Source organism: Zeus faber (genome assembly GCF_960531495.2).
Source record: "Zeus faber genome assembly, chromosome: 1".
NCBI lineage: Eukaryota > Metazoa > Chordata > Actinopteri > Zeiformes > Zeidae > Zeus > Zeus faber.
In genome coordinates this window covers 54,201,366-54,312,978 of record NC_137193.1, presented here as the reverse complement: position 1 = coordinate 54,312,978, position 111,613 = coordinate 54,201,366, and the positions used below count along the sequence as shown (strand labels likewise).

General features: G+C 44.9%; 5 protein-coding genes across 6 annotated transcripts; 2 read left to right on the top strand and 3 right to left on the bottom strand.

Moving 5' to 3' along the window:
• Nucleotides 1-7,049: 7,049 nt before the first annotated feature.
• Nucleotides 7,050-66,863, bottom strand: herc2 (HECT and RLD domain containing E3 ubiquitin protein ligase 2). The gene is made up of 91 exons (XM_080007709.1): nucleotides 66,805-66,863; nucleotides 65,071-65,179; nucleotides 64,051-64,144; nucleotides 62,488-62,619; nucleotides 59,838-60,060; nucleotides 59,501-59,601; nucleotides 57,768-57,909; nucleotides 57,567-57,671; nucleotides 57,302-57,473; nucleotides 57,002-57,175; nucleotides 56,206-56,394; nucleotides 55,926-56,077; nucleotides 55,432-55,589; nucleotides 55,232-55,345; nucleotides 54,848-55,099; nucleotides 54,566-54,759; nucleotides 54,195-54,395; nucleotides 53,870-54,098; nucleotides 53,591-53,715; nucleotides 52,351-52,529; nucleotides 51,648-51,832; nucleotides 51,390-51,545; nucleotides 51,101-51,286; nucleotides 50,561-50,737; nucleotides 50,306-50,409; nucleotides 49,330-49,480; nucleotides 48,444-48,658; nucleotides 48,090-48,222; nucleotides 47,668-47,795; nucleotides 47,085-47,280; nucleotides 46,811-46,944; nucleotides 45,940-46,116; nucleotides 43,245-43,381; nucleotides 42,676-42,827; nucleotides 42,370-42,561; nucleotides 42,055-42,242; nucleotides 41,760-41,952; nucleotides 41,029-41,211; nucleotides 40,719-40,903; nucleotides 40,028-40,175; nucleotides 39,724-39,920; nucleotides 39,069-39,299; nucleotides 38,838-38,976; nucleotides 38,106-38,252; nucleotides 30,751-30,893; nucleotides 30,344-30,611; nucleotides 29,476-29,618; nucleotides 29,280-29,378; nucleotides 29,022-29,190; nucleotides 28,761-28,886; nucleotides 28,570-28,678; nucleotides 28,060-28,199; nucleotides 27,789-27,979; nucleotides 27,550-27,655; nucleotides 27,178-27,269; nucleotides 26,873-27,048; nucleotides 26,439-26,550; nucleotides 26,257-26,338; nucleotides 25,923-26,157; nucleotides 25,403-25,580; nucleotides 25,204-25,285; nucleotides 24,933-25,104; nucleotides 24,696-24,840; nucleotides 23,819-24,044; nucleotides 23,536-23,707; nucleotides 22,726-22,912; nucleotides 22,459-22,602; nucleotides 21,946-22,137; nucleotides 21,683-21,836; nucleotides 21,145-21,252; nucleotides 20,907-21,038; nucleotides 20,481-20,639; nucleotides 20,187-20,305; nucleotides 19,961-20,086; nucleotides 19,682-19,837; nucleotides 19,250-19,564; nucleotides 14,617-14,831; nucleotides 14,328-14,505; nucleotides 13,762-13,923; nucleotides 13,212-13,303; nucleotides 12,602-12,741; nucleotides 12,242-12,429; nucleotides 11,584-11,781; nucleotides 11,353-11,436; nucleotides 10,799-10,940; nucleotides 10,439-10,633; nucleotides 10,131-10,243; nucleotides 8,668-8,858; nucleotides 8,460-8,565; nucleotides 8,120-8,332; nucleotides 7,050-8,022 (listed from the first exon to the last, which is right to left on the bottom strand). Exons 1-91 carry the CDS (start codon nucleotides 66,852-66,854, stop codon nucleotides 7,750-7,752), a joined length of 14,577 nt encoding a protein of 4,858 aa, XP_079863835.1. The 5' UTR covers nucleotides 66,855-66,863; the 3' UTR covers nucleotides 7,050-7,749.
• A 2,122-nt stretch (nucleotides 66,864-68,985) lies between these two features.
• LOC307234852 (magnesium transporter NIPA2-like) lies at nucleotides 68,986-76,482 on the top strand. The gene is given in 10 exon segments (XM_080006716.1): nucleotides 68,986-69,353; nucleotides 69,428-69,475; nucleotides 69,673-69,763; nucleotides 70,452-70,617; nucleotides 73,818-73,832; nucleotides 73,835-74,048; nucleotides 74,459-74,515; nucleotides 74,722-74,812; nucleotides 74,914-75,074; nucleotides 75,324-76,482. Coding segments are annotated over 10 exon segments (1,635 nt in total). The 5' UTR covers nucleotides 68,986-69,208; the 3' UTR covers nucleotides 75,971-76,482.
• cyfip1 (cytoplasmic FMR1 interacting protein 1) lies at nucleotides 76,430-98,812 on the bottom strand. 2 transcript variants are annotated; one of them, XM_080006697.1, is made up of 31 exons: nucleotides 98,613-98,812; nucleotides 94,983-95,103; nucleotides 94,638-94,727; nucleotides 93,923-94,000; nucleotides 93,703-93,804; nucleotides 93,419-93,600; nucleotides 93,069-93,165; nucleotides 92,703-92,831; nucleotides 92,518-92,622; nucleotides 92,019-92,110; nucleotides 91,313-91,430; nucleotides 90,447-90,569; nucleotides 90,022-90,147; nucleotides 89,722-89,888; nucleotides 89,322-89,469; nucleotides 87,971-88,124; nucleotides 87,713-87,869; nucleotides 86,336-86,432; nucleotides 85,706-85,782; nucleotides 85,478-85,586; nucleotides 85,280-85,399; nucleotides 84,969-85,168; nucleotides 83,841-83,928; nucleotides 80,048-80,191; nucleotides 79,666-79,756; nucleotides 78,838-78,968; nucleotides 78,460-78,532; nucleotides 78,273-78,367; nucleotides 77,945-78,183; nucleotides 77,696-77,843; nucleotides 76,430-77,229 (listed from the first exon to the last, which is right to left on the bottom strand). In XM_080006697.1, the coding sequence occupies exons 2-31, from the start codon at nucleotides 95,097-95,099 to the stop codon at nucleotides 77,065-77,067; spliced, it is 3,762 nt and encodes a 1,253-aa protein (XP_079862823.1). In that variant the 5' UTR covers nucleotides 95,100-95,103; nucleotides 98,613-98,812; the 3' UTR covers nucleotides 76,430-77,064. The 2 variants fall into 2 exon arrangements, with proteins under 2 accessions (XP_079862823.1, XP_079862824.1); XM_080006698.1 differs by lacking the exon at nucleotides 98,613-98,812 and adding an exon at nucleotides 98,232-98,317.
• Nucleotides 82,668-83,306, top strand: fndc9 (fibronectin type III domain containing 9; the record flags this gene model as incomplete). Its single annotated transcript, XM_080014822.1, has 1 exon — nucleotides 82,668-83,306. One exon carries the CDS (start codon nucleotides 82,668-82,670, stop codon nucleotides 83,304-83,306), a length of 639 nt encoding a protein of 212 aa, XP_079870948.1.
• Nucleotides 98,813-99,668: 856 nt separating the features above from the next.
• On the bottom strand, nucleotides 99,669-111,255 carry tubgcp5 (tubulin gamma complex component 5). The gene is made up of 23 exons (XM_080011063.1): nucleotides 110,918-111,255; nucleotides 110,399-110,452; nucleotides 110,202-110,310; nucleotides 109,707-109,803; nucleotides 109,512-109,591; nucleotides 106,240-106,375; nucleotides 105,950-106,067; nucleotides 105,482-105,571; nucleotides 105,288-105,381; nucleotides 104,933-105,185; nucleotides 104,644-104,846; nucleotides 104,451-104,566; nucleotides 104,093-104,361; nucleotides 102,857-103,055; nucleotides 102,531-102,719; nucleotides 102,224-102,406; nucleotides 102,015-102,099; nucleotides 101,811-101,931; nucleotides 101,454-101,605; nucleotides 101,228-101,353; nucleotides 101,043-101,131; nucleotides 100,531-100,631; nucleotides 99,669-100,191 (listed from the first exon to the last, which is right to left on the bottom strand). Exons 1-23 carry the CDS (start codon nucleotides 111,049-111,051, stop codon nucleotides 100,145-100,147), a joined length of 3,045 nt encoding a protein of 1,014 aa, XP_079867189.1. The 5' UTR covers nucleotides 111,052-111,255; the 3' UTR covers nucleotides 99,669-100,144.
• Between the last annotated feature and the right edge of the window lie 358 nt (nucleotides 111,256-111,613).

The following is a 111,613-nucleotide window of genomic DNA, read 5'->3' as shown; positions in this document are numbered from 1 at the left end:
TATTGGATGGTGAAAGAGATCGGCGTGCGACCAGAGGGGGTCACTGGAGGTGCTGTCATGAGGTGTCATCAGAGTTTGCTTTATGACCGCTGCTGGGCATTGACTTTTCAATCCAAGGAGCCATCTGACCAACCAAGGAACCATCTGACCAACCGATGTTCCGTCCCCCAGTTAACAATCCACTCTTCGATCAGAACGTCCCTCCCTAGATCATAGGATGTCTTGTTGAACCCTATAAGAGACCACTGTGGACAAAGAAGGGTTAGAACTCTTCTGATGTGCTCCCGGGTGTGACAGACACCTTCTCTCGAGCTCAATGAAGATATTCTTACTTGAATTCTCACCGAGATTGGAGGTTCATATATTAAAGTACTCCAAGCGACTGGGATTGCAGTGCACAGAGAAACATGATGCTTTATCAGTACTAGAAGCTGCGTGAATAGAAACAGGATAATTACAGGATACACCAGGCTTAACTCACGATTAAATATAAAACAACTCCTGCAATGACTGCAATAGATATACATATATTTAACACTTTCTATTAAAATTTTACTGCTCTTTTCGCGTTATTCAGATCCTTCCCTCGGGACTTCTTTGTAATGTTTACAGCAGTTCTTTCAGTTTCCCCTGGTGGTTTGTGCACATCGCTCTCTGTCTTTCAGGATCGCCACGGCATCTACACAGCAACGCCTAACTATATATGCTGTATACTGTACGCCATGAGCTGCACGGCTCGCTTGCGGCGAGTTTAAAGGAGGCTTAACCTGCCCTTAGGGTTCACGTGTGAGGCCTGTGTGCGGGGGGGCGAGTTGGCGGGGGCGGGGGGGTGGCGCCCGATCCCTCCCTCTCCACGGCCTCCCTCAGGATGGCGCCCCTAGGCGGCTGCCTACCCCACCTATAGCAAGAGCCGGCTCTGCCTCTGTGGCTTTTGGAGTCTGATGCTGCAATGACCTGATTAGGCTACGTGAAGACAAAAGAGATTGTCGTGGATAAATAGTCCTGTCCAGCCACTTGTAGGTGATGCAATTTCAATGGACTCACATGTTGCCTAATAAAAAAAAAAGTATTCACTATATGCTGACATCTTAAATAGCACTTTTTGATACAATTTTTATAACAGCTGCAAAATGTTCACTCTTCTGTGAAGTTATGCCACTTGCATTAACAAAATCAACCTTAGAGGATATACGTGTGTTCAATGTTTGTTGTTTTTTGTATGTTTGTATAGTTATCAACTGTGGTTACTAAATGAACGGTTTGTGTTAAGAGATTTCACTCTTTGTTACACATGAAATGCACATATTGTGCACATATTAGTCGTATCCAATGCTTTGGATGTGCTTCATCAGAGAGAAGAACGCTCTCTTTTATGAGAAATCTACCCTCTGGGTTGTATATTTTGGCAAAGAAAAACAGTTTGAATTTCATATACCATACCATACCATACTACTATTATTATATTATTATTGTTAAAAAATGATTACATTCTTTCATCTCTAGAGAATTTGATATTACTGTGTCCTGCGCAGTGGATTTTTCTGACTGAAGCAACAAATGTATTCAGACTGGAGCACGAGTATCTAATTTAAAGAGGAGATTATGGTAAATATAGAGCTCTTTATCAATTTGCTGTTTTTATGTTTACCTTAAAGAATTATTGTTTTGGGCTTTTGTTTATTTAGTTGTGATTGCAATATTTATACCAGAAGACATAAGTCTACATCACACTGACTCTCACAGATGTCTTTCTCTTTCTTCTTGACAATCCTATTTGTGGAATAAACAGGATTTGTACAGTCCAAAGCTGAGCGCTAGTAAGAGTGGCACTGGGATATAATTCCTAAATGCCTCTAAACAAAACACAATACCGCAGTAAAGTGCTCCTAATCCTTTCTATGATTTGAAAGTTTGATGACAATAAAACATTGTTTCATTATATCATTCACACTTATAATACCAACATTCTACCCAAGCTTAAATTGAAGATATAAACCATGGGAGACAATGGGAGACACAGAGAGTGAAGAATCATAATAAAAATAAAAGAGCATACCTTGTGATCTTTTTCAGGATAATAGTTATTTTGGATGGCAATCAAAACTTAAGTGGTGATGACGATGAGGATGCTGGTGATGATGATGATGATGATGATGCTGGTGGGGATGATGATGATGCTGGTGGGGTTGGCGATGGTCCTTATAGCAATATAACGTTTGGAATGAAACTAGTAATTAAGCATGATGTAATTATTTAGGAGAAAGGATCTCAGGCTTTTTCCTTCTCTCCTCTTCTTCTCCTCCCCAGGGAAAGAGGGAGAGGCTGCTCAGTATAGTATATCTGGCAGAGCGGGGAGCCTGGGGGGGGGAGTAAACTCGCCCCAGATCCGGGAGGTCCACACCACTCCCCCTCTCACAAATCCCTGTGCTCTACCTCTTTTTGTGAGATAGTGGTGAGAAACGTTTACTCCCAACTTTCCACTAAATTAACTTGGCTAATTTCCTGGGGCACAATGACAAAGTAAATATAAATACTAATGCAGGATTGCATCAATTTGACGCCTTTAACCACCCAACAAACACTATTGTTTATTTTTTTGGTTCTTTATCGCCAGACTAGACATTGGAATAAACTAAATTGATTAAACCACACAAAGCTACGCTTATCATATGTTTATTGCCTGGCATTATGAAGAGCCGCGGGTCTTAATGACATGGTCGGAGGAGGAGATTAGGCACACTAAGCATTGATCTTAACTCATGCAGACAGCGAAAGTCAATTCACAGATTTAGGCAGGAGAGAGGTCAAGCAGGTCAGACAAAATGTTCAAGAAGACTCCTCTGAGTTATCACTCAAAGATCAAAGATTCCTTGTTCCTGCGATTCGTGCTTCGGATTTTATCTCAAGTAGAGCTCCTTTACCTATTCTGCATTACTTTCATAATAGCTGTGATTTAAAATTAAATCTGAGGTATTTTATTTTTTTATTTTTCTGTTCACTTTGCTCATGACAAAGCTCATGCAGCCAAAAGCCAAAGTCAGAAATGTCAGAGACAAAGCTTAAAACAACGGCAACACCCGAAAGAAGCTCAGATTATCTCTGCAAAATACAGTTAATTTGCCCTTAATACATCAGAATGAGATACTTTGCAAAGGTATTTAATACCCACGCCAAAATCCGTGATAACTCAACATAGTATCATTTAAATAATGAAAACCATTCAGTTGTTAACACATCTGACCCACTGACCAAATTAGAATTTGATATCTTGCCATCGGGGGAAAATGCAACCAGACTCCAGGTAATTAAAAGAATCCACTTCCACCAGATAATCCTAATGACATTAATAATACTTGCTTTTGACAAATCTATAATTATACTTCCACGTAGTGATCCTTGTTGCCTAGCAATATGTTTACGTTTCTGCTTCCTGTTACGTCACGTACAGCTGATACACCAAGCCGATAGACATTTGAATTGCAGCTCAACCAAACTCAACAAAAAAGTAAATTCAATCCCCAAATAATAGGCAGCTTTCAAGGACTAGCCCAGACTCTACACAATAAGACAAGACCATCTACACAATGCCACAAGTTTCAGAGAGAACAGACTCATTTTAATGATGCTCTGATTTTGATTTTCTATTCAGTCTATTCTATTCTATATTCATCAGAAGGGTCGGGTTTGAGTGGGTATCACTGGTATTGCTCCGAAATTGGTTTTCTCCCGACTTGTCAAATAGGAAGTCTCCATCAACAAGCTGTCTCCTTAGGTTCTCAGGTCAAGTGTGGTGTTCCACAAGGGTCAATTTTGGGCCCAACTTAATTTTCTTAAACTTCCTAGCACAAGACTGACCCAGTAACATTGTAAAATTCAGGCCTGTTTTACATTTAAGAGACACAGGCACAATTTTGTGTGCTTTTATCTCAACACCCCAGTGCTCCTGCAGCAACCTTTTACTTGTCTCAACTAAACTTGTTTACACAGCCTCCATAATTCCCAAAGCTCAGCTGGCAGGCTTTTAACCAGGACCAAGAAATGTGACCACATCGTACACTGGCTCCCACGTTTCAGAATTGATTTTATTGATTACTTTTATGGCCTGTCTCCTTGAGACATAAAATCCTGCATTGAGGGCAGGAGCCTTGTTGCCCATCTTTTAAATTGTTTGTTTTTCACATAAATGTATTTTTACCCAAAAGCATATCCCGATTTTAGTTGTTTTGTCTTTAGCGCCAATTTGGTGGTATATTTCTGAATTTATTTTTATATTATATATACTTTTTTTTATACATTAGTTGATATTTGTATTGACTGTTTTACCTATGTGCTTGTTTATTTATTTAGTTTATCTGCATATGTACCTCTTCTCCTTTTATTATTACTATGATTACTTTTATTGGACGTTATGCATGAAGCACTCTGTAACTTTCTGCTCGGTGGAATCTCCATTGAGCAGAGTCACCTGGTCTGGATCCAGTTCTGCCTCTGACGTCAGAGAGCCAGAGCCAGACAGAGGAGCGTTCACGCTGGTCTTATAATATACCACCGCTGTGATGCTCTCTTACGACTAGTGACCAGAGCTGTACATGTGATGCCGTCACATGTACAGCAAGAAACAAAACAAAGACGTATGAAGCTAGGGGCCTCTGTGAAAAAAAAAAAAAAGTTAGATGAATGGGCTTCGTGTGGCTTGACCTCTCTTTTAAAAGACTTACTTGAGGAATTTTATAGAATTGTAAGAGATCTTTTGATCTTTTTTTTGAGATGTGATATGATTTCTAGTTTTACCTGAGATTTATATGACATCACATCATTTAGCTTTTGTCCAAACAACTGTATAATACAGTACAGACAGTACAAATGTAAAATAAGTACATTTTGTCACAGTATCAAACCAGCTGCATGTCACAGTCAGCTAAATTTTCTCTAGAAATAAGTAGCACAAGCAGTGTTAGAGACGTTAGTTTGTTTTTATTTGATTATTTTTGAAGGAAAGTACATTAGACAGTAAAGGGGAAAGAGATCCTCACACTTATAAAAAAAGTTTTATAATTCTTTTAAGCGGCTAAGCCTAGATATCTGAACTGTAAATTTTGCAGGTGGATCACCAACGTCCCAAATATAGTGTAAAGAAACAAGCTTTCAGACCACTGCACATGAGTAGAGAGGATCACGAGTGATGAAGGATGCTGCCCAGGGATGAGCGTCGGTAGGATCCTCCTGGTCTGCAGCAGCATGTGACTGCATGAGGGAGGCAGATGAACCAGCATGATGCTCTTCTGCTTGAAAAAAAGAAATATAAAAGAAATCCATTCTCCGCATCCTGACTTTGTTGCAAAACGGACGTTACATTTATAACTAATATCTTCACGCCTCTTTTTAGGAAAAACCTGCATTTTCAATCAAGTTAATTGTTTCATTTGATTGTTCTGGGGGAGGGAAACAAATTTTTACCAGTTGCAAGCACCAGGGTGTTTAGCCGTTCCTGGATCTCACAAAATGTTAAAACCGGAGCTTAATGGGAGATCTTCGGCCCCAGTGCTCTACATGTTAAACACATAAAAAGAGCTCAGGAGTAGCAGTGAACCGTATGAACAGTGATTCCTGGAACTGCAGAGCTGGAGGGGTGTGTGTCTGTGTGTGTGTGTGTGTGTGTGTGTGTCTGTGTGTGTGTGTGTGTGTGTGTGTGTGTGTGTGTGTGTGTGTGTGTGTGTGTGTGGGTGTGTGTGGGGGGTTGGGGGGTACAAACAATGCAAACAATGCAGCACATTGACTGGAATTCCACACTCACTCAAATATAACTCAATTATTTTTCAACCAGTGCCAGTATTAGTAATTATAATATGTAATAACCTCTTTATAACATGTTCAAATAGTTATTTTCAAGAGAGGACTGCCGCAAGTCTACTCTGTGCCCATTCTGTGCCCATTCTCTGGATGGTCGTGGGTGGTGCTTGTCCACTTCATGTAACGGTCCACAGATCACAGCGTAGTGTGGACTGGAGATGAATGAGTGTGTTCAATACGCGGCATTCACCCCCGCCCCCAGCCTAGAGCCTAGACTGTACCGACAATCACCTGACTCCCACCAGTGTAATGTATTTTGTGATTATGACTGAAAAAAGAGCTAAGTCCACAAAGAATGCCAGTGATTTTTAAGCCAAATTAAGCTGTCACAAAACAGTTTTTTCTTCTTCTCATGTCCAACATTAATGCATTCCTCAGAACTTTACTCAGAAGTGTGCACGGTGAGAGAAAAAGAGGGAAGGAGAGAGAGATGGAGGTCAGGTGAGTGAGAGGGATCTCAGGAGCCACACGTGCTTACATACATTACATTTTCCTCACCCTGCACGTGAGGGGCCCACAGCTCACTCGTGACACCAGGGAGTTACGGGGGCCCAGGCAGCAGACTGGTGAGGAAACTGTGGGAGATTCCTGGAAAGCCCTAAGACAGAGGGAGGAGGAATGGCGATAGTTTGAGTTATGTGTCACGTAGGTCATAACTTCACCACCATGTTATGACAATTGTATTACACGCCGGCCAAGAACCTTGGAAGGCCTGGTCATCAAGAGAATCTGATTTTATTTGACGCATTACAGCCAGGGTGAAAGGGAAGAGATGGGCTCCGACTCGAATAAAGCCTTGACCTATTTCCGAAAATACAGCAGCGTGGATTTTTAAAGTGGGGCGAAGCAGCCCCCATCACATTAAAACAGTAACCTTAATCCAGGCTACAATTACTGATGGCGGCACAAAGATTTACGGAAACGCTGTACCACCGAAAACAGGATTCCGGGGCTCATTTCAAAATGACTTCGCTGGAGGTATAAAGCTGATTTGTGAAAACAATTTCGAATCACAAAAATAATTTGGGCGTCCCATTTACAACAATCACTCTGTTCATAACAATGAATTGTGGCAGTAGACGCTTCGTAAAGGATAAACCAGTCTGAATCCATCAAGATGTGATTTGAATGGAAAACCAGATGCCAATACAAAACTAAAATGGCCACATCGGCTCAGGTTGAGAAGAACACCACAAGGATCAAGAGAGACTGCTTTATTAAATTTAAATAATTACATTTAAATGTATTAACAGAAAAGTATTAACATTTAATATGCAGGAATGAGACCTTTCGTGAGTACATGGCACAGTCATATTATATACATTCTCTGTGGAGACATTGCACACATGGTGGAGGCAGGGGCGGGGTCGAGGAATCTTGAAATGACCCTTGGAAGGGGTTCTGATTGACGTGAGCAGAGTGAGAAACACTGACTTTTAAGTTAAAAAGGGTTCTTACAAAGAAACAGCGCTATGACCAACAAAAACAAACAAAAAATAATAGTACTAATTTGTTACACATTGATTTCTATTTACAAACTATGGACTGGGAATTCACAAAACAATTCTACCACAGTGCTTGGTTGGAGCCCTGTTTTATTTTTTTCACCTAATATACATAATTTTCTTGAAACACAACAATCACATGTGCAGCTCATCTTCCCACCTTTCAAAACAAAAGAAACTAGATTCGAGCAGACCCGCCGTGCCTGTGACGCTTTCAGTGCTAATGGAAACATTTTTTTCTTCCGCTTTTTTTCCACAGGTTTGTTACTCTTAGTAGAATGCATGTAGGGATGTGTGTATTAACAGGTGAGATTAGCACAGTCTTCAAGTGGCGCCTCTTTCACAGGGATCCCTCCAGGGATTTTTTTTTTGGCGAGTCTGGATAGCAGAAGGCTCAGTGCCCCGTCAGATAGTCCTGCGTGGAGTCAGAGGCGAAGGAGTCGGCGTCCTCGTTGTCCGAGTCCTCGCTGCTGTCGTCGGCCGCCGGCTCCCCGGAGAGGGCGATGCGGGCGTAGTCGTCCGTGTCGATGGACTTGCAGAAGTGAATGGCGTACTTCAGCTTCTCCTCCAGCACCTGCTTGCAGGAGTACCTCGGCAGCTTCAGCAGGAAGAAACACGTGTAGGACTCGGGGAGGAAGTGGTCCGGAGGGTTGTACTTGTCTAGCACCTGAAGACAGCCAAGAACAGCGTTGAATGTCGTCCAATCCTCACAGAACAGAGTGTATTTAAAAAAGAAATTATATATTAATATTTAAAAACTTCACCTGCACAACAAAGTCTCGGCCACGGAAATCGGCTATGGTCCGGGGAAGGCGCGTGCGGCCCCAGACGAACCTGAGGAAGAGGGACCTCTCCGTGTTGGAGAAGGACTCCATCACCTCCCAGAACCACTGGATGAGCGGTGCCGTGGGCTCCACTCCTTTGTAGGTGGCTACCGACTTGAGCAGGTGGAGAGGGATGTCCGGGCTGCCGCACACCTGAGCGAGGGGGGGGACAATCCGCAGCGGGTGAGAGGCCCAGCGTGCGGCCCAGAGGGTGGGGACACGACACGATTACATGCATCGCAAAAAACCAGACCGAAAGTAAAAAATAACGCCCGTTTACCATGGTTTCCAGTTCATAGCCCGTGAAGAGGGAGAGCAGAGGGACAGGCACAACGCGCGCCATTCCCTCTCGCACGGCCGACACCTGCTCATCAAACTCATGGAGTCTGTGGAGGACACAACATCACACGGCCAGGCAACGGGTTCACGCATGTCCCCACATGGCAGATTAGAAAGATACAAATAAATAAAACGGTTGCAGCTCTCACCTGTAGTTAATTGCCAGGCGAACATATTCTGCACGGTTCTCCAGGGTGATGTGGGAGTACTTGGAGCTGAGCTGGATGTCCTGTCCGCTGGCGTTGGGCACCGTGAAGGGCAGCGTCATGGCCTCGAACTCCTCCGCCGTGGCCTCGTTGTCGCGGATGTACATCAGGCCGGGGATGAAATCCTTATCGACCTGAAAACCCGAGGGACAGCATTTGGACGGGCACACTGCGCATGTCTAACTTAATTGAGTAGGACGTCGGGCAATGGAGCTCCCGCTAAACTTGACTTTCGAAAACGTTTTAATAGCGCATCTTGTTTTATATTCCTTCTGAAATAGTCCTCAAATATATCAACGAACATATTTGCCAGCTTGTATTCATGCCATCGCCTTTATGGCGTCATATCCACGAAAATATTAAATACACTGGACAATCCAGACCAGGGCCCAACACATCCCAACGTGGGAAACCGGGCGCTATAATGGCTAAACCCATCACCAGGACTGCGTGGAGGTTTGGCCATCTGCCAGGAGCCAGGTTCATCACAACGGTAGAACACATTGCCTTCTTCCCGGACTATACGGAATGTGTTGCCAAGGCTCAAGCCGCCTTCATGGAAGTCAGAAAAACACTCGGCGGCCAACAAGATGTACGATACGAGTTACTCTTCCCATCGAAATCCGTATAACATACAAGGGAGATGACAAGGAACGACCCAGACAAGGCAATGGCCTACGTTAAACTGAGGATTGTACCTACTGCTTAAGTTGAACTACAACCAGTTAAATGCAAGTTGGCATCAGGTCACAATTATAATTTGTTTGTTTCATGGACTAAGCAAAGACTAGTATGATAACAGGCTTGTTTCATTATACTAAATTGTTTTGTTATTTTTAATAATTATTATAATTATTAATAATAATAATTTGACATTTGCGTGTGCAAGTTGGTATATGCGATGCGCTCTTGCTCGAGTCTTGTGCTGGAATAACTGGCCGTACAACCTTTCTCATATCTCAAGGCAAATACCACAAAACAAGAGCGGCTTTGTCAATGGCGGCTCCTATTCCCACGTCAGTGTCTTTTTCAAAGATATTTTAGAAGCTCATGATTACAGCGTGGCGGCAGGAGTGGCCTCACGCGTCCAACACGTACGAGCACCAGTTCTTTCAAGAATGTTTCTCAGATATGTACATGCGCCACAAAGTGTTAGAATTAGCAATAAGAAGTGAGTTACCTGTGACCCCAAGCGCATTGACAGCTAAGGGGGTTTAAATTGTTATGTGAGCAGGAATGCCTTTGCCGCGGCACACTGGTTTTCCTAACAGCTCAAGAGGGTTAATGATCTTGTATAACGTGAAGCAAAAAGATTAACTTAGCTCTTTCAAATGGAAGAGGCAAGTGTACATTTTCATGACCTCAAAATAGTACTCTTTTCGGGTCCCATAGTGGAGCACACGTACCTCACTGAGGTCAGCAATGGTGAGGTTCATTCCGGCGAGCTGCTTCCATACCGGCTCTGCCAGGTTCAGACTGAGGGGGCTGCCAGTGCGGATGGCGATTCCCAGGAGCACGCCTACAGGTTGGAGGCATAGCGTGTTATTTTGGCTTCAGAAGGTCGAACTGATCAAACACAGATGTGATTAGAAATAATACAAATGTAACTTTGTGGCTAAAACGTGAAAGACACGCATATGATTTTTTTATTTCGGGACTAATACCGAGACCGAGAGGTGGAGGGCGGAGCAGGCCCCCCGGAGAAGCTCCGTACCTAGGAAGCGGAACATGTTCATGTGCAGCGTGGACTTGGCGGCGGGGTTGAGAAGGAAACAGTCCCTGTTGGCGCCGGACTCGTCACGGCCGTTAGGGGTGACGATGAGGAGCGGGGTCAGCCCGTTCTGCAGCTCCTCACACATTTCAGCGATGGACTCGCTGTAGCCTCCGCCACAGTCATCCACAGACTCCCCTGCAAATAAAAAGGTGGAGCTATGAGAACATGAGTGCAGAAACCGTCCATCACCAGAGACCCAAAGATGTATTTTTTTTGTGTTTGGGTTTTCCACCCCATTAGCTCTGCCGCCTTTTTAGTAAGACAGGTGCTTGGAAAGTATCTTTAGTGGTCGACACCTACCCACAAACTTGACCTTCCAGACCCGGTGGGGAAGCAGCAGACTGTCAGGGCTGAAGGAACTCATCTTGGCACACATCTGACCAAACACAGACTTGGTCCCATCGGGACCTGCCAGCCCCCCTTTGCTACGAGAGCGCTTCACCTACAGGAGGAGATCACATTTTCACTGTTTCGAATGTCTACTCTCCACTCTATGTCTTCCTGGTAGAGAGGTAGAGAAAACAGGGATGTGCAAAAAGTCCTGGATATAATGGCACTCAGCCCCAAGGCTGAAGCTGGAGCTACAGGGGGCGTGCAGAGGTGCAGTGGCCCGAACCAAGGCTCTGTGTGATGTAAAGTCTGCGGTTCAGACTCTGCACCAGACAGGCGGGTGAGTGGATCACACTCACAAAAAATAAAATCCCCCTTATGAAAGAGATTGCATGTGATGCCTGGAAAAAGGCTGGAAAAGGGAATGGGGTAGAGGGAGGAATTGGGTGGGGTGAAGCAGAAATATGGAGACATGTGATTGTAAAAAAAATAAAAATAAAGGAGATTGTTTAAGGATACTGTACCTGGATCCTGTTAAGCTCCACCACCGGCCCATGCTGTCTGTCTCTGACCATCGTGGCTTGAACCACCTTCCGGAAAGCAGCTTCCTGTTCACAGACAAAATAATCAAATCAGTTCCGTCCAGATGTTCCCTTACGCCATTTAATGTTTTTTTAATCTTTCTGTGCTGCACAACTATCAAAAGTGTGAAAACATGTGTGTGTGTGTGTGTGTGTGTGTGTGTGTCTCTGTACCTTGCCCTGGGAGATGAGGATGCCTCTGAGCGTGTCGAAGCCCACGGGGGGCCCGTGGCCCGTCTGGCCCAGCCGCCCCTCCAGGTCAAACATGGGGATGCAGGGGCAGAAGAGTTCGGAGATGTGGTGCAGCAGCAGCAGACGGTTCCGCAGGGACATGATGGGGATCTCCTGCAGGTGGTTGTACTCCATGGGAACCTGAAATAGAACGCAGCGACGGATCCTGTGATTGGCAGCGTGTTACAGACTCTTCGGGCACTTACATTGTGGGGGAAAAAGGTAACTTAGTGTTACTGCCATCTAGTGGAACCTATGTGCATCTAGTGAAACCCCCCTCATCCACACTGATACACGAAAGTAATCGATTAAATATTAAAAGTTGTGTCAACATTGTTACGATTTTCCAGTCTTTGGGAAAGCCTGGGAACTACCGTATAGGTGAACAAAGGGAAGTTTTGAAAATCTGTTACCATTTCTGCCTTCATTTATGTCTCTATATGTCTGCTTTGTCTCCTGGAATGCTTTCTTTGAAAGGCAGAGATCTTAGCAGCCACTGAAGGAACAGCGGAGCTTGTGGTATGTGTTGGAAAATTGATCTTTTTGAGGTTTGAATGACAATGTTACTACTAAGGCCTCCCCCCCCTCCCCTATTCACTACCTGTGACGGCAGTTTTCCAGCGTTGGTGGGCTTGCTCGTAGACCAGGCCAGTGTGTGGGCAGAACCGCAGGCCACCCTGTTGATCTTCTTGCCCTGTAGTGCAGCAACCAACCGGGGTCTCTGGATGGCGTTGGTGGTCCCATCACCGAGTTGGCCCTCGTCGTTGTCTCCCCACGTGTAAACTTCTCCTGAGCCAAACGACAGTGCAGAGCTTTCTATGCGGCACAACTTAGCTTCACATTTTAGCCTCGCTGCTCGACAAAGCACAGGAGTGTAGGGTGCCAAACAGCATGCGGATGTTGAAAAACAGAGGGCATTGACAAATTAGATCAGTCAGGAGGCGCAGAGCAGTGCACTTACCATCCTCAGTGCAGCATACGCAGTGGAGCGACCCAGTTGCTATGGCAATGACCTTTTTCCCCTGAAGTCCCTGGACCTGCCTGGGTCGGCGAACGTGGTCGTCAGAGCCGTGACCGAGTCGATGATAGTCCCCTTTACCCCTAGGAACACACACAACACACAACACACACACACACACACACACACACACACACACACACACACACACACACACACACACACATTTAATACAACACAGACAATTAATTCTATTATATAATTTTAAGACCCAGAATTGCGATTGTGGCGCCACCCCTTGCGGTCGCCTGCACGAGTGCCTCCTGTTGATTGCGCACATTTTAGTATTTTTAGAGCTAATTGTGCGTAATCATCGGGTGTCATGACATTTCATTGCATATATGTATGACCGTATGTATATGACAAATAATCTCTTGAACACACACACACACACACACACACACACACACACACACACACACACACACACACACACACACACACACACACACACACACACACACACACACACACACACACACACACACACCATGTTCCCTGCAACACGGATTACAAACACCAAGCCATGGCTGAGGCTCCACATTGTACGTACCAGGTGTAGACTGCTCCGGACTTGGTCAGAGCCACGGAGAATTGGGAACCACACTCCACCTTGACCACACCCAGGCCTGTGAGGGAGTCGATCTGCACAAACAAGAGGTCAAGAAATCTAATTTTTATTTTGATAAGGCATAGCGTATAACAGATTGCCTGAGTGATACCGAGCAACGACCAAATGACACATTTGATGTCGCTGTGTAGGCTGATGCAGAAGATATGGTACTTTGTCCCAAATCGACACATACTTTAGGCTGTAAGACTTGACTGGGATTGAAGGCTTGAAGTGCTTGATTTTTACGAGTTACAATCAAGCCCTTACTGACTTGCAAGAAAGAGGTTTTTGCTAGTGTTACATTATTCAGCACCTGATTGGAGACACTGGTAGTGTTTTGCCCTCAGGTACGGTTAAATAATGTTTTCAGTATTTGGTGTAACAATCCTTAAAGAGAAAATATTGGGAAAGATCATCAGAAAATGGAATTCACAATTTGAAACATTGTTCCCGTTGGCTTACTGCTTGTGGCTGTTTTAATTATACGTACCTTCATTGGCACTTTGCAGCCGTCACTCCCTCCCCGGCCCAGTTTGCCATAGTCGCCATCTCCCCAGGACCAGACCATGTCATCGTCAGTTAAACACAGGGTCTGAGCGTCCCCGCTGCCACAGGCCACGTCGATGACCCGGTGACCCTGCAGCGCATCCACCTGGATAAAAATAAAAACACACAGACAGGCACATCAAGTTCACCTTCCCAGAATCCCCTGCGCCCGCTTGTCAGGGTAAGGCAGAGCAAACAGCCTGAACTATGGATAAATTCCAGCCTAAAGTAATAATGTTATTTGGTTAACCTGAAATATATATATTTTTAAAAAGAGACAAATATCATTAAAATAAATACAAATAATATATATATATATATATATATATACACACACACACACACACACACACACACACACACACACACACACACACACACACACACACACACACACACACACACACACACACACACACACACACACACACACACACACACACAATGTTTTAGGTGTAGTAATTGTTTTATTTCATAAATTTGTGTGACAAGATTTGAGTGGCTAATCACCAGTTTCGGTTTGAGCTGGTCCTCGCTGTCTCCGTGGCCCAGTCTGCCATAGCGACCTTTGCCCCAGGTGTAGAGCTCCCCGCTGGCTGTGATGCAGGCACTGTGGGCCCCCCCAGCCGCAATATCCACCACCTCCACTCCTCTGAGCGACTCGATCACTCGAGGACGGTCACATGGACTGAAGGAGAGAGCATATTGTGAGTCATACAGCTCAAGTTCTGGATTGACAATATATTCATTTAAAGAAAGAAGGACAGACCAAGAAACAACTATTCAAGATGACGTTCACCTCCTGTTTCCGTGGCCAAGTTTGCCATCCTCTGCCTCCCCCCAGGAGTAGACCTCTCCTTCGGAAGACAGAGCCAGGCAGTGCTTCCCCCCAGAGTTCACGGCCACTTTCCTGATGAAGACGTGTTGGACCGATTCCAGCAGAGTGGGTGTGGACACGGACTCGGTACCACCGATACCCAGCCTGCCCCCAGCCCCATATCCTGTCGCATACAGCTGGAGGAGAAAGACAATGATTTAGGATAGCTCATTGTAGAGGTTCTTTTGTTTCTACAACTTTTGTATAATCTGTAAGATTATGTTGTTAAAAAAATTACATACGATTGTTATCGCGTATTAATTTAGATAGCACTTTACAAGGAATAACAACCATGCGCTGCTCATTATGTTGTTTCTTTTTTTGCAATTGTTTGTTGTTTCTATTGTTGCGGTCCGCCTTTCCCTCTAAGAAGGCATGGATAGGGCACGTCCAAGAAGTGAAAGGCTACCGGTCTAAAGTTTTAGAACACCCCCATTTTTCCAGTCCCAGTTAGTGAAATTTAAGCAGTTGAAGTCCAGTCGAACAAAGGTACAGTAAGCGGTAAACTGCCAGAGGCCATTTTTACTAAAAATGGTTATAGTTTGGTTAGGAAAAATTAATGTACATTTCTGAGTTCGGATAAAAAAAAAAAGGCATTTTTTCAATGAACAAGTACTGGGTTAACAACTTACAGCTGTTCTGCAGCAATGGAAGTAAATTTAGCCTTGAAAGTTGATGCAAACAATTCCTACAGGTGTCGCAACTTTTGCCGAGTACTAAACCCTGTCTGTATAAAAGCAGTGTTGAAACAGACTGTTTCATTACACCCTTTGAGGCATTATTTGGACAATATTACACTGCAAGACGTAGTATATTGCTATCATAATGGTGAGAAAAAGGCAAAAAACAAAGGGAGACAAGCAGACCATTATAACCCTTAAAGGTGTAGGTCAGTGAGTACAGTTTCCTACGCTTTCCTTTCCTTCCTAAACTGGAGGTAACTGACAGGAAGAGGTCTGGCAGACCCAAAGCTACAACAGAATCAGAAGACAAGTTCTATTTCATTCTTACTGACCATCAGAGGCAGTGTTTCACACTGGATTTATCCACCTTGCGCATGTGCAGTCGAGAATTTTATATCAACAAAGTCCCATGTGACCCCTGGTGCCCAGGTTCTACTTCTATATAATCACCTGGGACCCGGGGCTCTGTTCCTTCAGATCTTCTCGCACACCAGGAAGAAACTCAGGTCAAAACATACACTCGCATTGTGTGGGGTCTCGTCACTAATTCTTCCTCTCCCAGAGGCTGAGCCCCGCAGTTTGACTGCAAGCATGGAAACAAGCAACACCACAGGGAACCGGCTTTGGTATCCCTTGTCTTTGTGTACAGTTGAAGCAAGCGTAGCTGAGGAGGCTACACACCAGGTAGGTAAACTGGCAGCCAGCACAGTGCTAGTTAGACAGCTCAAGTCTTTTGTAATTTGTGTATAGTTTGCTCACACGAGCGGTTCCACTCCAGGAGCATACACCAGCAAGGTAAATTTGTTTTTAACGGCTCTGCCAGCGTTATTGTTTTGCCTACGCCAATATCCGCCTTTTTTATTTGCGTTAGCTCTGATAGTATCGGGTGGCTTCGCCTGAGTGTGTCAACCAGTTAACAAACAGCTAGGAGTGTCAGTTTGGGGTGCCCCCACTGTTTATTCACGAGCACATTGCTGTCCACTGCGTTAGCTCTGATAGTATCAGATGGACACACCGGATCACGTAAGAAAGTTAAACGGTAGCAAAAGAAGAAGGTATGAACAATCATACTTATTCAGAATCAGAATAGTCTTTATTGCCAAGTTAAGTTCACATGAACAAGGAATTTGTCTTGGTGCTCCAGGTGCATGGCTCCTCTGCCCACCCAGGAAGAGGGCCAGGAAGGACCCGCTAGTGGTGAAGGTAGACACCCTGACAGTGGAGATGGCTCAGATAAAATCACTCCTCCTTTCTCTCTAACCGGGGCATGCCCCCAGCTGGGCCGGTGGGTCCCGTTATACCACCACAGTCTGAGGGGTTCCAGGAGGAGGCGTAATGTCCATTCCTGCCTCCGGTAACCTGTTCAATGAGGTGGAGGACGCTGAATTAAATCCCCACCATTGCATCGAACCCAGGCTCTGATCGTGGCTCAGTGCCGGATTCCTAGAGTAATCAGGAGGGCCTGAAGTCAGCCTATAGTGAAGATGTCATTGGCAAGCCTAGGGCTGGAGGAAGCTCCGGTCGTACCCGCCCCTAGCAGTGCCTTCTTCCGGCATTCCCTTCAGACGGCCATTTGTAGTGTTCCCCCGTCTCAGGACTACAATGGGGAGCTACAAAGGTGTTGGGCGGACCCCAGGTCCCTTTTCCGCCATTCCAGTGGTAGCAGGGCCTTGGCAGACATGCAGGATGCCAGCGCCTATGGGCTGGATCACATGCTGGTGGTAGAGCCCACCATAGCCTCGCTGATTGTCTCCCCTGACGATGCATTGAGCCCTCCCGTTGCCCTTGGGCTCAGTGCCACATCACTGATGACCTTATCACCAGGTCATATGACATAGCTGCCCACATGGGCCGCAGGGGGAACTCCCTGTATCACCTCATGCTTGCCTTGTCCCAGACGCCACAGACGTCAGGCGAGGACACCTCAGCACTGAGCCTCAGTGACTCATCACTGCAGGACTTTTTACGTTCATGGCGACAGAGCTTGGCAGGCTCATGTCTACACTAACCCTGGCTCGCTGACAGGCTTGGCTTGCTCAATCCCCTCTTTCTGAGGCTTGTAGGTGAACACTCTGCACTGCCCCTTTTGGTCCCGGGCCAGTTGTTTGGCCAGGCAGAACAGTAAGCATGCGCGCTGCGTGTCACTGTCAAGCATCTCATCGCACATCACCGTTCTCAGTCTCAGTCTCGTTCCCACAAGTTGTCAGTATTCACAACATTAACGTTTGCAATCAACCCCGCCCCCTTACCGTGAAATAAAACGGGTCTTCGCTTATCGACCAATTCGCTTAACAACCTGGCTGTAGGAACAGAACTTGTCGTTAAGTGAGGAGTACATGTACTGAAGACTGAAAGAAAGTCTTATGGACGAATAAATGAAAAATTTGAAATATTTTGATTCATCACACAGGGTTTTTGTATACCGTCGAGTAGGCGAAAGGATGTTTTCCTCAGTGTGTGACAACTGTCAAACATGGAGGAGAAAGTGTGACGTATGGAGCTCTTTTGCTGGATCCTTGCACAGACTGACCGGCACCCTGAACCAAAAGGGGTACTGCAGCATTTTGCAGCGCCATGCAATACCCTCTTGTCTACGCAAAGTTGGTCAGGGGTTCATCCTACAGCAAGATAATGACCCAAAATATACCTGCAGGCTATAGCACAACTACATTAGAAGAAAAGAACAAGATGGTAGGTTTCAAATCATGGAATGGCCAGAACAGTCTCCAGACTTAAACCCCATGGAGTTGGTTTGGGATGAACTCGACAGAAGGGTGAAAGCAAAGCAACCTACAAGTGCAACACATTTGTGGGAACTTCCAACAGTGTTGGGAAGAACTTTGCAAACAATATTTGATTTCCATTGTAGAAAGAACACCACGAGTCTGTTAAGCTGTTATATCTGCAAAAACTTTGATTAAATTTTGTTAAACAAAACAATTCTATGATTTATGTTTTTTTTATCTCCAATTTTTATTTGTTCTATGCTTTAATTTTAAACATTAAACTGCGTAAACTTCAATAAAACTGTAAAAATTTAGACGTTTTAAGAATTTTGACCGGTAGTGTATAGATACAGTATATAAAATAACAATCATTTTATCAGAAGAAGATATACTTTCAAGAAAAGAAAGTGATGATGAGGGTAAATTTGGACGTTGGAAAAACACATTGGGAATGTCCAATTCTGGGACTTGCAGTTAATCCACCCAACACAGACGATCTTATGGATTGCCACTGGGGCTGTGTATTGGTACTCAATACCTTTATGGTATTGACCGAAGTAATTCAATACCAAGTAGTATCCAAACTGCTCCAGTTAAACGATAACAGATTCAATCGTTTTTGTACCCAGATTTAGAAAAAAATGAATATTTGTATGGTTTTGCTCCCAGCCAATCACCGCACCGATTTTTCAATTTAATGTGACGTGTGTTTGGCTAAGTACCGCAGCAGCAGCTACAACATTCTGTTAAAAGATGAGTTCATTTTTGAAATCCATCTTAAAACAAGAGTCAGGTATCTATATGAACAGTGAAAGAGGTTTACCTCGCTGTAATCATACAGTTACTTAATAAACACTTTCAAAAGGTATTAGTGTAAAAATTATTTGGATGGGGAGGAGTGGTGGCATTTTAGGCAACCGAATGCTTCCATTCACATGATGGGTATTGTAGGAGAAAAAAAGGGTATCGAATTAAGTACTCCATTGGTATCGGTATCACTTTAAGGGTACTGGTATCGTAATTTTTTAAACAATACCCAGCCCTTATTGCCACTAAGCAATATCTTAAACAAATTGTGTGATGGTCAATACATCTACAGCAGTAGACCGGACCTTGTTTGGTGGAGCTATAAATAGGTGGACAGACCTTTCCATCAGCAGTGACTGCGAACAGTGTCTGCTCTCCTCCAATGAGTTGGACTGGGCGCAGGGTCGCCAGAGCTTCAGTGGGTGTTGGCACTTTGACCTTTGCACCCTCGATGCCCCCCAGCTGGCCCCTGTGGTTGTGACCCCAGCCATAGATGGTTCCACTGCCCCCGGCCGAGAGGGTCCAGTCGTCCGGTCGCCGGTTCATCCACTGCACCAGCTGCTCGTCCTGCTCGCGCTTGAATAGATCATGGCTCTCGTGAAGCCCGTTCATGCTCTCGTGATCCGCCATCAGCTCGCGGATCTTTTTGCTGACCTACAAAGGGTTAAAGTGGGAAGTGGAGGGGAGTGAAAGATTAGCAGCATTTTTGGACTGAAGTGTGCTTCAGTACACTGAGGGTCTGGCCTAGACAGCGAAGCCTGGCGCACCTACCTCATCAAGGAATGGTCTTGGCAGAGGAGTTCTTTTGTCCAGAGCCACCGCCACTCTGGAGGCAGTGCAGTACCTGCGGAACCACGCCCACTTGTGGGTCTCGGCGCAGCAGGGCAAAGTGTCCAGTTCCAGGTCACAGGCCAGAGCCACCAACACCTGGATACAATGGCACCGTTAGTGAGATTGAAAATGATCAAACTGGCATTCATAAATATAGAATATTTGACAATTCATCACAACAGACCCAAAAGAAAACTTTACATAAAATCATGAGCCTACTTTGAAAAAAGGGCTGTGGAGCAGCTGCTTCCCTCCCCTGACGATGGGGTCCTCGTACTCATACTGCCTCTGGAGTGCCTCAGGTAGACCCTTCACTAGGGCGGCCAGGGCACTGCCGGTGAAACTCTGAAATTAAACGCAAAACATTCTCAATTATAAAATGAATTGTGTTGTTGCCGTCAAAGGATTGCCTCCGAATGGAGTGACGTTTCCCATTTAAACGTACCATAGAGCGCGCCTCGCCGTCGTTGTCCCCCAGCAGCCTATTTATGTTGATGGACTGGCCGTACTCTGTGGTCAGCAGCTTACGCAGCCTCTGGAGAGCCCACATTCTGTGACCAGCAGCTGGTGCAAAAATTGAAAGTTCAATTAGTGTCAGGGTTCATTAAAATTTTCCCATTTCAAAATTCTGCACTTTGTCCAAGCCTGAAATTGCTTGAGACACCAAATTGATTTTTCATTTACATGTTCTATGGGGAAACCGTTACGCAGAATATATGTTGGATGGTGAACCTCGTACCCAGAGCGCTAAGCTGGGCACAAGCTGCCAGTGAGGCAGCAAGACGGGGCACGATGCTACGATTGGAGGCAAAGTTGAGCCTGAAATCCAGCAGGCATGTGACCAGGTCCATGGATGGGCAGGAGAGGATGCAGCGATCAGACAGCAAATCCTTAGGACCTGCATGAAGGAAGAAAGCCTCAATATCACAAGGACTAAGCAATGGGAGTACATCATGTGTGTTAGAGGTCTGTGCTTAACCATTTAAAGGGAAAAAAATCCAATAAATAGGGGTTTTACTTTTAAAGAAAATGTGACTTTTACTATTGATATTTTTATGCTGTGGACAAATATATATGAATACTTATCATATTGGTAGAATTAAGTTTTCATTACAATGAGCTAGCATTGACAACAGATTATTAACTGTATGTTGGGAGGTCTCACCAGCAGCGGGCATGATGGGATACACGGTGAAACGCCAGCCCCAGCCGTTGACCGAGCCATCACTGGTGAACTTCCATTTGAGCTCATCGCCGGGGATCCTCAACTCACTGGACCAATCTGACCACTCCCGACCTGGTGAGCACACGGGGGAGTTTACTTGACAAATTTCTGTTTTGTCGGTTACACTCAAGCTCTCCCAAGTGACATGGGAAGTGCAAAAGCCGATATCTTTGTTCACCTGAACGAACAGACACAATCCTGTTGGCTCCGTCCATGATCGTTAGTGGGTCATGGCGTCTCTCGGTGGAACATTGGCGATCAAACTCCACCCTCAGACCCTCTGCACCTAAAAATCAAATGAGGGTAGTTAACAAAAAAGGCCTATTTTTTTTTTTTTTAGAGCAAGCGTGGTTTTTAGGACATAGATATAGTCAATACATTTTGTTACAATTTATCTTTGAAGTAACACTCATGGATTTATTAGGAATCCGCCAAAGCCTCGAGACCACCTTGCAATCTCAACAGACCCCCACGGGGGTCGGGCACCCCAGGTTGGGAATTATTGCTGTCGAACAACAGGTTGCATGCCAACCTGGTAGAAGTCTAAATGGTTGTAGGGTCAATCCCTAAAGTCAATGTGTCCATCAACAGCCGTGATAATACCTGCACATACACAAGTCACACAGCATAAATGCCTCAGCTAAATCTCCCAAAATTTAGGTGCTGTGAAGAATGTAGTATTGCTCTCACAAGCATTGGGATAATTTTCTGTTTACCTGGGATCTTCACAGTGCCGCTGGTGGAGGTATCGTCCGTGTACGGATGGCTACTTTCCACCACAACTGGTTGGGAAGACAGACGGCCGCTCTGGGAGTCCGTGGCCACATCCTCCAACTCAGTCACACACAACTCCAGGAGCATGTCCGCAACCTGCACGTCACCGAAGGCACCAGACCATTAACTAAAATGTAATGCTTCAATAGATGTTTGCTTATTTTGTTTGGCGCACTTGAGACAAAAGAGGAGCCCAACAACTCACCTGGGGATAGGCTGTGCCCATGCCGGACAGCACCGCGGAGAGCACCTCCTTGCCTTTCTCCCCAGAGCGCAGGGACACGGCCAGTTTGAGAAGGTCCACCATCACCCGCGTATCATCAGGCACAAGGAGGCTGGTGAACTCGTCCAGATACTGAGGCTCTGGGCCCACCACCTTACTCTGATTCTCAGAGTCCTATTGAAAAAGAAGCCATACGGAGAAGAAAGAAAGGAATAAGATGACTATTATTGACCGTTGAATTAGGACATGAATAAGGCTTTTCATCAAAATGTAATGGTATCTAACAAATTGCATCTATACGGTATCGAAATGCCATATTTAGATACTTAATTTAAAAATTTATATTTTAAAGTTTTTATATCAAAAGGTACCCAAAAAAAGACATTTGGTAACAAAAACTATCGTTCAGAAATCACTATCAAAGCCAAGGTTGTCTGTATTGGTACTGTGTATGCAAGTTGTCACTGTGATTGGGAGTATTGATCAGGAACTGACCTCTTTGGTCTTGGTCATGGTCTCTGCGATGATGCTGGCGGCTCCGGGGTCATCGGTGACGGGGATGAAAGGACGTGATGAGGCGCCAGAGGCTGATGGCGTCACAGCTGACGACGGGGTGATGGCGTCCTCTGAGGAGGGAGCCTGTTACAAAAATGGATAAATAGATAAAAACACTCGTACAATTTTATCATAGGGATATTCTATAAAGTTACAGGCTTCTTCACAAATGCCACAGTGACTATCAAGTGTGGCAGTTTTCTTCACCTCCCCCTTCCGGTCCTGCCAGGGGCTGGGGCTGACCTGCTCCTCGGCTTCAGGAGGAAGAGGGGGACCTTCGTCATCGCTCAGACCTGACGAGGAAGAGGAGTCGGACGGGGGTACGGGGGAACTGGCGGGACACTCTACGGGCAAAATCATACAGGCCGGCATCAAAGCGCCAACCACAGCATCCCTGGGAAGAGAAAACACAATCCCCTTATATCTTAGCTTATATCACAGTCTTCTCTTGGTCAACACTTAGATATGTTTTCTGAACAGCGTCAAATTGAGTTTCTAGCTCACACATATTTTACAATACATTAAATTACTCCAACCCAACATTTTTCCTGATGATCACATTTGTTATTATTAATAGTGTCTTAATTTACATTTTCATGAAGTGATTCATGTGTGATTAATTTCATGTTAAAGCAATGGCGCTTCCACATTTTCAAATGGAATTCCTGGAAGTACCTTTTATAAACATGTCATAACATCTTTGTCAGCATGACCATGAGTTTTTTTTTTTATGTTTTTAATTTCATTAAAACTTTTTTTTTTTTTGGAGTTCAATTTTTCAAAAACAGGTACATGGAGAAAATATACTTAGAAAAATAGCTACCATCAGTAAATTGGTCAAATAATATAAAATATGGGCGTTAGTAATCCAACTAAAACTCCATTTGACGCTGGTCAGGTCTTTTGACTTAACTTAAAAAAATGCAATTATCAGCTTTAAATGACACTTATGTTCAATAACTACCCCTACTTCAGATATAGCAATTGTTAAATTAATCAAGTTAACCGTTGACTTACCTGGCATAAATGATCTGCAGGGCCGAGAGCACATGAGACAGCGCCTGCTGCTTGGCAAGGTTCCCGTCCAGGGACAGGAGGATCTTGGCAAGCGAAGGGCGGTTCAGTTTCACGCTGCTCTGCCCGCTCATCTTGTTGCTCACTGCGGAGGAGTCGCTGTCGGACTGGACACCTGGAGAGAGCACAGCACCACCCACAGCACACCGTCAGACTGTTTATATCATGAAAGCCACCGTCAGGTTTGGTCTGTGTTGATCGAGCGGTATTTGAAGTGAGCGGTTACCCAGGTATGAGGCCCCCAGGGAGTCTCTGGCCGTCTGGAAAAGGACCGGCTCGTGGACCGATGGCGTCGTCACATCCACGGTGGTCCAGGCCACGCTGTGGGAGGAGCCACAAGCCACGCGGGTGATCTTCTGGCCCTCCAGACCCTGCACCAGGGTGGGCTTCCTGTTCACCGTGGTGGTCCCATTCCCCTGCTGCCCATGATCGTTGTCGCCCCAAGCATACACCTGATGGAGGAAGGGCTGGGTCAGCAATGTCTCTTCATTCATGCTTTGTAAACTCTTTTTCACAGTTTCTGCTGTATTTAAGATATTGCGCAACACTAGATTGTACAGTATGATGCATGTTGAAAGTGAATGGTAAGACTTATCACAACCACATTACTATTCATAGAATATGAGGAATTTTTCCCACTGGTTAATAAACTCATGACAACACCGGAGTTACCGGTAACACCGGACATTTTACAACTGGCGGGGGGAGTCCTGATTCCTTTAACAAAATAAACAATAAGTACTTACGTTCCAAGAATTTTGTAATCTCAATCAAAGCTTAAACAAAATAAAATAAAAAAAATTCCCCACTTCCCTAAACTTTCAAAATTGACATCACCTTGCCTTGAAAAGTAATTAAACGGCTAAAAGGCAAATCCACCGAAACAATAAAAAAATATAAAACCTCGGCCGAAGGCAGTTTTCTTCTTATAGTCTAGTGACAGTGCCTGGCTCAGATCATCACGTTATTTGCTGGATGATGCTGAATTTGTCCTGTCTGAGCCATCTATCAGTGGAGGACATAGAGCCATAGAGAGCACACAGGAAGGCATTGAGGATGTGCTTCAGGTTTTTAATATTCTTCTACACAAGGTCGGTACAAACCTGTCCCGTTTCTGTGACAGCCAGACAGTGCAGCGCGCCCACGGCCACATGCACAATCTTCTTGCCCCTCAGACCTTCCACCATCTGCGGCTTACGCACGTGGACGTCCGTTCCGTGACCCAATCGGAAGTAGTCTCCCTTCCCCCTGGTTTCAAATACAACATTTATCCATCAAGTTGTCATGAGATATCTTACTAGTAATGATGATGTTATTGATTAAAAGGCAGCCATGTTTACCAGGTCCACACCACTCCAGACTTGGTGAGCGCCAACGAGAACTGCGCTCCACACTCAATCTGGCACACGCCCTGTCCGTTGAGCCTCTCAATGTTTTGTGGGATGTTGCAGCCCTCGCTGCCACCGCGACCCAGTTTGCCAAAGTCACCGTCACCCCAGGAGAACACCAAGCCTAAAAAAACAAACAAACAAAAAAAAACATTGACAAATGGGAATCTTTCCATCCAACTTCTACAAACAGCGTCATCATTAAGGGCGTTGAAGGCCTTACCTTCATCAGTGAGGGCCAGAGTTTGTGCATCTCTACTACCACAAGCCACCTGGATAACACGGTGTCCCAAGAGCACTTTCACCTGGATTTGCAAAAAGCAGAGACATCAGTAAGGAGTTGGAGTCACACAGTACACAGATGAATCCTGTACATGTTTGTAGTGTGGAGCTCACAGTATAGCTTAAATCACAAGACTTACCAGTTTAGGCCTGAGCTGGGTGGTGTTGTCTCCGTGTCCCAGTCGGCCGTATTCTCCCAAACCCCAGCTGTACAGCTCCCCGCTGGAGGTGATGGCAGCGCTGTGGGAGCTGCCACAGGCAATATCACGGATGCGCTTGGTCTTCAGAGCCTCGATCAACCGAGGCTTGTCACAGTTCCTGGAAGAGACATCGACCTTTATCGCCACTGGACTTGGGAAGATCAGTTCACGAGAAAAAAAACAACAAAAAAACAGATACGCGATTCAAGAAATGACGTTTTGGTCGATATGGCCATAAGAAAGTTCAGGCATGGTTTGAATTTGACAGAAAACGAAATTCAAAAAAATCTAAAATGCTAATGTGCGAGTGCCATGTTGTAAATGGATGAAAGATAAAAAAGAAATACCTCTCAGTGCCCAGAAAGATTCATTCAAACAGCATTAAGGACCTTTTCAGCTTGAAATAATAGAACTCAAACGGGACTATGCAGAAATGCTCCAGTTTAAGGGAAAAACGTACATTCTGCTAAAGTGCCCCAGTTTGCCGTCGTCTCCCTCGCCCCAGGAGAACACTTTCCCGTCAACCGTCAGGGCCATGGCGTGGCGTCCCCCAGAGTGCACGGCCACCTTCTTAACCACGTAGTTGCTGAGAGCAGTGATTTGCCGGGGAATGGGGACTGTCCCGCTGGAGAGACTCAGGCCCAACCTGCCGTTTGTGGCCTCTCCACATGCATACACCTTCCCTTCCACGGTCACTGGAAAAGCAACACATAACATGTACATACAATTTTCTACAATTACACCAGAAAATGAAATATTTTTTAAGGGTATTCTAAGCACAATGGCTGACTCACCTGCAAAAAGGCTCTTTGAACCACCAGCCACTTGAACCACATTCAGCGCAGAAAGAGTTTCAGAGAACGACGGGACCTTGATCTACAGGGAAATTTTAGTTTTTTGTTTTTTTTATTTCAACCTCCAGTGGAACTGACGAATTAATGATACTATAATTAACTTGTCATGAAAAAAGTAATACCTTAGAACCCTTAAGTCCGCCCAGCTGGTCCTTGTCATTCAGTCCCCATACAAACACTTTGGTCCTGATTGTGGCTGCAGACTCTAACCCTGAGGATTTCTTTCGAGCGAGACTGCGGAGAGAACAGATGCATGATGAACGAAAATGGGTGTACTATACACCTCCATTTTGACGCCCCCATTGTGTTTATTCAAGAACTTCATACAATTATGTAAAATAAGCGGATAAAAGTAAAGTTAAAGTGGTAATCTGTGAGATTATTTCAATTAAAAACCCAATAATTTATACTTTTTCTGATCTGCCTCTTTAATCAATTTAAACAACTGGTACAAACACCAGTTGGTGATATTAATCTTGCATCCATCCCATCAAAATTTTATGGACTTTCCGCACATCGAAAACTTGCAATGCATTTTTTCATGGACCCACTGTACCTCCCAGTGGCAGTTTTGTCATCATCCTCTTCCTCATTGTCAGATGCGAGGAAGGGGACTGTGGCCAAGTCTTCATCCTCCGCCCTGATGCGCCCTACGATGCTCAGTCCATGGAGCTTGCAGTCAATGCCAGAGCTGCGGCACTGCTTGATGGCAACCTCGATGTATCTGTGGTACTAGGGGAAATACGTCGACCAAGTGATTGTGGAAACTTTCAACTCTGAACGCCTAAAATGTATTCATGTTTTTTTTTAATCTGGAAGAAGTTTGAGTTAAATGTTTGACTAAGTCCTCAGCCAACCGACCTCGGTGCAGTCAGTAAGCAAGGGCACTGTCGTGTCCGTCGGGTTGATGTTGATTGTCTTCAATTCGATCAAGTTGTTGAGAGAGCTACCGCCTAAATATCAAATAAGAATTGTTCTGTGAGAATGTGGAAACTCATATGTCATATTTTAAAACCAACCTTTCAAAAAAATAAATAATAATGGCACGGAACATTTCCTACCAAAGGGACTGCTGTGCAGAATAAACAGTGACTATATTGTAATGTATTGTAAATAATGCAATATATTGTGAATAAATTATACCTCTAGATGTATCCAAGAGCCAATGATAATGTGGTGACCAGAAAAACACTAATGTCGAGTTAAGTGAAAATGGCACGGCTGAGTGGGTACCTGATACCACGACCAGTGAGGGCATGTAGCTGCTGTCTGCTGGGTCAACCACCATCTTGAGCCTGTGGACCAGAACATCTGGAAAGAGCTCCAGACGAATCCAGTGCTGCGGGGAGACGGGACAAAAGGCAGATCCCCGTTAGGTGAGGCAACGCACTTTGACAGGGCAGATTTGCGGCTTGCGCATTATTCTCTTTTGGCCGACGCCATGCTTCCGTCCCCACGCTTCTGTCCCCCACCTTTCCCTGGGAGCCAGACGACTGCCAGCACTGATCGCTGCAGTCGATGAGGCGCGAGGCCTGGTTGACGGAGGAGGAGACGTTGAGGCTCTTGACGGCCCGGGACCACTCATCAATCAGCATCCCGCGCTGGCTGCTGTGAGGCTTCTTCAGCTGCTTTCCTGAGCGCCCGCAGAAAGCCGGAGACTGGCCTGAGAGCGGGGAGAGGAACCAAAGCTTTTTAACACATACACACCACACACGCACGCACGCCTTTAATTTGATAACCTACCTGGCTCATTGATTCTACCGAAGGAATGTCTGATGTTGTGTTTGCGTGTCTTGAAGCAGTTTTCACAGAAGTCAAAGTCATCGCAGTTTCTGCACTTGAACCTCGGGCCGTTGATGGGGAACATCTGGCAACCATCGCACCTGATGACAACACAGCGATGAGAGCTGACATGACAGTGATTTGCAGAATTTTCATATCAAGGACCTTTAATTTGATAGGCATTAGGCCATGGGCCCCATTTGATAAGATTTAGTCTCTGGGACCCAAATCGGAGAGGATTTTTATGGTTATAAATGATACCTGTCTATACTATCGTTACAGAGATAACAGCAGAACTAGGATTAAAACAGTCATTATTGTACATTCTCTAACAGTGTTAAAATCTTGTAAATGAAATAATGGCAAAATTTTAACTATTAATCACTTTGCAGGGGACCCCCCGGAACCTCTTGACAGAGCCCATGTTTAGAACTAGTGCTTTAGACAAGGAACTAGCTGGTAAAAACTCACCTCACTCCAGGATGGACGCTGGGAACCAACTCCATCTCGGACAACAGCCCAGTCCAGTGGGACTGCTGGGGGAAGTCCACTATCACATCCTTTCCGTTGGCGCTGAAAGCTAAACCGCACAGTTACCTTTAGATACCGGAGCAGACACCCAGCACAGGACACCTACACACACCAGATATTTTATGGTTTACCTTTCACCACTCCAACACTACGGTGAGTGACAGATCCCCACTTGTACTTTGGCGTTGTGACTGTGGGCTTCACCCTCACTTTGTCACCGATTTTGATATGGGATGGAGAGATTTGTGGTGGAAATCCTAAAAAGAATAATGAATACAGGTGATCAAACAGGTTCCAACAGAGTATTAGCCACGAGTAACAGATCAACATGTTTTGTTTTTTTCCCCCCCCTCACTTTGTTGACCATCATTTGAATTGGAAACGGCGCTCACCAAGAAGCTCCGTGTGGATGTAGCGCACCCAATACGTTCCTCCTTTCTGCTGCCAGTCGCACTGCACGTTCAGGTCATGAAGCCCATCTCTGTCCAGCTTGATCACCTTACCGACGTCTCCCTCGACCACTTCCTCGTACGTTCTACAGCACTTCACCATCATGCCCACCTGCACGCAAGCCCGGGTTATCTGTCAGGTCGAGGCCACAACATCTCTAAGAAGTGAGACGGTCGCTCCCGAGGGAAGGCTCCTCTTACCTGAATGTTCTCCCTTACATACACGGCATAGTCATCGTTGCTTTGGAAATCCGTTCTCTTCTTGAACGTCTGGCTCTCGGTCACCACCGCTCCCGAGGGCTGATGAGAGGGACGAGAGACGAGACGTTAATCACCTGAGAATGAGGATGTGACAAGTGGTGTTGCTCGACAACTTATTCATCGTTGTCACACTTACGACTGGGAAGGCAGGCTCCGGCTCCTCCAGCTCCTCCAGCGCCTCCTCGTCAGAGTATTCGTCCGACACAGTGTCTGCGTCCGACAGCTCAGTGACATGGATGTCAGGGTGGTCCAGCAGCCAGCCCACCAGCGCCTCCACGCCTACAAATTTAAATCTCAATTACTTTCCCTGAAAAGGTAATGTTAGTGGAATTACTGTGGCACAAATGCAACAGAATGCAAATATATAGATAAATAAACCTAAGAAATTAGGCAAAGATAACTCTTTCTAAGTACTGTGATTAACTGACTGATTATATATTCCAACTTTACTGTTTCAGTTTTTTGAAACAGACATGTACATGCATCAACTACAAACATATAAACTATAAAGATCAGCAACACCACACACCCTGAATTTATTGATTGATTTATTTCCCCACAGCCAAACCTGTTAAACATGCAGCCCAGCTGACCAGAAAACAAAAGTTTTCAGGTCATGTGCATGTGTAGTATACTATGTCGTATACTATAATCTTGAGACAAACACAACTTTGTCTTTGTCACTCATGACTAATGCCTGCAAGCCAACGCAATAAGTGAATGTACCAGTCTGTCCAAAAACTTCTGCTCCCATGGAAATAATCGTTGCTATAAGCTTCTTTAAGTACAGTGGGAATTGATCTAAAACGGTTATGTGGGGAACCTTGCACCGGGCTGGAACCCAATTGCCTATTAGTTAAAGTGGTAATCCCTGAGATTATTATTATTATTATTTTTTTTTTTAAACCCCCATTAGTCCCACATTTTATATTTTGCCGGCACTTTTTAGCAAACAGCCATTCAACTTTATGCTGTTTATAAATTTCTATCGTGTGATACCATACCGGGGACTCCCGAGGTGCTGCCAGCGGTTCCAGAGAGCGACTTGAGGGCAAACTCTACGTTCTTCCTCTGAAATCCCATCTCCATCAGCTGGAGCACAATGGGCAGCGGTGGAACGGGGGAGGTCTTCTGCTTCTTCTGTTTGGGCGGTCGGACCTGCTGCACGGTCACGGGGGTGGTGGCCTCGCTGGAGCTGCTCTCCTCAAACAGCGGCGAGGAAGGGTGGGTGGACTCCACTGCCAGGTACTGACACACCGCCAAAGCTGCCGCCTACACACACACACACACTTCAGGTAGCACTTGGACTCAACCAGCTCTAATGCATTCAACACCAATCAATCACTTATCATCAGTTGTTTGTTGTTTTTTTTTTTTGTTTTTTTTTTTAAATAGGTGTAAACTGACTTACCTCCAGCTCCTGCCTGTCGAAAATGGCCTTGATTGGAGAGGGCTGGGTTGCAGCGGACAGCAGTTGTTGCAGGAGGATCAGTGGTGGCAGCGGCCCCTCAGGGGACAAATCCCCCACATCTGGAGAGGACGCCACTGGATCCTCTGCACCAAGCAGGAAAAGGGAGAAAATCACAAGCAGAATATTGAGTCAAGAAGATAAACAGGTTACATTAAAATTTGAAGCCACGCTAAACAATTCTCTCTCTCTCTCTCTCTCTCTCTCTCTCTCTCTCTCTCTCTCTCTCTCTCTCTCTCTCTCTCTCTCTCTCTCTCTCTCTCTCTCTCTCTCTCTCTCTCTCTCTCTCTCTCTCTCTCTCTCTCTCTCTCTCTCTCTCTGAGTGATTGGAGGCGTGAGCGAGTGAGCGTTTGGTAGAGTGAGTGGTTTTCTCTCTAACTTTTTCTATCAATTGCATGTTTATAATTACTTGTTGGTGACGGGTTTAGTTTTTTTGTTGGTTGTAGGGTGTGCGCACAGCGGGTGGGGGGTGGTGGTGGTGGTGGTGGTGGTGCGGGTCCGCAACCATGTCGGACCTCACCAAGCTAACGAGGAAGCACGGCATTAAGTTGCCCGTGTCTTCCTCGGTCTCGGTGGAGGACTGCAGCCTGGCGGTGGGGAAGGCTGTCGGCTACAGCAGCGTTGTGTCCGCAGCGCGGATGAACAGTGCGGTGGTCATTTTCCTGGATGGCGTAGACAAGGTGAATGCGGTGGTGGCGAGCGGCGTTACGGTGAACAAAATGTTCGTTCCCGTCCTGCCTCTCTCCACACCGGCGAGGAGGGTGAATTTGGCGAATGTTCCGCCGTTTATTAAGGACGAGACCCTCACTAAGGAACTGGCGAGGCACGGGAAGGTGGTGTCGCCAGTTAAAAAAGTCCCGTCGGGGTGCAAGTCGCCGCTGCTCAAGCATGTGGTGTCGCACAGGAGACACGTCCTGATGGTGTTGAACAACAGGGATGCGGAGCTAAACGTAGCTTTTAAAATCAGGGCGGATGAGTTTGACTACGTGGTGTTTGTCAACACTGACACCACCAAGTGCTTTGGGTGCGGTGGGGAGGGACACCAGGTCAGGGCATGTCCAGGTAAGAAGGCAGGCGGCGAGACAGGTGAGGGGCAGAAGGGTGGACAGGACAAGGAGGGAGCACAGGAGGGGGCAGGTGAGGGTCAGAAAGGGGAAAAGCAGGCGAAGGTGGGGGCACAGGAGGGGGCAGGTGAGGGTCAGAAAGGGGAAAAGCAGGCGAAGGTGGGGGCACAGGAGGGAGCAGGGGGGGGTCAGGAGGGGGGAAAACAGGCAAAGAAGGGGGCACAGGAGGAGGCGGGGGAGGGCCAGAAGGAAGGAGGGGAAAAGCAGGTGAAGGTGGGGGCACAGGGAGAGGCAGGTGAGGGCCAAATGGAGGCAGGGGAAAGACAGGTGGAGGTGGGGGCACAGGGGGAGACAGGTGGAGGGCGGAAAGGAAAGGAGAAGAAACAGGTGAAGGTGGGGGCACAGGAGGGGGCAGGCGAGGGGCAGGGGAAAAAAAAGGAGGGGGGGGAGGGGAATGTGGAGCCGCAGGAGGGAACGGGTGGAGGTAGACAGCGCAGCCAGGTGAGCGTGGAGACACGGGGGGAGGCAGGCGAGGGTCTGGAAAGAAGGCAGGTAAGGGCGGGAGGACAGGAGGGGAAGGAGGAGGGTCCGGAAGACAGGCAGGTGGGTGCGGGGGGACAGGAGGGGACTGGTGAGGGAAAGGAAGCTACGGAACAAAGTCAAAGGAGTGCAGGTGACGTAGCTAGGGAGGAGGAGGCACTGGAAGGAAGTGACTTTGAGATGGGGGATGAGGACGATCGGTTGAGAGTCCCTCGGCTCAAAAGAAAGTCCAACAAAATGGCAGGAGACTCTCAGGCGAAGAGAGGGACAGCAAGCCAGGGGAAGGCAAGTCAGGAGGTGGAGCAGGGAGGCTCGGAGTCAGAGTCCTGGATGGAGGAGGACTCTGCTGCAGACAGTGAGGGGCAGGTTTTTCTCGGCGTAAAGAAGAAAAAGGGCAAAAAAAGCTACAGTGTGGGCAAAATAAAAGCGTTTCTGCACAGGACGAAGAATGTGAAAGGGATTAAGGTGGAGGATTTTTTCTCAGACAAGGAGTTGCTGGCGAACGCGGCCCAGCAACAGATGAGGAGTAAGGGGAGAGGAGGGTTCACGGACCAGGAGGTGTACAGGTTAAAGAAAATAGTGCAGAAGATCAGGAAGGAGCTGAACAACGGAGAGGATGGGGAGGAGGTGGAGGTGGGCGCTGCTGTTCGGGCTGTTTCCCTTTTCCGTTGCAATGAGTGACTTTAACATCAGCACGCTGAACGCGAATGGGGCCAGAGACGCAGCTAAGAGGTCTCTGCTGTATGAGCTGATGGAGCAGAAGAGGCTGGATGTGCTGTTGGTGCAGGAGACCCACAGTGACTCTGGCAATGAGGCTGACTGGAAGAGGGAGTGGGGGGGGGAGGTGGTGCTAAGCCACAAGAGCACCACCAGCGGTGGGGTGGCTCTTCTCTTTTCTAAGAGCTTTGCCCCAGCATCCTTTGAGGTGGAGGAGGTGGTGGAGGGCAGACTGATGGTGGTGAGGGCAGCATTTGAGCATCATAAGTTTGTCTTTATAAATGTGTACGCTCCCACCACAGGACCACACAGAGTCACTTTTTTGCAAGTTTTAAATGGGGTTTTAAGCAAAACTCGTACTGGGGAGTTTTTGTTTCTAGGAGGTGACTTTAACTGCACCGAGAACGACCTGTTAGACAGGAACCACTGTGAGCCTCACAGAGCATCGCAGAACGCGATGAGGCTGCTCTCAAGCGAGAACGAGCTAACGGACGTGTGGAGGAGAACCAACGGGGATGAAAGACAGTACACCTGGGTGCACTGCAGAGGCACCTCTTTATCGTTGGCCAGACTAGACCGGTTTTACTGTTTTAAGCACCATTTTAACATTTTTAAGGAATGCAGAATGGTGCCTGTTGGTTTTACCGATCACTCCCTGGTTGTTTGCCGTGTTTTTATCGCCAATGTAAAGCCCAAAAGCGCATATTGGCATTTTAACACCACCCTACTATGTGACTCCAACTTTAAAGATGCTTTTAGGTTTTTTTGGGAAGGTTTTAGAGACAGAAAGCAGGATTTTATTTCCTTAAGACTGTGGTGGGACTATGGGAAGAGGGAGATAGAGCAGCTCTGTCGACAGTATACTCTCAATGTCACACGGGACATCACCAGATCTATGAGGGATCTGGAGACTGACATTGTGGAGTTACAGGGTGTAGTGGAACCCACTGGGAATCGAGATCACATTAAGGACCTCAAGTCTAAAAGAGCTGCTCTTGCGGACCTACTAGGCACCAAGGCGCAGGGGGCGCTGGTCCGCTCTCGCTTCCAGAGCGCAGCACTGATGGACGCACCATCTAGTTTCTTTTTTAGCCTGGAGAAGAGCAACGGGCAGAGCAGGTTTATCCACGCCCTGAGATCAGACACAGGACAGGAGCTCAGGAGGCCGGAGGAGATCCGGACGAGAGCCGTGGACTTTTACACAGAGCTGTACAGAAGTGAGTACGAGGAGCAAAAAGAACTGCTTTACTCCTTTTGTGGGAATTTGCCCAGGGTCCCGGAAGATGTCAGTGCGGTGCTGGGGGAACCTCTGACCCTGCAGGATCTTTCCACGGCCCTGCAGAGCATGAAGGGGGGTAAGGCCCCTGGCATCGACGGGATTCCTGCGGAGTTTTACAAAGAGTTCTGGGAGGAGTTACGGGAGGACCTTTTAATGGTTTTTAATGAAGTTTTTAAAGATAAGTTATTGCCAGTCAGCTGCAGGAGGGCAGTCATCACTCTCCTACCCAAGAAAGGAGACCTGCAGGAGATCAAGAACTGGCGTCCTGTGTCCCTTCTGTGCACGGACTATAAAATCCTGTCGAGGGCACTGGCCAACAGGCTGAGGGAGGTGATGGACCTGGTAGTCCATCAGGACCAAACTTACTGTGTGCCTGGTAGGTCCATTCTGGACAATGTGTCCCTAATTCGGGATATTTTGCACGTCTCTAGTTCTCTGGGCATTGAAACTGGGCTCATTTCGCTAGACCAGGAAAAGGCGTTTGACCGGGTTGAGCACCCTTACCTCTGGAAAACTCTGGAGGCTTTTGGCCTCAGCCCTGGTCTGATAGCCATGATCCAGGTTTTGTACCAGGACATCGAGAGTATACTGAAGATTAATGGAGGGCTGAGCGGCCCTTTTAAAGTGCGTAGAGGGGTGAGACAGGGCTGCCCCCTCTCAGGGATGTTGTACTCTCTGGCCATAGAACCATTGCTGTGTCAATTAAGGACGAACATCGAGGGTGTGTTTCTAAACGGTCTCGAGAAAAGCCACATTTTATCAGCTTATGCGGACGACGTCATTGTCTTAATAAAGAAACAGGACGAAATCAGCAAACTGGAGGGGATCGTTAGGGACTTTGGGCTGCTATCAGCAGCGAAAGTCAACTGGGGCAAAAGCGAAGCGCTGGCTGTGGGCGGATGGAGGGGGGGACTCTTAAAACTGCCAGGAGGCTTACGGTGGCGAAGGGATGGGTTAAAGTATCTGGGAGTGTTTTTAGGGAGCGAAAGTGTGGTGGGGAAGAATTGGGAAGGACTGCTAGGAAAGATACAGGGCAAGCTAAGAAAATGGAGGTGGGCACTGCCACAGCTGTCCTATAGGGGCAGGACGCTCATTATTAACAACCTGGTGGCCTCACAGCTGTGGCACAGAGTGGCGTGTGTCCAACCACCAGACCTGCTAGTTAGGAAGATACAGGCCGAGCTGATAGACTTCTTTTGGGGGCGGAATTTCCACTGGGTCAGGAAGGAAAGGGTCTTTCTGCCTAAAGAGGAAGGGGGGCACGGTGTGGTGGACATCAAAAGCAGAGTGGCAACTTTTAGGTTACAGTTTGTGCAGAAGTTGCTAACGGGGTACTTTAACGTTTGGAAGGACGTGGCGGGCTTGGTCTTAAAGAGGACTGGGAGGATGGGACTTGACCGCTCGTTGTTTTTAATGGACACGAGTCTTCTAAACAAGTCGGGCTTACCCCGTTTTTACCAGGAGCTTTTTAAAGCATGGGGGTTATTTAAGAACAGGAAAAGGGAGGCCGCAGATTCCCTCCACTGGCTCCTGGAGGAGCCGGTGATCGGAGGAGCCAGGCTGGATGTGCAGGACGGGGCCACTCCAGGACTGAGGAGCATCCTGAGGGAGGCGGGGGTCCTGACCCTGAGGCAGGTGGTGGCGGCGGCGGGGAGCGACCTGCAGGACGGCGAGGCCATGGCGGAGCGGCTGGGGGTGAGGTCCACCAGGATCGTACACCTGGTGCTCAAGAGGTGGAGGGAGACGCTCACGGAGGAGGAGCTGGCCCTGCTGAAGGAGTACGGCGAAGGCGCGGAGGAGCCAAACTCGGAGGATCCCTTCCCGGAGATGACCCTGACCCCCAACCTGGAGGGGTCCTCCGGGAAGCTGCTGCACAGGGCACGTTATGCAGAACTGGACCTGCACACAGCCAGCGGGAAGGCTTTTTACAAAGAGTGTGTGGTTGTTTTAAATAGGAAGGGACTGGAGGGGCGGCAGGACACTGTCTGGAGGGGACGGCTCCAGATGGGGGGACAGGAGGAGCCGTGTTGGAGGAGTTTTTACAAAGCTCCCTCCAAGAAAAGGACGGGGGACCTCCAATGGAGGGTCCTACATGGAGCCATAGCGGTCAACAGCTTTGTTTCTGTTTTTAATCCCACGGTCGCAAATGAATGTCCATTCTGCAAACTGCCAGAGTCCGTGTTTCACTGTTTTGCAGAGTGCGACAGACTTTTAGAGCTTTTTAGTCTTTTAAAGGAAAGTTTTAAGCTCTTTAAGGAAGAGTGGTCCAGAAACTGTTTTATTTTTGGGGCTAGATACTACAGGGCCAACGCAGAGAAATGGCGACTGCTTAATTTTCTAGTAGGGGAAGCGAAGATGGCCATCTACCTCACGAGGAGGAACAAACTGAGGGGAAAGGAGAGTGTTTTAGGAAGAGTGTTTGTAGCGTTGGTCAGGGCCAGAGTCTTGATTGATTTTAACTTTCACAGACTGATGAAGAGTCTGGACGTCTTCATCAAGCTGTGGTGTTTTAACGACGCCATCTGTTCCCTGGTGGAGGACGACCTGCGCTTCCAGTCTGTTTTTAACGTGTAGGACTCTGTTAGTGAACCAAGTGTGTTTGTTGTATTGTCTGTAACTGTGAACTAGAGAAAATGTTAAAATAAAGATGCTTTAAAAATCAAAAAAAAAATCTCTCTCTCTCTCTCTCTCTCTCTCTCTCTCTCTCTCTCTCTCTCTCTCTCTCTCTCTCTCTCTCTCTCTCTCTCTCTCTCTCTCTCTCTCTCTCTCTCTCTCTCTCTCTCTCTCTCTCTCTCTCTCTCTCTCTCGAGTCATCAATACATCCTCCCACACAAGATACCACAGCAAACCTCCGGTGTACGAGGTAAGTACACCGATTAATTGGAGTGTGTGTCTGCCCCCATAGAGTGGCTGCTGTTTCAAAGGAATCTGCTTCTGTAGTGACTAGGTAAGCAAACTATGGAGAAAAGTCAGGTCCACCCTAGGGATGTAACAGTATACCATTTCAAGGTATACTGCTCATCAAGCAACCACAGTTCTAAACCGTAAGACTTTCCCTATAATACTGTGCACAGGGTATAAATTTAAGTTGTTGACGTAAATTTTAATTCACATTGTGTTGCCGCTGCACGGTAGCAGACGGCCAAATGTTGCAATTATCCATCCAATGAGTAACTTTCCCATTTTGTCTGCATCTAGGCACTCTTGCAAGTGCCACGCTCGCAATTCAGTGACCGAACTGCTTTACAACAATATTTTACGACACAGTGCTCTACCTTGCACACATGGGAACAAGAGTAAAAAAAAAAAAAAAATTTAAAAAAAGCGCTCGAAAGAGCCAAACATGATGTTGAGAGACCGGACAAGCGCCTTCCTGTGCTGCGCCCCGTCAAAGACTTTACTATGTGTTCTTTTTTTAATACAAACTATTTATTAACAGAATATACAGAAAATGAGGGGGATTAATACCGCAAAAAATCATATATGGCTTTTTTTTTTGTAGATACCGCACCATACTGTGAAATTTCGTACCGTTACATCCTAGTCCACCCACATTGTGCTTTCCAGGCCATAAGCTCCAGCTGAAAGCACGGAAGAGCAATTGGGCTTAATGGAGTCTGTTCCTTTCTGCACCTGGGCCCGATGTTTACCCCCCCAAATCAATGTCCCTTACTTGTTGTTTTTGGGTGACGTCTTACCGTTTGGGTTGGGGCCCATGTCCAAAACTGCAGGCTGGGAGAGGATCTGTCTGAGTTTGTCCTGATGAGAGAGCAGGGAGCGCGCCGCCTTCAGGATGTACAGCCTGAGCTGTTGGCAGCGCAGCAAATGGATGTCCACCTGGTCAGCTGGAGACACGGATGCAGTGGATGACACACACACACACACACACACACACACAAAATGGCTGAGAACCAGTCAGGACTTTGGAAGGCGATTGGCATCAGAATATTTAAAATTGATCCCATATTGAGAGAATATTGTCGGTTGATTGCTGCTCACATTGTACAACAGGGCAATAAGGGACCACGTTCATCGGCAACCATGATTTGAAAGAGTCACTTGGAGTGAGTCCTAAAATCCCAAAAATAAGGTTTAGGTTTGAAAAAATCCCAGAGTTTTACTTTTGAAAATCATTATGATTCTTTAAAGGCTTGATTTGTTTGCCTACTGCATTCTATTAAGATTATTTATCTTCATATTTAGAACTTGCTGATGGTCAGCAGGTGGGCACTTTGGTCTTCTTGTAAGAGTTTGTAGTAAGCCTTTGAGAGTCGTCGTCACCGTCACCGCGCCCCCCCCCCCCCCCAAAAAAAAATGGCTGCGACTTGTCATGATAATAGATAAAACCTAGAACATAGAAAAAACCTTTCAATATAGGCATAAAATTGAGGTTTTTTTTTTTAATATCAAATATAGTATTTTTGCAGTACCTGTAAGCCCTCTGCTCAGGGACTTCTTCATGCGGTGTTTCTCCAGCTTGCTGCCTGCTAGGTTGACCAGCTGAGCCCAAACTGCCAGCATGGGCTCTGTGAAGGGCAGGTTCTGCACACTGAAGGACACCACTGGCAACTGGAGGAAATAAACACAAACATCAGCCCTCCGTCAGTATTGTCATCTAACGAGTTCCTGAGTGCAATAATGTCAATGTTTCCTCTGGTTACCGGTTTGAGCTGGCTGAGCAGGCACACCCTGCAGGTCCTCATCTCGTGAAACTGGACGGTAATGCGGCCCTTCGGTGTGATGCGAGTGACCGTTCCCTCTCCGTACTCCTCATGGACCACCTGACCCCCCAGTCTGAGGCGCCCATCAATTCCCCCGATCACCGCCAGCACGGCCATCAGACTGCCCACCCTAGGGCCCTCGGAGTCCGGAAAGTACTCTACTAAAAAAGTCTGCAAGGCGGGAAGACGTGGTAACGTTTTTCCATTACAGGAAAATAAGAAAAGTGACAAACAATAACTCACATAGTAGTGCTGGGCGATATATCAATATACTGTAATATTGGTATTGTGATATGAGACTAGATATCAACTGGAATTTTAGTTATGTCAAATGTCTTTCAGGCTGCATTACAGTAAATTAATGCAATTTTCAGATCTTCATAAACTTTTTAATCTCAACCTGGTTGGTTATAATATCCACATTACTAGTGATTGCTTCTAAAATATTTCTTGTCTGTAAATATCTTATGCAAGCATGAATAATCATAACAAAATATAGTCAAATTATAAATATCTAGGTTTTAGGCACAAAATATTGTGATATCCAATTTGGTCAGTATTGCCCAGCCATGCCACACAGCACAGTAATTCTTACTGCTTCGGAGTGGCGACCAGCCATGACGTCTCCAATATAGCTGAGCTGAGTGTTGATGTATTCGTTTATCAGGCCGTTCCATTGGCCCAAAGAGTGCAAAGTGCGCAGAACAGCCACAATCTCCTCAGCCAGTGTGCTGCTGTGCGTGGCTGTAAGGGAAGCCTGGGGGCGGGACTTCCGCCGTCGCAGGGAACCCTCTATGTAATGGAGAAGGAATTTTATATTATTGGGGAAGAATGTTAGCGTCTCATTTCCAAATGACTCAATCCTAGTAGAGTACAGGAAAGCCGGAACGGAGCCAGACCTCTGAGGAGTGGCAGGTCTGAGGAACAGGTGCTCAGCAGGCTTCCCAGGAAGCCAAACAACTTCTCCACCAGGAACTTCATGTCCTGAGAACGTTCCGTTTTGTCCCATGATGGTAAAACCGCCTGCAGGAGACGCAGTGCCAGGATCTGGAAACATAATGGTCAATAATTTAGTTTTATGTGTTATATGTATATTTCAATATGTAAGCTGTATGAATGATTTTTCAGCACTTTTTTTGAAAGCTGAAATCACACATCTAACAAATATAAGGATGGTTTTAGGTTCTGGATGTGCTGGTATTTTCAGCAGTACAAAACTACAAAACATAATACACAAGTCTTCCACATTCAAATGCAAGAACCGGAGATTATGCACTTTTCCAGTCCACCCGGCCCACTCCCCCATAAAATTGCAGAGCAAAATCTGCCTGACATATTTCAAGAGAAGCCTGGTCATCTACAGTACATCAGGGGTTCACCACCTGTTCCCCTGCAGAAAACCCTTCAATTAAACCAGTTTCAATCCTGAGACTACCTATTGTGATGAGATACCGTTTTCAAATGTATTTTTATCTGAATTGGTTCCATTTTTTTACCATACCAATATTAGACTTTGATTAGGAATCGTCTAAGGTGTAGCAACCCCCCTGTGACCTCTGGGAATCCCTGATCTGCAGGACGGAAGCCCACCTGTCGCTGTAGAGTGATGGCGTTGAAGGACTGGTGTCCCTCCACGATGCGTATGAGCAGGCCGATCCAGGCGGAGGTGCTGAGGGTGCTGCACATCTGAGGCATGAGAGCGATGCTGCGGATGAAGCCGAGCGTGCACCAGCTCCTGTGCTGCTCCCGAGACACCAGCCTGTGGGAGGAAAGGCCTGAGGAAGGAGATGAAATGGGGTTAAGTAGGGCTGCTGACCGAGAACCTGTTGCCTGTGCTCTACACCTGCACAGACCACGAGAGTATTGTCAAAAGACTGATTCACGTGGCGCGGTCAGGTACCTGACTTGTCATTGGCTCCACTGTCAACGAGCATCCTGAGCAGACCGCAGAGCGTCCGCGTGGCGTCCGTCTGCAACACCTCGGCATAGATCCCGGCGGACAGCGACAGAGTCTTCAGCAGATTGACTGTGCTGGTCAGCATCATGGCCGTGGGGTGGCTGCTCTTCTCCACCGGTTCCACTTCTGTAGAGGACGGGTTTAGAGCAGGGCTCTTCAACTACAGGCCAGGGGCACATCTTTCCAGCGACTGAACTTAATGCGACCCTCTCATGGATATAATATATTGTTAAATCTGGCAATCAAATCACAATGCTTAGTTAATCCACACATTTTGAGTTAATAAGATCAAACTTGATAAAACTCTTGACTGTACTGCCCTGCCTGCATTTCCCTCTGGGGATTAATAAACTTTTATGTTATCTTATTGTTTTCAAAATATTGAGCAGAATTAAAAAGCATAAAGCAAATATTTTTCATGATTATGATGATGTCTATTTTCAGCAGATGTATAATTAGACAATTCACAAATTTGCTTGGTTCAAAAAAACCCCCAAAAAAACTCAATGACAGTTTGTTTTGCCCTTGATGTTCAACAAGGCCCCCCTAGGAGGAGACAACCAGGCCAGTGGCTCCCAGGTACATTGACTTTGAGACCCCTGGTTTTAGGGACAGCTCATTAGAGTTGGAGAATTTTACTCCATGTGCGAAGTAATTTAGAAGATGTTGGACACCTGTGTCGTCCTCGGTGTCAGAGTCCTCGACGGTGGGCTGCGTGGCAGGTGGAGGCTCCGCCAGTTTAAGGTCAAACTTCCCCTCCTTGCCCATCCTGTACGAGTTGGTGCTGCTGGTGTCCCACTGCACCCGGATCCAGCCGTCCTCACCCAGCTCCCCTATGACCCGACCCAGACCTGGCGCTGGACCGTCCTACACAAAAAAATAAAAAATAAATTACATTTAAAAAAATAAATAAATGAAGGCTCTGTCGCAGCACATTGTCACCGCTATCCTTGGGCTGCAGTGCCTTACCTGATCGCCCCACTTCCAGTCCAGCCCTCGCATCACCCTGGTGCCGATCTTCATCATGGCCGCCAGCTCTGGTCCGGAGGCCGGCAGGGGAGCGGGGGCCGCCTCTTTCCGAGACTCCTCCAGCACAGTGGCCGAACCGCCATGAGCGCATAAGCTCAAGTCCTCCTCACTACTGTCCGAGCTGGGACCTGGGAAAATAGGAAGAAAAAAAAAAAAACATTCTCAAATAAAACATACAAGGTATGGAGTGAATGCAAGTATGCATGTATTTGACAGATGTAGGACATGTGCTTTTAAACTCCTTGAGGGCCTCACCGATGAGCCTGAGGATACTCTGCGTGAGGGCGAGTGTGCCCGAGTTGAGCAGCAGACTGAGGCTGTTGGCGCCGTGCTTCAAAGACAGCATGTGGATCATGGCTAGGAGGAAGCGTGCCTGTGGAATGGTTCCGAGGCTCGGCCCGGCAGGGTTTTCATTGGTGATGGTCTGCAGGGGCACCGGCTGCACACCTGCTTGACACATCAAACACACACAGGGGGAAACGTGAACTTGTGTGTACCGTATAAACCATCGGGTTTTTTTTAGAGGCACTGGGGCAACATGGCTGTGTAGCTGCCACTAACCTAGTTCTTTAAAGCGGGCGCCGGCCTCAAGCAGGATGTTGCGGACGTTCTGGATAGCCCAGGAATACAGCTTGCCGAACGTAACCTCCAGCAGCATGCGGTTGAAAGGAGGAATCAGATCCACATCCTTCAGGCAGTCACACAGCGGCTCTCTGGAGCACAAGAGGAAAACATACAACACAATCATTAGATGCCAAACTGTGTACTGGTGCACATTTAATTCAATAAGCATTTTGAATCGATCCATTCGTTGATCTCAATTAAAACTGATCAGAACCTATATAGGCAAAAATTTACAGTAACTGCGCGTCACAAAACCTACGGAAAAAAGAAAGCTGAATCGAGTAGAATGGAATGAAAAAACTCCCCTCTCTTAGATATGGTATTTTTTTCCTCAAATTTGGCTATAAATTATGTAGGATAGTGCAGTTATGTTGATGGCAATAACCGCTCTGTAGTTCAGTTCAGTTCAGACACTAGTAAATATCATTTGCTTAATTTGGTGATCCCAAGTTCAAATATCAACGATTACAAGCTTCAGTCTTGAGGGGAACAAAGAGATGAATCACCCGATGTTGGTTCCTTCCGGGATGACACGCTGCCAGCCGCAGAGCATGGCGTACTGCACTGACGGCAGCAGGAAGGTTTTGGACGCCAGCTTCAGCATGGTGTCGATGCCCTCCAGCCTCACTTCGGCCCTTTCCAGCTGCGGAGGAGAAACATCAGCATCTGCCAGATGTCTCAAAGTCGAGTGCACGCGATCTCATCTTTCGACGATTCAATCAGATATTGTACCTGCCTCGTCAAGTTTTATTCAGACTTCCCACAGCCAGCACCGTTTGTGCAAATCATTACAGTACATTGTGGGCAGTAGCTCAGAAGGTAGAGCGTCTAGTGATTGGAAGATTGCCGGTTCGGTCCCTGGCTCCTCCTGGTCGCGTGCTGAAGTGTCCAGGAGTAAGACACTGAACCAGCTCTTGTTGAGCTGGTGTGCGCCTTGCAGGGCTGCCGTCGCCATAGATGTATGAATATGTGTGTGAATAAGTGAATGTGAGACATGCACTGTAAAGCGCTTTGAGTCGTAGGACTAGAAAAGTGCGATGTAAATGCACCTCATTTACCATTCACCATTACATTTGCCATCATTCATTAGAACAATAGTATCCACACTCAACAAACATCAGCAGTTACATTTTGCTAGAATAACCCCGCCCCCTCCCATATCAAGGTCTTTAATTGCATTGATGGATTATTGCAGAAAAAGGGCAAGTATCTGGCCATAAACAGTGTCTCACATGAAGTCTTCAAGATCGAGACTTCAAGATCAACTTCAAGATCATCTCAAACAATGTGTGTGTATATACAGTACTCACAAAAAGTTAGGGATATTCCGTTTTCAGGTGAAATTTCAGGATGAACCTAAAATGCACTATAACCTTTACAGGTGAACTTAATTTGACCTTCTCTAAACTTCTGAATGCACATGTCCAATTGTTCAATGTTTCAGTACTTTTGGCAGCACTTGCTGTTCTCTCACAAGGAGCTGAACGGCAAAATTCACAACAGGTGTTTGATCCATGAATCGACCAATAGATTTCCTGGTTCAATTAGAATTGGTATTTAAACAGTCCTCTTCATCATGCTGTTCACATTTTGACATCATGAGACCAAGACGACACCTAACAACTGATCAACAGTACCTCGCCATTGCGAGGCTTCAAACAGGATGTTCTCAGAGGGAAGTGGCCACTGAGCTTAGAGTGTCACAGAGTGTCATCAGCAGGTTGCAACAGAGATACAGAGAGACTGGAAGAGTCACAGAAAGGCATAGAAGTGGACGTCCTTTGGCCACATCCCACATTGATGACCGCTTCATTGTGAACAGTGCCCTGCGGAACCGGATGATGAATGCTACTCAACTCCAGGCACATTTAAGGGAGGTGAGAGGCACCTAAGTGTCACGTCAGACCATTCAAAACCGTTTACATCAGCCTGGTCTGCGTGCTAGACGACCTGCAAGGGTACCTGACCACACCACCAGGCACAGACATCATCGTCTTGCATGGGCCAGGGAGCATTTACGCCGGACGAGGGACCAGTGGGCCTCAGTGCTGTTCTCTGATGAAAGTTGATTCACATTGAGCAGAAATGATGGCTGCCAATGATGTTGGAGAAGTCAAGGAGAGCGCTATGCATCAGCCACTGTTGTCACTAGACGAGCCTTTGGTGGTGGTGGTGGTGGTGTTACAGTGTGGGCAGGTGTGTCTAGTCAATACAGAACTGCCCTACACTTTGTGAATGGTACAGTGACAACCCATACTACCTGAATACCATCATTAATACAGTCATTGTGCCCCTGCATGAACAACACAGGCCTAATTTCATCTTCATGGACGACAATGCTCCAGCTTATCGGGGTCGCATCATTAGGGAACGGCTGCTGGAGACTGGGGTACTTCAAATGGAGTGGCCTGCACTTTCTCCAGACCTGAATCCCATAGAAAATCTATGGTGAACTTTTTACATAAATTTCACCTGAAAGCCAAATATCCCTAACTTTTTGTGAGTAGTGTGTGTGTGTGTGTGTGTGTATATGTGTGTGTATATATATATATATATATAGTGAGGGAAAAATGATTACGATCAACTAGTTTGAATGAGGACAAAGGCCTCTACCTCCAAAAGGGGGTTTGAAAACATTTGTCTGTCTTCCCGGGAACCCCCCAGAGTTCATGTAAAGAGAAATGTCTTGCTCCTACAATGTCAATTCTAATATGAAAGAATCAGATCACACGTGGCCTGTTTACCTTCTATAGAGATGGGGGACACCTAGAAGTGCATTGTCATGCAACCCCCATTCGGCCAGGTCAAGGTTGCAAGTACCTGTTATTTACATTCTAGGAAGGGTGGGGCACCCAGGAAGACAGTTAGGGGGGAGGCAGACTCGTCGGAGACCTCTGACCCAAACCACACCCTGTTTCTACTGTATAAAGCCTCCTGTCTTTCTCTGTGATATCAGATTGATCCCAGCGCTGCTTTGGAGCAGTACTGAATCTTTCTCTTTATTCTGCAGAATAAATAATCTTGGATATTCTCAGCTTTGTCTTCTTGTAGCGGGCAGATTAACCTCACCGATCATTGCGGAAGAATTTCCTTAAAAATATATATATATTTTTTGTAAGACAGGATGAATTATAACTGGATAAATGTCCCGTGATTATCATGGGTCATGTAATATCTCTTGCTTATCTTTAGTTGTCTCACCTGTTTCAGGAGACACTTCCTCATCTTCTCCACATCCAGCGGTTCTTCTTTCAGCGCAAACTCCACGATGGTGGCCATGAGGCTTGACTGAGAGTAGATGCCATGCACGCTGTGCTTCAGCCATTTGTATTTCTGAACGCTGGCCATGGTGTTCAGAAGCGGCTGCCACTTGTCCTGCTGCCAAACGACAATAACAAGCAGGAATGTGAAGCTACAAATCCAATGTGCTACGCAATAGCAAAAAAAAAAAAAAATCAATAGAAAATCAATGTTGATATTTTGATTAAATAAAAAAAAAAAAAAAAAAAAAAAAAAGTATTTTTAATCTTTTACAAAAAAAACAAAAAACGCAGATGCTTAGGCTCGGTAGGGAGTCAACTTAAGCCTGGCGGGCTTGCAATAGAGTGGTGGAAACCCTGAGGTCAACATCATGTTGATTGATATGAAGACACATCACACTTCATCATTATTAGGGAAAGTAATTCCTGCGTTCACATCACACTATAAAATACGAAAACCAGTGGCAGATTGCTGCCACAAAAGTAAAACTACCAAGCAAAGAGAAAATCCTAAATAGCTTGGAAGATTGAAGAGTGGGAATGACAGAAGTACTGAGGTGAGGAATAAGAAAAGTCCTATAAAGTGGAAAACAAATACAGATAAAAAACAAAACTCTCAATGAGCAAATATAAGCAATAGCAGCTGAATACAAAACCGGTCAAGAGGTAGCTTGAAAAGGAATGGACATATCCAAAAACGAGCAAAGATGTGAATTCATTCATTAAAAAAAACAAAAAATAAAAAAAAACAAAATAAATGTAATCATAGATTAAAATGAATGCTAGATATTAATAAATGCAGCTATCAGTACCTTGGGTGTTTTGCTAGCGGTTGACTTCCTATCAGCCGGCGTGGGGCTGATGGCGACACCAAGCTCCTCCTCGTTGGTCCCTTCATTCTCCAGCTTTGGTTCTTCTAGGTCAGAAGACTCTAATTTCTTAGGCACTGTACAAACAAAACAACCAAAAACAATAACTGAGTAATGACATTGAAGTGTAAATAACTGTACTGTAGATTGACATTCAATGATGGTGCCACCCGCCACACGGCCACACCCACACCCCGACCCCCACTCCCACACACACCTCTTTTTTTCCTGCGGTCTCTGATGAGTTTCTGGGTGATCCTCTTCCAGCGCGGTTGAGAGCTCAGCAGCTTGAGCTTGGACACGATGGAGAGGTCGTTGCTTACGGCCGGACGCAGCTCGTTGAAGAGGAAGCGCAGACGCTCCACCACCGGAGCGCACACCTCCTTGTAGGAGCGACCTTGTTCCTGGTGGGTCTGATCCATGCGGAGAAAACACGGCGCGTTAAAAGGCTCAGCGTGGCTTCCTGGGGGCTAAATCAATCGTTGTGCTCGAAATGGAAATCTGTAAAATTGTTTTGTCAAGTCTCATATCTGGCACTTTATTCAACTGGCACTTTTTAAGCATCAGCCATTCAATGTGTTTGTGTTATACATGCACTCCTCTATATAATGTTTGCATTGTTGGTGGCGGAGTCCGCTTTTCCTAGATGCACTCTTTCGATAAAACAAAGTAAACCTAGATGTTGGGAGGGGGGGGGGGGTGTCCTTCTATAATAGAATTCTGGAACCTGTGGATTGCTACTTTACAGCCACCGCCAATTTCAGCAATTGTAGAAGCCAAATTTTCTCGTGTGATTCTACCTTGATTAGAGAACACTTTGCCTGGTACACCATGCGGCAAACGTCAATAACAGATTTGGGGAGAGATCTCTGCTTTCCCTGGTCCACACCCAAGGCACATTGATTGACGAGGGACAGAGCAATATGACCTGCGACGGGAACAGAAGCTGCCGTCAATGCAGGAGAGAAAACAATTTGAGACACAAGGAGAAACCGATGTACAAAAGGTACCAGAGCCTCTTTTATAATTTATATATAAATTAAAAAAAAAAAAAAGACAAAAACACCAGAACTTGCTAATTTGCTCAAAGAGGAGAACTCTAACTCTATTCTTACATAATTAGCAAAAATGAGGCAAGAAAAAAAAGACAAAAGCAGATTCGTTTTTAGCTCCCTATGGTTAGAACTGCAGTGTTTCTGTCTAAGGACGGTTGCTAGGTTACCGAGGTCTTGATGTTTGAGCAGGCAGCAGAGCAGCAGGCGTCCCACTTCCTCCACTGGGTGCTCAGGTGGGAAGGTGATGGGTGTAATAAGATGGTACTGCTTGCAGCAACGCTCTATTTGGCATAGGAAATCCTACAGTGTCATAGACAACAACACAGAACACCAGACGTCAATAGACCATTGCAAACTGCTTATGTTATTTTCATCTGTGAGGAAAATTTAAAGTAGACATTTTATTTTTATTTGCCAAAAAAATAAACTTGCTTATTAGTTAAAGTAGTATATTATCGATAAAAGTTTTTTGCTGCTTGACTTTTTTCCCCCCTGCCACTGCGTGAGGGCCATGGCCATACCTTTACAGTGTGGTCCTGAGTGTTGTTGTCAGCGATGGCCTGCAGGAAGGGCTGCGCATGGTCGCTCAGCGTGATCCTGCGGGAGTAAAGCTTGGCCTTGTCCGGGGTGGTGGTTCCTGGCGAGCTGCAGTGGTCCTCGTCCTTCTCCTCGTTGTAGTTGTAGTGGATCTGACTCGTCTGCAGTCCGCCAGAGAATATGGAGGACTGGAGCCATTCTGAGAGAAAGTTCAAGGAAAGAAAAAACATAGCTCATCAACAGGTATATGAATTAGTAGGGGCATTCCAACTCAATAGTTATTACAATGACATCTAGCTGCAGATCCAATAGGTTATATGATTATTTTAGTAATTTGATTTTATAAGTTAAACATAATAAATAAATAAATAAATAAATAAATAAATAAATAAATAAAGAAAGAAAGAAAGAACAAGTAAATAAGTAAGTAATTAAGTAAATAAATAAACGGTATTTTGTCTTTGGCCCCTTTATTCCAGGGATGGGAAACCTCCGGCCTGTGGGCCTATTATTTTTTCCCCTATGAATAGTTCACAGTGGTCTATGGCCAACTATCATACATGTAATTATTAATCTGGCCCCAAATAGGAAAATGGTCCCTGTCTCTACCAACAAGCAGTTTGCTTTTTATTTTACATTACATTGCATTTAGCAGACGCTTTTATCCAAAGCGACTTACAATTATTCAAACACCGACAGACGCAGCCATCAGGAGCAATTAGGGGTTAAGTGTCTTGCTCAAGGACACTACAGCATGCTAGCAGGAGGAGCCTGAGATCGAACCAGCAGCCTTTAGATTACTAGACGACCAGCTCTACCTCCTGAGCTACCATCCCTACTTTATCTCGTTGAGCACTCCGGTGCACTTACTGGCACACTCGATCTCCATGGAGGACAGCGGGGTGCTCATGGCCAGGTAGGAAGCGTGCAGCCCCAGTAGCAGCCCCAGGTTCCTCTCAGTGTCGATGAGCGGTGAGGAGAGACTGCTGAGATCTGGAGTGGTGACCGTCTCCTGGTTGGGCTGGAGATCCGAAGACAGCACACTTAGAAACCCAGAGATCAGACTATCATCCCTGGGCCACGCAAGAAGAGACACGTCACCCTCGCGAAAGCGTCACGTCATTACACACGGTTAACTCTGGGTTTGTCTTTATTGTGTCTACGACGCACTACTGAAAACAGCACTCCCCTGACTTTCTATCACTGAAAATACTAATTGTGGAATGTATCAACCTTTCATGGGTTTAAGTGAATCATTCACATTTCGAGTCTCTTTGTTTATGAACGTAGTTGGATTAGTTTGTGCGGTTAGCATTCATAGCGATTCATACGGCGCATGACGGGCACTAAGACTACCTGAACTGGCTGGCCAGGTGCCTGACCAAAATAACGCAAACACAACTGAAATGTAACAGGAGTCCAGAACGAGTTCCCAGTCATTAAGTAAAATCTAAAGTCTATTCCTGGGTGTGATATTTGTTTTCCTGCTGGAATGATAATATTTTATTTCCAAAATAAGTGAAATTTAATTTGTTGTGATGAAAAAGTAATCCCTGTTAGGACCGCACATCGACAATTTTACATATGTGGTTGATGCATACTGGGCTTGGTTATTAAATATTTTCACTCAACACATCTTTTGAACGGACATCGACGGGAATCTACACTACAGTTTTCGTTTCGTGCCCGGGAAAAAAAAGAGCCAAGGCGGAAAAAAAACCAAAAACGCGAGGAGTTTAGGAGCCTCGCGGCATGCTGCTTTTGCAATCCGACGCTTCTGCTTGGTGTGCCCTTCCTTTTTAATCGTCGTAAAGAGCTTGTACGTGTGTGTCCGCACAGAACGTACCTCCATGTACTGGCCAACACAGAAGGCCTGCATCGACTCCCTGGTGTCGTCGAACTGCAGGGCAGCTTCCAAGGCAACTACGGGGTCCTCCCCAGCAAACTGGGCTGTAAGAAAAAGGTACTTTGTTAAAACAGTAAAAATCTTCAAATTGAACTTTACACTGTCATCGTGACCTCAGATGACATTCAGATGACTGAGCATCTAAATATTCGGAGCAATGCGTTAAATATGAACATGCTGTTTGTTTGGACTAACCCAGGATGCTGTTTCCCGCAAGGGACTGGGACTGGGCCTGGAAGTCTTTGATGTCGTAGACTTTGCCGTCGATGACCGTCCAAAAGCCTCCGTCTTTGTTGTGGTTCTCCAGGTCGGCCTTGCGGATGAGGGACACCTCCTCATTGTTCTTAGAGCTTTGTCCTGTGAAGAACGAGCCTGCCACGGCAGAGCCACAGCTAGTTACATTCAAACACAATGCACTTAGTAGCCTCTCTAAAGCTGTCGCAAGTATCAGATAACCACATCTTTACATCCAAATGTTTAAAAATGGAAATTTTAAACCAATGAATATTCCAACAAACGGAATGTGAATAAACTGCATTTCCACCTGTAGGGTTGAGCCATATTGATTGTCTCAACAAATGGCTCTTTGTCATAAGGTGGATTATTACACTGTTATTATTGTATTATTAAACAAGTTTAACCTTCCACAGCCGAAAACCTCTCATCTACACACTGACACCTCTTTGAATCATAGTTGATCCTCCCCTCTGTTATAAAAGGCCATCTGTGCTGTACCCATAATCCCCGGCCAGGCCAGGTCCTCGTTGTCGTCCCGCTCGTGTCCCGGGGCGAGGTGGTTAAATCGGTCCAGGTGCTCCAGGAGTCCGGCCAGGAGCGGGATGGAGCCCGTCTCCTGCATCAGACCTGGGTCGATGGTGAGCAGGAGGACGATGGACACCACCAGCTCTGGGAGCAACACTCCTATCCCGCCGCAACAATGAGACGCATGACATGAGGTAATCAGCTCAACTACCAAACCTTTCAAACCCACTGGTCACGTTTTGGTAATGAAAGCAGAACTTACCAGTTAAATCGCCTTCAATTACACGCGAGACTTCTGCAAAGTGACGGTGGCCGGTGAAGGCGATGCTCGTTGCTACGGGCAAGATGTCCCCAATGTGAGCGCACAGCAGAGCGATGTATTTCTTCAACAAGGAGCCCACACCCAAAAGCTCAGGGTCTAAAGAAAGCATCAAATAATTTACGTTTGTTATACAACTCCCAAACTTGTCCTCACCAGCAGAAAGGGAAAAAAAGTGTTTGGTTAAGAAGCAGGACTCACTGTATCCGTTGATGTTCTCCGTGCCGTTGACGCCCAGGTACAGCTTGCTGACCAGCAGCCTCTGGAAGCGCAGCAGCAGGTCCAGAGACGCCGAGCGCTCCTTGCTCACCTGCTCTGCGTCCAGACAGTTGGAGATGCGCCGAGTAACGTCCTTCAGCCGTGCGATGGTCTGGGAGGCGATGTTCCTGTGGAAGACAGCTTGGTTAATGGACTGCTAGACAATTTGTACACTGCAGACATACTGTCAAAATGTCAAAAGACAAGGAAAAGAAACAAACTAAAAGCTAAATTGTGGAGTCAGAAAATTTTACAACAATTCAATACTTCTTTAAACTGGTGATATAAATCTTTCAATTGTCTAACAAACAATAACACATGCACAAAACATTTTATTGTGGTTGAAATTTCTACTCTACGACACGGAGGGCATCAAAATGAAGCCGCTAATTTCTTGGTTATTTTAATTACTCATTTTACCCACGCCGGAGAATTACCTATTTTTCTTCGTCCAATAGTCAAAATTATATTTATTTAAAGACAGCTGAATCATCTTAAATACGCAGTTTGAACAATCATTTTTTTTTTTTTTTTTTTTTTAATAAAAAGAAAAAAATTTCAAGACCTTCCTGTTTATTTAAGATTTATTTTGTGAGTGTGATCAGAGAGTGGGAAGATATGACAAAATAAGTGACTGTCCGAGTACCTCAGCAGCTGTTGCACTAGCTGCACCAGCGGCAGACTCTGCTTCCCGGCGGACTCGTAGATCCCTGTGTTGATGAGGTCTTTGTCCAGCATGGTGCGACAACGGTGAATGGTGGAGGCATTGGCTTCCTGCTCGTCAATCTCCTTCTCCTTCTGAGCCTCCTTCTTGGCTTCAATATCCTGATGAGAACACAACGTTGAAAGTAGGGTTCGACCCACATGGGTTTTGCCTGATACCGATATTTGTTTGACTGAGACTGCTGACATCGATATTTTGTGACAATATTCAATATCTCTAAATTTTAAGTTCTTTACGGCAAAAAAAAAGATTCAAAAAAGTGTGACAATAATGTCGGGATACATTTCTGCCTTTTAATGAAGAATCCACCTCTTTTTTTCCCCTTTCATTTTCATAAATAGAATGTGCAAAAAACATTTAAATTGCACTTGCAAAATAAAGGTGCATGACAGCTGCAATCAGACCAATCTTTTCACACATTTTTTTCTTTCCCTGAGAAAGACAAAAGAAGCAGCTTCCTGGAGCTGAGAAAATTCCAGCCCGCCTTCTCACCGCCGGGTGACAAATGCCCCCCAGTGCCAGGCAGTGGCCCGGTGGTTGGGAACCTCTGCATTGCGGAAAATAGCGACCACAACTTTACAAAAAACAAAGCTGCTTGTCAGATTTTCGTAACAAGGAAACATATTTTTTTCAACCAAGCCCAAATAACCATAACCTGCGATTTTTCAAGCAACTTTACAAAAAAAAAAAAAAAAGAGTCTGCTTACGCCCAAAGTGGCGTAAGCAGACTTCCTCTGTCCCTCTGCCCCCACTCTCCCCGTGGGCACAGGACGGGTTGCGCGGAAAGGGAAAGAGGGGAGAGACGCTCGCAGGGCTTTATGTAAGAAACAGGTTATTGTTGAAACTCAACAATATAAATAACCAGTATTGTCTCATCCTATATCTTGTTTAAAAATATCGATATACCGTAAAAAGTCTGTATCCCTTTATCGCCGTCATTATTCAACAGTGCCCAAAGGTAAGAATTCTTTCTTATAATAATCTTGGACGAATGAGAACATCAATATATAACATAAGAATTCCTACCAACAGTTTTTCACTGTCATGCCAAAACATTTTAACTGTGATTAATTTGGCAATCAGTCAAAATATTTTTTCTATGAATAAATAATGTCCGGGAGGAAGGGAGCAGAGTGCCAGTTCATACATTAAGTACACTGACCTGTATTTCGGCAGTGATTGCTGCGTTTAACGCAGACTCCAAGCCTCCATCGGCCATCAGGCTGCTGACCAGCAGGTCGATCATGAAGCGACGCCCGGGGCTCACACTCATCTCGTTTCCAGACACTGCGACACACGCACCGAAAATGTATTAAAGACAGGGTTCACAGGGCACAATCTTAATACGGTGTTTGTCGGGACAGCACAGAGAAAGTGTTTTTAATTGATAATTAAGAGTGTGAATAGCTGTGCTTGATTAGAAGTCTGTTCTACCACTGACCTGCGTTAGGTAGCAGCGAGGATAAAGCTCTGGCTCGTTCTTCAGCGGTGGGCAGCAGCACAGACCAGCCGCTCTGCAGGACGGCCTGAGCGGCGGCCTGCACGGTGTTGAGCACCCCAGCATTGCTCGCTAACATCACCACTGTTTGCTTCAGGTTGTTGAGCAGCCCGCTGCCCAGCCCCAAGCCCAGTTCTTCTGGGTCCACCTGGTTACTGATGGCCGCGTGGAGCTGGAGACGATACAAATTTAAAAAAATGAACTGACTTTCAAAAACCTTTAAAAAGACAACGTGGAAACAACAGTGCTCCATGGACCGCTGCCCTACCTGAAGCCTGAGAAGGTTGAGGGTGGCCACCACCATGCACTCCTTCTCCTGAGGGGGAGGCCAGTCCGAGCTGCCATCCATCCCCTCGCTGACCTGTCGCAGGAGCAGGTCCAGCTGCTCAAAGGTCATCGGACACACATCCACCACGAAAGGCAGACGCTGCCCGACAGACCACTCCGAGCAGGACGACCACGCAAAGCTCTGCAAACACAAGTTGATGAATATGACTTAAGCATATAGAATTAAGAAAAGGTAAAAAAAAAAATTCTATAAATTATAGGGCTGGGGAAACTATCGATACTAAGGCAAAAACAATCCTGCCATGTGATTTTGTCAATATTGTCTCGACACACTAAGCTATGGATCCCTACCTGACCCGGTCCGCAGGAGATGCCGACTATGTGCTTGGAGTTGAGGCCTGGCAGCGCTTTGGGCTGCTTCTTGTTGGAGAACAGTGTATCAAAGTGCTGAAGCTTATCATTGCTTCCCCAGCTGTGCACCTCCCCGTCATCCGTGAGCGCCAGGCAGTGCGTGGAACCGACGGCAACGTCCACCACTTTCTTCCCTGATGGGACAAACACGGCTCAGTCATTCCCTCTGCCTGTCAAGACATATTTTAGATACATTTTTAAAAGACGTACTTGTCGACTCACCCTGTAAACTGTCGAGCAGCTTTGGGTACCGGACGTGCTCGTCGGTGCCGTGTCCCAAGCGCTGGTTGTCTCCCTTGCCCCAGGTGAACACCTGCCCGTCTTTGGTGAGTGCCACCGAGAACTGGCTGCCGCAGCAAACCTTAACAATGTCCAGGTCCTGCAGCTTCTCCACCAGCTTCGGCGTCTTGCAGCCGTCGCTGCCTCCTCGGCCGAGTTTACCGTAGTCCCCATCGCCCCAGGACCACACCTGACCTGTGGACGCCACCACCAACACAAGATGAAGAAAAGAACCAACACAACACTATTAAAGTAGTACTTTATCATGTGCTCAACATCCAGGCTGACTTTGAGTGCTCATTCCATTGTGTCCTTTCTCCCTCTTACCGTTCTCTGTAACAGCAAGCGTTTGTGCATCGCCGCTGCCGCACGCCACGTCCAGCACCTTCAATCCCTTCAGCGCAGTCACCAGCATCGGTGTGGTCTGGTCCTCGCTCGAGCCTGGGAATCCACATAAAGGAAAAGTATTTTTATTTGGACGTGGACGAGGACATGTCTGTTTACTCAGGGGACTGAGTGGAACTTACCGTGGCCCAGTCGCCCATAGTTCCCTCTGCCCCAGGTGTAAAGCTCTCCGTCGGCCGTGATGGCGGCACTGTAGGTGCTCCCGCAGGCGATTTGCACCACGTGCTTACCCGTCTGCTTTCCATTGAAGGCTGCTACCATGGCCGGCTCCTCAAGGTACCTGGAACGATGTGAACAGTAATGGAAATGCAATTGAAGTGGCACCTCGCCCGTTCGTTACTGCAAAATGCTTTAAGGAATATGGACTTTTTTGTCTATGTGAAGTGTGAAGAATAGAGATTTTCATGCATTTGTGTGTTTATATCTGATTACATACTGGGTATGCACCGGGCATAAAAACAATCCAAAAAAGCCAAAACGCTAGTAAATAGTGAAAATGGCTAAGGGCTTTTCCATCTAGAAATCCAAAGCTTTGAATCTAGCAGTGCTAGCCCTTTCTCCCCTTTGCTATTACTTCACTGCTTCAAGTCAAGATTTTCTCCAGGCATTGACTTACGTGGTGTCTCCATGTCCAAGGCGGCCGCCATCCCCACAGCCCCAGGAGAACACCTCCCCACTGGACGACAGGGCCAGGTAGTGCTGGCCGTCCGGATGAGCTGCCAGCTTCACGAGTTTCCTTGAACTCAGAGCATGGACGAGCATAGGAGCCTGCAACCACATGATTTACAACTCAGTGACTCGGCCACAGACAAAACACAATGGAATTGATCAAAACAAAGGACTCTGGTTTTCATGCTGGAAGAAAAATAACAAAACAAGGCCTTGGGTGTACTGACCAGCGTGGTGCTTTTGTAGTTCTGTGTGTAAACAGCACCGCTACTGGAAAGAATGAGGAAGCCCTTCTCAGAGCAGACGATCTGTGCTACTCCCAGACTGGACAGAGCCTTGCACTGAATGGGTCCATTCACATTGGCATACAGTTTCCAGCCGAGCAGACCCCAGGCAATCACCTCCTGCAGCGTCCCCTGGGGAAGAGACAGAGAAAAATGGGGGATTTAATAGTGTTGTGGTGATCTGTGTTATTAAGAAAAAAAACATCAAACTAAATAAGACACAAAAGTCACTTATCAATACCGATACTGGTCTGTACTCAGGTGCTGTAGGTCCCTGTCTTTACATACGTACATAATTCAATTTCCCTTTACCATTCCAAACTGTACAAGAAATCAATGAGGCCAAGTCAAGTCAAGCTGCAGACTGCAAAGCTAGCTAAAGTTTGAGACACTTAAGAGACAGATGGCAAGAATAGATTTGTCTACTACGGTGTTCTACTATAACAGCATGAAAGTGTTCTGCTGCAAGATAAAAAAATAAAATAAAATAAAATACTTGCATATTGCCAAGACTTCAAATATACGCAAAAAATAAATAAAAAAACTCCCATTGGCACAAAACACAATTTCAGCTAAGAGGATATGCAAGATGCTTGTGAACCTGCTTGTACAGTCAGAATGCAGGAAAGGAACACAGAGAGCAACGTTGAAAACAAATAAAACATTATCAAGACAATAGCCATAATGGCAAACTCTTTCGTGGGGGATTGGGGGGTGGTAGCATAAAGTGCGTTGGAACCTTATGAGAGGTCGGGGAGCTGCACTGTGGAGGGCTGCACGGAGCAGCCAAGCGGTCCAAGTGAGCCATGATGACCACGGCTGTCTGCCGCAAGTCGATGGCCAGGTCGTTGTCCTGGGGCAGCGTCAGGTAGCGCAGGAAACACTCGTTCGGACTCAGAGGGGCTGTGAGAATCTGAGACCAAATACACTAATTTAGACCAGAATATAAGCATATTGGTACCCAAATGAATGACCTAATTCCCCCCCCCCAATTAAGCTCTCTAAACAGGGGTGTCTTCAGCAAGGGAAAGTGTTTTACCTCAGCTTCTTCTTCGGGGATGGGATCCTCCTTGCCACTATGAATGTTCTGGAAACGTTGCAGAAGGGGCAGGAGAGGCGCGCTGGTTCCCTGCGTGGAGCGCTCGTTATCCATCTCTCTCGTACCGCTGTCCCACAGACGCAGGAGCAGCAGGACAGCTGACAGAAGTTGACTGGGGTAAAACAGGGTGAAGATCAAGAGGAAGTTGAAAAGAGCCTTTTAGAGCTTCAGGAATCTAAGGTCAATGGAATACAAGAGGCCTTACCTGAGAGTGCCCCTTTGCACTGCCAGCTCCAGCAGAATTGCCAGGGCAAGGTGCTGGTCTTGCAGAGGAATGTTGCCTTTGGCACTGGCACTTCCATGTACATCACTAGTCGCAGAAGAGAATCACCAAAATGAATACAGAATGACACAGGATTGTCAAATTTATAATTCGCTGCACCACGCACGCCATGAACAGACTCACCTAAGGAACTTGGCTGCCCTCTCTACAACCTCCAGCCACACGGACGATACTGTCCCCTCGTCAAACAGCGTGGCCTCTGGCAGAGCACGCAGGGCGTCCAGCGACTCCTGGAGCAGCTCACTGCAAAGGTCTGCATCGTCACCTGTACCAAAAGTTAGAAGGAAGTTGAATGGACTGCAGAAACTCTAGGTTCTTGTCAGCGCGCGCGCACGCACACGCACACACACACACACACACACACACACACACACACACACACACACACACACACACACAAATGAAACAGGTCAAATAAGCAATAGGAGAACACAGGCACTTACACTGGAGTATAATGAATGTAAATTGAAATAAAAATATCAATAAAAGCAATGACTAAACATGACAATTCAAACAACTGAAATGAATGGAACATGAAGACACCACTGCACGCACACAATATAGAGAGGTTTCATCTCAGCTGAAATATACATTAACATTTGATGCTTTGATTCTGGAACTTCAAATGATTATGACATTTTAAAGTTTCAAATTTACTAGTGAATGGACTTGATCAACAACCCCCCCCCCCCCCCCCAAAAAAAAACAGAGGGCAAAATGTTCTGTTTCCATCTACAGTACAGTGAAACAAGTGTCTGATAATGAGTTAATATTCTGCTATGGGTCTGCCGTTCTAACATTCCACGAAAGCTGCCAGACTAGTAATGGCGAGGACCCAGGGCTCAGCAGCAAGAGTGTTCTGCTCGTGTTACAGGAAGGTTACAGAGAAGAAGCAGGCAATTTGTTCCCACCCAGTCCCCATGGAGCCTCACATCAGCACATACAAACAGAACATCGCTACTCGCTCAGCCAACACAAACTTAACCAGTCAGCTTTAATTATAAATAAAGTATCTACTGCACAAATTTAAATAAAGTACTGTCTCGTGGTTATGTAATGATCGGTTACAATTTTTTTTTTTTCCTGAATGTTATTCAACATATCCTCCAAAAGATTGAGGTCATATACTATTGCTACTACTACTTTAATGTTAACAGGGTAGGTTAAGTCGGGTCCAATGGGGCATTCTTTGGGGCAAAGCAATGGGGGGGGGGGTCCAATCGCAAACCCGTAACCCAACCTCTCCAGCTCAGCAATGAGGTTCCGACCTTGGAACCTTCATGGAGGTTTACTGAAAGACAGACAGGGCCTGCTGAATGGCTTTAGAGCTCAGTCTCTGCCCTGGTTAAAATACCACAGTGGCAGTTCCCCCTGCCACACACCCCCACACCACAACCATGAAAAGACACAGGTGATGGTGTTAAAATGTACCAGTTTATTGAAGAGAGACGGAACAAGCCCAGGGCAGATGTAAATATGTCATGACAAGGGCTCCCCCCGTGTGGTGATGGGTGATTTAACCTGTGCTCGTTGATTGCTGACAAGCAACAGGTGTACAGCCAGCCCGATCCCCGACTGAATTAACTGGACCCAAGACAGATGTGGCTGCTTAGATCACACCACTCCCACAACACAACGACAAAAAGGAACCATGTTCACCAGGGCACTAGGCGCTACAAGCATACGCTCTGGACATGTGGTGTTGCCTTGTTGTGATGTTTACCCGGCTAATTTTGTGACGCGGTGCAACACACTCAGACATCTGTCGAGCAAGGCTTTATATTATATGTCAGCAGCTATGACTCCGTCCGTCCAGACTGTGGACACACAGAGCCTCCGTACCGAGGTCTGCCTACCTGATCTCCATGCTCTGCGAAGGAAGGCAAAGGCAAAAGAGAGAGCTGCCCTCGAGCCCACTCTGGCCAAGCCTTCCACACCTTTACTGGCTGGGCGAGGGCTAAAAGCAGAAAGAGACAAACAAATGGGTCAACCCAGAATGCAAATAGCTAGAATAGCCATCAGAGAGCCAAAATATCTGCTTACTAACAATGGCAAGAGACATGGTTTTGATGCATAGAATGAAGTTTGGCATTCCTTTGTTTCATTTCCTCTATTAAGCTTGTGGTTTGTGTAATGGAGGTTCAATATATTTGTTTTAAATGTTAATGGTGCGCTGCAGCTCCATTACCATACCTCTTATTGTCGACAGTGGGCAGCGGGGGACTGGGGGGGCTCTTCCAGCGGCCCTTGTACCTCTCCTCCATCATGCTGTGGCTGAGGGAGATGAGGTAGCGCTCCAGGATGACCAGCCGCTGGCGCAGGCGCTGGGCAGAGAGGGTGCTTTTGGCCATCTGAGCCGAGAGCTTCTGCTGGTCGTCCACCAGGACCATGAGACAGTCCTTCAACTCAGTCTCATCTATGTACACACCCAGAGGGACAGAGGGAGTGTGCAAGCAGAAAATTGTCAATTTTCTTGGAGATGTTTCTAATTTCTTACGATTTTTTTATTAATTCATTTATTGTTTTTTTAATGGGAATGTGCTTGAAATCACAAGTGCAGCTTAACATTGTGATCCTGACACATTTGAAAACACTGACTGATGAAGTCAAATTATATAATTTGTTATCAGAAATAATACAAGTAATTGGATTATAATTACACCATTTAAGTTTTGGAGAGCCAAAAATGCATACATTAGATTTAAATTGGTTCAATGTGACCACAGAAAAACTGTAAGAAAAATGAATATCATTAGAATAACATTAAAAAGAAAAAAAGAGAATGTGCAAGCTAAGCATGCCTTTCATTTAATAGGAATGGGATTTGTTTCAAGGTGAGCTTCAATACCAAAATCATAACTATAAAACTATACATACATATATACATACATACATACATACATACATAGATATACACACACACACACACACACACACACACACACACACACACACACACACACACACACACACACACACACACACACACACACACACACACACACACACACACACACACACACACAAGCAAAGAGATCTATAAAGAGGTCTATAAATAGAATAAAGTTCCTCTACTTCGACTATAAAAATGCCAGCGGAAAATTAAAAATAAACGTTACTGATAAACATGGAAACAATAATGAATGGAAGGGTGAAAAAAAATAATCGTTACAAACAGAAACTTCTTTTCAGAAAGCCTGAGGGCTGGAATAAGCAGGGGAGAAGGAGGAAAGCGGAGAAACATGTGAAAGCCTTTATTATCATGTCCAATTCCAACTAAAGAGCCAGCATGATAGCCAACATCACAGCCATGATGAAGACAAGTTTCAGTGAAAACATGTTTTTTGCCCCCCCCTCCATCAATATAGCCATGATAATAAAGGATTTTTAGTCACAATTTTCTCTACTCTCATAAAGTAGCCCCCATGCCCGTATGCCCATGAAGTTCTCATTTGGACTTATTTTTTCTTCGTTGAATGTTTGTTCCCATTGTTCTATGAGCACCAACTCCTTTTCTTTACGCACGCAGTGTTTCTCCTCCCCCTGCCAACTTACCCTGAGTACTTCAGTAATCAAGGACTTAAATACATTTCAGTCAAATCAATGTAAATTCTTGAAAACTACAATAGCGCTGATAACAGAAAGGGAGCTTACACAGTGATTACAAGATAAGTGGACGATGTGGCTAGAGCTCTGCTTTTGAACGCACTTTACAAGAATGGGTCACTTTTCATTTGTGGTTGTGATGACAAAACTTTTTTCACCACGGTTAATCACTGCTTGGCTATTATTCTGACCTCATCAGATGAATGAAAAAATAAAATAAAATACACACACACACACACACACACACACACACACACACACACACACACACACACACACACACACACACACACACACACACACACACACACACACACACACACACACACACACACACATAAATAAATAAAATGCAAGGACGACAAGACCAGCTAAAATAGCAGATCTGAAATCCACTTAAGCCCCACTCCACGGTCAGCTGCCAAGATATATATGCATTCAAGCCTGACAAAGTCTTATGTTCTTTATTGGACAAACCTAAACAAAAATAACTACAGCTTGACACCCAACAGGTTCCTCCCTGAAGTATATGAAGAGGGTGCACGTTAGAGCAAGGATATAGAGCAAGCCTTTTTTGCCCTGTCTCTTTAGCTATCTGGTTCAGAGCTCTAATACAATTACTCAGATCTTACACGTCTCTGTGAAGAAGTGACAGATTCTAAATGATGAGGCCGCTTATCTGAGAGTGCAGAATGGAGGCCACAGCGTTCAACACCACAGGCTCAATGACAAAGTGCTCAACAGGCAGGAAGAGTTACAACATACTATTTATTGAAGAGAGTTAGACTTCCCTGAATAGTCACAGTGGCAAAACTCCAGCGGTACCCCAGCACCAAACCGCACCCCACTCAAATTCTTATCTCTCTCTTAGTAAACACAGCCTGGGCTAGAGAGACAACACGGTTATTGCACCATGTTATAGACCACCACCCCTACTCCTGAGGTGTAAAAATAACTGCCCTGGCCTAACTGACGGCACTCATTACAGGTCTCATACACCTCACGTGCCAGGAAAACAAGCTGCAGCGGCTCGAGCAACACAGGCGGTCGCAGAGGCTTGCCGCGTGCTGGGTCAGTATCATAATTCCGAAGACGAAATAAGATGTTGAGTCTCTGTCGGTGGCCAGCACCACACACAGCTACAGCACGCACTTCCACGCAGCAGGTGAAATGGCAAAGCCAGCCAAAAACAGCACAGCGGGATAATTGAAGCCCGTTCCATTTTGCTGAGTCTCACCTGGCTGTCGCCCCCAGTCCCAGGTCTCAATGATGGAGTGGTGAACAGATGTAGACGACTCCTCTTCCTCCTTCTTCTCTTTATCATTAGACTCATCCTTCTTCTGAGTACCAAAGCAGTCAGTGCAGTCTTCTAAAGGGCGCAAAGCAAACGTGATATTCTCATGAGCATTCAAACTTAGACATTAGCACCATGTGTAAAACGGGGCTATTACCGAGAACCAGGGGGGTTTGATGATACGCCTGTTGGTAACAAACAATTTCACATGACCCGCAAATGAAATAATCCCTGCACTGCCTTGTAAACAGTCTCTGAGTTTGAATTCTGAGATCTGAGTTTCACCCAGAGCGAAGGGCTGAACAATTTGGGGAAAATAATCAAATTGCGATTTTTTTGTAGACTAATATTGCGATTTAGTAGGGCTTTATTTTTCAAGTTCTTTATTTTCAGTATTATTCACTAAACGCAAGCAATAAATCATTCTATAGTATGACCAGCACACCATTGGATACAGTCAACATATAAATTGCTCTTTCCTGTAGGCCAGGCCTACGTGTTATGATGAAATGAGATGAATATTGATGCATGAATTGATATAAATAACATATCTATATTTAACTATTGAATTGTAAAAAGAAAAACCTTTAATCACAGTAGAATATTGACTCATTGATTTAACTTCAAGCCTTGTAAATTGTTCGAATCTTCACATTTCAAAAATATGCAGTGTTTCAGCAGAATTTAATTATTTTTTATAAAAAAATGTTGCACGCATACATCTACATACAGGGAGTGCTGCTCCGTGTGCTCAGGGACAGCTTCATGTCCATTAAAATTAAAAAAAAAATTTTATAAAATTCTGGAATAGGCTCTGTCCGGACTCTACAGGCACCGGGTCTCACCAAGGGCAGCGCGGAGGTTTAAAACAACTGCTGTAGGTGGGGAGGCACTGAGAAAGTGTCTCCTTTATGCATAGTTTTGTTCCATACGCACTTGTTTTGTTCCATTAAGAGACGTAAAATCAAAACACACTGCTCTGGAACGCACAAAATGTGCCCCGATTGCACCCCCTCCGGTCCTCCCCTTCCCCCCCGAGATGGCACGCTAGTCGGCCGCACTATCTCGTCCATAAGGAGAGCCGGCCCTGGACAGCCCTATTGGTTCGATTGTGTAGCATAGTTTTTAAATGTACTTTTTAAATGGCTTTACGATTTGAAAATTGCATTCTTCTTGCAATATCGGTTTGAATTTGATGAATCGTTCAGCCCTACCAGAGCGGCAAGATAATTAATTAGTTCACAAATAACGATTAGTCTATTCAGTATGACAAACATAAAATACAACTAGACAAAGCCCCGCTCTAATGTTCAAGATCGTGGTTTAGGGCAAAATCGTATCTGGATTGTTCAATTTAAAAATAAACATAAAATACTCCATTTTCTCGTCACGCATGGCAAAGCATGCGCGAACCGTTTGTGTATTATACAGTACACGGCAACGCAAAGACTTGAGTGTATTTGATGAAAGTAGGAGCCAAAGCAGTTAACAGTCTCAGTGTCGTACCTGGGTGTGCAGATTCCTCTCCACTGAATGTTATCTCCTCATCTTTTACCATTTCATTCCACATCTCGCTCAGGCCCTCCGGTGAGAAAGCCCGCTACCGAGGGAGAAAAAAAGAAACAAGGAACTGAATTCTTTGGCTTTTAATGAGTCATAAGTCCACCAATTGATCTAACTTAATGAACAGTACAAAAACTGTATAGCCCATTAGTTTCCAAATGAATTCAGCGACGATATAGTGGTTGAATAGGAAAGTGTTTCCAACATAACTTGATTTTAAATTTCAGGATAGTTTCCAAAGGGAAAATAAAACAATTGAATAATGTGTTGGTATATGGAGCTCAGAGTTCTTTCTCAAACATGTCAGTGTGGAGTAAACAGTGGTCACCTATGATTTAGTATTTTGAGCTCAGCCTTTTAACTTCAACTCGTTTTCATTGTACTTATTCTTCTGTACAAAAACAGAATCCAACATTTTAATTGGAGTGTTAAAATACAGATAAACAAGCATTATTATTCTTTGAATAACTCAATTATTAATGCTACAGACTGAGTTTGCTGAAATATTAAGATTAAGATTAGGTTAAGATTAAGACAGACTGATAAAATTGTGGTAACCTTTGCCATCCGAGCTGTGTTTTGACATTTGATCTTTTAGTTGTTCGTTTTGCTGTCTGATGACCCAAGAGTATAATGTATAATGTAATGTATATATGGCTGATTTAAGGATCTATAGATCAGTTAGTGTGGGCATCCTTGCACTATATCAAGGTAAGCTAATTTTTCTGACCTTGGCATAACAGGACATGACTCACAGCAATCTAATAATGGGAACAGGCATCTAAATATTAAAAATTAAGTGCAATATTGGGTCACACGTCACAAAACTCAAAGCAGCAGTGTGCAGCATCCCAGGTTGGAATGCCGTCACTGGCGACCAGATCTGGTCAAATGATAGATGGAGTCACTGTCCTATTACTGAAAAGGAGCATGAAGATATGATGAGAATAACAATCAATGTACCTGTAGATCTATCTTCAGCCATTTGTCATGGAATCTCAGCTGAGCGTCGAGGGTAAAAGATGGAGAAGGCATCTTATCCTTCACGCTCCAGGCTGCAAACGCAGCCAACCTACAAAATAAAAGGACCTTTGACACGCTATGTAAACAAATGTCACAACCATGACTGACACACCCGCCGTAAGAGGAGAATGAGCTGTGTGTGCAAAGTTGATGTAATGGGATGAATTGTTGGAAAGCATATTGTCATATATGAGTCGCCAGGCTCTGGGTGGCTTGCTGTCTGTGGTCGCATGACATTACCATGGTTACACAGATAGGCCATGTTCAGAATTTAAGTACCTCAGCAAGACAAGTCGACGATGTCAGGTTTCCAAGTGACAATAACTGTAATATTGGTGTTTTCTAACCACTTGTTTTATCTTTTGCAATACTTCATATATTATATTGCTATAAAAATAAATCTTTCCACCCTGATACATCCTGGAGAATATTTCGTAGGGTTTAACACGGCGTGCGTTGTTGACAGACGTTTATTGTTAATTTTTTAGGTTATCGGGTTTACATATTCATTTTTTTTGCTTCGTTGTTTTGATCACTTCCGACTTCCCAACGCTTGCAACGCGTTAGTTGACTCGTGGATCGCTTTGCTTTTTTTATTCTACGCTTCTCGTTTCAGTCCGTGTCACAGTTCGGGGGAGGGGGGGGGGGGGTGCTGGGAGTGGGAGCGTGGACTGGAGTGTCCCGTCACCGTACCGGGGGGGTCGTGGGGTGTTTATCGTGGATAGTGACGCAGACTCGCGAACGATTCCTTCGACTCAGAAGGTGGGAGTCACTCCTCCTGAAGAGTCGTGCGAGCGGGTGAATCTTCTTTTAAAAAAATCTGAAAATAATGACTCGGGAATAAATTTAAGTAAAAGGCAAAGGTGGATCTAGGCATTTGGGCGCAATTCGTGCTGTGTGGGTGCGACTGCTTTACACCAAAATAAGTGATTTTGACAGAATTAAATAATTCCATTCACAACTCAAAGTAAAAAATAATTAGCGTTTAGCAACAATTAGTATAATAATCATCCGTATAAGCGGGCATATTTATATTTTAACCCTTTACACCTACACGTAGGTCCCAGGATCCTCTGGAACAGAGACATCATGTATTTGTATTTATCCGTTTGTGTTATGCATTTAAATATATTCATAAATATTTGCCGACTGTAGTATTTTCTCGTGGGCTGAGATATATCTACGTTTGGTTTTTCGCATTCAAACACCTTAATACAGACAGCATTACATGTATTTGTGAATTGTGACACAATTCCTACCATGTTATAATATATGTTTGTTTAGTTTGTAATTTAGCATCTATATCCATCTCTCTCTTGCACATACATCACCTGCATTAAGTAAGGGCCAGACATGTTTGTTTTCTCATGCATATGAACACATCGGGGCCGTTGTGGAACAAGATGACAACAGAGTTGAACGGGGTTGGTTCAGGCGTAGAAACGCTACGACAAAGCATCGAATGCTCTCTGTCCAAATCTCAAGCTAATTGCCACTTAAAGCTTGGGGGCTAGCTAGCTACCCCGCTAAGCAGCTACGGCGGCTAATGCTAACCCTGCAGTCGGCATCAACAACCCAAAGGCAGGAGAGTCGCTGTAAACGCCGCGGGTTAAGCCAGGCACGGCGCGGACTGTGGAAATAAGACATATATCAAGACGAAGTGGACGCGGTTACCTGAGGATCTTTCTTACGCTATTCTGGTCCTTTCGGAGGCTTTGGTGCATTGAGGTTCGTTCATATTGGACTTGATTGGCAGTTCATGGTTCCAGGCACGCGACTTGGAAACAAATGACGTAGCCAGAGCGAGCGCTTTGGAGAGCCTCGTTTCATTCCCCGCGGCGCGGCGCGGGGCTTTCGGTCCGGAGCGGTCCGCTGCAAAAGCCAGAGCTCCGCGCAATCGCACGGGCTAGCGATGTCAAAAAGAGCGCACCCCGCCATTCGCGCTGGGCGGGACATACCGGGGGCGGGGTCGGAAGACGTTCCACTTAACGCCGCTACGGGTGGGGTGGCGGTAGTGAGGCAGGCAAAAAACAAACAAACGCCTTTATTTTATGAACTTCCTGCGCTTTAACTACTTTATTTTCAATCTTCTCCCGCACATGTTATTCTTGCCTTTTTTTTCCCCTTTGCCCTGTTGATTTTGTCTGATTGCATTTTCTTTGCAGTTATAATTATGTACTATTATTTATCATTATTAGTGGTACTACCAAAAATGCTACTACTATTAATGTTATTATCAGTAATAGTAATAATGTACTTGATTACTCTGTACTTTTTTACTCTGTACCTTTTTACTCAGTACTCTATTACTCTGTACTTTATTACTCTGTACTTTATGCTTCGCCATTGAGACGCTGCAACGCCTGAATTTCCCCTTCGAAGATCAATAAAGTACTGTCTTATCTTATCTTGTTGCCATATTACTATTATGATCGTCATTTACATTATTAGGACTGTTGTTATTATTCTAATACCTCATTGTCTTACTACTATTCAAGATTCAAGAGGTTTATTCGTCACATACATATATATACTTTCATACATATATGCAGTGAAATGTTACTATGCTGCAATAGTGTACAGTAGTACTGTACAATGCTACCAAATATACTTCTTAAATATGACTACACATATATTTACTGCACCTGCTTGTATTATCATTGCATATTATTGCAACACGTTGCTGCTATATACGAATTGAACTTAAGCGTAACTGCCACCCTGTAACGACTGGTATTAGTAAAATGTTATGTGTTGTATTTATTGTCTTAATTATTTGTATTTTTATTATCATGCAGTATTTGATTATAATTGTATTATTTCTATGATTTCATCACATATCTGATAATATTAAATATTGTTACAATATCTGCATGTTACCTTTCATTAATACAGATGTGGTGTGAACATTTTGGGGAGACATCCACTTCGATCACAACTTCTGCAATCTCAAATTCACTTAGCCGTATATTTCAGCTCAATGCAGTGTCATCTTATCTAGCGCCATGAAAATGTTCACAACGTTTACCCTTGACAGTGGCAACTTAATAATAATAACAACAATTCCTTATGTAATTATTCACCTGATGATTGAGTTATTACCGCTATACAGTTTCACCTGAAAGGTGCTCAATGAACTGTGTCATGGTCATGATTACAACGTTGAATCAGAGGGTTTTTCAACTTCTCTGGTAGGCAAATCGCTATCCACCAACTCGCGCTGTAATCGCGTATGGTACAGCGAAAAACGCACACATTTTGGGAGCAGAAAACGAATTTAGTCGCTGAACATCACTTGTATATATTTTTGCTGAAATATAGGGGGAATGGCCACTATTTACCAGTTTGGTTTTTTTGGGTTTTTTTTTTTTGATTGCCTGAAAAAAGTGCGTTTGTTGACGCTGCCCGGAAAGGTCACCGCTCCTAAGTACGAATAAACCGCACCGGGGAACGTATCTCCGACCTGATTGGGTGGCTCTGACTGTGACGTAATTATATGCTGGGGGTTATGCTGCATTCCGCAGAAAGTTGAAAATCGGTCATTCTGAGACCACTGTTCGCGACCTCCGAATGTGTTCCATTGCCTGTGTTGGGGGAAACGTCGGAAATTGTAGCAAATCTCTGCGATTTATGGGGATGCTTCTGAATTCTATAAGCTACACAACGTATGTTAACACTATATTTAAAAACAACAAAAAAAAACAACGAAGTGGTGCGTCCTTTGCACTTTTCCCAAGAACGAGTTCAGGTTTTCAGTTTTTCCCCGAGTTCCGACTTCAACGGAAATGCAGCACTATTGGAGTTGTCCGTATACGGATGCGGAAGTCAAACGCTGGTCTGAGTGGTCCGCTTGCCGAGCCGGACACTCGAAAGCAATAGACGTATTTCAAGAAAATAGTTTGTACTTGTATTACATATTTATGACTGAGACTATACTTGTACAACATGGTGAAACTATAACATCGACGTTCTACAGTAAATGGTGTAAAATACAGAGAAAGAAAAGATCCCCTTGCTCCCTGTTAAGATTCCGTCTGGAACCCCGTCCACGTCGCTCTGCGTGTGGGGATGACGTAAGATGGACCGGGACCGGGACACGAACCCGGGCCTCGTTGGCTCATCCTCATCGGCTGCTGGAATAGCGATGGCTGTGATATCCAGTCTGATCAATGGTTCCACATTTGTGCTCCAGAAAAAGGGAATAGTCCGCGCCCGCGATAGAGGTATATCGCAGTTATAGCGGCGGCTCCACGCTCTCTGCGCGAGTTTTGTCTTAACAATTCCGCCATTTCGGCAGGTGGGTCCTATCTGAAGGACGCGGTGTGGTGGAGCGGCACGCTGGCCAGTGAGTATAGCGCCATCTGCCGACAAACGGCGGACTTGCAATTCTCTTTCGCGTTCCACAAATGCAAGGACCCCCAGATTTTCTTTACGTCTTTCATTTTTATTTACCATAAAAGATATGTATATATATATATAAATATTAACAGCTTCTTGGAGGCACTGACTGCGATGGTAATACCCTTTGTGGATTCATTAAAGCGATTGTGGGCCAAATTGGGAATTTCCTGGCGTATAACGCGGCACCTGCTGTGATTGTCACACCCCTGGGGGCCCTTGGAGTATTATTTGGGTAAGTGAGAGCAAATTGGTCCTGTTTTTAATGCCTTTATATGATCGTTAAAGTTCAACAGTTGTTGTTTTTATTTGTTTGCTATGATCAGCTCATTATATGAAAAGGTAGAAGGCGTGAAAGGCTCTTTCTGCTGCTGAACAACATTGGGTATTATTTTTGACAAATGATTGATGAAGAGATTTATTCGATTTAGATTTAGTTTATGACATGTCATTTTATGCCTGTCAGAAGAGTCTTTAATAGACACAGTTTAATAGTCTGATAAATAATCATTAGGCATTGCTTAAGGAACCATTAATTTACGGTTAATATTTATCATGTATTTCTGCGTCATCATTTTGTTTCTCCAACAGAGTAACTATGGGCTGCATGGTTTAGTTATAAGCATAAATTACTTGTTTTATTTATTTTTATTTGATTTTTGTCTGGAGAATTGACATCAAATTGCTGCTATGGGTATGCTTTGAATTTGGATGCCATGTATTTTTGATTTGTATACATTGAAAAGGATGTGCAGCGTGTGTGATCAGTGTGTGTGTGTGTGTGTGCATGCGTGCATGCGATAACCTTGAAGGAGCTGCTATTACATACACAAGAGCCAATCTTTTGAAATGTTATCAAATTTCAAAAGATTTTTGGCTCTTGGTTTGAATTTCCAAAAATGCTTATTTTGTGTGTATTGTAGAGCTATGCTGGCTTCCTGGGTCCTTAAAGAGCATTTAAATATCCTTGGGAAGCTTGGATGTGTGTTGAGCTGCTGTGGCTCCGTCATGCTTATCCTTCACGCTCCCAAAGCAGAAATGGTGACGTCGAGAGTGGAGCTTGAAGAAAGACTTGCAGATCCAGGTTTGGTGTTGTACAACTATTGTTGTAGGCTTTGGCCTCACCACTTCTCTACAATATGCTGAGAACATGTTTGTTTAGTCAGGTTTTCAATACCATAAAATGATCTATTATATCATCTGCCTGTGGATTGTTTTACCGCCCTAGGGTTGTTATTAATTTTTATGTGAATCCACCACAAATGCATGGGATGTACATTGAAGACGGTGCCTGTGAGACGTACGTTTCTCTTCCTGCAGTATTTCTGACGTACGCCCTATTGGTGGTCCTGCTGCTGATTTTCCTAATTGCATGGATCGCTCCAGCCCACGGCGCATCAAACATCATGGTCTACGTGGCTATATGTTCCCTCCTAGGAAGCTTCACGGTTCCGGGCAGCAAGGCTCTCGGCCTGGTTGCAGAAGATGCATTTAGCGCGGGTTCAGCAGGCGACGGAGCCCGGGTTCTGTTCCTTGGCCTTCTGGGTACACTCGCTGTCAGCATCACTATCCAGTTCCTGTTCATCAATAAGGCCTTGGAGCGCTTCAGCTGCAACGTGTTTGAGGCCGTATACTACGTGACATTCACCTCTGTCGTGATTCTTGCTTCTGCTATTCTCTTCAAAGAATGGACCGACCTGACTGTGATTGACAGCCTTGCCATTCTTTGCAGTCTGGCAACAGTGTTTGTTGGGGTTGTTTTGCTTCGCTTATCCCATGAGGCTCTGCTAACTTGGAAGAAAGAGGAGGTGAGGGACAAAATAGATTAGAGGTTATTTTAATTATTTACCCCCCCCCCCCCCAGACAGTCATTGCCACAGTGCCTATTCTGGATTTGCAATGTATTTATTATTGTGATGATGTGCTGGTGGTAAAACCAATTAACTTGTTTCGCTTTTCATTGAATGCTTAAGTTATTATTGCAATGAACATTAATGTACTGACTTGTGCATCTCTTCTGTTATTGTGACATCCAAAGGTGACTCAAAAAATGAGCAAACACTCGAAGCACAAAAATAAACAATGAAGCACCAAGTGCCGGTGCCAGGCGTATGTTTGACAGTTCTTTGGGACGTCCACACATACAGTATTTTCTATGTAAATCAGGGTTGTAGTTCTTAGTCTTAAGCTTAGTCTTAATTTTCAGTGCAACAATTATTATTTATTTTTGGAATTTATATACTATATTATTTGTCTTTGAAACCCAAATAATTGCAGTCAAAGTATTCGGTTTAACTTGCATTGTTGTGGGTTTTCGTCGCAACTATTGAATCAGACTCTATAAGCTTTAGTAAAACTGGACTATGTTTCACCTCATCACCAAAGACCCTTGGGTGGTCTTTACTGCAACACTAATATAAAGGAGGAAATAATACAAAAACAAATAAATATAAAGTGATTTGAAATATTTTTGCAATAAACGTTCTCCCGGCTATTCACTGTGAGATTTTTTTGTGGAAGGTCGGGGTAAACCATTAAAGATGGACAGTTTTGAAGTCAAAATCCTGGTGCCTTGCTCATGTCATGAATGAGTGTTAACTTGCCGGGTGTTGTGCTGTTGGGGTGTCGGGGTGTCAGTGTAAGATCATCTTTGTTTTGGATCTGAATATATACACTGAGGCAAAGACAAAAGGATTATATTAGAGGCCCACTAGTAATCTTCTGATCTCACCTGCGTACCCCGAAAATAATTTGCTGTTGGATGAAATCAATTTACGAATGAGGGGATGAGGACACTGTTGTCCAGTCTGGTTTTATTAGGCTTTGCCATGTATTCACTTTAATTAAGATTTCACAATCACCAATCTTACTGCTCATAAATGTATTGATCAAACACATGTGCCGGAAAATGACTTGACTGTCGGGTGAGATACACCTCGATCAGAAGGGGAACTTTATGGACGTTATTATCAAGCGTTTGCGCGTGTCGAGCACCAAACCCCGCGCTGGGACACTCATGGGGCCCTCACGGGGCCCTCACGGGGCCCTCACGGGGCCCTCACGGGGCCCTCATGGGGCCAAAGAAGCGATTGGACCTGGACCCGCAGAGGTGGACGAGGAGCGTCGCAGCACTGCGCCGCGTTCAAGTTAACGCCGTTTTTGTTTTGTTTTTACTCCAAGATTCCGAGAGGTTTGCCGGAAACGTATTATCTCCTGTCATCAGATTTCTGTCTGGTTTCAACTTTTTACGCTCCGCACAAATGTGTCAAATAACAGCAGCGACGTGCAGTCTAGCCTTTAAATTAAACACTTACAAGATAATGCAATATTTAATTGTTAAATAAGTAACTAGATATATAGGTCAGTTTTCACTTGTTAATATTCATTAGTTTGACTTTATTATATCCCAGCCTTATGCGTTCTACGAATAGGTTATTTAAATGAAGTTATATTTGGTTTAATCCAGATTTCAAAGTCGGAAGCTGGTAGTTCCCATCTCTCCCGTGGACATGAATGCAGCAGCAGTCAAGCTTGTCCCTTGCGGATGCAAAGCACATAGTGTGCTATGTAGCCAAGCGGCTAACAAGCACGCTAACCCCCAGCTGCTACTAAACCCTCTGCTGCTGGACAAAACAAGCACCGGTGTACAGGTAATGTCCAATATCACAGATGAAATAGTATAGCGATTTACGCTGTTTCTCAGTTTGGTCATTTATCTATTTGGCTTGCTTAGTGTTATGTCACGCCTGGATAACTAGCGTAGTTATGTAGCCCGTTAGCTAACGATCAAAAATCATGCGATCGTCTGTGGTTAATAAAACAACAGCAGCAGCTTGCTGTGGTTACAGTTGCTCCTGGATACGACCCGTGTCATTCCGTGTGTGGCGGTTTATTCGGTATGGTAAACCCCCTAGCCGGTTAAACTTGTTTAAACCGAGAAAGCGCCAGTGCAACATGGCGTTTGCTCAGCCTGGCCTGACACTTCCTGGATTCCTGTGCCTTCAGCAAACATCCAGTTGTATCAGTTATATTTCTTCAACACCCATGGGTAGCAGCTTGGCTGCTACGTTTACTGCAGGTGCACATTGAGTCTTTCTATCGAGCCACCAGAAGAAGCTTTTTGTTTTGATGTGCTTAAATGTGAGATGGAGTCTACTCACACACCCAACCAGGACTTTACATTTTGTAATGTGACATGTGAGAACGGTACAGCATCCAAGGAAACGTCATATTGTATTCACTGTGTACGATCTTTGGTTCCCTCATTGTTTTGTTCTATATCTTCCCAGGCATTTGGGCGAGTAACAACTGTTCCTTGGGTCGGCAGCTCCGGTGCTTGGCTGTAAATGTGACAAACCGAAACAACACATCCAACCTCACGATGGGTCAAGACCGGGGAAAATATGATTTCTATATCGGCCTCGGACTGGCGATCAGCTCCAGCATCTTCATCGGGGGCAGCTTTATCCTCAAGAAGAAAGGGCTCCTGCGGCTAGCGAGGAAGGGGTCAATGCGAGCAGGTATCCTATGTTACTGCGTATAAAGCAGCAGACTGTTTAAAACTCGCTATCATGCCTACGACACCCCCGCAGGACACTGCTGACTAAGATGTACAACTGTTTACAGGCCACTTACATATCTGGCTTGGCCAGTTGTTTATGGGATCTGGACAATGTGTGCTTTAGGGCGTGTCTGAGTGAGTCATGTCATTAGGTTTGGTCTCATGACACACAATAAACCTGGTTATCTTTAATGCTGCCACTATGAGTGAATCTTGTTCGCGAACAAGTGAAAATCTGCCGTGTCTGTGAGCCATATAAGTGAGGATGATTACACGATAAATGTATAGGCCATTTGTACATTCAGAAACGTCCTCAGCCACAAGTTGAAACCAATGTTGTGATTCTGAATACATAATTTGTTGTTTCAGGCCAGGGTGGTCATGCATATCTTAAAGAATGGCTGTGGTGGGCTGGTTTACTGTCAAGTAAGTAATCGCCCCCTTTTTTACATTTGGGGGGCGGGGGGCTGGAGGGAATGAAAGAGGAGCCATTCTCCATAACACAAGTCAGTGTACCATCAAAATGATTCTGAAGCTGTTATGTAAGATTAAAAAAAAGTTACACAGCGTTGCTTTAATTTGGCATGTCTTATCCTGTTGCATGGCTTGTGGTTAACATTATTATTTGACAGTGGGTGCCGGGGAGGCAGCCAACTTCGCAGCGTACGCCTTTGCACCTGCTACTCTGGTCACCCCACTGGGCGCCCTCAGTGTGCTCGTCAGGTACGGTCACTGTTAAAAAAAACAAATGGAGGGAAAACTTCAAAAACACTTGTAGATGTAGTTTTTATTTTGATTGTGACTGATGTTGCATGTTGTTCCAGTGCGGTCCTGTCCTCGTACTTCCTAACGGAGCGGTTAAACCTGCATGGGAAACTTGGCTGCCTGCTCAGTATTTTGGGCTCCACCACTATGGTAATCCATGCCCCCCAAGAGGAAGAGATAAGCAGCCTTGAACACATGTCCAGGAAACTGGTCGACCCAGGTTAGTGCACATCTTGCAAGTTTCCTGTCAAGAAATATTTTTTTTGCCTTTATCCAACATTAATTACCAAGTAGTTATTGTTCGTAGTCTCCCAGGGTATACAAATATCTAATATTTACTTCATCATTTAACCTAGGCCACTATAAGTTAAGCACACAGTGTGTTTTAGTGTGTACTTAATCATACACATTTCTTAAATTGGTTATCTTGATGAAGGATTGGGTGAAGTGAACTCTCGCCTCTCCACAGGTTTTTTGTTTTTTGCCACTGCAGTCATAATCGTTGCCCTCATCTTCATATTTGTCGTGGGTCCCCGCCACGGTCAGACGAATATCCTTGTGTACATTACCATCTGCTCTGTGATCGGGGCTCTGTCGGTTTCCTGTGTGAAAGGACTGGGCATCGCCATCAAGGAGGCCATCGGCGGAACGTACGTCGTGGGAAACCCCTTGGCCTGGATCCTGCTCCTGGGTCTGGTGGCGTGCGTGAGCACGCAGATCAACTACTTAAACAAAGCTCTGGACATTTTCAACACGTCCTTGGTGACGCCCATCTACTACGTGTTCTTCACCACGTCCGTGCTCACCTGCTCAGCGATCCTCTTCAAGGAGTGGGAGCACATGGGCGCGGACGACGTGATCGGCACCCTTAGTGGCTTCCTCACCATTATCGTGGGTATTTTCCTGCTTCACGCCTTCAAAGACATGAGTGTCAGCTTGGCCACTCTGGCGGTGTCCATCAGGAAGGAAGACAGAGCCATTCCTGCAGCCAACGGCTCGGCTTCCCACAGTAGCTATGAGCTACTACACAATGAGTCCACAGAGGACATGGACAGAGAAATGGGTTTGCCTTTTGACAGTGTCTCCCGAAGAAATGGCGCAATGAGCACCTCATAGGATTATAAAGGAATTTTGTTGCACCTCCCACTACTGACTCAACAAACAAGGCACCTGTTTGGGCACAGAAAACTTTAAGACAATCAGCTTCAGAGGGTAAAGTGTCTTGGATGGACCAATCGATTGTATTTCGTTTAATTTGCCTTATTTCTCCCCCTCAGATAACTTAGTGTAGAGTTGGAATTTGTTTTCATTCTTGTGTAGCTCTGTAAATTACTTTTTTTTTAATTGAGAAGTTTGTTATATGTACAAGATATCTACATATATCTGCACTGAAGTGCTTTCTATCAATATATTGTTTTTATATAATTCTAAAGCAACGAGGTCCTGCTGAATATGGCTTTATTTAAGGGACAGAAGTTAAGATGTGTTCATGTGATACTTGAAGATAACTTTTGTTGGTGGACATAGTGACCCTTTTTTGTAATGTTTACATAAAAAGCGCTCAAGATCAACCAACAGATTTGTTACATATTTATTGAATTAAAATGAATAAAAGATTTTAAACACAAGGCACTGAATAAATGCTAAACATGAGTACGAAAAAAAAGTTACTTTATATTTCCTTTATGTTTAGCATGCAAGTTAATCAATATTGGAAATACAATTTACTTTCAACCCCCTGCTTAAAATAGGTCACCCGTTACCATTATACTCCACCACTGCAAGCCCTTAAATACTTATCTGATAAAAAATAATTACCCCCTCTGATCTCATAGCTTCCCACATGTATAAAACAGGTGTCCAAAAAAAAGGGAAATACCTACTCATTTTAATAAGGCACAAGTGAATACAAAAAAAAAAAAATCTTACATAAAATGTGGCCCAACGTCCTAAAGGTTTATCATGGTCCACTGCTGCTCAAGGTGTAAAACAGAGGTTCTCAACTCAGGCCTCAGGACCCAAATTCTGGTTTTCAGTCTAGCCAGGGAGCAGAGATTGATTCGGGCCAGAGATGAGAACCACTGACCTAAGGGGGAAGCGAAAATCCTGGCTGGTCTGAGGTCACTAGAAACATTTGTGGTCCATTTTGTGTTTTTGTTTCTTTTCTTTTTTTTTTTCTTTTTTTTTTTTTAAACGGTGGAACCAGATTCTCAGTTGCTGGCGAGGGATTGGTGTATCGGTGGCTGGAAGCAGCGGACGTGTTCCACAGGCATGTTCTCGCCGTCTCCCGACTTCATGTATTTGTTCAGGATGGCAAAAATCTCATTGTTGAGGACTTGGAATTTGCGGATCCTGTCCACCATCTTCTTCAACGGCTAAAGGAAAAATGGAAACATAATGTGAAATTCACAGAGGACTGACAGGACCAAAAGGTGTTTTCGAAGGTAGAGCTGGTGAATGTTGTTGTGCCTTGAAAGAATAGAGATTAGTAAAATAGAGAACTTTATGACTGACCAATTTGGTCAGTAGTTAGTGTTTTGGTTTGGATTACTTCTTAATACAGCTAAGCTTCATCCCAGTGCATTGTAATTGTCCTGCTCAGAGCTCTATCATGAGAGCAGATTGTTTTGGCCGAAGGCTGACCGTATAATAAGCAAAGGAACCCCAGGCAACTGCTGTCACCATACTTAATATTTGAATACTCTATGAATTACAATTTGTTATTCTAATTTCATTTCAACGTTCTACAACACTCGCTCTGGGGTAAACCACTACTGACGGAGCCATGCCAATCGTGCTTTGCTCCAGCGATCGGTCGATCGCGTTTTTTATCTCGCTCACCACACTCTTGATGACCTCGTCCTTGCCGTCGTGCTTCTGCACTTTGAGGAGGTGGTAGCTGAAGTCCAGGATGTCAAAGCGCCTCTGTTGTCCCAGGAGGGCGATGATCATACAGCCGGCCCAGTGAAGGCCATCTCCGAAGCACTGCCTTAAAAAATAAATAAATAAAGTAAAAAATAAAATGGTTACCACGGGGGCGGCGGGAGAAAGCCATGATAAGAAAGTGATTTCTCCCCCCTACCCACTTACTCCACAGTGAACTCGTGGGCTCCCACGGGGATGCAGTAGACAAACTGCATGGCGCTCCACAGACGGTGGAACTCCACGCACTCGTCCACGTGCATCACTCCGTTGCTGGGCAGCGGACCCCGCCAGATGGGGTCCTCCAGGAAGCCACGCACGCGAGTCAGAATGACTTCGAACATGGACAGGCCGCAGCACAGCCTCTCCTTGGTCAGCAGATCCCCCTCGCGGGCGATGGCGATTTGCTGGAAGCAGGAGAGCAGAGCGTTTAATAAGAGCGGCCGCTCGCCCCCCGTGACCGTGACGAAGCGCTTCACCGTTAAAGCCACCGCACCTGGGGCGTCCCGAGGCGCTCGATCAGAGGGACCAAGTGCAGCGCGGTGTACTTGACTTCCAGGCGCTTCATCTTGGCATCGAGACGCTCTCCCTCTGCAGAGAGAAAAGATACTAAATGTTTAGTGACCACAGTTTTATTATGGGGTTTTCTTTTTTGGTTTAACAACAAATTTGTCTTTATTTACCTTTGACGTGGACCCTGGGAAGAATGTTCTGGAATGGGGCTGCGTGCAGCAAGTCACAAACTTCCTCCTGGGACTGAAATAAATAAATTAATTAAAAGCTGAAATCAAAACGACTTACTTCTTCGCCGTTGGTGTGCACGTGAAACTTGGTTCCTGGACAAAATATCCATTTATTACCACCGCCAAGTAAACAGTCATGCAGGCAGCTACAAAGCTGGATGGCTTCTATATCCACTATTAAATGGAGATGGCACTACTGAGCCAACTTAATCTTCAAACCTAGACAGATCTTATTAAGGGCTAGAATATCATATTTGGAAGTGCGGGTGCCCTTGGCACGACGTTGGTAAGTTCGGAGCATCGTAACAGTTTCCTTACCAGGCTCTGTTCGCTGAGCAGACAGAAGAGCATGGCGTTGCCCACTTCCCTCAGGTTCTGGAAGCACACAGTTTTCAGCTCGGCATACTCCACGATGTCCTTCAACTGGTGGTGGAAAAACTCCAGGATCCCTGATTTTAAATGAACGGATAAATCACAAGCGTCTCATCGTCAAAGGCTGTCAGGTGTTTCTGGCCAAATGGCAGCCGGGCTAATTTTAAATCTCCTCATGACGACCTCATGTTGCGTAGAATAGCTTGTGCCTCCTCTGAACATTTCTTCTTCTAATTACATTGTGTTATTCAGTAGATGCGGGAAAGGGGAGAAGAGGTCGTAGATCTTGCAGCCTAAGCGACGAGGCCATTAAAATATATTTTACATCAATGTCAAACAGGTGAGAAGGAAGGAAGAAAAGCTGATTAAGTGAAAAGGAATGGCATGGATTTCTCCTTCTCCGGCGTTGAATCGATGCAACCTGTTATTATCTCTCGCAGGTATTCTCTGGATAACAACGCAGCCTGTTTGATTTTACACTGACGTGGGCATGATTTGATAGCATTTACGCCCTAGCGGAAATGTTCTTTTTTCTTTTTTTTAATTTAAATATTGACAGAATGTTCTTAAGCGCCATGACTGACAACTACATCTGATAGGAAAACATGTCATACATTAATAGAGAAAAAATGTTCTACTGTGGATTTGCGGGAATGTTTTTTTTCATCTTTCCATACACATCTCTAAGTAAAATCAGCGGGCTCAAAGGGTTGGAGTATAATGGGTCGATTCCCAACATGATGGATTTCCTAATAAATACTGTGTAATTCCGACCTGGGGAGCCGTACTCATGGCGGGGAAGTCTGCAGATCTTGGGCATCACCTCCATCAAGGTCTTCACATACTGCATGATTGTGCCTTGAAGCTGTGGAGGAGAACAATAGGTGTGAGAATAATTGTTTTTAAAAAAGCAGCTTTTATTGGTTAAACCAATGAAATGTACGACACTGTCCGTGGGGGCAAACTCTGGGGAAATATCAGCAACCGACGGACTGGTGGAGTAACGTGGGCTCGATCTCCGCGACTCTTCCATGAAAACGACATCGTTACAGCTTGTTGTTTCGGGAGAAATTATTTCATTTTACCCCCTTGTCTGGGAATGTCTTCCTCGAGGTTAAAAAAAGGACCACCGCAGCCCCCCAGAGGTTCTCCTCACCAGGCTTTTGACGACCTTCAGCAGCTCCTCCATCACCACGGCGATGCCCTGGTAGCCCAGCAGGCGGCACATGGCCTTGATGTGCGGGGGCCCGAGGAAGTTCCTGTAGAAGCCGAACACGCTGCTGTACGCCAGGTTCAGGGCCTGTGTTCAAGCAGGGATGGGGGACGCCATCAGGCAACAGGAGACGGTGCTCAACGATTGAACAATATCAGTGAATTTCCCCCTCAAGGGCGTCGATAAATCTCTCTCAAGGAGAAAAAAATTATTCACATCAAGCAACTCAATCGGGTTGAAATGCGCTAGAAGTGATTTCCTGAAGTGGGTTCTGTGCGACAAACCCCCGCTGTTCAATTAGGATCAAAACAAAATAATAATGACGAGTGAACTCAGCTCGAGCGGGGGGAGTACGAGTTGTAGGTAACATGACACCAAAATATTAACACAAGCGGGCTGAGGAAAATGTACTTTAAAACGTCTTCAAACATATACATTCGACTGAAAAAAAAAAAAAGAAAAATGAAAGAAAAAAAAAACGTTGAGTTACATTTTTGTTAAAAGTCAATTTAACAGTCAGAAAACCATTTCTATGATTTCCAAAGACCGAGAACAGATTGCTTTGCTATTGCGAGTGATGACAGGTCCTTCCACCCCTCTCTCCATCCATCCATCCTCCCCCTCTCCATCCTCCCCTCTCTCCATCCATCCTCCTCTCATCCATCCTCCCCTCTCTCATCCATCCTCCCCTCTCTCCATCCATCCTCCTCTCATCCATCCTCCCCTCTCTAATCCATCCTACCCTCTCTCATCCATCCTCCCCTCTCTCCATCCATCCTCCCCTCTCTCATCCATCCTCCCCTCTCTCCATCCATCCATCCTCCCCCTCCCGCTCAGTTCAGAGAGGATGCTGGTGCTTCTTTAATCCAGCTACACTCATACCACTTGTGTAGCAGCAACAGAGGAGACTTAGACGGAACCAATCTCTTCTCCACTATTCTGCAATTTAAAGCAAAGAGGGCGGCAGCAGCTGGAGGTGAAGCCTTTTAATACCATGGCCGAGAAATAAATCCTGACAGGACGGAGGGGAAACTGGACGGCAGGACCCGCTCGACCAAAACTCCTGGGCGGCAAACAGATTGGGTGCGCTCGATGCCGTCTGGCACCACGCTCGAGGTAAGTCCACACTATTCCATTGGTAAAACTAGGAGAGACCGTCCAGCAGAAGCATATCTGCTATTTCTGTTGCTAGGGGTTACAAGTGAGACGGCAGAAATGGCTCCATGTGAGACGGTCAGGCACAAAATGAAAGATTGAAGCTTTGGATGTCAAATAAGACAAAGTGAGGGAAAATATATTTTGCTGGTCACTGTGTCCAGTTTGATAACAGAAATTAAGTCAAGTCGTCGCTGCCCCCATCAGAATATAGTTTAAGTTCCAAATTACATTACCTAACTTAAGCACCATAAATTCGTATTCTGTCAGAAATGACAAAACTGAGCTCTGAAAACCGAGATTAGATTGAAGTGGCATCATGCATTATCAGAGCAATTCTTTTCTTTTAAGAATGCCTCAATTTTAAATAAAAAGCAGCACAGTAATCGAGTAGAAATTTCAGAAATAAAAATAATATCCTTACGATGACCAAACAGTAATTCACATTGAGAGATTGTTGGACAGAAATTAATAAAATGCATTGTTTGCTAAAGTTACCAACTCTAAAGAAATGGAATTTTAAAACCAACGGCCTAAAAAAAAGAAATAATAAAAATAATATGAATAAAACAATAATATTTAAAATAATGCTAGACATTGAGGAGACCTGCATATATGTACAGTCTTTGTAGCTGTATTGTTTTCAATGAGCAGCAGGATTTCCTTCCAGCATGGACATTTGGTGGTGTGTCGTGGAAACTCTGGGCGACCGGAGGCTGACCTGGGGTCAGTTCTACCTCTTAGACTGGTTTAAAGGACCGGGCTCGGTGGTATTAGTTTGCTGCCTGTTCTCCTTTTGGGGCTTTGGCAGATGCTTCCTCCCGCCGCACAAAACACACACACTGGAGGAACACATAGCCCTGGACACAAATATAAAATTACCGAACATCTGTATGTAGTCATCCTTCCGGCCCCTGTGTACTTTGTTCCAGCTAATCCTTCCTAAAATACTTTTTTGCTGATACTTAATATAATGTTGTGTAAAGTTTATAATGCTGTAGAGAGAAGGCAGATGTGAGGGTTTTTTTTGCATTTAATCTGCTTTAAAATTCTATTCCATTTAGTTGCCGCAAATGGTCAGTTTTCTTGTCTTCCATCTTGTCTTCCTTTCTTATCTTCAAATTAAAATTGTAATGGGATTCCATCAGTCAACCCCAATACAACCAAAAAAATAGCCGCCGTTTTTGATCCATACTTTTGAGTGATCAAAGCTATGTGAAGTTGTCCATACCAGTTACATTGTTAAAACTGTGCAATAGCAAATTCTAACACTTTTTTTTTTTTTTTTTTTTTTTTTAAAGATGAGTCGTTGAGCTCAACAAACCAACAACATCTGGAAAAAAAATATTATTATTATAATAATAATAAATAAACATTCAAAATCCTATCTCGAGAGCGTAGCGTCGTCATGGTGATCACAGTGTACAACATCTCGGCCACCTCAGCCCGGGTGCACTGGCCGTCGTCGCCGAGCTGCCGCGACACCTTCTACAGCGTCATGTACGACCCCAACTGGAACAGCCTCATCATGGGCTACAAGCGCAAGAGCTTTATGCACGAGGAGCGCATCCCCGTCAGCCAGACCAGCACGTACCTGGGCAACCTGATCCCTAAGACCATGTACTTCCTGTGCGTGACGTGCCAGGCGGCCAACCCGGATCGGGACCAGTGTCAGGTTTTCACCACGATGAGCGACAGCGGCGAGGCCCACGAGCGCGGCGGCTGGGAGGTGGCCATGGGCATCTGGATGGCCAGCAGCATCCTGCTCCTGGTCATCGCCGGCGTGCTGCTGTGGGGCTGCCTCCACAATGTGTGCTCCCTCCCGGGCCAGAACCCTCAGGGCTGCGCCGTTCCCCAGGCCATGGCCCACCCCGACGTCCCTGGGCCTGGGTGCCTCTACGCGTCCAACGGCGGCAACGACGACGACGCCAAGCAGGCCACTGTCATCCAGAATCCTCTGTTCGCCTCGCAGGCCATCGGCCACATAATTACCCAGGACCATGAGCTGAGAACCTTCACTAAGCTGTCTGGCAGCGAGCCTGTGTAAGCCAACTAGATTGAGGTCATCCCAGCATTGTTCTGCCAGGAGGGAATTGTAATATTTTCATCTAGAGCCTAAATCCTATTTGTGTTCCAGAGATAATAAATGTGTTTTTAGGGGAAAATATCATTTTCACTTAGATTATATATATAAGTATATCGCAACACGTTTCAAGTTGTGTGTGATATATTTAAGTTATCTTCTTGAATATAAAAATCAGTCCAAGTGATTTACTCAATGGAATGTGAGCGTTATTTTTGATGCCTTTTGACTAGCACCATTTTAGAAAGAATACTTTTGTCAACGTCGCCCACGATCCTCATCCATTCATACCAACGCATTGTTTTCTTTGTGAGTAACACTTCCCACTTTTTATTTTTGACATGGATGTGGATGGAAACTATTCATAATATTATCATATTCACTTTAAGAAACAATTTGGCAAGTCCCCATAAGTCAAACACCCAGTGTATAAGAGGAGGGGTGAATAAAATAAAACAGATAATCAGCCTTTGGGGTGGTAACACACCCTACACAGACCTTGGATCCGTACAGGTACTGGGGCTGTGCGTTGGGCTGCTTGTCCCTCTGGAACTCCTGTGAGAAGGGCAGGATGGTGCGGACAAACCTAAACACAGAGATGGGAGTCTGGCTTGAGATGGAACTCTACCCAGATTACAGTTCATGAGTCATCGGGGTAGATGTATTAGCCATTAGTTGTTAAAAAAAAAAAAAAAAAGATCCACATGTTAAAAAAATATCATCTAAGTTACCCCTCCCGATCCTGCTTTGCTGTGTTTCGGAAAAAAAACATTATGGAGTCCTGTACAGCTTCTGTCATGTGGTGCTGCTGTTAGACAGCAAAACAGGAAAGACAACCCAGCCATCAAACAGCTGAGATATTCAAAACACGACAATATCGTTCCCCCGTGCTGTGCATTGGTAGGACGGCCACCACTCTACAGCACAGTGGTGTTTACCTGAAAGACCATCCCCACAGCAACCCAGAGCTTTCTGATCGTCGGTGAGGAGACCAGAAAACGAACACCAGTCGGGTTCGCTCAGCGCCAACGCTCCACTGACGGCGATACATCCCAGAAAAACATCCTTCCAGCACGCCCTGTTCCAGGCTGCTGCACAGCTAAACCTCCAGGTTTGCCTCAAAGTTCCAACACGAAACTGTACTAAAACATGTATAGTTTCAACCTTTCCATCAATTAAAGCCCTTAATCTTGAATTAGTCATCAGTTTGTCATTTGAATCCAACCAGTCAACTGATATGCTTCTACCAAGCCTGGCGAAAGCTTTGACTGAGGACCATTTATAAGAAAGCACAGGGGTCCTACATACCAAAGAAAAGTAAAAAGGATACATTTAGTTTAGCAGTTTATGAAATTTTTTAATACATTACTTTTACCTTTCCAAGAAGAAGGCAGGTATTGATTTTCCAATACTTTTCGACAATGTACAGCACCAGGCTGGTTCAGGGTCATCATAATGTATTGATCATCAAAATGTACTAATGAGTACACTACAACAGGCTTGATGGCCAACATGTATTCAGAATCCAGCAGCAGGATTTATCCAGCTGAATAATCACAACTATAACATTAAACGACGCAAAAGGTGCCGCGGCTACCCCCCGGGGTGGAGGATAGTCCAACCCACCTGTTAGTGGAGCCATTGTAGCAGTAGTTTGGCAGGAAGTCGTAGTTGAGTTCCCAGAAGACGTGCAGCGTGATGCGGCCGTACGGCGCCGACACGTTGTGGTTGGCCTCGCGGAACATGGCGTCCATGCTGTCCAGTGTGAGGAACTTGCTGAGCAGCTTGTGGGTCATGCGGTTGATCTCCAGGAGGCCCTCGAGCTCCTGGAACATAGGGGTGAAAAATGAGCACAAGGAAGTAAACAACGGAGGGAAAGTGTATGGATAAACAGAGAGGTGGAAACAACACTTCAAACTACAGCCGGGAGCACGCACCATGATGGAGGTGAGGTCCTCGCTCTCGAAGCGATTGATGGCCAGATCCAGAGACTTGTAGAGAGCGGCCGACACCCTCTGTGTGATCAGTCGGTTCAGGTCGATGGAGCGGCCGAGGAGCTGAGGGCCGGTCAGACGGCAGTCAGGTTAGACAGGAGCAGGACACTGCGTCACAAAACCAAAATAAATGAGAAGTACCTGGACATGGCGTTGCTTCAGGAGGGTTTCGTAGCGGTTGGAGGCTGGCCACGGAATGTTGGCCCCCTGGTTCTTACACTCGGTTCTCAACCGTTTGTCCAGGAGCAGACTGGGAGGAGGAAGAATTCAAAATTATTTAAAAAAAAAAAAAAATAAAAATAAAAAAAAATCACTCAATATTTTCAGATAAAACAAGCTGAAAAAAAAAATGACCGGCCTATTATTTACCTTCCAGCAAGAATTTTGTAGTAGGCAAATATCTGATCGGCCAGCTTGTAAACAAACTGATCAAAGCAGAGGTTCACCTGGAATGACATCACAAAACATTATTAATTTATGCGTCAATGTGTGTGTGTGTGTGTGTGTGCGCGGTGAGAAACATTCCATATTAAGTCCTGTGTATTGTGTTATTTTTACCGTGCGAGCACAGAAAGAAAAAAAACAAGGGAAGGTCTCAAGGTGTATTTTTCTTAGAGCTGAAAGGTGTTTTTGTTTTAATTGGCGAGACGAATGACAAACAAGTGGCTCAATCGCGAACAGACAAGGCGGCCTCCGCCCTCAATACTGCAAAGCCTTAGACGGACCTTGTAGATCCACAATCTCTTTGGTCGAAGTCAAAACAATGCATTTAGTTTGAAGAAGACAAAGTCAACGTTAGGGAAGCGTTATTAAAACAAAACACTGATTTGCCCTTGAAATTGAGCGACCCGATTACAAATTAGAAATAGTCGTTAGAAGGGCAGGTACAGACTGTGTCAGTGCTGCTAGAAACACTGAGTGACAGCACAACATTATCTTTAATAAACACCACTCAAACCCTGTATAAACGCTTTAAATCTCGGCTCCAAATGGTTTTACCTCTGCCTCGATCTCATCATAGAGGAACTGTTTCTTGAATTTGGTCAGAGCGTAGTGTGCGCTGTCATTGTACAGGTCCAGCGGGTAAAGCACATATCTGGAAAGAGGAGGACGTGGACAAACAGATTCAAAAGACTAAAACATTGTGATCAACAGCCAGACGCCTCTTCAGCGCAGATCAAACTGGACTCCATTAAACCCACAAAGTAAAAAGGCGGCGGACGCTGAAAAGCAATTGAATGCTGAGCCGTGAATTGTAAAGATAAAGAGGCTGGGATGTACATTTAAGTACATGTTGCTCTGGAAACAGAGTGCATTGTGAACTGCAGAATTGAATGGAGCGAGGCAATGGCAACGTTTCCGTTCGAGTTCTCTGACTGCAACGCGGAGACGTGAGTTGCTCATTTCATTTTCTTTAGACACGGGGAAACACAAAGCCAGACCTTGAGAATTTTTTTTTTTTAAGTGTCATGTTTCAAGTCCTTTTTAAGCACATCTTTTGCCATTGTCTATTTTTCATATATGTGTGTGTGAAAAATAGACAATGGCAAAAGATGTGCTTAAAAAGGTGTGTGTGTGTCTAATCTCTACTATTTTAAGTATATATTTCCAAACATTCTGGATGAAATGTACATTTTCCAGGAATAATCTATGTCGTAAAAGCAATTTTGGAATTGTTTTAAATTGTTATTATTTGAATAATAAAACCAGGAGGAATATAACAGGTTTTGAACGACTGCATTTTTTTTCAAGGACTTTCCAAGCAATTCACCAAGAACAAGGGGCTATTTTCATGGTGTTAGAGTTAAATTTGTGAAGATGAAATTCAAGCACTTCATGGTAAGAACCCAGTTTACAACCGTTAATAGTCCCACATATAAAAGGTATAATAAATATTTCAACAGCAACGCTCTAAATATTTAATTTTTTGGGGTTCTAACCAGCTCGATATTGGCTGCCTTGTGCCTGAGAGGTTGAAGTGGAAACTGTGAAGTTTTGGATAAACTGCTCAAAATCAGCAGCTCATTTATACTTAAATGTTTCATGGAAATCTGTCCATGAGTCAAGGATCACCAGTATAATCAGAACAAAAAAGATTTGATCGTCTTAACCAATGTGTAAAAGTAGATGTCAGCAAAAGCTTGAGGGTTTTGTTTCAGGAAGTAAAACTAAACTGAAAAAAGAATGACCTTTTTCGTTCTATTTCTTTTCCCCCACAAAACCTATTTCCATATTTATACGGATTTCGACAAAGAAAAAAATAATATAGATAATCCAGAGAATGACAAAGCATTGGAGGAAATAAAATCAGAGGGAATGGTGTGTTGAGTCCTGTAGAGTCGTATGGAGATGAACAATGCTGGTGCTAGAGCTCACTCCATCATGGAGGCCTCCTTGGTCTCCAGGATGTGGTCGGTGAGGATCCAGGGCATGGACATCTCGATGGGGAACTGGATCCTGCGGCCCATGGTCAGCTCCAGGAAGAACTCCCTGAACCAGAGCTGGGACAGGTCACAGCACTGCTGCAGGGTCTCTGCACGGAGCGAGGGGGACACGCGACGATTACCAAAAAAAAGTGTTTAACAAGGCGACCCTGGAAGTCGCCGGCGCCATGCTTTGCTCGTTTCTTCTCACCGCTGAAGTTCAACAGATGAGTATAGAAGAAGGACTCGCGGTGGAACTTCTCGATGTCCAAGATGGTGGGGCCTTCCAAGCTGCTGCGGAGCGTCTTCTTGGAGCCGCTCTTGTCGGCTATGAGAGACTCTAGCATGGTCCTCACCATGTAGAGCTGAACAGGAGAGGAGGGTGAAGATGGAGATTGAAATCTTCACATATCATAATCTCATTTAAAATGTGGGTGGTGTGGTGTCAAATCAACAGAATTATGACAAAAACAATCAAGTCTATCCCTTAGAATTGACAAAATTCTAAATGTCTCAGCCCATAATGGAAAACCATATTCTAGATAGAAGATGTGCTGTTTCCAGTTGAGATAAATATGAACACTTTTAGTTTTTTTTAGCTGAGGTTTGCAGCGCTGCACCTGGAAAGCTATTATTGTTGGAACTAAGCTGATAATGCCATGCACGCTATGTGACATAACAGACACAGCATCATAATATGTGTGATGTTGCTGCAGACACAGGAGATTACCATTCGGCTCCAAATGTGATTAGATGGAATCGTACAATAGCACGGTGAGAGGGAGGGCATATTGTTAAGCGTTCTGAACTGAACTGGTGTTAATAGGCGGAAGTTTGGAACTAAGTAGAAAATAATCTATAATTCTAGGAATATCTCTCCGTCTGTCCTTCCATTATCCCGACAGCCGTTCATCTGATCTACTTCACACTTGGCGGGTGTGTCGCTGGGGGCCCAAGGATGTGCAGTGTCAAATTTGGTGCAATTTGGACACGCGACACATGTAACGTTAATAAACTTTAAATAAACAGCGAGGCAGGGGGGGGGCGGGGCTTCAGGGCTCTGGGGCTGAGTCACAAAGAACGTCTTGAATGGTCGTGATCAGGAATGAATCATTGGCATTTTGTTAAACTGTGTCATTCACGTGTCTGAGAAGGTCTTTAATTTTGTACGGGCATGTACTAGTTAAAAAAATACATACAACATGTTAATAAAAAAAAATTATAATAAAGAAAAAAACAATAATATAAATGAAACAATAAAATACAAATTTCTGTTATTGAAAAATGAACTAGTGGCGAATACATCTATGTTGTTGTACAAAATGTGTTTTATATAACATTTTTGTTTGGGTTGGGTTCATATAAGCCATTTTAAGACATAGGCATGTGTTTAGGCAATGGATGAGCATTTTGTATCAATTAGTACAATTTTACCTTATTTTAGCGTCATTTTAAGGGCTGAATTAAACACATCATTTTTATAATAAATGAAAATAAAGTTATGAAAATATTCCTTAGTTATCAGGGAGGCTGCGGAAGGAGCCGAGGCGGAGATGTGAGACCTGCGTGCTGGAGGGCCCAACGGCGCGGCGGGGAACCTTGATGTCAAAGCCGCCTTTAGGATCCTTTTCTCCGCGCAGGGCCGGGTCGTTGTGCGGCTCCCGCCCCGCCTCCCAGTCGCAGATCGTTTTGCGGATGGCCTGGAGGACGCTGTTTTGAAACAGGATACAGGATGGGTTTTTTGTTGTTGTTGTTGTTGTTGTTGTTGTTGTTGTTGTTTTTTATTCAATAATGTCCCCAGTGGTAAGTCACTGAGAGTAAGAATGATTATCGCAGTCAAACAAATGCAAAGCGGAAATCACTGCTGGTACAACAGGTCCAACAATGTCTCTACTACACACAGTGACACATAAACAACAAGCCCTTTTCAACAACATTTTAGGGGCGTGCTGCGGTCCAAACCTCTGAATGACATTCTTCTTCTTCTTGATGGCCTGACGCAGCGGGTCCCGCAGCGTGACCTGAGCGAAGTCCTGCAAGGCGGAGTAGATGGTGTGGCGGATGGCGTGGTTGAAGACGCTCTCCATGCGTCCCATCAGCACCTGCAGACCTTTGATCATGGCCATCACCTGCAAAGGAGCACCGGATTTGAATCAGGGACAAACGGCAAAGTTGAGCAATATTAGGAGGAAATAAAATAAAAAAAAATAAAATCAACGTTTCAATTGAAGAGATAGTGTGTAGGCTAGACAGGTAGGGGACCTCCACGAGGGCAAACTTCTCCTCGCAGGTGTAGTTGTATCTGGTGGCTCTCTCATACTCCTCGGCGTTGTCCGGACACTCCTTGTTGGAGTATTTGTCTGTGGGATGCACCAGCTTCCAGGAGTACTACACAGGGGAAAAGACACAAAAGATTGTTTCCAGCATTTAACATAATCATCCTCTAATACAGTCGTCCTGCACTTTCCCTTCACATGTGCTTTCGACGTTGCATGAACCTAAAAGTACCTGATCTCTAATTGTGGCTGATGATAAACAGGAAGCTGCTGTCGTCATTTTGGTTTTTATTAGTTCTTGAGGTGAATTAACTTGTTTCATAATTGTGTCATTTTGAGCGGTGAACAGGTTTGTTTGGTTTTTTTTTTAATCCAAAAAACATGAAATTGATTTATGGGTTTTCCCCTCACCACTTCCATGACGTGAGCGCTCCACTGGGAAAGCAGCTGCATGCCCTGCAGGGCCAGGTCGAACAGCTTCCTGTACTCCGAGTCGGTTTTCTGGGATTCCTGTCGGCCCGACCCAGTCACCACCTGCATGGGGTGGGGTATAAGAAAGAAAATAAGAAAATATCCTGAATTCTACCTGATCACTGTAACTACATTTGACTCATGTGCATCATCAGCGGGAGGAGAACTGAATGTGATGCAAGGGGGAAGCTGCGTGAAGAAAGTAAAAAAAAAAAAAAAATTATCGTGATCCAATTAAAGCCAGAGCAAACTACATAGTGCAGCTCCCGCTTTAACCGCCTTGGTAGATTTGATCCCTGGTGCTCATGAAAAATTTCCATATTAATCGCCGCTGCGTGCCGTCATGAGGCATCTGCTGCAAAGCTGATTAAAATCGCCGACGGGGAGTTCAACCATCTCCGTGCGTAGAGACGGCTCTTAAGGATGACTTACAAAGCGAGCCGGCTTGAGCTGTAGCAGGCGGTGGAAGCATGTGGCGTTGCATTAAAGATAAGCCGAATATGTTCCGAGGGCGTCGAGGGGGGAAACACGTATGGGTTTGATGTCCTAATGCAAGGAACCGCCGCCGGACTCGCAGAAGAACCCATTTAGACCCGGCCTCATCAGGATCCTTTCCCAGGTGGACAGAGGTCACACCCGACGTTGAGATCAGACCGGATGCGATCGTACTTTATTGATTCCGTTGCAGCGGCTCGACAGGGAAGGTTAAAGTACAGAGTCACGGTAGGAGAACATACGCTAAACTCACAATACATACATACTAATGAGCGGTCCCGGCGGCGGAGGGCGACGCCCGCTGCACTGACCTCGCTGTTGCTGTAGCGCGCTAGCTCCGAGATGAAGCGCATGTGGTCCTCACGGATCTGGATCATTTGCTCGCAGATGTTGTACTGGGGGCTGCTGGACGTGGACGTGCACGACCACCTGCGGGGGAGGGGGCAGAGAAACATGCAACAGGAATGACATTCTCCTTTCTGCGGAGGGGAAATCTCCTGATTTTCAATATTTAAGTTGAATTCAGTGAGATGGCCGGCGCGCTGAATGTAGGAAGTTAAACGTTACGTTCTAGTTAACTTCATATCCCCCCCACTATGAATCCTGTACGCTGGACAAGACATTTTTGCGTTTCCTTTTCTCGAGGTAGAGAACACATTTGCCAACAATTTCAGAGGCAATTTTCTTTAAATCAATGAACAGGAAATTGTTCTTTATTTCTTAGTTAAATTCTCTAAATGGGGGGGGGGCATTCACAATTCCAACTTGAAAATGTTGAATTAAATGACTTCATGACTTTAACTGATCTTACCAAAAGGTTAAGAAAAAGAAAAATAAGAATCATGCTGACGGTAAAATGGGGACAGAGAGCAACATTATTCAAAGCATTAACTTTACTTTCGGCAACATGTTCAGCTTGTGTGGGACAAGGCAACGGGACATTTTCCTCCAAATTAAATCCCCTCAAGTCTCTGACCCCTAGGGTATTCCTACGGGTGACGTTGTGCGGCGTCTTACCTCGACTTGTTCTCCTCAAAGTGAGCGCTCGTCTTGATGTACCTGGACAACTCGATCTGCATGTCGCCAAACAGGGGGACCACCTGCAGTTGCTGTGAGGTCCCGAAAATACAATTCACATTTATGCCCTCATGTTCACACTCGTATGCAAAACATCACTTCCTCTGCTTTTCCCTGGACAACATTTCCTGTGCCTAGCGTCTCTGCTTGTGGGATCCCTGCGAGGCCAAGTCATTATAATCATAATCACATCTCAATGGGATTAGGGTGTCGACCTCTCGCCAATTTCACTGCATATACGTATGAAAGTATGTATATGACGAATAAACCTCTTGAATCTTGAATCTAATGAGGCGCTGTGCGAGTGCGCGCTTCACAGTGCATGTGCTTCATCCGTCTAAAATTGTGTTTTTGCCACTTGAACGTCCTTTTATCTGGCCGCTGTATGGGGAGAGAGTCTCTCATTATCATTACATGCACCCACGCTCACGTTTATTACCTTGAAAAACTTGTCAATCTTGGTGAGGTTGATTCTCTTCTTGGCGTCTAGTTTGTAGATGTTGCTGTTGTTCCCGTCCATCAGGTAGAGGCCGAAACCCATGACCTGCGAATCGGAACGGAGGACGGGTCAAGCGGCTCCGTGAGTGCCAAGCGCCAGGGGGAGAGAGAGAATAATACTCTTACCTTCAGAAGCATGTGCTTTTCGTTGGGGGTGAGATACATCTTGTTCTCGTAGTAGTCGACACACAGGTTGACAATGTCCGCCAGCAACTCGTCGTATCCGTTGATCACCTCTAGCTGCTGCTGCAGAGACTGGAATATGGAACAAAACCGAGATCAGCGGGAGGTCAAATCAGGCCAAGTACCATTCTCAAAGATTCTCGTCACCCATTTGATTTATTTTTTCGAGTAGATTAGAAGCCTACTCCAGAATTACAGCTTTTAGACCAGAACTGAACAAAACTGCCACCAGGAAAGTTTTTAATATTCATGTCCTCTAAGCTAAGATTCTACTGTGTCACTATGAGAACTCCACTTCATCCCTCCCACCTGAGTGATCTTGTTGTGGTTGGCCAGGAACATGGACAGGTTCTGAGACTCCTGGATGGACGAGGGCTCGGACATTTTTCTGAGGAACTGGGCGGCTCTGGAGGGAGAGGAGACGAAAGGGTTTTGTTGCATAATGTAAGAAAGTGCGTTCGTTAAGGCTGCACGGCTAGATTCCAGTGCACGTGGATAAAAAAGATAAAATAAAACTTAACATGCTTGGACGAATAGAATAGTGAATAGAAGTGAATAAAAATAAAATAAGACTCAAAAAGGTAATACAGAGTGGGGGTACAAAAAAGAAGTAAAGGGATTAGATTTATGTATTCTTGCATTTTTATATATTCCAGTACCTTTTGTAGGCGGAATGGTCATTCTTGACGCTGCACTTCATGTTCTTCAGCTCGTCCAGCACGGCAAACATGTTGATGAACTTTCCCAGCGTGAGCAGGTACGCCTCAGACACAAAGTCTTTTCTGCGCTCCGTGTGACAGAGGCGGCGAACTTCCCCGCAGAAGCGGTCGATCGCCGTGCGCTGATAAAATGAGAGAGTGGGTTTACTTTCCAGTCTCTTTCTAAAAAGAAAATCGATGCATGAAATGATGATAAAAAGAAGTCACGGTCACGATTGTGTTACCTGGAAGTACATGAAATTCATCAGCTTGGTGACCTCAGGCTCCAGGACCTCGACCGTCTTCTCGTAGATCTCCACTCTGTTGGGCTGCTCGTTGCACTTCACCTGGAAGAGGAGGTGACGAAGAGCAAATTAATAGAGGACAAAAAAAAAAAAATGGAGATTCAAAGTGAAATGAGGACACAGACATTTGGATATTTTCTAAACTTAAGACAGTGTTTACCTGCGGTATGGCACGTGAGCAGCTCCTCCAGGTGTAGAGCATGATGGCATACTCCTGTCCCTCCTCCAGCATTTCATTCTAAATAAACACAATATACAGCGCGCGCACACGCACACACACACACACACACACACACACACACACACACACACACACACACACACACACACACACACACACACACACTTTGTTTATAGTCCACCAGTCATAGTCTGCTAAACCCTCTCTAGGAATAAAGGAATAAGAAGCATTAGTAGAGTTTGAGGTCCAAACCAACCAAATCTGTCTGTAGCCACACACACGCACGCGCACACGCTTCATGGGTCACGTTTCGGTGCATTCAAAACGGGCCCGGTCGCATACAAAGTGCCGTTTGATTCAGACCCCAGGCTCTAAGACCGCAATTATCCCCCACTAATTAGACACAAAGCACTTTCTTTCCCGTTAGAAAAGAGGCTCAGAGGCGACCATTTGTTCCCCAGCCATTAAGGAGACACGGTGTTTAGGCCTGCGTCCTCTGTGGCGTCTGAGGGTCAAAAATAGACCAAGCTGTTATGGGCCAAACACCTCCTCATTATGAAGCTTCATCAAAGCCATTTCTCTCATGGACCACCTATTGTGCTGGAGAGGTCATCTTGTTGCCTAAAAGATTGTGAAATAAGTGAGAAAGAATGGATGTGAAGACTCTGAAGAAGGCACGAGATCTGTACTTTACCATGCTGGAGTGGACCGTCGCCTGCTCGATGTATCTGGCGATGCCGGTGACAAAGGCATTGCGGTCCTCGAAATTTGTGTTGAAGTTGGGCTGTGGGGAGATCGGGGGAGAGATACTCGGTGAACAAAAAAAAGAACTATTTTACCTGAAGTGGAGGGAAGAAAAGAAGCGTCGTCCTTTAATACTCAAGTACATGCAGGGATGGACCAATCCAACAAATATGAGGTAATACAACGAATCAAGATCACCCGATATCAGGAGTCACAGCAAACATGCCAGTTTTAAAATAAATGTGCTTTAATAACACATAAAGTTAAAAAAAAAGATTTCGGGTGTCGTATCCACCTGGTAGATGAGGGAGGAGGGCAGCGGCTCGATGCAGGGCTGCTGGTCCGGCAGCGGCAGCTCCTCCAGCAGGTCCACGTTGGAGAGCGCGTCCTCCAAGGTCACCGTGGACGTCATTCTGCTACAAAAGGTGGAAAAGAGACGTTTCTACTGGTGTTCCCATGAGCACAGTGTACACGTTTCAGAGCGCGGCCTTCATACTGGGAACATCAAGGACGGGTGAACACAAAGCACTTCTACATACAAATCGACATTTTTTTTTTTTAAATCTGAGCTGCTGTGACACGGCTATACCCCTCTGGGGATGCATATAATATCAATCAATCAATCAATCAATGCCAGATGTATGGCCTATGGTGCAAAATCCAGGGGCTATCTGAACATTTGAATATATGTTACATATATAAATGTTGGTTAAAAAAGGTAGTATCTAGAAACCGGTATCAAAGTCAAGGGATTCGCACTTGAGCCGACTATATTTCAGCGATATCCATCCCTAACTATGGCCATTAAAAGCTGAACCTGAGGACATCAAGTTCACCAACGCAAATTAACTTCTTTCCCCAACACAGCACAAGCCGCTCCACGGGCCCGATGTTGTGGGTTGTCGTAATCTGGTTTGCATTCTATCACTCGGGGCTGACTGCTGATTGTGGAACTTCATTGACATTGAACAATCAAAAAAAACACATTGCTATCAGAATGGACAGAGTCAAACAATCTGCCTCCGCTACTCCGACCATTAACACAAAAGACAAAGGGGTCAGAGGAGGTCAGTGGTTTGTGTTTCAGAGAGGAGAGGATTCCCTGCAGACAGTGTGAAGTCAGGCTCTCGAATATCTCAAAGAGGAATTATCTATTATCCTACTACTGTGTTGGAATACATACAAGGCTGCAGGCAACACAGAATTAATTATTTCCACATAATATAAGAGCATACCATCCAAACATTACCATTTTAAAAGCACATATCTGATAGCACTGACATTCTGATTTGTATTTTTAGTTTTTTTACAGCTCAAGTACTCCGACAGGATATTAACAATTCTTTGAGACGAAAGAAGAAGACAGAAAATAAATAAAACAAGACGGAATAGCTTTTCCAGACTTTGCCACTCTGCATTGTAATTTGGTGCAATGGCACTGCTGCATTGGTCATTCATGGTACTTTCAGGTCAGCAGTTCTGATACCATTTAACAACCCCTGTCATGCCGAGGCCGAAGATCCAACACAACAGAATTTTAATCTGATAACGTTAAATTAATGTATGAAAATAACCCTTTTCCATGAACTCATCTAAGCCGCAGAGACGTAAGACTGACACAAGCCAAAAATTTGCCGGAATAGAAAAGATTTTGAAGATAAAAAAGTTAGATATGAGTCACATTCAAAGTGAAAACTAACATGGCAGCAAATTCAGCTGCTCACAAGACTGGTTTTGCGGCCTATGGGTCAATGTTAACCCTGGTGGACAAACAACTTCCACAATGAAATAAGGAACCTCATGGTTCTGCTGCAGTTCACAGTTCCTCTTAAAATGTCTGCATTAAGACCGAGAGCTGACATCTCTTAAGGAGGAAGAAAGACATCAACAAGAAAATAAACAAGAAGCGATGTCTCTCAAAGTCCAGTCCAGTCAGTCAAGGAGGTAGACGCTTGGCCGCAATAATACATTTAGACAGACGCCATGCGTTTGTAGCGCAAGTGCCATACTTAAACCCTAAGGAGCTTAAACCAGGACTCAGTGTGCCAGGTAGAGGGCAAAATAGAGAACTGATAAAGGGCTTTCCTTTCCTTTTTCCTTTGAAATCCCTTCCGGGTCACCCGGTGGCCTGCTCCCGAACTCCTTGAGCGTCCCTCGAGACGCTTCGATTGGGAACACACCGACGTCTTCGTCAGCAGTTTTATGAGGAAAGCCGGGAGCGAGGGACAGTGAGAGACAGCGAGGAAGGCGCGGCACGCCGGCGCTGTTGCATCGTGTCCGGTAGAGCGGGTCAAAGCCGCGACCCCCCGGGTGCCATTCTGCCACAACAGGCCCGACACCAGCAGGGTGGGAGCAGGCTCATCCTGTGGCGGGCGGCGAGGGTGCGACGTCAATATTTAAATGTAACACCAACAATAACCACACAACCCGTAGCCTTTCCACCCCCGGAAATACCTCCGAGTGGATCGGTAAAAATAATAGAATAGGCTAAATGTTTTACTAGAGCAGCCAAAGAAAGGCCAATATACACGATTCCCTCCTGAAGATGACGGTTCATTTGCAACAGGCTGCCAAAAGTCAGATAGTAACTCAGGAAGCTTGGCTGCAACATCTAACACCTTTTTTTTTTTTTTTTTCACCTTTTGACAGTTTCTTCATTTATTACGTCGTAGGTGCCACCGTGAACGCCTACAGAAGGACGAGCCCCCGCTCTTCTACCCAATGTTTGTTTGTTTTTTTATGTCAAATCAGATCACAGAGATTCTCCAATCTCTGTGATCTGATTTGACATAAAAAACAAAAAACTTCCTCACTCTTATACTACCTGTAAACTGAACAGTTGTGCATCTGTTTCCATGGCGACACATGGGTTAGATTTACTCTGGTTGAGTCTATTAACATGAACATAAACAACAACAAGCTGATGCAGTGGCATTTGTCTTTGGAGTTAGTTGGGTTCAGGAAATGATCTTGCCTGTATATGCTTGTACTGAAGGACATTTTCCTGAAATCCCCATGAAAGTAAATCACATATGTATGTACATATGCATATATGGTAACAAAAATGTTTTGTTTGGGGTTTTTTTTTTGGGGGGGGGGGGGGTTGTAGGTGAACCATTCTCTTACACGGTGTCGAGTCAGTGTGTGTGTGATATTTACATAAATCCCCATTACCCTCGACATGATCTGGGAGAGGTCGCAAAGGTATTGGACAGAAAGGATCCAGCACAACAAACTATTTCAACTATGTCAACTACATGCCTCTGCATTGTAGCCCCCCCCCCCCAGAGCAATGGTGGGAAAGAGTACAAACTACGCTTTTTTTTTTTTTTTTAGAAAAAAGGGGGGACCCCTCTACCTACCCGGGGTGGGCACCGTGATTCACACGTTTAACCCCTTGGGTAAAACCACCGCCCCGTTTAAAAAGACACGTCCCCGCAACGGGAGAGGGGCAGCTTCACCACGGGCCATCACAACGGGTCCCAACGGGGTACGTTCAAACTCAACCTGGACGCCGAAGACAACAGATCAACCCCTGAAATACCTTGGAAGTGTACTTTCGGGATGGGCCCAACGGCACTCAAAAGGAAGCGTACTGTACGGCGGCCGCGGCTGGATTCCTCGGAGCAGCTGCCCCTCACATGCGTGGCTCTCCTGTCTTAAATCCCCCCCCCCACACACACACACACACACACACACACACACACACACACACACACACACACACACACACACACAAACTCACACCAGGAATCTAACTCATCGCCATGTTTTCAAACGACAGCTTTCGGAACTTCGGCTCGGAGTGCGCGGCCAGCGCGCAGAAATCCATGTGGAATTTCCAAAGCGGCAACACCCCGAAAACTCCGCGACATTTTCGTCGGCAAGTTCGAGCCGAGTCCGAAAGCGACGCGTCTTAACTCACCCGGAGGTTTTTGGTTTTTTTTGGGTATATTCCGGGGATCTACGGCTTCATCAACGTTCGCCGCACGGAACGGGGATCCGCTCTGGAAGCTGGGACTCGCGGCCCGGAACGTCTCCTTGTCCGAGCTCTTTTAGTTATTGATTTATTTATTTGATTTTTTATTTTATTTTTCTCCCTCTTGTCGAGCGCCGGAATCTTTCCCCCCCCCCTCTCTGCTGGATATTATCACGGGCGGGCGGAGCAGGGAGTTCCTGTCCCAGCGAAACAGGAAAACTCTGCAGGAAACTCAGCCCGCTGCAGTACCCAGCTCATCCAATAGGGGGCGGGGGGCGGCGTAACGGATTAACCCCCCCCCCCCGTGCGCTGCAGTACCGAGCTTCTCCACTCGGGGCAGAACGGGAGAATAGTAAAGTTAGAAACTGAATATATATCTCTATCTCTCTCTCTCTATATATAAACATAAATTACTAAATTAATACGGAATAAATATAATACTGAATGAATATAAATAAATATGTATTTATTCATTCATATTATTTTATGCTTCACATTTATTCATATCTAACTTTATTCTCATCATGCACTATTCACTTATCTAAATATTGCTATGAATGAATTCATTTATTTCTTCACAGATGCCATTTTTTCCACCCTCCGTAGTTAAAAACGATTGAAATGTTCAATGCCTGTTGCATTTGCACTTTTTGCACTGGTTCAAATGAGACTGATCTAATAAAAGCAGCATTAGTAAGTTAGTTGGGAGACTATTGCCCTTTACCTGAAGAGTTCAGCATAGTCCAAGGTGCATCGTGCGCTAAATCATTTAATTATTAGGAAACTGACTATACAACATTTGGGAATGGAAGTAATAAAATAATTTCGCATTGTTTAGAAGAACCTTCAGGTTTTGGCTACTGATGTTTTTGACTTGTTAGCCATCATCATTATGAGTTGTTTAACATTTATTGACACCTGCAACAGCTCCAATGAGCAGAAAAAAAAAAAATCCAACATTGGCTGCTCTGCTCACAAATAATTTGCTGGATTCACTTTCACTTTTTAAGAAGTTGATGTTTGGTTTTAATGCTTCAGCATGACAGTATTTCATGTAAAACAAGCATTAAATTACTTTGTATGAAAAAATATTTTTATATGTCAACGCTTGCATTAAAATAAAATCCAGTATTAGTGACATTAAATTGTGCGTGATGCATTTTGGATATGTACACAATAAACATGAGATTACTGTACACATAAATAAAATAAGAAAAAACAATAAAAAATAGTTACACTTTAAGTCTTATATAATCATTGTGTACAGTGCTTACAATGGGGTGTCTATGACAAAGGTCTGTAACAGTTGTCCAAGTGTTCTTCTCTCACAGAGCAGACGGTGATGTCTTCACTAGTTCCACGTGTTAGCACACAAGTAACTCTTCAACAGCGACATATACACACAAAGCAGGGATGACACCCAGGCGCAGCTCCACAGTGGATTTTAGACAGATCATCAGACTGGAGCGCGCATGTCCTCAGCATTGCTCAAAGCCGGCCATCAGAGAGAGGGCAAGGGACTCCACTATGGGAAGCAAATTAATGGGTTTATTCCTTTGGAATTATTTCCATCACTTTTCAGAGCTGCAAATGTGTTGGGTGACCTAAAAATTATCCCTGGACTGATGATAGTTGTATTGAGAATGAGCTTTGTTTACCAGTTATTCAGTTTTAGAATTATGTCTGTATCTATGTTCTTTATGTAAATTACTTTCATTGGAAGAACTGTCTCGGTTCCAGATAGGTTCTATATAAATAAACATGTCCCAACTTAATTACCAAGTTTACACACAATGTGCAAGTATTGGATTCATTGAATAATAAGACCTGTATAAACTACACAAAGGAACAGGGTTGCACTTACGATGAGGAAACGAGCCACGGCAAACAGCCTTATTCAGTATCGTCACAAGGAACATGTGACAGTTTTTGAAGTCCGACTCCATCTTATCAATGGATTCAATCCTGAAAGTCAAAGACAAAAGACAAGTTCTAGTCAGCCATAAATATTGATGTGTTCAATTCACGTTTAGTGCCTAGTCGTTTAGTAATATATGTTCTCCCAAAAGTAGTCTACTCTCAAAAAAGAAGAAAGCTGACATTTTGATGTAGTCAGCCTCCCTTTATTACTGAACCCAACTGACTTCTAATAATGGGCGTCGGAAATACCAGGTTGCACTGCAGGGAAAGTAACCTTCATCGGACAAATCACATTTAAATTAAATGTTATTCAGTCTAAATGAGATATTCCTGCTGTCTTCAATTAGCTCTCGGCCTTGAAAGAAATGAAATATAAATATTTTGTAATCCACAACACGGCCATTGGAGGGGCAAACATCCCCCCCCCCCCCCCCCCCCGCATATGAGAACACTCACTTCCAAGCTCCAAATCCAGCTTGCCACCGGTCAGAGAAGATAAGGACTAGGTTCAGAACCTTCATTATTGCTTCTTTCACAAAACTGACCTAAATAAATAGATACATATATAAATTATTGAAAGGAAATCACATCAGAATCTTTACTTAGGACAGGAAATACGTTTCATTTGGACATATCTTTACCTTTTCTCTAAGCAGGCAGCGATCATGAATGGTTGACAGGTATCTGTAATGGATCTTAATCAGCTGGTCCAGGTCCTTGGCTTCCTGTACCTGGTGCTGGAACTCCAGCCCCGTACTGTGCAGGATCTAACAATAAAGCGGGTTCATCATTTGTCATGAATACTTACCCGGGGGCAAGTGAGGGATCTGTGAAGAATCCTCTTGTCACCGGTAAAAAGGAGCTCACCCTGGTCATGATGTAGTTATGTAAGCTGTTGACAAAGTGCATCAGTTTGACTCGCAGAAGACACATCCGGTGGATCTGTTGATTTATCGGCTCCTTCACCGCCATTTCTTCGGGCTTGCCTCCTTCGATTTTTTGCGTGGCTACAGTCAAATCTGTAGAAAAGTTCAGACATTAAAAAAAAAAAAAAAACAGTACTGGACATGAGGATTGATTCCAGACATTTTTTCCTTAACTTTCCCCAACCATGACGATTGTCTCTGACCAAAATCTATTCAAATGATTCGGTATTGTGAGTCGACCGTGGTTGTCCGGGTGTTGGTGCTTGGTGAGGGATAACTATTTATATGCATGGCATACCACTGAATCTCAATGTGTCTAAACTGTATTTCGCCCATTTGATCTGCAGCAGAAGAAGGAATACTTGATTGTAGATCTTCTGACACTCGGAACTGATCACAATGTCGACGGGCCAAGGAACCTGATGGGAAAGTAACAGAGCTAAGAAAAAAAAACAAAAAAAGGCAAGAAAAACATATTTGTATGCACATTCACTTTAGTTACCTTGTAAGTAAGAGTAAGTACGTCAAGATTATTCACTGGGTGTTTCTTTCTGGCAGGATCAATGGTCTCTAAAAATATTGATAACCTGTAAAATGTTAAAAAAATATATATATATATTTTAGTTTAAAGTCAATATATGCTCAAGCTTTCACGGAAATGTGACTACGTTAACTTCCTAACTCTTGGGAAACAGTATATGCATCCAGCACCTGCTGCTGTCTTCTGGGCAGCGCTGCCCCACTGCCTGCTGCAGCTGAACGTTGAGGAAGGAAAGCTGCTGCCAGCTCTCCTTCTCCAGCACCCTGTCGAAGATGGCGGTGTAGAAGTCGTACATGGTGTCTCCTGCCTCCAGGAGGAAGTAGTTCCTCATAGCTTGAAGGTATTCCAACAACCTGTTGGAAACATGGAGGATTGTTTTTTTATCTCCCACAGTATTTCTAAATAAATAAATTATATATAATATTGAGTAATGCAGCATGTTTGGATGTGTAAAATACCTGTAAAAGCGACACTTACTTGTAGTCTTTCTTTAACGTCTTCATCAGGTTGCCACAGCACTCAATGTATCTCTTCTCAATGTGTGGGTAGAGACAGGAGCGCAGGGTGAGCTCAAACGTCTGGCAGGTCACCGACTGGGATGAGCGGTCCACTATGAAATCTCCTCCAGAAAACCGCTCGTGGAAGTCACTTTGCTCCAGGTAAAGCCTGAGAGAACAATTTGCCGTCAACACACGTAAAAATAAATCCAAGCTTTAGCTGGCAAAATGACTAACACAGAGTTTACTTTATGAATAGTTGGCCTAGCCGTTGCACACATCTTTAAAATGTTGCTCATGACTTACCTGGCAAAGTTGATGGCTAATAACGGATCGTGTATGTCAACGATCTGCAGATGTTGCACCACGATTGACTGCATCTTGATGAGGCTCCTTTTGGTGGCCTGCTGCTCAGTAACTGTATCTGTGGGTGATTCCTGACGCTGACACAGACGTGACTGCACAGACTCCAGGAATAGTGTGTATAAGCTCTTCCTTTCAGCATCTGAAACGTACATAGGTATACAGGTGCTTGCATATATACAGTATGAGCATCTAATTTCTCTGCATTACACTGCTGTTTCACAGCAAGAAGGTCCTGGGTTCGATTCCCGCCTGGGGCACTGTTGGCACCGTGCTCCGGCGGGTTATCTCCCAAATAGGAGCTTTTCTTTGTGGAGTTTGCATGTTCTCCCCGTGCTCACATGGGGTTTCCTCCACCAAACCTCAGTAAGGACCCCCACCAAAAACATGCACACATTGATTGTGACCAGTCTGACCAGCGATGGACACTCGTCCCCGGGCAAATCGACGAATGCTGCCCACTGCTCCTGGCTGCCCCCCGGTTGAAGGACAATGCAGAGGCCTCATTTCACCGGCCACCATCCAAAGCATGTGCATGTGTGTGTGTGTGTGTGGATGTGTTGTAGTGTGGTGTGTTGCGTGATCATTAAAGATTCTTCTTCTTCTAGCTGTGCCTGCTGTGTACGTATAAGGTAATGGTTATTGTTTAAAACTATTTTAATTGTGAGCCTTTGCCTATTGATGATTAACTAAATTATTGATAAATAACATTGGATCATTAAAACTACTGAAAACTAAAACAAATCATCTAGTTATCTAAAGATTGCTGGTTCGATCCCAGGCTCCTCCTGCTAGCATGCTGTAGTGTCCTTGAGCAGACACTTAACCCCTAATTGCTCCTGATGGCTGCGTCCGTCGGTGTTTGAATAATTGTAAGTCGCTTTGGATAAAAGCGTCTGCTAAATGACTAAATGTAGTGTAAATGTAATAACAGTGTTTCCCAAAGTGTGGGCCGTGGCCCCCTAGTGAGCGGCAAGAGGTCATTTACAATAAATTATTTATTTATTTATAAACCCTAATAAAAGTTTCTAATGTACAATTTTGTAATTATGTTTGATATTACCATTAAATATTAATGATTAAATATTCATATTTTAAAAAAGTAATCAGAGCCACAGACATTGGAGCAGAGAGGTAGATGCCTCTGTAGTTTTCCTGCTGGTGTTGACAACCACTGACCTCTAGAGGAGCTCTCAGACTGCTCAGTGTCCTTGCAGTCCAGATTTTTGAGCAGCTGCATGGACTTGCCAGCCATGATAATCTGCTTGAGGACCGGTTTGAGGAAGGACACCATGGTGAGCTGCCTGTTGCTGGCGCCCTGGTCACCTCCAGAGCTCCCGCTGGCCGCGTCGTTCAGCTTCTCCTCGTTCTCGACAGTCTCCGACACGCTGTAGAGTGTGTAGGTGGCGTACCAGAAGTCCCTGTGGTTCACTGGCACGTCCTTGTTCCTGGAAGAAGACATGTCAGGGTTGCAAAACGTACATTTAAACAAACGCCTTTCGTCAGTGAGCGACAGTGCTATGTCAATGTGCCGTACCTCTGTATAATGAACTCCTTAGCAGGATCAAACAGTTGACCGTGAACAATCCACTCATCCACAATCTCCAGGTAGGGTCTGACTGTCTCAGTCCACAATGAAAATAGCAAAGCTACCTAGAAAGAAGAAATATGAATGTGTCTTGTGCCTAATAATGCTTTATAACCTGCGGTTAAAAATAATGAATGCTCACTGCTTGCTCTGAAGCTTCCCCGACGCTGTCATACTCAATGATGGCCTTGTACAACGTGTTGAGCAAGTGGGAGGCCCGGACGACGTTTGGGGTGTCGGGGGGGACCTCTGCCACCCCGGTGCAGAACACTTTGTGCAGCACTTTGATCTGCGCCAGGTGAGGGCTGAGGCGCTCCAGAACAGCAGAGAGGGTCACCGTCTCATCTGCAAAGCAGGACACGTCACACACTGACTGAGCCGAGTCAGAACCCGCAGGTGGAATATGAAAACGTTGGTATTATAACACCTGCCTTTGCATATGAGTTCTCTTTCTATTGTCGTCAGCTCCTCTTTAAAGCTGGCAAAGTATTTGTAGAGGGCCCAGACGAAGGCCTGGTAGGTCCTAAAGGGAGGCTCCGAGCCCTTCCTGGAGGAATGGGATGAACCGGAGCTCGGGGGACAGGGCTCGGAACTGTATCCGGTCACCTCATCGATGAACCTCTGCAGCCTGAACACCGCCTGTCCGTAGACGGCGATGTGTTCCAGCACGGAGCGCAGGCAGTTCTGTAGCAAATGAAGGATGGCTTCGTTCAAAAAAAAGAGGAATATAACTAGGTTGTGGTTAAAAGAGGAATAATTCAAGGAGTACTCAGACCTTTAACTTACACTAGTCAGATGAGTCACTACCACATTATTTCTGACTGACACTTGTCCGTCGTGGAACTGAAATATAAAGTGTTTTTTCACCCCTGAGAGAAGCCTGAAAGTGGAAAAAAAGAGGTTCTAGATACAGTACATTATAGATGTAGGTTTTTATAGTATCTTTCAAATTTCTACAATAAGACATCATCTTGTTTCACCATATTGTCTCCCGTATCACTTGAGTTTCTGTGACAAATGCCTTTTCTTCAGGTAAATACAATGGATCAGTATTATATAGGTGTTGGTCCCTGAGAGAGGGGCAAAAATAAGCAATATATACAGTACATTATTATTTCAGCATTATAAGTCTGCCATGCATGTCAATCCCCTCACAAATTCATCAAGTGATGTGAGATTGCTTCACATTTGTCAAAAACAACATCCCCAATACAAAACCTTGATTTATCAAATATATGTGATACAAAACATGATTTTCTCCAGTTTTGACTTATATATGCATGCTAGATATTTCTGTCCAATTAGTCCAAATCTATATCAATTATAATGGATTGGTGGTCGGTATCCGCTGATATTCCTAATGAAGGACCCAAAAAAATGTTGGGGGTTTAAAAGTGGTATCAGTCCTGTCCCTACTACCCTGTGCCCTGTGTGTTATGGTTACTTACCAGACATTGAGAAGGTTTGAGTGTAGATGCAGGCTGTGGGGAAACCGTGGAGCATGAGCCACCCAGTACGGTGTCACTACATGCTGCTCAAGCCAGGCTCGGGCGTCAGGCTCACCCACTGTAACCACAGCAACCAAAAATATACAGTAATAGAAACACGCAAGGAAACCAGCACACTGGGCATACAACAGCACCATTTGGACATGTCCATTTCCGATAATTGCATACAAATGCCACATAGAAATATCAAAACCGTGAACATTTTTGTGAGTGGTGTGATGGCTCCATACCTGTCCATGTGACAGGAAGGGCCTGGTTCGTGTTCTCCTGATCCTCCTGAGGAGTTTTGTCCACTTGGATGCCAGAATCCTCTCTGCTAATTGCCTCCTGACTATCTTCCTCCTCGCTCTCTTCCTCAGACCACTCCTGAAAGAAACCCAGAGAGGAGGATTTCCATCAAAACGCTGGGTTTTACAAAGTTCATACCAGCAGGGAATCCAGTTCAGCGTTACGTGCAGCGGGATAGACATCATTCTTTAAGTACTCATGTAATCCCTCTCCTTTCCGCCCCCATTTACTGCAATAACTATAGCAGGAAGGGGCTACGTGCAGAATTGCTGTTCCAGTTTTCCTGAACTTAATTAACCCTGTTTTGTCGATACCTGTTGTCTGACGTTTCTATGTTTGTTTTTCCATGTACATGTCGTTGTTTGGTTCGATGTTTATGTTTTTCCATGTACATTTTGTTGTTTGTTTCTATGTTTATTTTTATCCATGTATATGTTTTTTGGTTCCATGTTTATTTGTCTCACCTGTGGTGATTCTCCCCCTCTTGGAGTAGTGATGGTATGGTAAGATGAAGATCCTACATGGTAAGATCGTTCTCCAAAGAGGGGGATTGATGATGGTTCTGTGTAACAAAAAGCTGTTCTCTTTCATCCCAAAGGTCGTCCACAGGAGAGAGATATTGCAGCAGTTCTTAAGGAATTAAGAAATAATAAAGAGTTGCATCGCAGGTCGAGAAGTGGAACTCCACGTGCAGATTAACTCTGTCCTAGATGCCATAGCACAAATACTCTGTTGTATGCCCGGCATGCTGACAGCACAGGTAAAAAAAGAAAAGTACTCTCGTAACTTAAATAGACCCTAAAATCAAATTTCTGATGCCTCTGCTTCAACCCCTCGATGAACTATCTGTATGTTACCAGTGATGTTTAATTCAATCAGTTACGGACGATCCTTTTGCACACATCCAACACAAGATGGTGTCAAATAAAATGAATGGCAACAGCCATGGGGCAGTAGCACCGCTTAAATGGCAGAAACATTAGAGAAGCCTCTTGCTTGTCTTGTGTAAAATGTGCAAACAGGCTATTGCCAAATTTGTTGCTTGCTGAAACAGTCCAGTCAATGATCTCTAGTTGACACGGTGTCTGAAAACATTTCGGACATGGTATGGGAAAGACATGTGCAACAGTGTGCTCATTCATGCCAGGTTGTAACATACTAGCGCTCGCTGTTGGGCTGTTTTTTCAAAGTTGATTCAAATTATACGACACTGCACGTTCATGGGTTCCGAGCAATACAAGTGAAGTAGATTGGATGAACGATTGTCAGACAGACAGAGGTTCCTTTCTTTATTAGTTAGATGCTGGCAAAACATTTTAGTTGCATTATTTTTTTACAAAATTTTACAATAGGCCACAGGCCAAGTTGGAAACCATGCCTAATCTGTTGATTGCCAAGACTGACAAAATGGTTGCCGAATTGTAATCATTTTATAATTCAGTGATAATGATCCCTCACAGTTAGAATCCATATTTCAATACAATTGTTTCACCATTTTTCGACAGAGTAAATCAATGCACCAGGATACATATGAAATGTGGTCGACAACAAGACAACCAGACCGCAGAAGATGGTTGACAATGGCCCAAATCCGGTTGACCGGGGCAACCGGGAAACAACCGTTATTGTTGGGCCCTACCATATTAGCGATGCCTGGATGTTTTTACCTCTCCGCCTAGCCTAGTACAAGCAAGGCAGAAAGGGAAGCTGAACATGTGGGAGGGTTAGACAGCTGACTCGGTGGCTACACAGAACAAAAAAAGTTTCCTTGGTGGACACTGAGTCTTCACTATAATCTTATAGCTTAATAATATAATTAAGAAAGTTTTTGTACCAGCCTACGATTTGGTTAAGTCCACAAGTACAACACTGAGTTTATGGGATTCACAGATACCAGTACCCTTTTAAGGTATTGTGCTGAGGTACTGGTAAAAAGAAAAAAAAGCCATGATATCTAAACCCTGTACCAATGTAAAGTGACAGAATTACATGGAGTTCCCATTTTATGATTTAGTGAGCGTTTTATACTGCATGTCTGATTTTGTATCGTGAATTAGTATTGGCAAGTATGTAAGAATTAGTACTGTTGGAAAAAATGGTGCTGGAGCATCCTTTATTGCCTGCATATTTTGATTAGAGTAGCACATAAGGTTGGATGCTCTTCTAACTTTGCTGCAAGGGAGGATTTGTGAGGAGCTGCCCTCATTCCATGTCTAATTTCACAGGAGACTAGGCAACAGAATCGTTTTTTAGACCAGCGCTTAGCTCCCCGTCTCCCCACCCCGCGGACTCTTCCCTCCGATGACTGTGAGGGGATAGCGTCCCCGTCCCCGGACAGAATCCTAACCAGACGTTATTAAATCAGTGTAATTGTTTTCAACCTGTCCTACACTCCATGCCTCCGGAGAATGAACATTCCCACGCGTTCTATCTCTCTCCTGTCACTCACTTCCTCTCTGCGCTGCGGTGCAGCCAAAGTGGAAGCGAAGTGCCTGGTGTTCCCACACCATGCCCCCCCTGTAAAAGACATGCCTAGGGTCTAAGTGGCATTTTTAAGAAGAAAAATAATAAAATGTAAGAATAAAAATACCTCTCTCTCCGTAGAGACTGGACGTATTTTTTTTCTTGTCTTAGTAGCCGAGCACTACGGTTCAGACTTGCCATTTTTCCCAAAATAAATGTTTCTCCCCGAAAACAAATCATTTTTTAAATATTTGTAGGAAATAAATATTTGTAAAACCCCACTTTTTGTGTTTTATTTGGATTCGGCTCCACCGCTACTATACGAAAATGTTACTACTTCCATTCCCACAGACTTCATTCACAGCAGTTCCAGCAATTTGCCGGAAATTATACGAGATCGAGAGTGGGGAGATTTACAGAACAACTTTTATGGAACATCGCCACCAGTTCCCATTCCTACATGACGCCAATGTGGAACATTGCCAGTAGATTTACGGCATTCAGTGTAAATAGGAGAGGGGCTTTAATGTTGTCTTTGTCTTCGGGCGCTTAAGAAAATACATTTGAGTGTTTACCTCAAACTCAGAACCTCTGGTGTTCCAAAGCTAGAAGGACCAATTTGATTTAAAATTCAATTGATCACAAATCAATCGATCAAATGAATCGAGAACAAATTTTGAAAAACCCTGTCTGTCCTGCAGAGTATGAGAAATAAATAACCATTAGACAATTATACTAATGATTTACTCACAGGGGTGTCAGGATATGGTCCAGTCTCCAGGTCTTCACCTTCCCTCAAATATTCAGCCCAGTCAAAGTCATCCTGTAGTTCTGCACAAAGAAAAATTAAAGAAATATTTGTTTAATAATTAGTTAGACAGGGAAAGAACTTCAGGCATTCAAAAGAGTTGCAATCAACAAAAAAGATCTGTGTAATGGGACATACCAGCCTCCTTCAACCGGGGTCTCTCTATGAAGGTTGTGTTTGAAGGGGACCCCGATAAGAAGAGCAACAGAGACAGTATACTACAGTGGACCTCAGTCTGCAAATAAACATAAAAGTAGATATGCACAGAAGTGAAGCGATTAAAATAAAATATGCGTATTAAAACTATCCTCGATGCCTCGGGCTACAGTCTTAAGTAAGCTTCGCTGCATTGATGTGATCGCGTTCCTGCTTCATTGTGGACATATTTAGGCATTTGACCCACTTTTCTGGAGGTGCAAATAATGTCGGCAGAGTCAGAATGCATTGCAAAGCTACAAGTCACAGCTCAAGGATGTGAGAAATATTTCTGTGTCCTCAGAGATTACAAAGAATGCAAAGTTATTGATTTGGTAATGAAGGGTGGGTTCATGCATTGCTTTGCAGTATGATTTAGGACTCTCAGCTCTTTCATGCGCAATAATAATTTTCTAGTCAAATCCATCAAAGCAATACCTTAGTTCCATCTGTGTTCGGTAAAGGTGAGTTCAGGAATTCTTGAGTGAGTCGCATCCAGCAATCCGCTTTACTTGTATCTGAATGGATCATGAGTTTTTCGTGTATCCTATAAGAGGAGGAAACAAAAAAAGGATTGCGATTGTGTTGTGTTGTAGAAAACCAAAAACAGGGCAGACCATGACAGAATCACTTACCCTGTGATGCTGCGCTGAACTTTGTGGCCGTCAACATTAAGGAACTGGTGGAATCTGAAGAGACAGGAGAGCATCATCCATCACATTCTCCCCATAGCCAGACTTTTAACTTTTGACTCCACTACATTTCTAAACAAATGTCCATATTTTTTTACTTTAATACATTTCCAACACAGTCACGTTACTTTAACTGTAAAAGAAAACAGTGACTGCATCTATCAAACATCCCATTTAGGACTGCTCATCAGTGATTCATTATGTCCTTGTAAACATTTTGTAATTATGCTAAGTTGTAATTAGGATAAACAAACATTAATCTGCAAAAAAATACGCACAGTAGGTACCTTATGACATAATATATAGTCTTTTAATACAGGTCCTGTCATATCAGGGCACTGGATATTACGTTTAATATTGCATACTTTGCTGAGGTGGAAATATTCATTTTGAGTTATTGTGTGCTATGGTCTTTGTACGTTTACTTCATAAAGAAATCGGAGTACTTCTCCCACAACGGACCTGAAATTCGACCAGGCGAATTTGAGAGCCATCTGGAAGTTCTGGTCTTCCTCATCTTCGATCCCGCTGAGGCATCTGATCAGGTTTTTGGTTTCCTTCTCGGTCTCCTTCTCGAAATTGGTCCAGTGTGCCATGTTGTTGTTGGTGCAAGCAGTCGCCGTTGGGCGGATGCTACCGCCGCAAGACTCGATGAAAACACTCAGCCGACTAGCTGTTGCTAACCTGGAACGACATACGGTAGCGTTCCATGGCGGTGCATCTGCGTCCAAACCACGAACAGCGCTTTATGATGGGATGTTAAAAGGCTGCTATACTGTCACACAATCAAGCCGCGCTGTTTTGCATTGGACACTCACTTCCTGTTAGAGGTAATGCGCATGCGCAAGGGGGGGGTGTGTGTCCTGACGCTGCATTCCATCAAATTCGGAGTTCGGTAAAGCCAGACCTCTTGTTCTGACCGCTTGAGGAAGTGCAAAGGAACGGGCCCGTCAATCGGAATTCCAAGTCGGAAATTTGGGGCGGATCGCTCGATGCGACGCTACCGAGGTAATAGACTTGACGTCAACATTGGCGAGATAGACCGTTGAACACCCACCCATCCATGTCGTCACAACACTTAGTTGAGAAGTGGGACCTACAGCATCGTAGCTACAGATTTCCGAGGTTCCAGCGAATGCGGCAATACTACCAATACTC

What these genes read in the sequence shown, in the direction of transcription:
- cyfip1 (XM_080006697.1), bottom strand. Translation starts at nt 95,099, where the DNA reads ATGACGTCCACGGTGACCTTGGAGGACGCGCTCTCCAACGTGGACCTG. An exon ending in ACCACAACAAGATCACTCAG is followed by an intron (nt 92,832 to 93,068) that starts GTGGGAGGGATG and finishes TCCATATTCCAG; the next exon opens with TCTCTGCAGCAGCAGCTAGA. An exon ending in GCGCTCACGTCATGGAAGTG is followed by an intron (nt 90,148 to 90,446) that starts GTGAGGGGAAAA and finishes TCCCCTGTGTAG; the next exon opens with TACTCCTGGAAGCTGGTGCA.
- herc2 (XM_080007709.1), bottom strand. Translation starts at nt 66,854, where the DNA reads ATGCACCAAAGCCTCCGAAAGGACCAGAATAGCGTAAGAAAGATCCTC. An exon ending in TGACACCGAGGACGACACAG is followed by an intron (nt 41,212 to 41,759) that starts GTGTCCAACATC and finishes CGTCCTCTACAG; the next exon opens with AAGTGGAACCGGTGGAGAAG. An exon ending in GACAAAACTGCCACTGGGAG is followed by an intron (nt 26,551 to 26,872) that starts GTACAGTGGGTC and finishes TTCTCTCCGCAG; the next exon opens with TCTCGCTCGAAAGAAATCCT.
- tubgcp5 (XM_080011063.1), bottom strand. Translation starts at nt 111,051, where the DNA reads ATGGCACACTGGACCAATTTCGAGAAGGAGACCGAGAAGGAAACCAAA. An exon ending in GTGATACGGGAGACAATATG is followed by an intron (nt 105,382 to 105,481) that starts GTGAAACAAGAT and finishes TTCCACTTTCAG; the next exon opens with GCTTCTCTCAGGGGTGAAAA. An exon ending in AAGGAGTTCATTATACAGAG is followed by an intron (nt 104,362 to 104,450) that starts GTACGGCACATT and finishes GTCTTCTTCCAG; the next exon opens with GAACAAGGACGTGCCAGTGA.